Consider the following 128,148-nt stretch of genomic DNA (forward strand, 5'->3'; position numbering starts at 1 on the left):
CAGGGTGATTCATCTTTAACATCTGGCTCTAATTTCACAGGGACAGCAAAGATTTTAAAGTTTCTCCTGGAAATGTCCCTATTTTCAATATTGACCAATTTGCACAATAACATTATATAATTTGTTAAATATAAGGGCACCACAGTAACTATCCAGCGCCACTGCGCTTCCACTTAAGTCGCTGCTTCAAATCTTCACTTCCTGGCAGACGTCAGTAAATAAAGGATGACCTCAGCCAGGCAGCGGGGAGTTTTGAAATAGAGGTTCAAGCAGCACTGCAGAGTTACAGTGGCTTCTGTATAATTAACAAGTATCTAAACCTCTAGCTTTCAGCCTCTTAAATGAAATTCTTACCTTACCTTATCTTAATTCTTAGATGAAATACTTATTCTCTGAGCTTTATAAGAAAAGCAGTACGCTATTATATTGCGTAAACATGACATGGTGGTGAGTGTAGTGTTCCAGGATCCACCAAGACAGTTTTGTGTGTTACGGCCATACTTGCCAACTCTCCCTGAATGTCAGGGAGACTCCCTGCAATAGGGGTGATCTCCCTCACTCCCTGAAGAGTCTGGCATTCTCCCTGATGCTGAGCCAGTACAAGACGTGGTTGGCGTCGCCATCTGTGGCATGATGACACAGTTCAGAAATTGTGTCCTATATCCATGTATTGATGCCTATGGAGGTGACCTTTTTCATGGAGACCAAGATTTAACCAAAGACTGACAGGTAAGACAACATGACTTCAGTAATGGACACAGAAATGTAAAAGACACTTCTGCCTCTAGAGATTCATTAGCTGCTTTTCTTTAACGCATAGTTGCCTACTCTCCCGGAATGTCTGGGAGACTCCTGCATTTCTGGGAGACCCCCTAAGAGATCAGGGCAACCTCCAGGTTCTCACCCCCGGCAACAGATAAGTGGCAGGGGCGGGGTTTAATGACGAAAATATCACGTCATTCTTAGCCCCCGCTCACTGCTGTAATTGGCCAAATTTGTGACAATCGTTTAGCGGGCGGGGCCAAAATGATGCAATTCATCAAGCCCTGCCCCTGGACGCTCACCTCCCCTGGAATCTCCCAGAAGCCAACGAAGTTGGCAAGTATGGTGTTACCTAAGGTAAGCCTCCTGCTCAGCAGCTAGTGCCTCTGCAAAATATTTTAACTCGTTGGCAACTATGGGCTATAATGTGTCCTTGATCAGTCAGCCAGGAAGTACAGGTAACCTCTTACCGCCGTTTACTAAAAATTGAAAGGACTTTTATCCACATGATCAATTCTGGAAACTGCAATGCAGTAACCCAATATTGACAACATGATAAGAGCTTGGCCATTGTTAGGAGAGCAGACACTACACAATCATCAACACCATTTATTTATATAGTGCCACTGATTCTGCAGCGCTGTACAGAGAACTCATTCACATCAGTCCCTGCCCCATTGGAGCTTACAGTCTATTTTCCCTAACATACACACACAGACTAGGGTCAATTTTGATAGCAGCAACCTACTAGTATGTTTTTGGAGTGTGGTAGGAAACCAGAGCACCCAGAGGAAACCCACACAAACACTGGGAGAACATACAAACTCTACACAGATAACGCCATGGTTGGGAATTGAACTCATGACCCCAGCACTGTGAGGCAGAAGTACTAACCACTAAGCCACCGTGCCTTTAGTGTCTATATCTGATGCATACGCCACCAAATGGTAGCAGCTACAGCTTAGCAGCAGTCTCTTTTACAATTTCAGACAAAGCATGAGCAACTCTATGGTTGTGTAAACAGTCCCCTTGATCTGTGCCAGACCCTCTAAAACTACAAAGACCTCAGGTTCTTATTCATAATTACTTGATTCTTACAGCAGAAGCAATATAGACATGTCAGATCACTCTTCAGTGACATCTTCATCTTCATAGTAATAGCTGAAGTACAAGTAACAGCTCTCTCAAAGTGGGTAATGCAATCTGTATAATAGAAATGCTTTGTATGTTATTTTTGTAACAGTGTCAATGTAAACAGTTTAAGTAAACAAAGAACGTTTCATTATTCATTGTTGCTAACATGACTTTTTATTCATTTAGTGCACAAGTATGTGGGATGGGCTTTAACAGAAATAAACACCCAAGTAAGCAACATCTATTTAGTTTTCTTATTAACCAAAGCTGTGCAAACAATGAAGGTAAATTAACACAGGATACTTCCCCCTCCTGTTCAACAAAATATTTTTCAGATTTAGCTCTACTTTAATCTGACTAGTATGATGGCTCTATTGGGGCATTGCTGAACCGGTGCCTCTTGTGGTTACCCTAAACCCAGCTGTACCAGCAGAAGGCTCAGAGAGCAGCCACTGTGCAGTATCGGAGAAACATACGTCGGTGACATCTCAGCACTCACTTCATAATACAGGTCTTCCCTGTTTACCTATATCCACTTATGTAATGTAGTTACTGTGGTTACAGTCAATAAAATGAAATATAACTATAAAACTATTCGCTGCAAAGTAAACCCTCAGTTTAGTGAATGACAACAGTGTACACAGCGAGAAGAGGACAAATGTAACAAAACACCAGTCATCATAAACACTGTACTTGCATTTAAAATCATTTGTAAAGTTCCGCAACATTTCAGTGTACATGTAATCATAGTTGCTGGATCAGTGATGCACCTTAAGTGTGAACCAGTTTCTATGTTAGAATATGATTTAAAAAAATCATGCGTGTGTTTGTTAACATAAATCTTTGTGGCGTCCTTTGAAAAAATTGTTCGGTTTTACCATTATCCTTTGGTTTCGTTCTTCAGGCTGCTATTAATGTTTTATGATTATTATTGTTTTTTTAATTTATAAGGTACCACATGGCTTCCACAGGGCAGTACATAGATCATGCAGCAAAATTAGATAAACACATACAGAGCAATGGGTACAGATAAGCATGATTCTGTACTACCATGGCAACCACAGTCACATAGCGTAGTGAGCAGAGAGGCTTAGGAATGCCCCTCTGAGCTCTGTCTGCACAGTGACATCCTCCTTTTCTCCCCTCTGCTATCACATGACTTGCTGTGAGCCTGTGTCTGTCTAGCACTGTTGTTGTTTGTTAAACAGTTTTTGAAAAGGAGATAATGATTTGTAGGATAGCGAAAAAAAATTACTATTGGATGCTTGCTTAAAAGTTACTTAACTTGAAGAAAAAATCAATCTATGTAGGATTGCTGCTTTAATGTTTATAAAAGCAATAGCTGATACGTTACTTTCTATGTTTATATTACAGTAAGTAGCAGTCAGGTTGTTAGTTCATCCTATTAGTGGAAAGATATTTGATAGCATTCCTGTAAATATAAGAGGAAGAACATAGGTGAAACCGCCATATTCATCAGTTTTTGCTGTTTAACCTGCTCAGTGATGGCAAGTGACTGATAGCTGGTTTGCAATGGCAGGTCAAGTGTGAGTACTGGCAGGTGAGTGAGGCTAGTGAGTAATAGCATGTCAGTGTAAGTGGTGACATGTAAGTGATAGCTGGTGAGTGAGGCTGTTTTGGATCAGTCTATCTTGTAATTCCTTGACACAGTACAGGCTGTGGAGCAGCTCAGCAGTACAGGCAAGTAATCTATATTTGCAAACTCCTGAATGAGTGACAAGCGGCACCAGAACTGGTAGTGAATTAGACTCTGAGCTGGCTCGTCAGTGACCTAGAAAAAGGGGAATTGCACGCAGAGATGAGGACTGCCTGCTTGTGTGTAGAGCTCAGGGGAGTGGTTTCACATACAGACAGACACTTTAACTTCTGGTTTTCAGCTCCCAGTGAGTCCCGTGTGTACAGCTGACTTTTCATTTCTCCAGATGAGAGGACTGCTAGCGTACAGATAGCCAAGAGGCATCTCTGCTTCTCCCATACTTGTGTTAACTGTTCAGTGATTCGGGATGTCTTATCGCAACATTCTGGAACTGCTGAAACTGCCAGAGAATTCACATTGTGCGGACTGCGGCAAGCCAGGTGAGGAAACAGTATAATGTCCAGTACTATTATACTATAACGTATGTCTACCACCTTCACTGGGAGACTTTTACATGTAACAACCACTATTTTATGAACTTCTACCTCCTCATTTTACCTTTAATGTTCAATTCTATTGTTTCTTTCTCAAATACCTTATCTCCCTCCACTTGTTCCCTTCATCCCCTACACAATGCATAGCAACAGATACAGCGACATGGTTCATATTACTCAATCTATAAATTAGAGACACATTAAATATCACATAGTAATAATTAGAGAATATTAGAGACACATTACATTGTATTCGATACAGAAACACTGCATACATATTACATAGCATCAGAATCACAGACACATTGCACATTACATATTATAAAATACATAGATATGTTACAGATTTCATAGTATCACATATATAAACATATCACTTAGAATCAGAGACATATTACATAGTATCAAAGATGTGTTACATATTATAAAGTATCATAATAATAGACAGATTACATAGTATATGACACAGAGACACTTTACATATTACATAGTATAATAGATGTTGTGTTACATATTGTATAGTATCAGAATAATAGACAGATTACATAGTATCTGATACAGAGACACTTTACATATTACATAGTAACAGAAATGTATTACATATTACATAGTATAATAGATGTGTTACATATTACATAGTATAAGAGATGTGTTACATATTACATAGTATAAGAGATGTGTTACATATTACATAGTATAAGAGATGTGTTACATATTGTATATTATCAGAATAATAGACAGATTACATAGTATCTGACGCAGAGACACTTTACATATTACATAGTATAAGAGATGTGTTACATATTATATAGTATAAGAGATGTTACATATTGTATAGTATAAGAGATGTGTTACATATTATATAGTATAAGAGATGTGTTACATATTGTATAGTATAAGAGATGTGTTACATATTGTATAGTATAAGAGATGTTACATATTATATAGTATAAGAGATGTGTTACATATTGTATAGTATAAGAGATGTGTTACATATTGTATATTATCAGAATAATAGACAGATTACATAGTATCTGACACAGAGACACTTTACATATTACTTAGTATAAGAGATGTGTTACATATTGTATAGTATAAGAGATGTGTTACATATTATATAGTATAAGAGATGTGTTACATATTGTATAGTATAAGAGATGTGTTACATATTATATAGTATAAGAGATGTGTTACATATTGTATAGTATAAGAGATGTGTTACATATTGTATATTATCAGAATAATAGACAGATTACATAGTATCTGACACAGAGACACTTTACATATTACTTAGTATAAGAGATGTGTTACATATTGTATAGTATAAGAGATGTGTTACATATTATATAGTATAAGAGATGTGTTACATATTATATAGTATAAGAGATGTGTTACATATTATATAGTATCAGAATAATAGACAGATTACATAGTATCTGACACAGAGACACTTTACATATTACTTAGTATAAGAGATGTGTTACATATTGTATAGTATAAGAGATGTGTTACATATTATAAAGTATCAGAATAATAGACAGATTACATAGTATCTGACACAGAGACACTTTACATATTACATAGTATAATAGATGTGTTACATATTGTATAGTATCAGAATAATAGAAGGATTACATAGTATCTGATACAGAGATACTTTACATATTACATAGTATCAGAAATGTGTTAAATATTACATAGTATAAGAGATGTGTTACATATTGTATAGTATAAGAGATGTGTTACATATTATAAAGTATCAGAATAATAGACAGATTACATAGTATCTGACACAGAGACACTTTACATATTACTTAGTATAAGAGATGTGTTACATATTGTATAGTATAAGAGATGTGTTACATATTGTATAGTATAAGAGATGTGTTACATATTATATAGTATAAGAGATGTGTTACATATTGTATAGTATAAGAGATGTGTTACATATTGTATATTATCAGAATAATAGACAGATTACATAGTATCTGACACAGAGACACTTTACATATTACTTAGTATAAGAGATGTGTTACATATTGTATAGTATAAGAGATGTGTTACATATTATATAGTATAAGAGATGTGTTACATATTGTATAGTATAAGAGATGTGTTACATATTATATAGTATAAGAGATGTGTTACATATTGTATAGTATAAGAGATGTGTTACATATTATATAGTATAAGAGATGTGTTACATATTGTATATTATCAGAATAATAGACAGATTACATAGTATCTGACACAGAGACACTTTACATATTACTTAGTATAAGAGATGTGTTACATATTGTATAGTATAAGAGATGTGTTACATATTATATAGTATAAGAGATGTGTTACATATTATATAGTATCAGAATAATAGACAGATTACATAGTATCTGACACAGAGACACTTTACATATTACTTAGTATAAGAGATGTGTTACATATTGTATAGTATAAGAGATATGTTACATATTATAAAGTATCAGAATAATAGACAGATTACATAGTATCTGACACAGAGACACTTTACATATTACATAGTATAATAGATGTGTTACATATTGTATAGTATCAGAATAATAGAAAGATTACATAGTATCTGATACAGAGATACTTTACATATTACATAGTATCAGAAATGTGTTAAATATTACATAGTATAATAGATGTGTTACATATTGTATAGTATCAGAATAATAGAAAGATTACATAGTATCTGATACAGAGACACTTTACATATTACATACTAGGAGATGCGATATTATGGTTTATTATATTTAAAATATTTGCCACTCTAGATTCAAAGCTTTTTTTTCTGGAGAGTCCCATTTTAGGAGTGATCATTATTGTCGAGACAGTGTGTGTATGAGAGTCAAGGATTATATGTGGGCAGTGCCAGTTTTAAAATATACAATTATTCTCCAGACAATGTTCATTCTAGACTAGTGTTGATATTTCCTGGTCAGTGCTGTTCTAGACTAGATGGATATTTCCTGGTCAGTGCTGTTCTAGACTAGATGGATATTTCCTGGTCAGTGCTGTTCAAGACTAGATGGATATTTCCTGGTCAGTGCTGTTCTAGACTAGATGGATATTTCCTGGTCAGTGCTGTTCTAGACTAGATGGATATTTCCTGGTCAGTGCTGTTCTAGACTAGATGGATATTTCCTGGTCAGTGCTGTTCTAGACTAGATGGATATTTCCTGGTCAGTGCTGTTCTAGACTAGATGGATATTTCCTGGTCAGTGCTGTTCTAGACTAGATGGATATTTCCTGGTCAGTGCTGTTCTAGACTAGATGGTTATTTCCTGGTCAGTGCTGTTCTAGACTAGATGGTTATTTCCTGGTCAGTGCTGTTCTAGACTAGATGGTTATTTCCTGGTCAGTGCTGTTCTAGACTAGATGGATATTTCCTGGTTAGTGCAGTTCTACATTAAATAGATATTTCCTGGTTAGTGCTGTTCTACATTAAATAGATATTTCCTGGTTAGTGCTGTTCTACATTAAATAGATATTTCCTGGTTAGTGCTGTTCTACATTAAATAGATATTTCCTGGTTAGTGCTGTTCTACATTAAAGAGATATTTCCTGATTAGTGCAGTTCTACATTAAAGAGATATTTCCTGGTTAGTGCTGTTCTACATTAAATAGATATTTCCTTATGAAAGTTTTTGAAGGTACCAAGTGGTCACTGATGAGGCAGCTTTAAGGTGCCTTAGTTTGGGAAAGTTTTTAGCCCTGAGTTGTGCATAATCCTGACCTGTATTATCTGTTTTATAAGTGCTACTTTTACTGTGTGTCTGGAGCAAATGCAATGACTGGTCTTCTTTTTTCTTTGTTTTTGGTACCATTTACAAGCGGATATCTAATTCTACTTCTAATCCTAAACTAGCCCATCCTAAATCTTATTCTTATTCTTAATCTTCAATCTAATTGTAAATTGAGCGTGGTCATAGTGTGATGTTATAAAAATGTCATTGTTATGAAAAAGGGTTGATGATGAATGTAAGAGTGTGCGTTGAGTCTAAATGTCTGGAGTTATAAAGGATGTATCTCGCTGTCCACTCTCCTCCCCCCCCCCCCCCCCAATTCCCTCCCGTCTTTTAAATTCTTTTTCCCCCTTATACAATTTGAAAATGTATTTCTACAGTGCATTGTTGAGATATTTGACAACGTATGTTATTGTATTGTATAAAACCTGTACAATAAACAGTTTGAAAACAAATTAAAAAAAATAGATATTTTCGGGTCAGTGCCGTTCTAGATTAGATGGATGTTTCCTGATCGGTCCTGTTCTACAGTAGAGGAATGTTTCCTGGTCGGTGCTGTTCTACACTAGAGGAATGTTTCCTGGTCAGTGCTGTTCTACAGTAGACTAGAGGAATGTTTCCTGGTCGGTGCTGTTCTACACTAGAGGAATGTTTCCTGGTCGGTGCTGTTCTACACTAGAGGAATGTTTCCTGGTCGGTGCTGTTCTACACTAGAGGAATGTTTCCTGGTCAGTGCTGTTCTACAGTAGACTAGAGGAATGTTTCCTGGTCGGTGCTGTTCTACAGTAGACTAGAGGAATGTTTCCTGCCTGGTCAGTGCTGTTCTACAGTAGACTAGAGGAATGTTTCCTGGTCAGTACTGTTCTACAGTAGACTAGAGGAATGTTTCCTGGTCAGTTCTGTTCTACAGTAGACTAGAGGAATGTTTCCTGGTCGGTGCTGTTCTACAGTAGACTAGAGGAATGTTTCCTGGTCGGTGCTGTTCTACAGTAGACTAGAGGAATGTTTCCTGCCTGGTCAGTGCTGTTCTACAGTAGACTAGAGGAATGTTTCCTGGTCAGTACTGTTCTACAGTAGACTAGAGGAATGTTTCCTGGTCAGTGCTGTTCTACAGTAGACTAGAGAAATGTTTCCTGGTCAGTACTGTTCTACAGTAGACTAGAGGAATGTTTCCTGGTCGGTGCTGTTCTACAGTAGACTAGAGGAATGTTTCCTGGTCGGTGCTGTTCTACAGTAGACTAGAGGAATGTTTCCTGGTCGGTGCTGTTCTACAGTAGACTAGAGGAATGTTTCCTGGTCAGTGCTGTTCTACAGTAGACTAGAGGAATGTTTCCTGATCAGTGCTGTTCTACAGTAGACTAGAGGAATGTTTCCTGATCAGTGCTGTTCTACAGTAGACTAGAAGGATGTTTCCTGCCTGGTCGGTGCTGTTCTACAGTAGACTAGAAGGATGTTTCCTGGTCAGTGCTGTTCTACAGTAGACTAGAGGAATGTTTCCTGCCTGGTCGGTGCTGTTCTACAGTAGACTAGAAGGATGTTTCCTGGTCAGTGCTGTTCTACAGTAGACTAGAGGGATGTTTCCTGGTCGGTGCTGTTCTACAGTAGACTAGAGGAATGTTTCCTGGTCAGTGCTGTTCTACAGTAGACTAGAGGAATGTTTCCTGGTCAGTTCTGTTCTGGACTAGATGGATATTTCCTGGTCAGTGCTGTTCTACATTAAATAGATATTTCCTTTAGGATCAGTATCCTGGCTATTTCATTCTGTTGATGTAATAAAGTTGTAGCCTGCATTTTATTGTAACATAAATAATAATCAACATTAGTTAACCTGCCTGTGCTCAGATTAATCCAACAATCTGTGAGACACTCTAAAAATGATCACTACAAAAGTAACGTAATGTGCAGAAATTTGCACAAACATACCTGGTTTTTCGTACAGTGCAAAAGTGTAAATGTCAAAAGTCCGACCTTCGACCATTTCAAAAACACACCTTTCATTAAATCAAACAGTATATATATATATATATATATATATATATATATATATACCGTATATATATAAAATATGCATAAAATTGTAAAATATTAATTAATACATAAAAACACACAGGGCCTGATTCATTAAGGAAAGAAAATCACAAAAAATTGTAACTTTGCACATGGGCAAAACCATGTTGCATTGAAGGGGGGTGTAAATTAAAATCTGGAGACAGATTTATATTTAGGGTAGGGCATGTCCTAGATCAACTTTAAATTGCAGTGTAAATATAAAAATATTTGTGTGCTACACAACAGCCAGTATTTAACTTAGGTGCAAAATAATAAACTAATATGCACCTCTTGCATTGTAACATGGTTTGTGCTGGAGAAAATGTACTCATTTTTTTACTTACTTTACTTAATGAATCTCTGCAAACACATTAAAATGTCACTGCAGTAAAATTACACCATACTTGCCAACTCTCCCGGAATGTCCGGGAGACTCCCGAAATTCGGGTCGGTCTCACGGACCTCCGGTCACGCCCCTCTCTCGGAAAGAACTGCGCAAAAGTAGGTAAGTATGAATTACACATTCAAAGTTAAACAAATTGCGCCGTTCTCTCTTAGCTGATCTTGCAGCGTAAACTACCTGATGTTCTCTCTTGCTTGTTCTTGAAGCATTATTGTCAGTTGGCTTCTGGAACCATGGAGTCCTGTATTGAAAATGTGTAAAAATTTTATTATAATGCAAAATGTTAACAAACCCTGAATGATTCAAACACAACACTCCATTATGACAAAATAAAACTACCCCCTAGTACAGGCACATATAGGCAATAAAATATATGAAAATTATTTAAAGACATATACGGACATCTACCAACCCCTGACAGTCAGCTAATTAACTTCCCCTTAGCCAATTAATAATTTTGATGCCCCTGCAGCCTATCCCCCCCCCACCCGAGTCATGATTCCCTCCCCTCCACCCCTGAATCATGATCCCCCCCTGAGTCATGATCTCCGCCCCTCCTAGACAATTAATAATATTGTTGCCACTGTAGTCTATTTTCCACCCCAACATGAGTCATGATCTCCTCCCCCCTCAATAGACAATAATAATGAGTCATGATCCCCCCACCTACATAGACAATAATAACGATGCCCTGCAGCCTATTCCCCCCCCCCCCGAGTCATGATCTTCCCCCCCCTCAATAGACAATTAATAATAATGATGCCCCTGCAGCCTATTCCCCCTCCCCCTGAGTCATGATCCCCCCCATAGAGAATTAATAACAACGATGCCCCCGCAGCACTGCCGGACTGGTCCTCTTCTGTCCCGTGCGACGCTCCTTCCTTCTTGCAGTGCGGGTGCGGTCTGTTTAGTGTGGTCACGTGAGATGTTAAAATCTCACATGACCACACTAAACAGCGCACCGGGTCCGGACTGCCTGACAGCTAACAGCGTCTGATTTGCTGTTAGCTGCTGTCTATCTGGATGATTGGGGAATGCCTGGAGTGATGGTTAGTGATACGCTGACTCGGGGGCCTCCCCTTGAGACCAGGGGCGGCCCGATAAGTGAGTAGGTTTGGAAAACAAAAGCATGAGAAATAGAATGAAAAAAAAAATCTTTCTGTGTGCCGACGCTGCGCCCCGCCGCCCCCCCCGGACCCAGCGCCCCAGGCTGCAGCCTGATCAGCCTATTGGTTGATCAGCCCCTGCACATGCACAAATTGAGGTTCTTGTGCTTTGTAAATGAGGTCCTGTGACTAGCAGAACTGATGGAAGGGTTTACTACCATAGGTGCAAATATTAATTTATTCATAGCACAAGAGATCTGTCCACTGTTTTGCCCTATAGATTGCACTGATAGGTGTCGGTATATTATTCCCAGAGTATATTTCTTCATATTGTAGTGCCCAGCAATAATCCTTATTATACCCTGGTAGTGAACACACAGATATTACACAGAGTTGTAGTCATACTTACAGGAGCACAGAGATTTGCAGAATTTCCAGATTAACTCTCTGAAATTCATAGCGTCACAGAATGTATTTCCCTTTTCTTAGAATAGTTGCCTATTATCCTGTCACATGTGTTGTATAACAGTTAAAGGTTATAACATCTTTTTCCTGGTAATGTCCTTGAACACCCTGCGCGCTGGACCTGAAATGTCACATTTTTTCCCCAGCCGCTACGTTTAAACTACGTAGCTCCAGACAGTCAGTACAACAAATCATACGCAAAATAAATCATACCTAGACAGAGAATAAGAGGTTGATGGAGAACATGCCAACATGTGACAGATTGTAGAGAGGGCGTCACTGCTTGTGAGAGTTTACAATCTAGAATGAGTGGATGTATTTCAACAAAGCTTTGAGCCAATCATGGCTAGTGGAATCTTCGCATTTGGTGGCTTGCCACTCAGCAGACAGCAGTGGCTCTAAGACAGTGGTTCCCAAACTTTTACAGTTTGCGGCACCCTTAGAGTCTCCTTAATTTTTTGAAGGCACCCATCCAAAATAATTACCAAGCAGTCCCGTTTTATAAGTAATTGGGTCAAAATAGTATTTAGGTCAGCACAGAAATACTTAGTAAGTTGTTTGCAAAAATAATACACATAAATCCAAGAGAAAAGAATATTTTTATATATTTTTTTTCAATTATATTTCTGTCAAAGAATAATTTACAACTAATATTAAGGGGGGTATTCAATTGTTAGCGAGATCCCTGGAAAACGAGCGCTCGAAAAATATTACCGTTAATACAGTAATTACTCACTGAATTTCAGCTCGGAGCTCCCTGAGCTCCTCACTGAATATGTCGGGCGTGATGACATCACGCCTGACATAATCAATGAGAAGTGAGGAGGATGCAGGGTCCTGGGCGCCGTCGGATTGGTAAGTATTTTTTTTATTTCCTGGCCTCGGCGGCACCCCTGTGATAGCGTCGCAGCTCCCAGGGGTGCCGCGGCGCACACTTTGAAACCACCGCTCTAAGAAATTTCAGCATATGGGTAAAGTTTTTATCCCCTTTGCATTACCTAAATAACATTAATTGTAGCCTGTTGTAGTGACAATGTCCTGAGGCTCTCAGGTAGTAAGAAAAAGAATATCCATGCACAGCTAGAAATAAGACATGTAGGGGGAATTAAATGAGTCACGATGTTCCGCTGCGCATTTTTACCGTTACTATCTCTATGAAGTGCGAGGAAAAATCAGCTGAGATTTCTGTAAAAATCCCACGGCCGCAATGTTCCTCAGAACATTGCAACCAATTGAATTCTCTCCATATACTTATATTCAGCCGTAGAACACAATATCACACAAAAATTATATTTCTTATTCAAATCAAACTACAAGGACCATTTGCTCCCAATCTAATTATCCAATCTTCCTCTCATTTAACAGCATTAATATCTCGACCTCTTCTGGGAACAGGGACATGTTGAAGGCTCATAAACATGGAGGCAGTTTTGTGCCCCAAATCTATCAAATCAAAATGCTCAATTATATTAAGTCTGGTATAATTTTTTTATTTTTTTTTGTTTAGTACAGATATGTTCTCCCACACTCTCTATTATATAAAATATTTGGTGTGAGTGGCATGAATTACATAAACCAAACATCTCGATCACAGTATATGAATTAATGTACACAATGAAAATTACCACAATGTCCAACAAAGTTTTAGGGATTTAAATACACATAACATTATTATGTATGATAGTCCAAAACATTTTTGTATTAAAGAGATTCATTTTGACAATCTGTTGGTGGGGCTGTAGGGATGGTCCTTAAAGGGTCATGAGTTTGATTCCCAACTTGTGTCTTATCTGAGTGGAGTTTATATGTTCTCCCCCATGTTTCCGTGGGTTTCCTCCAGGTGATCCGGTTTCCTCCCACACTCCAAAAACATACTAGTAGGTTATTTGGCTGCTATCAAATTGACCCTAGTTTCTCTCTGTCTTTGTGGGTGAATGTGTTTGGGAATTTAAAATGTAAGCTCCAATGGGGTAAGGGCTGATATAAGCGCGTTCTCTGTATAGCGCTGCGGAATTAGTGGCGTTATATAAATAGCTGATGATGATAACACTTTTTTTATTACCCACCCTTCCATGGTGTGTGAAGCAAGATTTTTATTTTTGAGGGGAACCTACCAGTTTGTTTTAAAATCATAACATCCTAAAATTCCTGTTTGGTACTATTTATCAAAAAGAGTCAGTGGATCCACCCATACGACCCGTTGTATCTGCTGTTAAGGCTTCAGTAATGTACTCATGTGTTTCTGGATTTTTAATGATGCTCTATGATGGAGACATTCCTCTCCTATTTTAAGGATACAAATGACGTTTTTAAGCTTTTCAGTGATTTCCTATGCCTGACGTCACTTTCACAGGCTTAATAGGTTTCATTGTATAGTAATATTTGTCCTGGTGATGCTTTTAAGGCTGTTGAACACTACAGATTTGGACCCGTTTCAACTTTTTCCTTTGGAATGATTGCAATTCGTTACTTACACATAATTTTTCTTATTTTTGATGGCAATTGCTGTAGGATTGGATTAGCACGTCAATGGGGACTCCTGTGGCACCCACATATGCCAGCATGTTTTAAGAACGTGCGAATAGGATGGTATATTTTCTATATATGTAATCTGTTTATTTCATAGCTCAAGGGGTCTGGTTCATAGATTACATTATACTGGTTTTGGGATGGTAATCAAAAAGAATTTGATGAATTTGCTACTTTTCTTGATTTTATCAATTAATATGAGATTTACAACACATTTTGGGTGTGTTGAGCTCAATTTTCTTTACCTGCATACGTCGCTGTCATCATTAGTATCCTTTATGATCAGTGCGTTATTATCAAGACATTCAAGAAGAAAACAGATGAGTTGAAACTATAAAATATTATTCTAAATCTGCATTGGATAATGCATGTGGTAGGGTTATACAAGTGGATCTCATTTCACTTATTAGAGTCCCATATCACAAGGGATTATTATGGACTTATTAATACTAGTCTTAGGACATTATTACTACATTAACCCCCTTGCTCTTTGGACTCATGGTCAAATCCGTAAATTTGACAATCATCTAACTGTCTTTCTTCCTTCAACTTGAAATCCTTTTCCTGGGGCCGTAAGATAGAGCTAACCTCCTTTTTCACCTGCTTCTGGAAAACATCAATATCACTGACTGACTGAGCTTTGTGTACACAGAATTCTGCTACCGGGATAGTCCAGAAGCTCAGTGTCAGACATATTTCTCTAGATAGAAGCAGTGGTCAATGACAAGAGATTGCTCACTTTGTGGTCACCCACGCTACTTCCTGTTCCTGTACTGAAATAGAATTCTGCCAGTTGCGCAAGTGAGATCCGTACAAAGAGAGGATACAACCACAGGATGGAAGTGCTGATCATGGACAAAACACTCAGAAGTTGCATAAATTAAAAAAAAATCACATCTAGGCATCGTAATGGGGTAACAAAATACTTTTCACACGCATGACTGTGCCTCTAAGATTTCCACATATAGCTTCAATACAGGGAGAAAATTGCTTCAACCCTATCAGTGAATTCTGTAGCTGTGATCTCTAAAGTGGAGTTAACAGGATTGCCGGTCACACAAAATAAATACATTTGAAGTATCAATGGTCTTCATTCCCACCCCTCATGCATTAGTACTGATTGGGCAGCACAGTGGCGAAGTGGTTAGCACTTCTGCCTGACAGCGCTGGGGTCATGAGTTCAATTCCTGACCATGGCCTTATCTGTAAAGAGTTTGTATGTTCTTCCCGTGTTTGCGTGGGTTTCCTCCGGGTGCTCCGGTTTCCTCCCACACTCCAAAAACATACTAGTAGATTAATTGGCTGCTATCAAAATTGACCCTAGAGACTCTCTCTCTGTCTGTGTGCATTAGGGAATTTAGACTGTAAGCTCCAATAGGGCAGGGACTGATGTGAGTGAGTTCTTTGTACAGCCCTGCGGGATCAGTGGCGCTATATAAATAAATGGTGATGATGATTACGCATTTCTGTAAGTGAAAACTTAAATGACAGTAGAGCAGAAACCTCCTCTTTCAGTCACAGAAAAAAAGAACGATATACATAATTTTCCTAAACAGTTATAGAAGGGTCGACATGTTGTACACATTCATTCATCAGATTAAGCTTTGACGATATTTCCTAAGCATGATGTTTCGTCACATATCTCAGATTGTGTGAAGAGAAGTATTAGTAATCCTTTAAACTATCCTTTAGTAGGAATGTTTCAGAGCAATTTTATTGATGTGTTTGTACACAATATAATAACGTAATTAAGTGTTTTGTACACAAGAGAGAATATTGTCGACTCTTCTTAATAAATATTAAACGTCGCATTTTCCATATAAAATAAATTAAATACAAACACATGTTATTTTCTCAATTAAGGATCACATGAGAATCTTATTTCCTGGAGTAGTCTAAATGGAAAAGTCAATTAAGTAATGGGAACAGATGACCATGGTCAGTTTCTGGTTTCCTGAACACTCCTTTCCCCCTCTTGGATCATCAACTAATAATAATAATAATAATAATAATAATAATAATAATACATAAGATATGTTTGTCACATCTCATTCGCACTAATAAAATATCTCTCTACAGATCCCGACTGGGCATCATGCAATATGGGGGTGTTTGTCTGTTTGCAATGTTCTGGGGTCCACAGGATCTCATCGATTGGCAAAGTTAAATCAACACAACTGGATAACATGGAACATGATCTGATAGAGGTAGGTGTATACTTCTTTAACTCCCTATTACTTATCTATGTGCTGTGACAATGGGTGGCATTAATTAAAATAGTTGTAAAACATGGCAACCAATATGTTCATTTCCTTCTTTTAGTACAACCAAAAAAAAAGAATAGGAGTTACAGCAGCTTGGCCTTGTGAACCACTTTTGTATTTTTTGTATAAGGCTGGATACACACTGCAGAAAATTTCTCTCAATGAGATACCGGGATTAACAGTTTTACCAACTATTGATGTGTACACACTATACATGTTGTACACGATTTATCTACAGATCTGTGCTCTTCATCTGTCATAACCATCGTCTGAAAAGATCGTAACTCTGTAGACTCTATGGAGATCTATGGACACTGCCGGTCGTCACTGCATACGCACTTCAGAATTTGCCCAAAATCGTTCCATCGTTTATAGAGATTTTTTGTCCGGTTATAAAACCAAATCAAACGATACGACGTGCTTTGGTACAATAAAACGTGATCATGGGAGCGTACAAATTAATAAGAAAAATCGGACCTAACAGTCGTTTATCGTGTGATTGGCACGATAATCGGGTGAAAAACCTGTAGTGTGTACCCAGCTTAACAGTCCCCCATTGTCTGCTAGAAGGCACCAGGGATGGACAGTCTGCAAACCCAGCAGACCATACTAAGCTGCTATAGAGGCCACAGTCCAAATATCACATTCTGATATTTACTGCCGAGACAAAATCAATTTATAATGCTGTGTAGCCCCTCTTGCACTGGTGTGGTTGTGTAGGTGATTCTCATCTGTCTGCTCATGTGGGCAACACAGCCTTTGAGTACCTGGGCTATTCTCACTTGACCCGGGTAACCTGTCTCTGCACTCTCTCTGCAAGTTAAACCGACAGTGTTGGGCTTTTGATCTCCGTCTGCTCTGCATGCCGCTCACTGAGACATGGAGCCTCCCTCAGGGATCTCGGTCTTGTCTATTTCTCCGATACAGCTATTGTCACTGCCTATTTCAGCTCTTTCTCCGCTTGACTACCCACAAAGTCAAGGCTATCAGGAATAGCTTGGGCTTGAATGACAACGTGAGCAGGTGTTTAAACCTCCAAACCTGCCAATGATCAGAGCACCCTTAATTAATCCAACAACAGGGCCCCTGTCTACTAAATTGGTCATTATGGGGTGCTACAGAGTCTATTTGATACCATATACTGACCTGACCTACATGCTGGACTGTGCCACTATACTCTTACATTATATTCAAAGCCTGATTAAGGGTTTCGGACACCCTAGGCTAATACACCCCTAGAGCCACCCCACCCCCCAATGTTTATGTTTGTATTCAGCAACAAACAAAATATCATACTGCATATGCGCAACAACCAATTAATACACATAGGTAGCTATATGTTGAACTATGTATAGGGACTTAGCAGGTAACCCAGAATTAGAGCAACCAGGGGTCAACTCAAGAAGTTCCCTTTCCGAACAGTACTAAAGTTATCACATTTACATGTCACATGAACAATGTTTTATGGTAGAATTTCAATCAGATAGTATATATTTATTTATTGATATGTTGTAGGTTCCAATCGACTAATCGATTTGATCATTGATAACTAGTAAATAAAGCCATTTCATAACTTCACAATCTATGAATACTCTAAAAACATTATAGTAATTGGCTGCTATTAAATTGCCCTTAATCTCTCTCGGTCTGTGTGTGTATGTTAGGGGATTTAGATTGTAAGCTCCAATGGTGCAGGGACTGATGTGAATGAGTTCTCTGCACAGCGCTGCGGAATTAGTGGCGCTATATAAATAGATGATGATGATGATGAATGGAGAAACTACAATAGTTCTAAAGAATGTTTTCCTTCAGCAAGTTATCTTATCTAGCTAAAAAACCCTATTACTTATACTAAGTAAGTTCTAATACAGAGAAGATACATTACGATATACAGTTTAACTATGTTTGACAGAAACTATCAATCGAACAACGATACACATTAAACCAAACCTTATCCTATAGTGTTTATATCACCACAGGTTTTCTATGCATGAATGTAAGATCTTGACAGTTAATTGTCCCAGACTATATTACAAAGTATTGTTATCACTGTATAGTTCAAACTGCCTAATTGTAGCTGCAAATAACCCAGTTAGATGTTGGCTATAATTTCATAGTGAGCATACACTTATCCATGTAATATTTCTCCATTTCTCTCCAGTATCACCAGGGCCCGATCAAGGGTACCAGCCGCCCTAGGCTATTACCGCCGCAGCGCCCCCCCGCCTCCCCCGCCTTGCTGCTAGCTGCCTGTCAGGACGGCCACGGGCGCTTCTTACTGTGGTCACGTGAGATGCGGAAGTCCTGATCTCACGTGACCACAGTAAGAAGCTCCCGCGGCCGCGCTGACAGGCAGCTAGCAGCGATCGCTGCCAGACTGCCTGTCATGTAGTAGTGACAGTCGGACCGCCCCCTTTACACCAGGGGCAGTCCCGATGATGCAGGCCCGGCGCTGCCTAAATTAAAAAAAAAAAAGGCAGTGAAATTTTTTTTATCTCCGTGACGCTGCGCCCCCCAGGCTCCAGCGCCCCAGGCTGCAGCCTGGTCAGCCTATTGGCTGATCAGGCCCTGAGTATCACCTTCATTCTTCTTGGCTGTTCCTCAGCCCCCAGCTGCCACCTCTCACACTTAGCTTAGGCATGAAATACTGTGCTGTTAATTATATGCACGAGTCATTTACTGAGTAGCACCTAGCGCTGTCATTTACACAGGTCAGCACCCGGCTACATAAGACATATATCTGGAACTAATTAATGAATATTCGGGCACTTAGGAATACTCCTTAATATGAATGTTCAGGAGTATTCACCAACATTCAGATTGAGACAGTTGTTGCAGCTTTGACAACCTGCTTTTTTCTCTCCTGCTTGGTCTTGCAACTTTGTTGGCATTTGGTGGCTTCTAGAAAGTTGGTGTGCTGTTTTGCAAATAGGCAAACATTACATTATAATGCAAAAACACAACACTCCATTGTGACCAGATAAAACTACCCTATAGCACAGGCACATTTAGACAATAAATATATGAGCTAAATTCAAATACCAACATCCATGATCTACTAGCCCCACCTGACTAGTAATTAGCATTCTAGTGGCTGCTGAGACCACAGAGGGCATCCTTGGAACTGCCACACAATACAGAGATCATGCCCCCCCCGTCCCCAAAGCTGGTCTGTTTTTTAAATGCCCCGCCTCAGCCATTTAATCAGCCCCCTTCACCCATTTAATCAGTCCTGTCCCTATTGGTTTATCAGGCCCTGATTATACAATATATTGAGCTGTTTGTTCTGTACTGCTCTGTTACATATCGGACTGTGCCTCTTTCATTTCCTATTATACAATATACTTTCATATGCATTCTATGCTGCTCTGTTATATACTGGATTGTGTTAATATTTTGTTATGTGATATAACATGCTTCTCTGTGTATTCTATACTGCCCTGCGATAGGATATTGGCTGTATGATTTTGTACAATATTTCTCTCTTTGCCATTGCTGCATTTTTTGTACACGCACATACATGTGTTATTACCTCTCTCCCACAGTTCATGAGAAGTCACGGGAATCAAAGATCAAAGGATGAATATGAAGCCTGTGTACCTCCATTTTACTACATACCCACCGAAAAAGATGTCATGTATGTTTATTCTATACATGTATGATCAGTGTGCAGAGATTATTCTACATGCAGTGTATGTATGCTCAGTGTATGGAGGTTATTCTACATGCACTGTATGTATGCTCAGTGTATGGAGGTTATTCTGCATGCAGTGTATGTATGCTCAGTGTATAGAGGTTATTCTACATGCAGTGTATGTATGCTCAGCGTATGGAGGTTATTCTACATGCAGTGTATGTATGATCAGTGTATGGAGGTTATTATACATGCATTGTATATATGCTCAGTGTATGGAGGTCATTCTACATGCAGTCTGTGTATGTTCAGTGCATGGAGGTTATTCTACATGCAGTGTATGTATGATCAGCGTATGGAGGTTATTCTACATGCAGTGTATGTATGATCAGTGTATGGAGGTTATTCTACATGCAGTGTATGTATGTTCAGTGTATGGAGGTTATTCTACATGCAGTGTATGTATGCTCAGCGTATGGAGGTTATTCTACATGCAGTGTATGTATGATCAGTGTATGGAGGTTATTCTACATGCAGTGTATGTATGATCAGTGTATGGTGGTTATTCTACATGCAGTGTATGTATGCTCAGTGTATGGTGGTTATTCTACATGCAGTGTATGTATGCTCAGTGTATGGTGGTTATTCTACATGCAGTGTATGTATGCTCAGTGTATGGAGGTTATTCTACATGCAGTGTATGTATGTTCAGCGTATGGAGGTTATTCTACATGCAGTGTATGTATGCTCAGTGTATGGAGGTTATTCTACATGCAGTGTATGTATGGTCAGTGCATGGAGGTTATTCTACATGCAGTGTATGTATGATCAGTGTATGGTGCTTATTCTCCATGTTAACACACAAAATGGTGTCTCACCATGGTAACACCCAACATGGTGGATATTCCATGCTGTGTCACCCTGACAACAAACACGTTACACGAGGTAGATATTTTTGACTGGCATACGGAAGACATCATTCTTTGCCCGGTCATTTGTTTTATATGGGCAAATTTATTGAGTGAAATAAAAATACTTCGGTCACTGAGAGCTAAAGTAATCCAGATGCATATTATATTTCTGACATTACGCCACACCCTTGCGCCCAACATTGTCTGCCATTTCTACCATATTGTGACTGCTAAATGGAACTGCTGTCATTTTGTGTCTTCGGGAAGATGAAGTCATTGCCGGCAATTGTTCCATTTTGGTTTTTTGTCTTCTTTAAGGGTATTAAAGGAACAGTGGATCAGAGCAAAGTATGAACGGCGGGAGTTTACAAGGGATACAAACTCGTTGTACGCAGTAGGTAAATGTATAGTTGCTTAATAATCACAGAACAAATGCGTCTTTGCTTATCTACTAATCTACTTGCCTACCGTCCCTAATTTCCAGCAACCGTCCCTATTTTTCAGTATTGGCCAACTGTACAATAAAATGTCTCATTTTCTGAATGTTGGCTGCAATTTACAATCTATTCTTATACAAGAGGAGCATAAAGATTACAAAAACATGCACTATAATTACATAGTGTAAACATTAACATAATGGGGCAAATGCACCAAGATAGTATTGCAGCAAAATGTCCCTGGTAAATTTTTTAATATGTTGGCAACTATGTTCTATACATAAAATGGTCAGAGATGATCACGCGTAACATCCTTACTGTAAGCTGACCTCCATTTTGTTTCTGTCAGAATATAAAGAGGGTTACCTGTGGAAGAAAGGACGAGACAACGGCCAGTTTTTAAAGAGACTTTTTGTATTCTCCGAGAGTGAGGGGCTGCTGAAATATTACACTAAAGACAAAGTGAGTATGGCAATAGTTTTCTAATTGTGTTTATTTTACAGTAAAGTTGGAAATTCTTTCAGGGAGGGAAAACTCTTGAAAAAAGTCATCTACAGACTGCGGAAGCTGCCACTTGGTGGGCTGCACCAATACTCTTCAGAATGCAGCCTATCAATTCACAAGGATCCAGTGACATCACTGAGATAATTTCTAGTGAATTGGTTCATCCCACAAAATGGTTCCCTCCGCTGTGTATAGTTGACGGTTCCGTTTGAAATACTTGAGATTTAGGGGACAGACTATTAGAAAAGATACCTACATATTTGAAATAAGTGTAGACCCTCTTACGTTGTTGGGTGGTGTAGGTGGTCTTCAACATGCACTTTCCTCTTATTCAGGTACTTCCAGGCTAGCTCAGATTGTCTTGTATCCCCAGGCTCTGTGGGTTGATGTTTAGAAAGTTCCCTTGCACATGCAAGTTTGAAAACCAGTTCAACGGTTAGGTGACACAGTTGTAGTAGCGCAGATGCTAGAAGAATGGGCGCCAAACCATCTTTTGATATTCAAAAGCAATTGATAGGTTCTGCACAAGAACTGGCGCTGACGGGCATTGGGGATTGGGATTTACGACCTCTACACTGTCCTTCAGGCCTGGACAGCCTGTAGTTCTCCAGGTGTTGTGAAACTACAAGTCCCAGCATACCTTGCCAGCTATTGGCTGGCTCTCTACTGGCAAAGCATGCTGGGGCTTGTAGTTTCAAAAACACCTGGAGAGCCACAGCTTGGCTAGGTCTGCTCTACTACATATCAGCTTCCGTGATTTCAGCATCAGGTCCATGCTACTGTTCCTCCAACTAGACATGGGTGTCACAAACAGCTTAGAGGTGCTTTGCTCAATAATTATTGCCAGGTCTTCTGTCCTCACTGTTTCCACTCTCTAAGCAGACTGAACTGGCAGTATTGGGTTTTGCACACAGCATGCCCCCAAATGCACCTTCTGCAGCTCTACATGGCCCGCACTAGTCTCCCATTTGGAACTCTGGCCAGCGTAACTTTCGACTACAACTCATTCTCGCCACTGTCAGTGCTTCAATCAGCAGAACTTCTGGTCAAACATTAGAGAAGGTCGCAACTATATTGACAGGCTTAAACTTGAATCAACAACTTGTCATACTCGAACATACTACCTAGATCAAGGGCCCTTTCCTGGGACATCAAAACATGCATATAAATCTTGTCACTGACTCTCAATCCCGCCCTGAGGTACTTTCACCATATCACCTAAACTATTTGGTGCATTCTAGTAAACGGTACTTAGCCAAGAGGGGGTTATACCAGTGTGGTATACAGTAGTTTGGAGTTTTTTTGCAGGCAATATGTGAGCTATAGAAGACACGTTTATTTTTTACAAAAGATATATATTTTTTTGAATTTGACCATTAACAAGGAAATCCATATGGCACCTGAGTAGATCATACCTTTTACTAACTATCGGAAAGTAATAGAGATATCTCGTTGTAATTCCACTATCTCAGAGTTGATTATACAGACTTGTACACTGGGGGACCGTGTCAATTTAAGGGGCACCTGTCTGGAAAATCTCATATGTTTCTCTTCCTCAGCATTTTGGGCCTAAGGGGAAGATACCAATTCAGAGTCTGAATGCCATGTTCCAGGGCGATAAGATCAAACACCCACATGGGTTGGAGATTACATGTGTTGTAGACGGACGGACGAGGAGTATATACGTCTACCATGAAAACGGGGCGGTAAATAGGTCTTTTTTTTTTTCCTACAGTATGTCAGGACAACATCTGTTCTCACAAGCACAGTCCAGTAATAGTATAATATATAACAGCTTTGCACCAGAGGATTGTGGGTACAGACATGAAAGTGGTTGCCTTATTTACCTGTAATAGATCATATTTCATATCTATTGTAAGCAAGATACAACTACCAAATCAATGGTCACTTATGTCACTCATAGCACAATCATGGTCGGCAAAATTGATGCCATAATTCTTACACCGAGGGGTATATTTACTAAACTGCGGGTTTGAAAAAGTGGAGATGTTGCCTATAGCAACCAATCAGATTCTAGCTGTCATTTTGTAGAATGCACTAAATAAATTATAACTAGAATCTGATTGGTTGCTATAGGCAACATCTCCACTTTTTTAAACCCGCATATTTAGTAAATATACCCCCAAACTTTATTACAGTCACAGGTAGTATTGTAATAACACTTTAGAACTTCCACTGTTTCTTGTATATTTTCTAATTGACATCCAGTTATAGTTGCCTGGGTAACCTACACAGGCACAATGGTGAAAAATGAGATATTATCACAGTGTATTTTCCGAGACAGCAAGCATGACATCCATTGAGCCTAGATCTAGACCCATCATCCTTAGACATGTAAACACTGACAAATAGAGGTGTTATAATACAAGAGTGGAATATCCAGATCTGTAGATACTTGAATTTGGAATTCACATAACAAAGATATTTTTTGCTTTCCTCACTTCTGTCTTGTGATTGCTCTGTTCCGATTCAGGAAATAGTCACCTGGTATAATGTACTAAGGTCAGCCCGGTTCAACTACTTGAAGAAGACATTCCCAGGAACCGCAGAGGCCGAGGTGAGAAGTGAACTAACTGTGTTTATTATGGAGTATTATTCTCATTCACAAGTTCATGTGGGTTCAGAGAGTTCTGCCATCTATGTTCCTTCCCGACAGGCAGAATATAACGAGAAGTACTTGGAAGAGATCATCCAGAAGGAGGGATAGGTTTACTATTTAAGGACAGTAAATCCCTATTCTTAATCCTATATCTCACACTGATGCCTGCAGCTCATTGTCCATTGTCGTCTACAGTTGTTTGGAACTAAGTTGTACATTCTATAAAATCTTCTGATACAGAGAGCAGTTGTATTGTCAGAACCGTGATACATAGTGCACCATATACAACACACGTGACATTACCAATACATATCGGGAATACTAAATATAGTGTGGGGATCAGAGGTGGAACTTTAAAGTGTTTTATTTTCAATGTCAGTTAGATGATAACGGTCTTTATTTAAACCATATTTTTCAGTGTAAAATATGTGTATTTAACTAAGGAAAATGATTTTCATAGCCAATTATGTAGAAATATACATTAATACATTGGTAATAAACATCAGTGTCAGATGTGATGTTGTTACTGACATAAAACATGGGGAAATGATTTGTTAATCCATTTGAAAATAAGAGACAACAACTTGGCTTTTTTTTTCATATGTTCCTGCAATAAAACCCTTAACACCAGTTTTCATGGAACAACAATAGCTTTGCACGGTGGCTCAGTGGTTAGTAATCTGGCCTCACAGTGCTGTGGTCATGAGTTTGATTCCCGATCAACAAGTAAAATAAAAATATCAAAACAACTGTTAGAATTGCGTTCTCAAAGCCTCCGTGCAGTAAAGTGTAATAATTTAGCGCTCAAATTTGACACAATGTGACGTAATTGCTTATCAGAAACTGAGATTGATCAGAGTGGCTGGCAAAACTGGAGTACATCACACTTAAAAAAAAGATGTAAATTAGAGCATCACATGCGCAGCCAAACACATCTCGAGATGCCCCTACATCTGAAACAGCAGCATGTCTGCCTGGTCTATGACAAGTCATCATCATCATCAGAGAGTTTTTGCACCTGCCCTATAGCAGGAGCAAAAGACAGGCCTTACGAGAGGCGTATAAGCGTGTTTTTGCAGGTCTGCATGAGCCGTATTCGTGTAAACACACCTTTACTGTACTTGGCCTGTGTTTGCACTTCCCTCCCGCACCCGACTCTCCAGACACAGGCGGCCGTAAGTGCCAGAATCGGTCAAGTCTAAGTAGAAGCGCGTGCCTTGCACAAAGGATGTCATGGAGTTTGATCTAGATTAAGGCTCCCGGGGGGCGCCCTAGGAAATTATGTCCTTATGACACACCAAGAGGGGAGGTCAACTTTGTGAGGGCCGCTATATAAGTATGGAACTCCTTTATCCCAACCAGGTCAGGACAAAGTTGTAGTATTTATCCGTGGCCAAGAGGGATATATCGTCCATTCTCATATAGATGTCTATCTGGTGGAACCATTTCTCGAGTGTATCAGTCAGAACCGGTTCCCTACAAAAGCGCTTTTAAAACGAGCAATAAATGTACAACATTAACACCCGTGTCTACGAAGTATTACAAGCAATTTTATTTTTATCTTAAAAAAAAAATAAAGAAAAATTAAAATTAAGGAAAAATAATTAACAATATTTTTTTGATGTTACATCTACAGCAAAGTTCCTTAACTCAGTAAAATCTTTTATGACTTATATCCCACGAAGAACAGATTTGTAAAATTGCAGTTTTTTTCTATTGCATTACCTCAGAAACGACGAATTGTAAACCTGATGTACAAGTTTTCCCTATTTTCTGTACTGTGGTACCTTACAAATCAGTGACAATAATATTAATAATACTGTGTAAAGAATCGTGCTTTGGTAACTGGAGAGAAAAGAAGGTGAAATGACTCATTATTTTTAAGAAAGGTATCTCTTGGCTACACAAAGAAGTTTATTCACTGCTATCCACTGTGGGTAAACTAGTTGAACAGCAGTATCTGCTTAACCAGCCATGCTGCATTCCTCCAGCTAACCCCCCCGAGATTCCTCAGAGAAACTCTCTGTTCAGTTCCTTATTGCCGGATGTGATTAGGGGGCATTGTACCAGGTGGGCACGATGGGGTTACATCAATCACCAATGAGCTTCTGGCAAAAACAACAGAGGATTCTGGGGAAGTATGGGTATCGGAGTATTGGTAAACTATTCCTGGCTCTTCTAGGAAGTGAGGACAGTCACAGTAAATTATTTTACTTGATTTGTCTTTTATTAAGAATGTAGAGCCGGTTTTGTCTGAACTAGTAATTTAAATCCAGAACTGCCTTTGGGAAGTACTTGAGAAAGAAAATGTATATTTCATAAGTGTCATTCTATTTCAGTATTAAAATATATATCCGTCAAATTTTCAGATGATGTTAGGGCTCACGACCACCAAGATGAGCTTTTAGAACGGATAGTTGTTGAGGTCTTCACTTTTAGCAGCCGCCTTTCCCGTAGAGCTTAATGTGCTCACAGGTACTCAGATGCCCCCAGATCTTACTCAGTGTAGTAAAAGCTCATCAATGATGGCCGTAGCGCAGATGGCAACGGAGGCGCTAGCCCAGGCTGGAGCTGGTGGTGGGTGGCAGGCCAAGGTCAGGGATCCGTAGCAGACAGACAAATCGATATCCAAGCAGGGGTCAGGGCGACAAGCGAAAACGCAGAGTCCAGTATACAGGCTAAAAGGTCAGGGCAACAGGCAAACAGGCAAGGTCCAAGGTACAAGCAAGGGTCACAACTGAAGGTCAGGCAAACAGGAATCCAACAGCAGGTCAGCAACAGCACAGGACTGAAGACGCTATAACCGGCAGGGAGGTCCAGTCCCTGCCTTAAATACCCAGAGCAGCCAATAGGAACAGAACAGCCCAGCCTGACCTAATCAGCCACAGAAGGCTTATAATAAATTATTTACTAATGCGCACACGCCCGGCTAATCTCCGGGACGCAGCGTTTTGACAGCACCCCGTCCAACGGCCGGGCAGGAAGCTGGAAGTGACTTCCCGGTCATCAAGAAGATGGCCGAGATGCAGGGGGCAGCGGAGAGCGAGCCGCGGCCGCTATGGACAGATGACGCAGAGTTTTTATTTTATGGAATTGGGGCTACCTTGTTCTTACATGTCATTTATCTAAAAATCAGAAAATTAGTAGTAAAAAACTAGTAAAAGAAGGCCATGGTCTTAAGGGGTTTATTGCCCTAGCCAGAACTACAAAGTGTGTGAATGTGATTTATCATTTCTTGTGAAAATAGTATTGTGTTATTACGGAGCTCAATTTTTTAATTACACATGGGCACAAATTTTTTACTTACGGTATATATCATGCGTAGAATGAGCAGACCGGCTACCAAGTCAAACTAAAAAAAACCAGAAACCAGTGGTGAACAATATAACAATATAGTATGAATTGTTAATGTAGAACTGAAGGTTATTAACCGGCCCATACCTCCCAACTGTTCCAATTTAGGCAAGACAGTTCCGATTTGAGGGCTCTGTCCCACTATCGGGACAGTTTTGTTCCACGGGTGGGAGATTAGGGTGGTATTCTCTGTGAACGCTTGCGCACAGCAATGAAGGTGTTTGGAGGGGATGAGAGAACTGGGCAGCCTAGTGCTTCAAGAAAGCTTAGCACGCCCCCATCATGACATGGCCACGCCCCCATCCCAAAGCCGCCTACCCTAATTGAGAGGTATGCCCGGCTTGTTTTTACTTTTTTCTGCTCACTAGACAGGTTTTGTTTTTTGATCTGGGGCATGTGCTAATTGTGGATTCATTTTTAATTCATTTTTTTATTGAAGTGATAACATGATATTTCATTTTGCTGACAGTTTTTTTTTTATGTGATAAAGGGGATGAGGGGGAACATAAACTGGGGCAGTCCCTGCTTTACGGCAGGGTGCACAATGCGAAGTGCAATAAAAACAGTACCCCTGTCCCTTCACTCACCTAAACTGAGCAGTGCCTTAAGAGAATATTGCAAAAGTTTAAATAAATGAAGTGGTGTTCCTAAAGTGGTTCTCCACCCTATGCATTTTTCGGCGCCTTAAATGTAGGCGCAGATTGGTTTTAAGGGGTTGTTTCCAACGGTAACAGGCACCTTAGAGAAGTAAAGCAATTGCACGTTAATAAGCGTCTGTATTTTTGCAGTTCACAATTGACTCTAGCAGAAATAAGTGCAAAAAATAAGTATATTCTATAAATCCACAAATCCAGGCATAATTATTACAAGTGAATAAAATGCAAATAAATATGGATGAATGTAATTACAATGTATGCATTATAAACCAAAAGGGTGGCTAAGTGGTTAGCACTTCTGCCTCACAGTGCTGGGCTCATGAGTTCAATTCCCGACCATGGCCTTATCTGTGTGGAGTTTGTATGTTCTCCCCGTGTTTGCGTGGGTTTCCTCCGGGTGCTCCGGTTTCCTCCCACACTCCAAAAACATACTGGTAGGTTAATTGGCTGCTATCAAAATTGACCCTGTTCTCTCTCTCTCTGTGTGTGTATGTTAGGGAATTTAGACTGTAAGCTCCAATGGGGCAGGGACTGATGTGAATGAGTTCTCTGTACAGCGCTGCGGAATCAGTGGCGCTATATAAATAAATGATGATGATGATGATGAAGGGTCCTTTTGTTTGGAACGTATCTGAAGTACTTAATGCTGCTGAAAAGCCCCATCAATCAATTGTACAAAAGTCTAAAAACATAAATAAAACTCAGCAAAGATATGGCCATATTTTTTTTATAACATGGTGTAAAAAGCAAGGAGTATCTCGTTTTCCACGCTCCTCCTACACATGGCGTTAGAGAAATAAACACCTGAGGCAATTTTTAAAAAAGAGAAAGAATACGTGTTTCGACATACCCATAAGCATGTTGGAGAGGTTATCAAAATTGCCACCATCACCTATAGTGTTAAATAATGTCTTCTTACAACGTAAGCCAATTGTTTTTCCCACGTTTAAGTTCCAAGATTTTTAAAAGTTTTACTGCACTGTGTTCTAATGTTTTCTGCTCTCCTTTTTAGTTAATACCTAAGATCACCCGCAGCTATACAAAATCTGGCTACATGGCAAAAACTGGCCCTACAGTAAGTGTTCACAGTTCAGATGTATACAAGCCTGTACTATATAATATGAATTATATTATTATACAATGGGAATTATATTATTACATTCTGATATGTAGCGTTACATGGTGTAATCAGCCCTAGTTCGAGGGATATGGACCAAGCTCATTGTCAATGCATATGTGGCAGCCATTTTGTGAGCTGAACCAATATTCAGCCTACCAGTTCAATTGGGACTTGTGCAGGCATTCTGTGAATATTGGTTCAGTCCACAACATGGCTACCTCTACTGTAAGTAGGTGATTATAAGGAAATAAAAAAATAAACCAAACTTTTACCAAATAGTTGTTTTACACGGAGAACCGTATTTCCTATATATTTAGTTCACTGGAATGAGGTGGGAGTGGTCTAATGTTAAATATATCCGCCATATACATTATTATATCGGTGCCCCTGGTGGCCGAAGCCTGCACTGCATAGAGGAATACTTGTGTGGCATTGGTTACCATGCTCTTAGCTCGGTAAAACCAATATAATCAGTTGCTGGATGGGGGGCAGCTTGCTGCATGTGTTGTAACTGAACAAAAGTGTAGTGTCAGGAGTTTTTATTTTCTGTTACATGCAGTACTACACACAGCATTTTGTTTGCGTAACTTCCTCATTGATATGAAAACTGTGAGTAGGATTAGTTCCCTTTTCCAGTCAGCGCGGCCCCTTCCTCGTCCTTTACATCACATTCTTGTTTTGGTAAAACAAACATTGTTCCCTGAGAGAATATTTCGAATAAACACTTCCCAATATTAACTGACTGCAACCAGATTCATAACCTCAGCAGCGTTCTTTACAATTAATCTGTCATTTTACTTTCACTCTGCAGCAAAAAGAAGCTTTCAAGAAACGGTGGTTTAACCTAGATTCCGAGGAGAGAAAACTTCTCTATTATAAAAAACCTTTGGTAAGTTCTGAAAATGGCTGACAGCATTGAAGACCCATGCCAGACAGAGAATTGCTGGTAATGGGAATTTATTGGCATTGGCCGTCTACAATGTGTAACAGGAACTGGTGCCCGCTATAGAACATCACCCATAATGAGATTTACTACACATTACTGGCCTACAATGTAACAGGTGCGGACACCTCCTCTACAACATGACGTGTGATAAGAATTAATACACATTACATATCTAGAATAGAACACATCCTGTCACCCCTCCAGAATGTGACATGTAATGAGATTTAATACACATTACATATCTAGAATAGAACACATCCTGACACCCCCTATAGAATGTGACATGTAATGAGATTTAATACACATCCTGTCACCCCTCCAGAATGTGACATGTAATGAGATTTAATACACATTACATATCTAGAATAGAACACATCCTAACACCCCCTATAGAATGTGACATGTAATGAGATTTAATATGCATTACAGATATGGAATATAACAGAGCCTGATACACCTCTAGAATGTGACTTGTAATGAGAATTAATACACATTACATATCTAGAATAGAACACATCCTGTCACCCCTCCAGAATGTGACATGTAATGAGATTTAATACACATTACATATCTAGAATAGAACACATCCTGACACCCCCTATAGAATGTGACATGTAATGAGATTTAATATGCATTACAGATATGGAATATAACAGAGCCTGATACACCTCTAGAATGTGACATGTAATGAGAATATGCACTACAGATATAGAATATATCAGAGCCTGATACCCCTTCTAGAATGTGACACATAGTGAGAATGAATACACATTACAGTTCTAGAATATAAGAGTTCTTGACACCCACTGTAGTAGTTGATATACAATGAGAATACACTCTAAGATATAGTATATAACAGATCCTGACACCCCCTCTAGAAGTAGCGGGAAATAACACATATTAGCGGTCTGTAATATAATACACCATCATTTACTATATGTTTCCAGGACCCCTTTGAGCAAGGTGGACTCTTCATTGGAAGCAACAAGTGTGGATACCAGGTCTCAGAAGGTCTGAATAAGAATAGCAAGTGGGATACTGGAATTGTTATTAAAACACCGGAGCGGGAGTTTGTCTTTACCTGTGAAAACACCAAAGAACAGAAAGAGTGGCTAGAGGCTCTGAGAGAGATTATTTTCCGACCAATGACAACACAGGACGTCACCGGTAAGTCATACTTACATTATTATAGTGTCAGTGTACTATTTGTGACTATCCATCAGATCTCCGTACACCTTTCAAAAGAACGAAGAGAGTTTAAAAGGTGCTAAGTGAGTTCATTGTTTTAGGGTAATTATCTCCGTTAGCAGAAAGAGCCCGTGTTGTAAGATCTGTGGCTAGTGATGAAGCAATGGCCATTACTCTATGAATCAAAAATTGGTTTTGTTAATGAACTTTGACCCTCTATGACTGGTGACAATTACCAGTTGTAATTGTCCGTGCAAAGTCGGAGTCCTTTTCATGGAGAAACACTACGTCAAAATGTTATTTTTTTGCATGTCAGATTCTTTAAAGGACATGGAATAGAAGCAGTAACAATATATTAACCAATCCAGAAGCACAAGTGAATATCCCAAATGTTGTCCCCAAACCAGAATACATACCTAGCCACCCGGTGGTTGACGGCTCCCTTGCGGAACTGAATGAACTCTTTGGCCAGGTTTAATTGGTAATGTGACCACATAGGTGACACAGGTCCAGGATTAGAAGTCAGGCTTCATTGAAATTCCAGTGGCAAGATAGATTTTTAAAGTTCTCTTCATTATTTTGCATTATTGACCTAATAGATGGCTGGTATGCAAGATGCCCATTAACACAGTAGTAACTTGCTGCAGAAAGATTTACACATAATGGAAAATTGGGCCGCGAAAAGGGCGGATGAAATTGAATGTAGATAAATGTAAGCATATATCTATGGTAATAACCATGCTACTTGCACATTAAATGTTATACAATTGGGGAAAACTGAGATGGTAAAGGACTTGGGAAATACTAGTGGACAGAAAGCTTAGAAGCAGCACTCAGTGCCAGGCAGTGGCTGCAAAGGCAAACTAAATCTTGGGATCCATAAAAAGGGTGATAAATTCTAGTGATGCAAACATACATGTGTAGTATTACCATTGTACATGGAGTCATGCAATGTGAAAGAAAAAAACAGTGATTCATCATGAGCCTAGGAAGGGATTCTTTACTGTAAGTGTGGCTCGGCTGTGGAATTCCTTACCACACGAGAGGATGACGTCAAATGCACTAACTGACAACGGTATCTGAAGCTATAATTTGTAGAGGATATTACCGTGGGTGATGGATAAATTCTCTAGATCAGATTGCCATTTTTGGGGTCAGAAAGGATCCCCAACCCTATTTCCTATCAGGCCAAACTGGCAACTGTCACATTTGGGATTTTACTTTGACCTTTTTTCTGGATCAACTAGAATTAATGAAAGTTTCAACTTGATGATGGATCTGTTACTTAAGCCTGCTCATGAATCAGTCTCCTGTTTTAACTTTGGGACTTCCTGTTCCATTCGCTCTCTTGTAAGTTTATGTTTTGATGCAGTAGTAACGTATAGCACCATATCAATCCATAACCCAAAATTATATTTTACTATTCAATATCTAGGAAAAAAACTGGATTTTTATAATTGCATTAAATCCTTTTCTCCAAGTCCATTGGGGGACACTGGAACACTCGGGTATAGAGGCTCAGCTGGAGTTTGGGCACTGTGAATTTTGCTCTAAAAGTTTGAACTCCTCCCCTCTATACCTGTTACGAGCCGCGGCGGCTCTGGGCACCGCCGCGACTCGCTCCCCTCTGTCCTCCTGTGTCCTGGCGGTCGTCATGCAGGGGAGCTGGGCGTGCGCGCTAATCTAAACCCCAGTCAGAGGGCTAATTTCAGGTCCTGCCCCCAGTCTTTCCTTATTGGCCAGCTTGTATTTATAAGGCAGAGAGGGGCAATCCTCCCCTGCCGGTTATAGTTCCTGCTTGCTGTTGACTAGCCTGCTCTGTTCCTGGTTGCTGTACCTTTTTGGATTTATTACTTGTTGCTGACCTTTTTGCCTGATTCCTGACTTCGTTTGTTTGCCTGTGCCCTTTTGACCTTTCTGCCTGGACTCCTACGCTGCTGATTTGCCTGTGACCCCTGACCCCGGTCTGTGTACTGGACATTCTGTTTGCTGCCGGCCTCGACCCTTGCCTGGACCTCACTCTGCTTTTGCTCCTATCCTCTATCACTGGGTTCTCCCGAGTCAGCGCACGATTGACGACCCTCAGTTGCCTGCGGCCAAGTCTGTCCCCAAAACTAGGGGCTCCAGCGAAAACCAGGCTTCTGAGTAGACTCCGGGTTTTGTGTTGCTGACTGTGGGGGTTCCTAACAATACCCCTGTAGTCTGCTGGTATACTCAGGGACTGATGTGAATAGGGCAGGGACTGATGTGAGTGAGCTCTCTGTACAGCTCTGCGGAGTTAGTGGCGCTATATAAATAAATGGTGATGATGAACTAAGCCCCAAAGGTCAGAGCAATGGAGAAACCATACGAGAGAGCGGAAACAAGGTTCCCCAACAACTGTAGAAGAACAGTGCAAAGGGTGGGCCCACACAAATGGGTTAATGCTTAATCAGCTGAGTGGCGCCAGGATATATTTGACACCCCCGGTAAGTATTTAGCGTGTTTCCTCCTTTTCTCCCTTGTCTTTTTTCATGTCTCTCCAAAGCTGAGTAAGGTGGTGGCAGAGCAGTTAGGTATTTATTTTGTCCTGTATAAGGCTTAACTTGGTTCCAGGGAGGAACCAAGAGGTCCTGGTGTCGCTTGCATAAGGACGAATATCCGGGAGATGGGTTGGCTCGCCAGGGCAGAGTGTGACCTGAGCGGCTGACGTGATATCCAGCCTTGCGGAGGATGGGAGTCTGCACGCTTCTGCGTTGCCGAGTCCTTGACATAGCCTGCAGTATGGAGCCATAACTTGTCCCCAAAAAGCCAAAGGATACTTGTTCTGATGAACACTGGTAAGGGGTGTTTAAGGAGATCTTTATAGTTTAGTTTAGATTAGATTTTTATTCTATCTTTGTTCTCGGGGAAACACTTTCAGAACCTGGGGAACGAAAGAAGATTGTAAAATTATATAATCGTGTTTGTGGACCATGTGATAAGGAAATATCCCATGACTACATGGAGGCCTTATGTTTGGAGTGTATCCCTATGGAAAATAGCTTGATACGACCCCTAGAACAGTATATGGAGTTAATTAGACGAGGAAGCACTTTGAGTCTAAAGGAGAACATCATAAAACACAAGGGGTTTAAAATGACACAATCCCAGACAGGTATAGACTAGGACAATGTACAGGGATTGTCTTCAAAAGAATCTATATATGGGGAAGTTAAATAGGAACGCAGAAATTGAATCTGGAGCTAGTGGATACATTAATTAAACACATTAATAAGACTATAGGTATACAGGTTACACCATCTCTATCCACCTTGCAGGATGACTTTCTTCATTGGAGAAAAATAGTATAAACATCATCTTCAAATGCAATTTGAACACAACCTGCGTTTAAATAAAACGCACTTAACTTACGCGCACATGCGCCCACGTTCATGTACAACCGGATCTCAAAGAAAGTTTCCATTTGAATATGGGTAAGTCTAGCTATACAATACATGGCGCATGTAGACAGACAGACAGAACAAAATACAGGATACGCACATGAATATGTGCAAAATAAAGTCACATCAAAACACATACATATATTTTTTTTTATAAAAGGAATGTAAAAAAAAACACGCACCTAAAAAATGCCTAGAACTTGAATCGGACTAATGTGTCCGTTTGACCTCGGCATGCCATTACTGTACATTGCCTACGTTTGACTTCCCCTTCCCTCCTCCGTTACACCCTTCAAATTATAGGCAGTCGAAAGTGTTATTTGCATTCGAAGATGAATCAGGACCAGAGTCGTAATACACAGAGTGATGAAGGATTTGCTGGATAAAGATCGGGTCCAATTGGAGACACAACAATCTAGTATGAAAAGATTAAACCGTATGTATCCCTTTCAGGAAGATGAGGCTATTAAACCGCTTTCAGTACCTAAAGTGGATTCTTCCGTAGCTTGGACGTCCACAAAAAGAAGCTTTACCATTAGAGAATGGTGGCCTACTTAAAGATCCTATGGATAGGAAAATAGAAAAATGTTTTTAAAATCTGCGTTTCTGCAACGGACAACAGTTAAATCAGGGGCAGCCATGGCTTCAGTTTCCAGGGCAATCAGAATTTGGATGAACAATCTAATGCTGATGCTCAAGAAAGTAAGTAGACAACACACTAACAAGATGTGGAGATTATGAGGACAGAAACGGACGTCCTATGTCAGGCATCACTGTATACACTAGCACACTTTCAGCTAGAAGAGTAACTTCCACAGTGGAGTGCTCTGGCTACATCCATGGACAGCAGATCAGCGGTCTAAAAACCGCTTAGTTACACTTCCCTTTGAAGGGGGTTTTCTGTTTGGTAAGAAACTGGATATGATGACTCAAAATGGTACAGAAAGTAAAACCACTTCATTTACCTAGGACTAGTTAAAAATTATTTTCTTTTTCAAAGCAACAGTTCAAGGAAGTATGTGGTCCATTCATCCAAGCAGCCCTTTCGTTCCTTTTGTGGGAAGGAAGACAACCAAGATATCTGCTATGACTATGGTTAAAGCCAACCTCTAACCACCCTGGTGAGTGGCAGGATTGTGAGCTCTGTGGAAGCTTGGATATTTGCTACACAGGAGCACTGGGTCCACAACATTGTAAGCAAGCAGTACGAAATAGAATTTCAGAGAATACCCAAGAAAAAAGTGTTTATAAAATCAAGGAGCTCACGGTCTCCAATGCAAATGGAAGCACTATGCAGCAATCTACAAACACTTTTGGAGAAACGGGTAATTTTGTCCAGTGCCCACCAATCACAGGGAAACAGGCTTTTACTCCAAACTATTTCTGATAGAGAAGTCACAAGTCTTTTGAACTGTTCTAGATCTAAGAAGACTTAATCAGTTTGTAAGAATAAGACATTTCTACATGGAGTCTGTAAATTTAATTCTTGGAGCAGTAGAAAAAGGAGATTTCCTGACATCAGTAGATTTGCAGGATGCTTACCTCTGCATTCCAAACGCACCACAGCATCATCGTTTCCTCAGATTCTTCACTTTGGTTCACCATTTCCAGTTTATGTGTCTCCCATTCGGCATCTTCACATCCCCAGAACATTGAAAAAGGTGCTTGTGATCCTGTTGGCGACTCTCAGGAAACAAGGAATTGCAGTGTCACAATGACCTACTGGCAATAGGAAAGAACACACAGAACATAGTGCCAAAACCAAGACAGGAACATTGTTTTTACAGGAACATGGCTGGATCATAAACACTTCATCAAGAGTCATCTTGTGCAGTCTCAACAGCTACAATTCCTGGGAATACGGATAGATACATTGACAGACAAAGTGTCAGTGTCACAAGAGGGAACAACGTCTACAGACCTTCCATGGTCTAATGAAACTGATTTAGGTAGAACTTGGAGACCACTTGGGGCTCAAAAAATAGGTATATATCTGAAAGATGAGGTATGGAGACCTACAAGACAGAACCGCAGCTCTGAAACCCTTGTAGCTGTAGCTCAAAAAAAGGTTGTCTTCCAGGAAAAGAACTTTAAATCTACCGAATCCAAAGATTCAAAAGGAGGATGCTATAAAGCTGACAACACCAGGTTGAGATCCCAAGGAGCTATTGTAGGGATGTATAGAGTCTGCACATGCATCACTCCCTGTAAGAAAGTCTGCATCTCCAGTAAAAGTTTTCTTTGAAAGAAAACCAAGAGGGCCCAAACCAGATCCTCCAGACAGTTCACAAACCACCATCCAAGCCCTCCTGCAAGAACAGCAGTAGACGGGCCAACTCAAAGGAAGAGGTACAAAACCCCTTCCTTTCACACCAGATGTAAATCTTTCACACACTGTGATAATTATTGGCTGAAATGGTCTTTCTAGTCCTAAGCATAGACTGAAGCATGCTGTTAGGGAAACCCTTAGCCCTAAGGATCATGGCTTCAACAGCCATGTCACTAGACAGCCAAGCTAAACCTTAGTGATGAAAGGGCCTCTGATTTAATAAGTCTTGTTTTAGAGGCAGACACCACAACGTGCTCTCTGCCATGTTGAGAATGTCTGTGTACCACACCCTTCTTGGCCAGTCCGATGCTACCAAGATCACCTAAACTCAATTTTTTTACCTTTATTAGGACCTGCAGAAGAAATATTACCATAGGGAACAGGTAAATCAGACGAAATGACCAAGGGACCAAAATAGTGTCTGTCAAAATTGCCTTTGGATCCCTTGTCTTTGAGCAGTAGCACTGCGCCTTGTGGTTCAACCGAGATGCCATCATGTCAAGATCTGGCTGAACCTATCTTTCCACAATCTCCTAAAAGACTTCCCAGACCTGAAGATCCCACCTTGATCAGCATGTTGTCCATGTAGGGAAAGACAATCACCCCACTGGACCTCAGAAGGACTGCCACACTCTTCATGAACACTGTGTTGCCGAAAGGCTGAAAGGTAGAGAGTAAAATGTAATATTGTGGGACTGAACAGTAAGTATGAGGAGGCACTGGTGTCCTTCCCACATTGGAACACCCTAATATGTGTTCTTGATTTCCGTGGACACCAGGAACTCATTCTGGTCCATGCAGATTATGGCAGACCTCAAAGACTCCATCTTGATACTGTCCACCGGAAGCTGCATGTTTTCAGACTTCGGGCCCAGAATGTTCCATAACGATCTGTCTGGTTTCTGTACCAAGAACAGATTTGAGTACAAACCCAACCTCTGATGATGGTGAAAATCAGTCTGGGTGGGGATTCAGGAGATCTATATTGTGTCATTGACTTACGTTTCCTCTCACACTGGTGTCAGTGGTAGAACTGGTCCTGGAAGAGAAACAGACAGGCTCCCACCACAAGCTCCTGAGGCGGCAGCCTGCCTGTTGTGCCACCTGTTTGTCCGAGGGCTTGGAAGCTTGACTTTTAGCTTTCCAAGCCTATTTGCCTCTCTGATGACCTTCAATATCTAACCTTGAAAAACAATTCTGTTCAACAATTCGTAAACAATCAACTTCCACCCTCTGACAGTGGAAACTCTCATCATGCTCAGGGAGGGGCAGGGGTGTAGCAGGATAAAGGACTGCACATCTTTGCAAAATGATGTTAGAGGGAACCAGCAAACTGAGTTTCCATTTTGAAAGCCTAGCAGTAGAAATGTGTTGTGTCTGTTTACAAGTTAGCAATGTTTCTACTGCATGTGGAACATTCAAAAACAATTGTTGTCAAAGGACGACTTTTCAATTAGCAGTGCAGCATACTGACAGAGCCCGAGCAACAGGATCTAGGAGGGCAATGTAGTATGCTACCGGCCTATGTTTGTCACCATGTCTCTGTGTAAAAACCCTTGATGCATTTCCTAACTGCTCAGGTATGAAAAGAGAGAATGGTTTGTCATATTTTGGAATACTTAGTTCAGGTCAACTGGATAGTGCTTGTTTAAGTGCAGCACAACATTCCTTAGTCTCTGTGGTGCGTATGACTGGATATGGTGCTGTGCTCTTTGTGAGTGAGGTGTCTATAACCAGGTGAAAGGCAATGACCAATGTTTTCTGGTATAACCGCATTTTGTCTTTAGAGACCTTGTGACAATTGTGTGCAAGGTGAGCAGTTCTTGAGTATTTCTAAAAGAAGTTTAAAAATTAGGTGAACAAATAAGAAGGTTATTTGCATACAGAATCAGGATTGAACCACCTTTGGGAAACAGGGAACAGGGAAACAAGGCTGTCGATTACATTTTAACTTGAAAAATAAAACTATCGAATCCTTGAAAAAGTCTGTCTCAAGCATACTGCACATTCCTGTAAATAAGGCAAATAAGTCTTCACTCTCTGTATCTATGGGAATAGGGCGAAAATACATAAATTAACAACGGACAAATATGCAGGTGGTATTTGCATAAGTATAGTGGCTTGGAACTACAACATACCGTGACTGGGATATATAATTAATCTTTATCTTATAAAGCACATGTCCACACTGAAAGAAACAAAATATATAAAAAAATGAATGATATCTTGCAGCCTGGAAGTCCCAGCATGCTTTAAAAAATTAAATTACAAATTGATCAGATTCATGTGATGTTACTACTTCTGAGACATTTTAATTACTCTTGAATTATTGAAGTATACTCGCAACTATACATGCATTTTCAACACTTAAAGACAATTAACATGTAACAATGTCAAACAAACAAAACATATTTTTTTCTTCAAGGCTTCTTTCATTGGTGTTAGTCATTATAGCGAATCAGAAAATCCCAACAAGACTTACCCTGACTTGGTTATCGCAAAAACTCTCATTGCCGACATACTGCAAAGACAGACTTCTTGAAAAAGTGACAGGCAACATTTGTGAAAGAACGGACCACCAGACAGATGTACATAACATTGAAGCCCGACACCTACATTCCTGTTGTTAAGGGGACAATGCAAGGAGCCGCTGGCTGTATAATATTTTTAAGTAAAGCTTCTATATTCTACAGCCGGTGGCTCCTTCCAGGGCCCCAGCACTTAAGGTACTTACCAGCAATTAAACCTTTCTTCCTATACATGTGGCTAGCAACTGACCCTTCTGATAAATTCAAGCAAAGCTTGTTATTAACCCATTTAATGACAGGTTCACAACACATCACAATGCTAGGGACCAGGACCATCTTACCAACATTATGGGCCCCCGGGCAAAGCAGTCCACTGTAGCCCCTATTGTCTTGATGGAAGTAACGGCGCATAGCCGAACTTCAGGTTTCGGGGGTCTGGACATGCACAGCAGCGCAAATCGGACATTGGAGACCTGCCCCACTTTCTGTTTCCTCCTAGATCACCAGGAAACTAGCGGTTGCCATGAAAACACAATAGGAGACAGAGCAAAGCTCTCCTTAATACCAAGAAAGAGCCTTGCCTATGGGGCCCCCTTGCCAGTGGGGCCCCCAGGCACTTGCCCATCGTGCCCAGTGGGAAAGACGGCCCTGCCAGTGACAAAATATAAACCTTCTGTCTGGGTCCTGTAAACTGCAGTAATACCATACTTGCCAACTCTCCCGGAATATCCGTGAGACTCCCGCATTTCGGGTGAGTCTCACGGACTCCCGGGAGAGTATTGTAAACTCCCGCATCTGCCCACTTTCTAGTGAAGTGGGCAGCATTTGGCCCCCCCCCCCCCCCCCCCCCGGTTTAAAATGACGTCATGGTGGCGGGTCCAAAATGATGCAATTTTCGTAGCCCCGTCCGCCTCCCCCGGCAGGCATCTGGAAGGCAACTTCAGAATGTTGGTAAGTATGAGTAATACAGACAAAACAAGTTACCCTTGGCTTAGCAGGACTTTGTCACTGCGTTCAGTAAAAGGGTTCTAACACAAAACCAGGACGAACAAGTAAAACTACATATGTTTGTGCAGTTACAAAATGACAAATCCAAAAAAATGCAAACATAACAATGACAGATACCTTCAGATTGTTATTAAATCAATACTCAAATGAAAGCATAAATATAAAAAAACATGAGATTTACCAAACAGCACAGAATGTTTATCAGAGCACAATCAGAGTTTCAAAATTAAAAACAGGTAGTTTGTTTCCAAGAGAGCACACAAGCAAATAACAAGTTCTTACCCGGCGGCTGCTAGTGCGCTCATCAGAATCAGGTACCCCTGTGCTGTTTGTTTGTGACATAGCTGTTTTTAAAAGAAGGGAATCTCAAATAGTTTAATGAAATAGAGTGAAATGTATTAACTCTTGTGTACACGGATCAACTATTTGAATCAGTTGGTAACGATAATACATTTGCACATATGTTTTATAAGCAATAAACTTGGCACCCTTATGCAGAGGAGCATAACACTAATTGGATAACTATTAATTGCGTGCACCTCCACTCAAAGAATGTGTCTCCTTAACCACAAAATGTTAAAATGAGGTCCTATCTCTGAGGTTTGGAGACCCTAATTCTCTCATCATGTCTCTTATACATTTGTAAATAATCATTACAAGACAGTACGGCCTTGTATAAGAATGAAAAACATAATAAAACCTAAACATGTTCATTTCTTGCAAAACCTACTTCATAAAAAAAAGAACCTTATATATAGGTATATTAATGGCTGCAAGACTCCATTTTGTAACCCGGATTGATTATTCAAACAATTCTATCTCATGGGTCTGATAGGAACAAAGAACTTACTCCCCTCTCCAGCAGGGGGAGCCACTTACCCTATAGCTGTGCCTCCGGCGCACAGTCCTTTGCTGATTTCGGCTCCCTGATGGTGCTGGAGACACAGGGTTCCCTGTAACCACCTGTGATGACAGTGATCAGGTTTCCCGGGAGGAAGCCCCATGTCGGAAGTATTACTCTGCAGTTTTGCTGATTAAAGATGTTCAGGACAGACCGGTAATGTCCATGAAGATGGACATACATTAAGCTGAGGAACGAAAACCTAGATGTCTATCTTTTAGTTTTATCCCAGAGAGGATTAAGTTTCTTTTTACACCCAGGATTGGGGGCACTGAATTTCATGAGAATTTTTACAGTAATAAATGTTTAAAATAAGCCATTTACACACTCACCATTAACTGTATTTTATCTTTGTGCTTAAATTACAGAAGAGGCCAGATTTAGAAAATCGACCAAGAAATAACGGTGATACATGGTAAAGAGACTGAATCTCCACTCATAACTGTGGCAATAAAAAAGAGTAAAGCTGGACCTGTAAAAAATTGTAAAAAAAAATATTGTATCCAGTGAACCGGGCACAATGTGAGGACGATGCAGACTCATCTTCAACAATCAATTCTCAGTATTATTTAATCACAATTGTTCATGTTATTTGTAAGGTGTCAGGCATTAATGATTAACCCTCAAGCTTTCATTGATGGAAGATAGAAACTATTATCAGATACCAGGTGGTGCTGTGCGCTACGTGGAAATGTGTTTATGAAGCATTTTATATACAATGACATAATTAAGACTATATACTACTATCGTACATTATATATATATATATATGTGTATGTATATAATCCAGAAAAACTAAAGAAGTAATAAAACACTAGATTTACATATCCATCAACAACACATATATCGGTGCAGCACAATTGTAGACCCCATCGCCGTGCCCCACTAAGCAATATGCCAATGACTTCCTGAATAAACACAGCAAATATCATCATTATCATCACCATTAATTTATATAGCGCTACTAGTTCCGCAGCGCTGTACAGTCTAAATTCCCTAACACACACACAGTGAGTCACACAGACTAGGGTTAATTTGTTAGTAGCCAATTAACCTACCAGTATGTTTTTGGAGTATGGAAGGAAACCGGAGCACCCGGAGGAAACCCACGCAAACACGGGGAGAACATACAAACTCCTCGCAGATAAGGCCATGGTCGGGAATTGAACTCATGACCCCACTGCTGTAAGGCAGAAGTGCTAACCACTTAGCCACCGTGCTGCCCCATTCTATTCTATAAATCAGGTGGAATGTTGTTACCATACAACAAAGCCCAGTGAAAAACTTAGAGCTGTGTGTGGTTTAATGTGTCTTCTCCAAGTGATACTTCACAGTACGGCATGACAAGCGGTACATATCTGCCAATCTATAAGAGGTGTAGATTAATTAATAGATGACAATTTATTGAGCTCTTATGGAACATCATTGACAGCTGGTAATCAGTCTTAAAGTTATCCTTTGATACGGTTCACATGAAACTAGACTGGACATGGAAAGGTGATCAGGTGCCATTATCTACAGCAAAATATGGATGAACAGGAGGTCCTGTCCTGCTGATTACAGCGGATGTTAATCATCTTATATTACATACCCACATCATCATCATCTATATAGCGTTACTAATTCTGCAGCGCTGTACAGAGAACTCATTCACATCAGTCCCTGCCCCAATGGAGCTTACAGTCTAAATTCCCTAATATACATACACACACAGACACAGAGTAGGGTCAATTTGATAGGAGACAATTAACCAACTTGTATGTTTTTGGAGTGTGGGAGAAAACCGGAGCACACAGGGAGAACATACAAACTCCACACAGGTAAGGTCCGGAATTGAACTCATGACCCCAGTTCTGCGAGTGTTGTGGAATTATGAGAATTACCAGAGGATATCACGTTATAATTGTGGGGAATCTATATAAACGATTATACACACTTCATATTTCAGTATTACACGTATGAAATGACAAACATTTGTAATTGACAGACTTGTGTTTTTTTTTTCTTTTTCCAAATCCACTATATTACGTTACTTGGTATTTGCCACTTGTCCTTGCACTACATTCGTCTTACAAAACTACTATTTCCTGCAGCTAAGCAGGTTCCTGTTGTGTCATTTTGCAATAAAATCCTTTATTTCACATGTCCCTCTATTAAGTGACCGCTTTATATACTTATCAGTGTAATGCTGCGTAAGACGTCTATTAGACACATATCTCATTCTGCTTTTTAGGCTCTAACATTACAGTTGAAAAGAGGGAACATAAAATTAATTAAATTATTTTCGGATCAACGCCTCATACATTCTGATTTAATAAAAAGATTTTCTTTCACCTACAAACTTTGGATGAGAAGTCAGCCAGCACCCGATAGTGAATGTTATGCTAAGTGGAGGTACGATATGGGGGTGTTCACTTATTAGACCTTCTGCTCCAAGGTCACCAAACTTTTCTTTGGTTTAACGGAGTTGGCCAATATCTGCTATCCAAAACTGTCTTCCGGGAAAAGTAGAGCAATTGGTCGCCAGGAAATATGAGATTGAATGGACCTGGATGAGTAGAGGCCATTCAGATAAGTGTGGACATATCTGGAATCCGTGGATCCGTTATCAGCTGCAGGAAACACATAAGAACGTCATTAACTCTTAAATAGATGGACTAATATTATCAATTATGTTATCAAGCTGACAAGTCTAGATGTACGTGAGGGTGTATGTCTAGTGTTAACACTAGTATGTTATATTGACTTTTTAATGCAAAATATAACTTAAAAAAATATTTTCGATCTAGACATTAGGTAATAAATAATTCGGCCTCTACGGGGGTAATTCAATTTACCCCGCGGTACCGCCGCATTATAGATATTACCGTTATTAAGGCAACATTAACCCGGCTTTCTGCTCGCAGCTCAGGGAGCTGCGAGATAAAAGCTGGCGTTAGAACTACCGTAATAACGGTAATAGTTTTAGCGCGGCGGTACTTCGGGGGGAATTGAATTCCCCCCCTACAAATGCTTAGCATGATCTCATCTATCCCAATCTCAACATCAAACAACTTTTAGTAAAGCTGCAATATCTAATGTGAAAAAAACAAAACAAGTTGCAGCGCCACCTGCTGGGCGGAGTTATACACTGACCTACTAATTTCTTTGTGTGGGAAAAAAAATTCAAAAAGGGCTGAAATTTGGTAGAGCTCAAACTCATTTTCGTGAGGTAATTTTACCTCATGAACACACATGTGTAGAGGCGTGCGTTAGTGTGTGTGTGTGGAAAAAACTATTTTCTCAGAAAGGGCTCATCCAATTGACCTGAAATTTGGTATATTGACATTATTTGACAAAAAAATTAGAATAGTCAAGTCAGTTAACTTCCATCATCCCCCCTTCCCCCCGTGGGAGGGGTAGTAAAGGCTAAATTTACGAGTTGAGGGGTCAAACTCATTTTCGTGAGGTAATTTTACCTCATGAACACACATTAAAAAGGCCGCTTGCGTTGGGAAGTAACGCTCTTCCCCTGAGGAGGCCTGGGCTAGGCCCAAATGCATGACAAGAACCTTTTTAAGACCTTAAGTAGCTTGATTTGACTAGAATGCATGAGTATCATGCACGGGTTAACTTGTATATTATATGAGGTAAAATGTATTTTAAACTAATATATAAATATCATCAGTTTGTATAGCAAGTGTTAAGGGCCTGGTCAGGAAAGCTTACAATCTATAATTATTAAAGGGATAGAAGCTTCTTTACATGCATTCTCATGCTCGGAGTTAGTTTATATATAACTGCAAGTCGCCAACATACCTCACAACTTTTCAAGTTGGGGAATCGGCACAAGAAGGGGGAGTGTCTACTCTCTGGAGGCCGTATCCAATGCTCCCGATCCCTGAGCCGCCACCAGTCCCCTTCCCTAAGAACATCCTTGGAAAGTGGCGCAAGCCGGCAGCTGTGAACGGGACATAGCTTCCAACTTTCCAGGACAGCCCTCAAACTGGACAGTTGGGAGGGATGTGGAAATGATTGATTGGGAAGAGACTGATTCAACAAACATTCTAGTTGTTTAAAAATATAGTATTATTTGCTTTCTCTAGCCACCCATTGATTGACATAATATAAAATCAAGCATGTGGGCCACTTTAACTCTAATTCTACCTGCCAGCTAGTGGCGGATTGGAAATCCCAGACTAACCCTTCAATTGATGCAATAATTAAAAGACTGGTATGTACACCATACCCTTCAATTGATGCAATAATTAAAAGACTGGTATGTACACCATACGGAATACATGACCACCATAATAAATAACTCATTCTCCAAGACCTGTGAGTGTTGGGTCATTCATAATAGTTTTTAATTGCCCTTGATCATCCTGTCAATTGTTTCATCTCTCCTACCATCATTTCCCCCATTTTTTTGCAGTTCAATTTCCTTCCACACCCCCAAATAATAAAACCCCTAGGTAAAAATCCCATGTTGATCTACATTCTTTCTTAGGCATTTGTGAAAATATTTTTCTTGAATTCCTATGTAGCATTTCCTAAACTCCTCTTTATCTGATTGTGTCATCTGCCTGCATGTTATCTTGTGTATGATTGTTTGACCTTGAATAAAATATTTTTGTTTAAAAAAAAAAAAAAAAAAAGACGGATCTAGACATAGCATGTATATGATTGGGAGGGGACGTATCTACGGCCTCTGACACTGGAAATAGGTAAAAAGAATATTAGGAGCTACATTCTGATTCTCTTTTCCTCACACTTTAACCACAATCGTTAGATTTTCATGCATTGACCTGGATTCTATGAGTGCATAAATGAATTTAAAAAGAAACTGTGGATATTTTGCCTATAACAACCAATCAGATTCTAGTTATCATTTATTTAGCACATTCTACAAAATGACAGCTAGAATCTGATTGGTTGCTATAGGCAACATCTCCAACATTACTGGGATGAACACACCTATTCAGAAGAACAAGTACTCCCTCACTTGATGATTATCCAGGTATTTATTGTGGATTTTCCTGTGATACTCACGTTTGCACCTCCTATGGGTGTGTACTACATACAAGCTTAGTGAGGTCCAGTAGCACATTTTGTATTGGGACTATGATCCCTGTGTCTTCTCTTCACTGTTCCCATCATACCACCATGCGGCTCTCACCATCATCATTACTTACACTCCCACTCCTGTTCCTTATTCCCCCACTCCACTGTGTAAGTAATCTCCAATCCCCGCTGCCTCTTCTTTCCTACTCCATACATACTGTTCCCCGCATCACCCCCAGGATGGAAGAGTGTCAGAGAGGGGAGCAGTAGGCGCTTTACCCTTTCTGCTCTGTTCTTCAACCCTCCTGCTTCCTCTCCCCCCTTGGACTGCTCTCCTCACCTCTCCTCTCACCTGTTACCTCATTCTTCCTTTCCACTCATAGCCCCTCATCCATCTCCCCATCTGCTCTATCAGCCCTCCGTGGCTCTCTTATCCCTCTGATTTCACTCTCCCGACCTGCCACTATTCCTACTTATTTACTTTTAAGACTGTTTACTGCTGGCGGCTCCAGCGGCTATCCGCTGACATCCCCTATCCTATCCACTCCCCTATCTCTATCACCCCTTCCTCAGACTGATTGCTCTGATCTCCCTCCTATTTCCCCCCACCTGCTCTATCACCCCATCCTGCCACTGATTTGCTCTGATCCCTCTCTTATTTCCCCCGCTTGCTCTATCACCCCTTCCTCAGACTGATTGCTCTGATCTCCTTCCTATTTCCCCCACCTGCTCTATCACCCCCATCCTGCCACTATTTTCCTTATATCCCTCTCCTACCCCCCCCCCTGCTCTATCACCTCTTCCTGACACTGATTTGCTCTGATCCCTCTCCTATTTCCCCCACTTGCTCTATCACCCCTTCCTCAGACTGATTTGCTCTGATCCCTCTCCTATTTCCTCCACTTGCTCTATCACCCCTTCCTCAGACTGATTTGCTCTGATCCCTCTCCTATTCCCCCACTTGCTCTATCACCCCTTACTCAGACTGATTTGCTCTGATCCCTCTCCTATTTCCTCCACTTGCTCTATCACCCCTTCCTCAGACTGATTTGCTCTGATCCCCTTTCCTATTCCCCCCCACCTGCTCTATCACCCCTTCCTCAGACTGATTTGCTCTGATCCCTCTCCTGTTTCCTCCACTTCCTCTATCACCCCTTCCCCAGACTGATTTGCTCTCATCCCCTTTCCTATTCCCCCCCTCACCTGCTCTATCACCCCATCCTGACACTATTTTCCTTATATCCCTCTCCTACTCCTCTCTATCACCTCTTCCTGCCAATGATTTGCTCTGATCCCTCTCCTATTTCCCCCACTTGCTCTATCACCCCTTCCTCAGACTGATTTGCTCTGATCCCTCTCCTATTCCCCCCACTTGCTCGATCACCCCTTCCTCAGACTGATTTTCCCCACCTACTCTATCACCCATCCCTGACACTACCCTCCCCCCACCTTTGCATAAGCATCTCTAGTTCTTTCACTTTCATTTCTCAATCATGGAAGAGAAAGAATTGCTACTGAGACTGCAGCCCCTAGACCTGTGCTGCACCATCTGTTGTACTCATTACAACCACCCCACCACTCTGCCCTGCGGACACACTTTCTGTAAACCATGCATAGAGCGGTACTGGGTAAACAGTAGCAAGCACAACTGCCCCTTGTGCCAGAAAACCTTCCAGAGCAAACCTGAGCTCAGCAAGAACACGGATCTCTCGCAACTGCTGGAAGCCCTGCATGCACTGGACAGCAAAGCTCATGAACGCTGCCCCTCCTGCACTGGAGCTGGGGCCCTAAAGCTCTGCTTACCCTGCATGGCCCCTCTGTGCGAAGACCACCTAGTGCTGCACAGCGAAAAAACGGGGCGTCAGCGACATCTGCTGGTCAATCTTATTACAACAAATTGGCCTTGCCAACAACATGAGAAAGGATTGCAGTATTTTTGTATGTCACACAGCTCCCCCGTGTGTTCATCATGTGTACTGCAACACAAAGAATGTCAGACTTTCCAGCTGCTAGATTTATACAAAAGGAAGAAGGTAAGTGACTTATCTGTCTGTAAATGTGCCTGGTGTAAGGGCCACACACATACGATTTGTAGCAATAGACATTATTAGAACCAATATAAAAAGTACTGGAGATACAGTAATCATTAAGGAACATAAATGCCGATACGTGGAGTATTTTGCGTAAAATTGTTTTGCGCATGCTCATCATCATCACCAGCAAATTCCGTAGCGCTCTACAATTGTAAGCAAACAAAGTAATAAAACAATGCTGGGTAATACAGACAGAGAGGAAAGAAGGCGCTGCTTGCAAACTTACAATCTATGCCCAAATACGAACCATGCACCAGAGAACGCAGCAACGTCCAATTAATCTTCGAGCGCAAAGATCCTTACTATAGCCTACGATTTCATGGGCGAATGGGGAAGGGGACTGGGTGTATGCACGTAATCCATGTATAATCATGGCATGCAAAGCCCGAGCGCACACAGATGCGTCCAATTCAAGCATTCGACATTTCAAAGGTACATTATTTTCTGACATATCTCTAGTTTCAGCTACAGGTCTGGTGTTAGTGCCTATTATTAGTGATGACGGTTGCGTATACATACTAGAACTTGTGTTTCCAGTCAGGAGCAACTGTAAAAATATATTTTACGTACAGTAGACTTTAATAACATCCTAATAAATGTGTTTTATGTTTATTTTTTATTTATTTTTTAATGTTTTGTCATTAATAACTATAGGTCAGTCCTGCCTCCGGGGATATAATGCACATGCGTTACCCAGCTAGCTGGTTCATGCTTGTGCAGCGGAACGGAAAGCACAAAGTATTTTATTGTTAGTTTCTTCTATTAGCACCATCCTGAGATAACAGAAGGAGGATTGTGTTGCTACTCATTCCACCACAATCCTTGTTAACATGGCAAGCCTTGGCGTTACTTACCGCCGGCCGGGGCTTTCACTGACAATAGCACGGCTATCGCTGGCAGTGATCCCTTGATGTATAGGGCAAACATTTTTCTTGGAGATAGGTCTTTTCGCCTTTGCTGAATAGACCCCTATATTCTCAGTGAGAAATCATCCACAGGACCAAGATGCTGTGGAAAAATTCTTTGTGTCCTAGCACTAAAGCAAGCGGCTTATCCCTTGCTGGGACTTGTAGTCAGGGCCAGTTTTAGTATAAAGGGCAAAATTAGATCATAACTATATTGAGTCTGTAGAATGGTATTCTGGGGCCTGGTGTTTACCCAGCCAGTGCTAATCAGTCTTTAAATGTTCTTCTATCTTTGCTGTGCTGTACTACTAGTACCACCAAGACCAGCACTGTTAGCACTGCCACTACCATCACAACCACTACAATCACCACTACAATCACCATGACCATTACCACTACCATCACAACCACTACAATCACCACTACAATCACCATGACCATTACCACTACCATCACAACCACTGCCACCATCACCACTACAATCACCATGACCATTACCACTACCATCACAACCACTGCCACCATCATCATCACCACTACAATCACCATGACCATTACCACTACCATCACAACCACTGCCACCATCACCACTATGACTACCACCGCCACTTATACCACCAATACCTCAACAACCACTACCATTAACACTGGCACCACTTCTAGTATACTGCAGACACCACCACCCACTTCACTAAACTTCTCAATGGTGATAAAGGCAGGTTGAGGGCTAGTAGTAGAGTGATAAAGGCAGGTTGAGGGCTAGTAGTAGAGTGATAAAGGCAGGTTGAGGAGTGGTAGGTAAGTGATAAAGGCAGCTTGAGGAGTGGTAGTAGAGTGATAAAGGCAGGTTGAGGAGTGGTAGGTAAGTGATAAAGGCAGGTTGAGGGCTATTAGTAGAGTGATAAAGGCAGGTTGAGGAGTGGTAGTAGAGTGATAAAGGCAGGTTGAGGGCTAGTAGTAGAGTGATAAAGGCAGGTTGAGGGCTAGTAGTATAGTGATAAAGGCAGGTTGAGGGGTGGTAGTAGAGTGATAAAGGCAGGTTGAGGGGTGGTAGTAGAGTGATAAAGGCAGGTTGAGGAGTGGTAGTAGAGTGATAAAGGCAGGTTGAGGAGTGGTAGGTAAGTGATAAAGGCAGGTTGAGGAGTGGTAGTAGAGTGATAAAGGCAGGTTGAGGGCTAGTAGTAGAGTGATAAAGGCAGGTTGAGGGCTAGTAGTATAGTGATAAAGGCAGGTTGAGGGCTACTAGTAGAGTGATAAAGGCAGGTTGAGGAGTGGTAGTAGAGTGATAAAGGCAGGTTGAGGGCTACTAGTAGAGTGATAAAGGCAGGTTGAGGAGTGGTAGTAGAGTGATAAAGGCAGGTTGAGGAGTGGTAGTAGAGTGATAAAGGCAGGTTGAGGGCTAGTAGTAGAGTGATAAAGGCAGGTTGAGGGGTGGTAGTAGAGTGATAAAGGCAGGTTGAGGGCTACTAGTAGAGTGATAAAGGCGGGTTGAGGGCTAGTAGTAGAGTGATAAAGGCAGGTTGAGCAGTGGTAGTAGAGTGATAAAGGCAGGTTGAGGAGTGGTAGTAGAGTGATAAAGGCAGGTTGAGGGCTAGTAGTAGAGTGATAAAGGCAGGTTGAGGAGTGGTAGGTAAGTGATAAAGACAGGTTGAGGGCTAGTAGTAGAGTGATAAAGGCAGGTTGAGGGGTGGTAGTAGAGTGATAAAGGCAGGTTGAGGGGTGGTAGTAGAGTGATAAAGGCAGGTTGAGGGGTGGTAGTAGAGTGATAAAGGCAGGTTGAGGGCTAGTAGTATAGTGATAAAAGCAGGTTGAGGAGTGGTAGGTAAGTGATAAAGGCAGCTTGAGGGCTACTAGTAGAGTGATAAAGGCAGGTTGAGGAGTGGTAGTAGAGTGATAAAGGCAGGTTGAGGAGTGGTAGTAGAGTGATAAAGGCAGGTTGAGGGCTAGTAGTAGAGTGATAAAGGCAGGTTGAGGGGTGGTAGTAGAGTGATAAAGGCAGGTTGAGGAGTGGTAGTAGAGTGATAAAGGCAGGTTGAGGGCTAGTAGTAGAGTGATAAAGGCAGGTTGAGGAGTGGTAGGTAAGTGATAAAGACAGGTTGAGGGGTGGTAGTAGAGTAATAAAGGCAGGTTGAGGGGTGGTAGTATAGTGATAAAGGCAGGTTGAGGAGTGGTAGTAGAGTGATAAAGGCAGGTTGAGGGCTAGTAGTATAGTGATAAAGGCAGGTTGAGGGGTGGTAGTAGAGTGATAAAGGCAGGTTGAGGGGTGGTAGTAGAGTGATAAAGGCAGGTTGAGGGCTAGTAGTATAGTGATAAAGGCAGGTTGAGGAGTGGTAGGTAAGTGATAAAGGCAGCTTGAGGGCTACTAGTAGAGTGATAAAGGCAGGTTGAGGAGTGGTAGTAGAGTGATAAAGGCAGGTTGAGGGGTAGTAGTAGAGTGATAAAGGCAGGTTGAGGGGTGGTAGTAGAGTGATAAAGGCAGGTTGAGGGGTGGTAGTAGAGTGATAAAGGCAGGTTGAGGGCTACTAGTAGAGTGATAAAGGCAGGTTGAGGGGTGGTAGTAGAGTGATAAAGGCAGGTTGAGGGCTACTAGTAGAGTGATAAAGGCGGGTTGAGGGCTAGTAGTAGAGTGATAAAGGCAGGTTGAGGAGTGGTAGTAGAGTGATAAAGGCAGGTTGAGGGCTAGTAGTAGAGTGATAAAGGCAGGTTGAGGGGTGGTAGTAGAGTGATAAAGGCAGGTTGAGGAGTGGTAGTAGAGTGATAAAGGCAGGTTGAGGGCTAGTAGTAGAGTGATAAAGGCAGGTTGAGGAGTGGTAGGTAAGTGATAAAGACAGGTTGAGGGGTGGTAGTAGAGTAATAAAGGCAGGTTGAGGGGTGGTAGTATAGTGATAAAGGCAGGTTGAGGAGTGGTAGTAGAGTGATAAAGGCAGGTTGAGGGGTAGTAGTAGAGTGATAAAGGCAGGTTGAGGGCTAGTAGTAGAGTGATAAAGACAGGTTGAGGGCTAGTAGTAGAGTGATAAAGGCAGGTTGAGGGCTAGTAGTATAGTGATAAAGGCAGGTTGAGGAGTGGTAGGTAAGTGATAAAGGCAGCTTGAGGGCTACTAGTAGAGTGATAAAGGCAGGTTAAGGAGTGGTAGTAGAGTGATAAAGGCAGGTTGAGGGCTAGTAGTAGAGTGATAAAGGCAGGTTGAGGGCTAGTAGTAGAGTGATAAAGGCAGGTTGAGGGGTGGTAGTAGAGTGATAAAGGCAGGTTGAGGGGTGGTAGTAGAGTGATAAAGGCAGGTTGAGGGCTACTAGTAGAGTGATAAAGGCGGGTTGAGGGCTAGTAGTAGAGTGATAAAGGCAGGTTGAGGAGTGGTAGTAGAGTGATAAAGGCAGGTTGAGGGCTAGTCGTAGAGTGATAAAGGCAGGTTGAGGGGTGGTAGTAGAGTGATAAAGGCAGGTTGAGGAGTGGTAGTAGAGTGATAAAGGCAGGTTGAGGGCTAGTAGTAGAGAGATAAAGGCAGGTTGAGGAGTGGTAGGTAAGTGATAAAGACAGGTTGAGGGGTGGTAGTAGAGTGATAAAGGCGGGTTGAGGGCTAGTAGTAGAGTGATAAAGGCAGGTTGAGGAGTGGTAGTAGAGTGATAAAGGCGGGTTGAGGGCTAGTAGTAGAGTGATAAAGGCAGGTTGAGGGGTGGTAGTAGAGTGATAAAGGCAGGTTGAGGAGTGGTAGTAGAGTGATAAAGGCAGGTTGAGGGCTAGTAGTAGAGTGATAAAGGCAGGTTGAGGGGTGGTAGTAGAGTGATAAAGGCAGGTTGAGGGCTAGTAGTAGAGTGATAAAGGCAGGTTGAGGAGTGGTAGGTAAGTGATAAAGACAGGTTGAGGGGTGGTAGTATAGTGATAAAGGCAGGTTGAGGGGTGGTAGTAGAGTGATAAAGGCAGGTTGAGGGGTGGTAGTAGAGTGATAAAGGCAGGTTGAGGGCTAGTAGTAGAGTGATAAAGGCAGGTTGAGGAGTGGTAGGTAAGTGATAAAGACAGGTTGAGGGGTGGTAGTAGAGTGATAAAGGCAGGTTGAGGGGTGGTAGTAGAGTGATAAAGGCAGGTTGAGGGGTGGCAGTAGAGTGATAAAGGCAGGTTGAGGGGTGGTAGTAGAGTGATAAAGGCAGGTTGAGGAGTGGTAGGTAAGTGATAAAGACAGGTTGATGGCTAGTAGTAGAGTGATAAAGGCAGGTTGAGGGGTGGTAGGTAAGTGATAAAGGCAGGTTGAGGGGTGGTAGTAGAGTGATAAAGGCAGGTTGAGGGGTGGTAGGTAAGTGATAAAGGCAGGTTGAGGAGTGGTAGTGGAGTGATAAAGGCAGGTTGAGGGGTGGTAGTAGAGTGATAAAGGCAGGTTGAGGGGTGGTAGTAGAGTGATAAAGGCAGGTTGAGGGGTGGTAGTAGAGTGATAATTGAAGGTTGAGGGTGGTAATATTACATTGATAAGGGCACGTGGAGGTGTAAGAGTAGAGTGTCAGAATACCAGGACAAGGAAATTTACTAGCAAACCCCACACAAAAGCGGCTATAGTCACTGGTTCTCTGGAGCACGGTCTCAGACACCGAGCACACTTATAACTCTACTCTTACCATGCCCTTATCACTCTATGCCGGACATCACGTATAAAGGTTAGGCCCGTCTGGCATCCCTACCTTAGCCGATAATTTTGTCTTAAATGTTGCCAGTTGGGGTCCCTTATGTTCTGTATGGTTCCACAATATATCCCCTAACAGAGCTATTGTCACCAGTGGTTATCGAGCACCCAGTCACCTGGAGGCAACCTAAAAAATTCCACCAGCCACTGGCTAAAGACTTTATTTCTCAAGTGACACCATATTATATAACTCTGTACATTGAGAGGGGATCATCGTACAAACAAGTTACATACAAGGACAGGAAGATTAACAAATGGTAAAGATGGCTGTGCTCATATGCAAGGTGTAGGGAACATCCGGTTGCAGAGTAACAAATGCAGCGGTTTTGAAGGTAAATGTGTGTTGTTACTTACAGGCAGAAGTATTATTATCCTCCAATATTAAGTTTAGCCACCTCTATCTGTCATTCACATACCCTGAATAGTAAAGGAGGTTCTGGAGCAGGGGAGGGCCGGGGTAAATTGATAAGGAATGTTGTGGAGCAGAGTTGGTTGGGATAGGGGCAGAATGTAAAGTAATGGAATGTTGAGTGGCGAGTGTTGGGTGAGGTTTGTCAAAGTCGAATAATTGGATGAAAGAAGGTATATTGATTAATATTGTTTTACCGTGCAATTGCGATCAGTACGCCACGTGCTATGGCGCAATCGCATGATAAATAACGCACGCATACACTCGCACCTACACATTCACTTGTATATAGTTCACATTTATAATAGTTCCAATCCACAGTTGTTTATGAGCAGATGTTATTTGGTTTATAGTTAAATATTATAAGGTTATATATACATGTTGGTGAGATCTAAGGTTCAGGTCACAGGAAACATGTCATGTCTGGTATCATTCTAATCCCCTATTTATTCGCAGGCGTCCGGTTCTATCACCAAAAGGATCACACATTGAGTATGCTAGTTATGGATGATAGGGAATAAATTATTAGAATGATATTGTCTGTATAATGCTAATAGACCAGTTTAAACTAGTTCTTGGCAGGCACATTAGTATTCATCTGCTGGAGAGCTGACCCCCACCCTTGGAAAGTTAACCCCCACCCTTGGAGGGTGTCATTTGAACTGACCTATGGACTGCATTACACTGGACCTTCCTGAAGCCTGAACCTATGGAAACTTGTCAAGTCATCTGTATTGTATTTACTGTAACACCAAATGTATATATATATATTGCTCCCTGAAATCAGCTAGTAAGTCACTCTGACCACAGTCTTCAGGACTGAAGGACTGTCTAGCTGGATCCAGCAGAGCGCAGCAGAATGCAGCAAAGCGCAGCACCGTGCAGCGTATGTATCGGCTATACTTATGTATTGAACTGTTATACTTTTACTTTTGCTAAATAAATTGCTTGTGCTTTGGAACCACACAAATCGCATAGACAATAATTATTGGAAAACGATGAAATTACTTTAATAGTTTGGAGACAGGTTAGTGAAGAAAGACAGTATTATATGCTTCAGGTATGTTGATTAATGCTGGCTTATTTGGATGGATGGAATTATTTTTTTGTTTCATGCTTTTATTAAGGAGGATATTCAGAAGAAGATCCTTGACCTTGAACAAAATATAACCAGTAAAGAACAGATTGTGGTCCGTGAAAAGGAAGTTTTCTGTGAGGGTCAGGTAAGTGTGAGGTGAAACTCCCTTTAGTGTGTCCAAGTTTAGTGAGCACACTATGGACTGTATAATGTTTGTGGTATAAATATTCCATTTCCTCGCTTCTGTGGTTAAAGCTCACGCGTCTATGGTGTCACGGGTATTGCCTCCTGTTTCTTCTGTCATCACTGTCACAATACTGGGGCTATTTGCCCACACCAACCAGCAAAGAGTGTTCCCAGGGTTAATCGGAAAAGACTTCCTCACCAAATCAGCTCTTACTGGGCTACCTTCAGCATACCACTCACCTCCAGTAACGTGGACGTGGAAGCCTATTTTCACACCCAGGCAAATATCCGAACAAAGAATACTTAACTTTATTAATATCAAATCGTCAACAGAGCTGTAGCACTTTTATCAAATGGTGAAATCAGTCACACTGTAACATAACACACGTGGGAACACAATTACGGTACAGGACTAATCTCCTTAAAGCCAACCCTTAGGGTCCGCTTCAGGCTTGTTCCCTTGTAGAGGGGCTCCACTCCCGTCGCTAAAGGTGCATTAAAGAACATAGAACTTATCAATTTGCATACCAGTTATTATAGAAGTACCTCGGAGAAATAATGCCGGAAAGGCAATCTGTGCCTATTATTGTGGGGCTCCGATGGAAGTGCGCAAAGACACGTCACCTCAAAGTCCAACCTAATAACCGTTTAGGACCAAGCCCTTTATTCATTTTAATGGTGTTTGGTTTAACCTCATTTATGTACCTACGTTTCAAATAAATCAGGAGAGAGATTGGTCTTCGTTATACGTATCACTCTTGTACATTTGAATGTCCTTGTTACATTTGTAGAAGTGTTCTTTACTGTATAAAGTTACCCGGAAGGCTTAAAGGCGTCCTATTGAAAGTCTATGCCGAAGACTGAACACTGCCACCACCAAAGATGTGGAAAGATGATATCCCTGTGAGATCTTGTTCCACTACAGTTGTTTCCTTGTACTTTCAGATATTGATTAGCGATATAAAGGATAACCTCACCAGGGACTTCCGAGAGATGAGGGACTATTTAGAGAAGCAGGAAAGGGCCTCATTCTGGAGGATGAAGCAGGAACAGGATAATGTGCTAAAAGAGAAATCGGAGAGGATTCAGCATCTGATCGCTGACATAGATAATATGAAGAAGCTGAGGTTACGGATGGAAGATCTACTAGAGAATGACTGGATTGCAGTGCTGAAGGTTTGTCTGACGTATAATATTGTATAACACTAGGGCATTTCTGTCTGATCGGTGTGTGTGGAAGAGGTATCAGTACTGATTAATACGTGGGGAAGATTTATTAACCTATAGATATGATGTGACTGATTTAGTACATGAGGAAGAGGTATCAGATAGAGAATATAAATCATGCTTGCCGACTTTTGCAGCAAGCTGTCCGGGAGGGGAATCTTTCATGGTGGCATGGCCATACGAATTGCATCGTTAAGCCCCACCCACTGTTGATCTTTGACGATTCAGCCTGTCACAGCACGGGTGGGCCAGGGTGACACGAGTAGCCACGCCCCCACCAACTTCACCAACGAGGAGAGCTGGAGGCAGGAGGTTGCCCTGCTCTCCCGGGAGTCCGGGAGAACACCAAAAATCTGTGAGTCTCCCGAACATTCCGGGAGAGCAGGGCAACTATGATATAAATATGATGTGACAGGTATGAATCACTGTATGTTTTACTGGACATTTGGAGCAGGAGTCAAAATTAAGTGAAACAATAATGAAGTTTATTATTATTAACACGAATAGCAGAGCAATATTGCACAGCAAAATGTCCAGGATATGGGGGGGCTAAGCGCACGGGGCAACCTGCTTTTGGCCGTACACAATGTAAAGAGAGGAGGGCAGAGAATCCATTGAAACGGTAAGCAACCGGGATAAGGAATCTGAAAGATGCAGGAGAATGGAAACTGGTGGGACACTGTAACAAAAGGCTGGCTCAAGCTGGAGATCGGAACAACACTCTGTACATAGGCGCAAACAAGCAGTGACCACCAATAAAGAGAGCAAAAGGCAAGAATATAAATCAGGGAGGCATATGCAGGTGATTAGGTGAGAGAGGAGATTAACCCCCAACAGGTAGAAAGTTCACAACAGCAGCACCTCTGGCAGAACAGCGGAACTGCACGCACAAAAAAGGGCAGGACACAGTCCTAACAAAGAGTTATCAGATAGAGAATATAAATGTGATTTGACTGATTACTAGATGGGAAAGAAGTATCAGATAGAGAAAAGTCTAACAAACAAGAATAATACCAGGTTTGTAGAGAACTTCTATATATATTTCATTTAAATGTAACATGGGTTCTCAATGTAGTGATCATGTTGGTTGGTGACACAGAACACATGTAGATGACCTGTGACCTTTCTATGCTGAGCCATATGGAAACCCAAAAAAAAAAAAGGGACTCACCCTCATGAGCGTTTCACTCCATGTGGCTATATTGAGGATCTATTGGTCAATACAACCCATTAAAATTAGATTTCACATTGATTTTAAGCTTTAACTGCTGATTGTTGTAGGAAGCAGCATTTTATTTCATAAAGACAACATTTTGATATTACAGTATTAAGAGCTTGTTCATATAATTGCACTTTTCTTTTATTAGTTTCTATAGCATCATTCAAATATTTTCATTGAAAACCACTAATGGGAACGAGCCTTCTGTGAGACCATAGGAATCTGTCATTGTCTGTAGCTTGTCTTCATTTCACTGGTTTCTCTTAGTATGAATCATGTGTTCTTGACTTTTTCAGGACACTGGATCAGATGATAACTACACACTGACGTCTTCCACAAAGAGACAATACACGATTGACGAAAACAGGCTTGTGGACACAACCCATGCCATATCCCAAATTAAAAAGAGTCTCCTTTCTCACCCTCTGCTTGAGCAAGTCCCCTGTCCACCAAAACAAGGTGAGAATATCCCACAGGCCAGAACAAGCTGAGATCTAGATTTACAAATCTCCCTGACATTTCTGACTCATGTTGGCTATCGCTCCCTGGAAATTATAAAAGGGTTCAGCATTGCCGCTCCTCATTGGTTGTTGATCAGAATTCTGGATGGAGCAACACTGCATTCTTTCTGATACCCTGAGCCTTCCTAGCAGTGCCCCAGGTTGCATATTCCAAGGGGTCGTCTTCTTGTTTGTTTGTTTTTTGAATCAAGTAATTTTTATTGAAAAGTTTCAGACAAAAAACAAAACAAGTATTAGACAACAACAGACATAGTATAGCAAAATAAAACAAATGAACCAAAGCCGTTTCAGCGTATACAGTTACGTGTTGTAGGTACATTTGATTCAAGCAGAGTAGGTGGATACATGAATGAATGTAAGTAAACACACAGATGAGCTTCCCAGTAGGGTTGTCTGATACTTGAAATCCTGAGTACATATGGAGGACACTTCTAAAACTTGCTGTCAGCTCCCACGATGAAGGAGCAGCTAGAATTGGTTTAAACTGATATAGTGCGAGCAGAGCCGGATTAACAATAGGGCTAAAGGGGCTACAGCCCAGGGGCCTCGGGCAGCTGGGGGGCCCGTTGGCATTCATCGGGTCAGGGGCGTCCCTGGCTCCGACTGTTAGCTGGTGATGGAGAATGGCAGGCAGCTAACAGCAAATGTTATGCTGTTAGCTGCCTGCTGTCACTGTAGTACTTACGCGGCGCGCAGTAATCTCCTTACTGAAATCTTGTGAGAGTGAGACTATGAGTCATAGTCTCATTCTCATCATCATGATCATCACCATTTATTAATATTCGCACGAGATCTCCTCAGTAAGGAGATTACAGCGCGCCGCGGAAGCACTACAGGGAGTGGAACAACGGAAGGAGGTAAGCTCACGGGGTGGAGGGGGAAGGCAGTCTGTACGCTTAGCCCGGGGGCCTCCCTTCCCTTAATCCGGCCCTGAGAGCGAGTACCCGGGAGCCACAGCCATGGTGCATAGGGTAAAGGGGAGGAGGGCAAGTCAGGGTAAGCAAGCTCAATTAAGGTTTAGTTCAGACGTGCGTAGTTTATATTTTGAGGATTACCAAGGGGACCATATTATTTCATACTTTTGTCTTGCACGTCTCTGTACAAGACAAAAGACGTATACCTTACGTGATTCATGGTATCGTTCACCAGAGCTCTCCAATTGTGGAAATTCGGACTATCCACTGCCAGCCACATCCGGGCTATAATAACCTTGGCTAGGGTTGTGAGGGTAAAAATATATCCGTAACGAGTTTTAGAGAAACGATCATCCTGGGAGATACCAAATAAAGCGCCGCACGCACCGTATCACAAACACATGCTCACACCTTTGTCCAGAAAGCGTTCAAACTTGGGCGCACACACAAGTGCCAGAAGTTGCAATCTGCTGACCCACATTTGGGGCAGTCGGAGTCGCGTCTCCCAGTCCCAACCAGTTAACACGGAGTATGATAGACCCTATGCAATAGGTATAAATGGATTTGCTGAAAGCAAATACATGACGTGGCTTCTCTCTGACTTTTCAGGATATGGGACCATCCCCCCTTTAACAAGTCCTTCTGGCCTCATTGGTAGTGCAGCCTTCTTATCAGTTTTTAACGAGAAGGGGTTTGATGGAAAAGTGATTGCCAGGCTTCAGATCCCTGCAATGCCCCCATGAGAGCTGTACCCTTGCTTTATATTCAAGACTGACCTATGTGTGTCTTTAAATTCCTGTATAAGTTACTTTACTTTAATTCGTTTACCAAACTGAATATGAAAATATAAGATCTTTAAATGCATTATCTACTCATTCAGTAAAATACTAATGTCAAACACTACTCCTATGAGTTAGTGGAGGTATCCGTTTAGACTCTCTGCTTCCTCAACTTATTCCTCTCCCCACTTATACTGTGTGTCCCTCTGCTCATACAGCCAGGTATCCTGATAGACTCTCTATACTTATACTGTGTATCCCCCTGCTTATACAGCCAGGTATCCTGATAAACTCTCTGTACTTATACTGTGTAGCCCTCTGTTTATACAGCCAGGTATCCTGATAAACTCTCTGTACTTATACTGTGTATCCCTTTGCTTATACAGCCAGGTATCCTGATAAACTCTCTGTACTTATACTGTGTATCCCTTTGCTTATACAGCCAGGTATACTGTTAGACTCTCTGGTAGTGGAGATGATGTCAGATATCTGTGTGTGTTCACAGTTCTATGAGGTTGTTATAAACAGGGTACAGATCCAGTCTTCATTATTAGCCTAGAATTAGCCACAAACACTTGCTGCTGTGTACCATCTGTGATGTGGTTCTTACTCTCAAAGAGCGTCTCTGCTTGTAGTTGAGAACATGTGCAAATTGAAGTGGGACACATGGGCATTTCATATTGGTGAAGGCGTATTTGTGTTACACAGAGTGCATCTGAAAAGATCTGCCATATTCTCTAGATTTCGTCATAATAAATATTTTCCTATTGTCTCAGTGTTTGAAGACACCCTGGCGCTGCCTACTGAACCTTCAGCATCCGGTGCACAAGAGACTATGAGACTTCTAGAGAGAGCTCCAAGCAAACATCTGCAGTGTAAGTGTAACACCTACCTGTCTGAGTGTTTATGACTCCTTGTGGGGTATTCGGTTAGCTTCGATGCTTCACCAAACAGCTGTGCACTTTTCTGGGCACTACGGTACCCCAACATGATGGATGTTATATCGCAGTGGAGCACCCCCACGACCACTGCAGAGACACTTTGCGGCTAATTGAATACCTCCCTTGGGTATCTGCCTCTCTGGTCTAGGGCCCGCCACAGCACATTATATAACTTTACCAGCTTTGCCTCTGGTGTCTTGATATATGTTGTGATGGCCATATGTAACTTGGCATTCCCCATAGACTTCTGCATAGAACTTATTAACTGGTGCTCTTGAGATTCAGATGCTGTAATTTGGTGGGTTGTCAAATCACTCTGAAAGGTACAATGATTAGATACTCGGCGGAGGTCACTCACCAAACACCAATGCACCTCAATGGTCTGCTCACGGCACATCAAGGTCCTCTCCATATTTGGGAGCAGCCTCCGTACATTAAGAGGTGGAGACATTTCTAGGAGGGGAATTGTATGAATGTCATGTACCAATCCAAACTGCTACCCCTGTACCACCCCTACCACAATAAAAAAAAATAAAAAAAATCGCCATCCAGCGCCAACACTTGACAGCCTGAGCTGGTTTCCATTATAACAGGGACAGAAGTTCTTATGGACCTCTGTCCATTATACTAGGACCAGTCTTGTTAATTACCCTGGAAGCCTCAGAGGAAAAAGCAGCAGCCCTGCGCTTACCATAAGCAGATGGAAACTGTGTATACAGTCAGATATCCTGTTAGAGGCTTTCTACTTATACTGTGTGTCCCTCTGCTTATATAGCCAGGTATCCTGATAGACTCTCTGTACTTATACTGTGTATCCCTCTGCTTATACAGCCAGGTATCCTGATAGACTCTCTGTACTTATACTGTGTATCCCTCTGCTTATACAGCCAGGTATCCTGATACACTTTCTGTACTTGTACTATGTATCTCTCTGCTTATACAGCCAGTTATCCTGACTCTCTGGTGGTGGTGATGCCAGATTATCTACGTTCACACTTCTATGATGTTATTATAGACAGGGTACAGATCCAGACTGTCACGGTCGTCTGAATTTCTTGATCCGATTCGGGACCCTTGGGACTAGCTGGAGCAGGAGTGAAACAGAACTTAGCAGCCTGGATGAACTTCTTGCTCATGTTCGTGCTGATTGTAGAATATAGCAGGGGAATTAGCAGTCTGGAAATGTAGACAGGAACACTGCACTTGTAATGCAGTCAGGAACACTGCACTTAGGAGTGCAGACAGGATTACTGCACTTGTAATGCAGTCAGGAACACTGCACTTGTAATGCAGTCAGGAACACTGCACTTGTAATGCAGACAGGAACACTGGAGCCAAGAACTATCCTCTGGAGAGAAGTGTGTTGTTCTGGCAATGAACAGATCACAGCAGCAGGTTTAAATAGGATGTCCCAAACAACTATTGGCTGATCAGTTCATGTGATCACAGCTTCTGAATCTGGTTGGTTTGGAATGATCACCTGACTGCATCCAAGATGGCCGCGCCCATGCAGCAGGACAGACAGTATGTGTTTGTTTACAAATGAAGGTGTGGAGAACGGGAATGCTGCAGATGACCAGAAGGGACCCAGGTAGCCGTGATATGACAGCGGCGGATGAGGTAAGTGCGGCTAAGATCCCGATTTGTGACAGTACCCCCTCCCTTACGAGTGGCCACTGGACACTTAGATTGGGGCTTAGTTGGAAACTTGCGGTGAAATTTTTTGATGAGAGATGGAGCGTGAACATCAGAAGCTTTGATCCAGGCCCTCTCTTCTGGACCATAGCCTTTCCAGTCGACTAGATATTGTAAGGTTTTATGTCGAAACCGAGAGTCCAAGATCTCTTTAATTTCATATTCGTTACCATGTTCAGTCTGCACTTCAGGAGAAACCAGTTTGGGTGTATAAAACCGATTTAGCACCAGTGGCTTCAAGAGAGAGATATGGAAGGTGTTGGGTACCCTGAGGTAAGATGGTAGATGTAATTTGTAGGACACTGGATTGATGACTCGGGAGATGTTAAACGGTCCAATAAAGCGAGGAGCGAATTTCATAGATGGAACTCTGAGGCGTAGATTGCGAGTAGACAGCCAGACTCTGTCTCCGGGTTTCAAGCTTGGAATGGCTCGTCGCTTTTTGTCGGCCTGAATTTTGTAGCGTTGGGACGCTTTAAGTAGAGATTCCCGTACCTGGCGCCAGTGGCCTGAAAAATTCTTTAGGAAAATTTCAGAGGCAGGTACTGAGGCTGTAGGAAGTGGAGTAAACAAGGGTACCCTGGGGTGTAGGCCATAGACCGTATGAAATGGAGTGGAAGCAGAGGATTCGTGATAATGATTATTATGAGCAAATTCTGCCCAAGGAAGCAGATCTACCCAGTCGTCTTGAGAAGAGGATATGTACAAACGGAGAAATGTTTCTAGGTCTTGATTAACTCTTTCCGTTTGCCCGTTGGATTGGGGATGATAGGCCGAAGAGAAGTTTAGTTTGATCTGTAGTGCTTGGCACAAGGATCTCCAGAATTTTGCCACAAACTGAACTCCTCTATCTGAGACGATTTCTTCAGGACACCCATGCAAACGGAAGATCTCCTTTATAAATTGCTGAGCCAGGATAGGTGCTGATGGGAGTCCACGGAGAGGAACAAAATGCGCCATTTTAGAGAATCGGTCAACGATGACCCAGATGGTATTGAAATTATTAGAATTGGGCAAATCGGAAACAAAGTCCATAGAAATATGGGTCCAGGGTTTGGTGGGAATAGGCAGAGGCAAAAGTTTACCAGCTGAAGATTGTCTTGAACTTTTATGTTGGGCACAGCTGCCACATGCGGAAACAAATTGCTGAACATCCTGATGAAGCGTAGGCCACCAGTAGCTTCTCAATATGAAAGATTGAGTTTTGCGGATGCCAGCATGACCGGCAAATCTGGAACAATGTGCCCATTGGAGCAATGTGGAAGAACACGTTGTAAACAGGACCCGAAACAAGTTGGAGCCCACGCCAGGATTTGTGGAGTCGACCAGTCAATATGGGGGTTATGCGTTTGAAGCCATGGAAACCCGAGAACCACAGGGCTAGTGGCTTCTGGGATGACCAAAAAGGTAAGAGACTCGGAATGCAGAACTCCTATTTGGAGCGTCACTGGAGAAGTCTGATGCGTAATGGTACCCCCTGGAATACGGCTACCGTCAACCGCAGAGAGAAAGATGGTCACTGGAATTTTCTCTAGTGGAATGGCTAGTTCAGCAGCTAATCTGGCAGACATGAAATTCCCAGCTGCTCCAGAATCCAGCAGGGCTGAAATGTATTGGGAGCCTTGAGCGTGTTTCAGAGTGACTGGGATAATACAGTCCTTGCCTTGTGGGGAGCGAAGAGCCACTCCTAGGCTCACTTCCTCATCGTCAGCTAGGAGGTTGTGTTTACCCGGCTTACGAGGACAATGATGTAACAGATGTCCGGAACTGGCACAGTATAAGCAAAGTTTCTCTCTAACTCGCCGTTCTCGCTCGGTGGGTAAAAGACGTGCTTTGCCTAATTGCATGGGTCCTTCAGGGAAAGGAGACGGTACACGGACCCGTTGAATAGGGTGGAACTTGGGGTGTTTCAGCTTCCTCTTTTCTAGAGCTCTTTCTCTGAACCGAAGATCAACCCGATTGCAGGTGGTAATCAATTGGTCTAGCGTTGTAGGTAAGTCCCGAGACGCTAATACATCCTTAATGTGGTCAGACAGGCCCTGCCAGAAAACCGCAACAAGAGCATCGTTATTCCAAGATAGTTCAGAGGAAAGTGTTTGAAATTGAACGGCATATTGGCCCACAGACTGCTGCCCTTGCCGAAGGCGCAGAATATCTAAAGCGGCTGACGTTGTTCTTCCAGGCTCGTCGAATATTCTGCGGAAGGTTGACAGGAAGCTATCAATGTCAAATAAAATTGGGTCAGATTTTTCCCAGAGCGGTGATGCCCATGCCAGAGCTTGCCCTGATAGTAGCGAAACAATATAAGCAGTTTTGGTACGTGCAGTGGGGAAATTTCCGGGTTGTAATTCAAAGTGTATACTACACTGGTTGAGAAACCCGCGGCAATTCTTCGGATCGCCATTGTATTTAGCTGGCGTGGGAAGATGGAGTCTGGATGAAGTAAGTAGTGTAGCAGGTATTACTGGCTCAGGCGGAGTATGGGATGGTTGACTGCGGAATAACTGCAAGGTATCCATACGTGTAGAAACATCCTGCAGCAATCTCAAAATTTGCCCCTGGTTAGTTTCTTGTCTCTCAATGCGTTCAGCTAATATTTGGACAGAGTCCTCCCTCGGGGTATGTTCCCCTAGCGGATCCATTAGGCCAGAACAAACTGTCACGGTCGTCTGAATTTCTTGATCCGATTCGGGACCCTTGGGACTAGCTGGAGCAGGAGTGAAACAGAACTTAGCAGCCTGGATGAACTTCTTGCTCATGTTCGTGCTGATTGTAGAATATAGCAGGGGAATTAGCAGTCTGGAAATGTAGACAGGAACACTGCACTTGTAATGCAGTCAGGAACACTGCACTTAGGAGTGCAGACAGGATTACTGCACTTGTAATGCAGTCAGGAACACTGCACTTGTAATGCAGTCAGGAACACTGCACTTGTAATGCAGACAGGAACACTGGAGCCAAGAACTATCCTCTGGAGAGAAGTGTGTTGTTCTGGCAATGAACAGATCACAGCAGCAGGTTTAAATAGGATGTCCCAAACAACTATTGGCTGATCAGTTCATGTGATCACAGCTTCTGAATCTGGTTGGTTTGGAATGATCACCTGACTGCATCCAAGATGGCCGCGCCCATGCAGCAGGACAGACAGTATGTGTTTGTTTACAAATGAAGGTGTGGAGAACGGGAATGCTGCAGATGACCAGAAGGGACCCAGGTAGCCGTGATATGACAGCGGCGGATGAGGTAAGTGCGGCTAAGATCCCGATTTGTGACACAGACTTCATTATTGGCATACAATTACCCATCAACAATGGTTGCTGTGTACCTTCTGTGTTGTGGCCCTTACTCTCATAGAGCTTTTCTGCTTGTAGTTGAGAACATGTGGATATTGGAATGGGACAAATTTTAAAGGTATTTCATATTGATGAAAGCGTATTTGTGTTACACAGAGTGCATCTGGAAAGATCTGTCATATTCTCTAGTTTTCGTCATTAATAATATGTTCCTATTGTTTCAGTGTTTGAAGACACCCTGGCACTGCCTACGGAACCTTCAGCATCCTGTACACAGGAAGTGACTAGGAGACTTCCCAAGAGAGCTACAAGCAAACTTCTGCAGTGTAAGTGTAACACGTATCTGCCTGAGTGTGTATGACTCCTGGGGGGGGTATTCAGTTAGCATTGATGTTCCGACAAACATCGTGGCTGCGCACATTTCCAGGTAACATTTCCAAATGTAAATTGGTTTTCTCCATAGACTTCTGCATAGAACTAATTTACTTGTGCTCTTGAAATATAGATGCTGTAATTTGGAGGGTTCTGAAATCATTGTGAATGTTAGAATGATTATATATTCAGTGGAGGTCACTTGCAAAACACCAATGCACCTCAATGGTCTACTTACGGCACATCAAGGACTTCTCTACATTTGGGAGCAGCCTCTAACCGGTGGAAAAATTTCTAGGGGGTGTATTGTACAAATGTCACGTACCAGTCCATCCTGCTAGCTCTTTAGTACCAACCCTCAATTAAATACATATTTTATGTTTATCCTGATATACCATCTGGTTGAGCCTTTTTATGGCTTATATTAATAGTAAGAAGGGATACCAGGATTGCCTTGTGGCACTTTTCTGTGTGAAATGTTGTTTTACAAAGTGGCCCTCCCCGAAACATTATTATTATTATCGTAGATTTGTAAGGGGTCACATTGCTACACAGCAGGGAAAACAGGACATACATAAAACGGATATACAAAGTAGACAATACAAATGCAGACAATGAAAACAAAGGGTATGAAGGACCCTGCTCATTAGAGAGCTTACATTCTAAAGGGAAGAGGGCACAGCTGAAACAAGAGGAGCGAGTGTGGCTCAGAGTGGAGATTAGGATGGATGTAACGGTGCATCAGTGTGAGTATTGTTATCAGGGATAAGGTAAGCTCTAAAAAACAAAGATTATTTTTCAGAGAGCATCTAAAGATTTGACGGCTGTGGGAAAGTCTGATTGGCATGGTATGGAATCCCATAAGTGGGGAGCAGCAGGGAAATGTCTTATAGGCGCAAATGAGAGGTGGTTTCCAGAGACGAGTCAAGACGCAGGTCACAGCTAGATCTAAGAGGGTGGAAGGGAGAGTATTTTGATATGAGAATTGAGATGTATAAAGCGGTGGTGTTGAGGACTTTGTAGGTAAGGGTGAGTAATTTGAATTGGATTCTGGAGGACACAGGAAGCCAATGTAGGGATTTGCAAAGTGGTGCAGCAGATGTGGAGCGGTGCAGTAGTCTAGACGGGAGATGATGAGAGAATGGATAAGTGTTTTGGTAGCATGTTGAGTAAGAAAAGGGTGTATTCTGGCAATGTTTTCAACAGGACTGGTAGAGAGTCTGGATGTGAGGAGTAAAGAAGAGGGCAAAGTCAAGTGTGACACCAAGGCAGCAGACTTGGGAGACTGAGGAAATTGTGGTGTTATTGACAGTGAGGGAGGTCTGAGGGCAGATGGTGACTGGTAGAAGGGAAGATGATAAGCTCTGTTTTGAACATGTTGAGCTTTAGTTAGCGTTGGGACATCCATGTGGAGATAGCAGAAAGACAGTTGGTTACTCAAGATATTACAGAAGTGAAGAAGTCAGAGGAAGAGATATAGATTAATAGATGTAGGTGTCATCAGCATAGTGGTGGTACTGGAGTGCCCAAAGAGAAGAGGTGTACGATAAAAAAAGTAAAGGGCTAAAGACAGAGCCTTGTTGGACTCCAACAGATAGTGGGAGTTGAGAGGAGGATGTGTCAGAGATAGAAACACTAAAGGAGCAGTTCGATAGGTAGTAAGTGAACCAGGAAAGAACTGTGTCACAAAGGGTATATAGGAGATGAGGGTGATCAACAGTGTCAAAAGCAGCAGAGAGATTCTGGGGAATGTGTTTGGAGAAATGACCCTTAGACTTAGCAGTAAGTAGATCATTGATGACTTTTGTGAGAGCAGTTTCAGTGGAATTTTGGGGGTGGAAGCCTGATCGCAGAGAGTCGAGAATAGAATAAGAGGAGTGGAAGTGAGTAAGGCATTTGTAACCTAATCACTCAAGTTGTATGGAGGCAAGGGGAGGAGAAAAATAGGGTGGAAGTTGGAGAGGCTAGATCGAGAGAGGGTTTCTTTAGTATTGTGAAATGAGCGCATGTTCAAAGGAGGTTGGAAATGTGCCAGTGTAGAGAGACAGGTTGAAGAAGTGAACTAAAGGTGTAGAGGTGGGCATGTAGTGGAGGATAAAGAGCGGAGAGGTTGGGAGAGAATAAGGTCGAGAGGACAGGTTGAAGGGTGAGATGCAGAGACTTTGTCTTCAGTTACTGTGGTGGATTGGAGAGTGTAGATAAAGGTGGGTAGAGTGGGTAGAATTTGCCATAAGGAAATATTTTGCCAAATGGTGTCGATTTTGTCTTTTAAAGTAGATGGCAAAATCATGGGCAGTGAGTAAGGGGTAAGAGGTGCAGGTGGGCAGATAAGTGAGTTGAAGGTGGCAAAGAGGTGATATGGGTTAGAACTCTTGGTGGATATTAGAGAGTTGAAGAATGTTTGCTTGGCAATTGAAAGGACAGTGCCGTAAGATAAATTTATAGTGAAACAAATCTGAATAGGAAGAGATTTCCTACAGTGGTGTTCTGCGGTTCGGGAGCACTTTTGCAGGCTGTTTTGTGTGCCATGGTTTGGGTTTGGTTCGTCGGAGACTATGTGTGGTAGCTGTAACTGCATTGTCTTGGGTGGAAGTAAATAAATCTAAGCATTAGCTTCATACTTGGTATCCGTAGCTGAAGGTTGCAGGTGGACAACCAGACATAGTCTCCAGGTTTCCAATTGGGAACAGCAAGCCTGCTCTTATCACTGGACCTCTTGTATTGAGAGGAAGATTTGTTTAAACCCTTGTTTACTTGAGCCCAGATGGCTGAATAATTCAGAAACAGAGAATCCACCACTGGTACATCGCAGTATGGAATCTGGGGTAGGGTAGGTATCTCATGGTGACAGCCGTTAAGTACAAAGAAAGGAGAGTTTCCACCCCTCATGGCACGGATTGCTGTGGGCGAATTCCGTACACGTAAATAAATCCACCCAGTTGTTTTGGCAGAAAGTAGTTCTTTCCGTTAAGCATTTGGATTGAGGGTGGTAGGCAGAAGAAGAGTTGAGTTTGATGCCAAAAATGTTAGAAAAGGTCCTCCAAAATTTAGATATAAACGGATTTCCCCGATCGGATACAATCTCCTGAGGACATTCATGCAGATGGAAGATTTACTTAACAAAACTAAGGTAAAAGTGGAGAGAAGACCTCTGAGGGGTACAAAACGAGCGTCTCTGGAAAAGCAATCTATGATGGCCCATACATCATTGTGCACCTACATCCTAAAGGTGCACAATGGAGAGATGTTAATGAATGTGTATTAGCTGGGGAGAGATGAGATGAGAGAGTGGAAAGGAACAATTGATCCAGTTGTGCATATCAGCCACGATATAGGCTCATTTGTGTTAATCTATGCACAAAGGCTCAGAAGTTATAAGTGTTTTGCGGAGCTGCCACTTTCCCCTTAGTAAGTCCTCTCCGCTGTGTGCATATGAGTTTGCTTGCTATTTTTTGTTATTTCCAGTGAAAGAGGCAGTCACATTAAACAAAATTTTAATAAAGAGTATTTTCATAACAAATTTATTAATTTTTCAGGTGCCACCAGTGTGTCTTTTGACCCAGAGACAGTCAGCTGTCGCCTGTGTCTTTCACAGGACTTGAAGACGGTAACAGTGACGGGTAAGAATCAGTCTTACCAAAAAAATGGGCGCAGGTTCACGGTCAGTCAGGTCCTCTGCTCTGAAGGATTCTCTACAGAATGCAACTACTGGGAGGTCAGCACAAATGACAGCAACGGATGGAGCATTGGAGCTGCAGCATTCGAGATTGGGAGTCAAGGACAACTTGGCCGAAACAACTTGTCCTGGTGTGTGGAATGGAGGAAGGAACGATTATCTGTGTGGCATAACGGAGACGAGATCCAGATATTTGAACCCAAACCTTCTGTGGTGGGTGTGCTTCTTGATTGTGGAGAAAAGGTCATCTCATTTTATTCCATTACAGCAGAGAGTGAGCTACTCCTTCACTCCTACCCGCTCCATTTCCAGTCGAGGATATTCCCCGCAGTTTGGTTATATGGTCTAAATTCAGGGAATTCATTGAAAATATGTGATATACAAAGGGCAACTGAATGATCCCTATGTCATTTTCTCTCCAACAAGGGCTGGCTTGTCCAGGGAGCAGAGAGTCGTCTGTCCCCTGGGCTGGTCACATAGTGTTCTACTTTGGGCTAGGTCACTGGGCTACCTACATTTCCCCCCTCAGGCTAAAATTTGCCAACCAGCCGCTGCTCTCCACATCACTTCTAGAACATTTTACAGTATATTATGGGTTCCTGACAGGTGACGTTGTCCGTGTAGCCCTTTCTGTATGCCAGGGTGACCCGGAGATCCTCCTAGAAAATAATGTCATTAATATAATGTGTGCAGCAGATCTGATTTTGGGCACCAACTACCAGTCACCTCGTCCATGGATGTGTTGCTGATTATGACCTACAGGAGTAAGAAGTAGAACAGTGAATAAATTAAAACTATTAAGAGTATAATTTTTTTTTTTTTTTTTAAATCAAATTGTTGTACAAAAAAAAATCAACCCTTTTTAGTATTGATACGGTATTGATTGATTTTGCATTATTGATTCATGTAGAGGAAGAAAGTCTAAATAAAGACACTAAAGATTATTTATATACTGCAAAATCTGTACACCCACAGTGATATTATTTTTGTGTGTGTGTAAGTGCGTCAACTTGTCCACCAAGTGTATACCAAAGGTACAAGCCCACTTCAGTCTTTAATAATATGGCACCTAGTTGAGGATGAGCGGAGTGTTGCGTCCATACTGTCGTTATTAATAAAGATTTTCCAATGCAATCGCTGTGGTTCCAAAGCACAAAAGGTTTTATTAGCAAAGCATAAAAAGGCAAAGTTTGGTATACATTTGGCACTGTGACGAAACGAGTTTGATAACACCATAACCAGCATGTCCCTCATTTCTCACAATATGTGGATTATAGCATGTACTTTTTATAGCCCTTGCTTTTGTTCCCCAGCTCAACAAAGTACAACTGCAGTGTTTAATTACATGGGGATAAGTGGACATTGTAACTCATTGTAAATATGTATATTGTTTATTTTATCTTGTTGATATGGCATGGACGTTGTTATTCATTGTCCTTAAAGTGAAGCCACGTGGGTTATGGGTAGAGATCAGGCTGCAAGATACTGGTGAGGGGGAGGCTAATTAGTATCCATTGTTCTCACAAGACTACTCCAGACATGTGGTCTACAATCTAACAGAGGAGTTTCTGTGGAAGTACAACTCATCTCCACTCCCCTCTCCAACCCCCTAGTCCAGGACTCACCAATGTTTAACAAGGAGAGACCCAGGGGTTGGCCCAGGGAGGGGAAAAGACTGTGGAAGTTTGACCCTAGATATAAGGAGCCACTCCAGGGGAGGGGGGGTGATGTTCATTCTGGGAATTGATGGCTGGGAGCTGCAGGGTGGCTGGTGGCTCTACCAGTGGAATACATTGGCAGATCCATGGGTCGTCAGGTCTGACAGCCAGGTGACTGTAACTCCTTAAGCTAGTGGGATAAGGGAAAGATGATGTGGTAAACCTGGCATTTATTTACTGTGTATACATAATATTCTAGTTATTGTTTTTGTTACAATAAATGCACTGTTGTACTTGTCTAACTACATTTGCCTGAGTGACTAATAAGAACCTTAAAAGGTACTGGGTAGGCTTCCCTGGCCTAGGAAGGCACCCGTGGGTGGCCAGCCAGAGTGAAGTTGGTAGAATTGGGCCAGAAAACCGGTATCTTCACAGGCACCAACTCAAGCTTCAATTAGAATGCTCTGGTCTCCAAAAACCAGAGCTCACATTTAGACACAGTACAGTTGTAAATGAAATGACATCACAGTGACACACAGTTATAATTGAGGCCTTCATTCAGTGCACTCTCAGATACTCGACCTGGCATTGGTGGATTTCGCTGGTCATTGTTCTCTGGAATGCCAGGTGTTCTTACTTCAGATTCCTGCCTCTAGACTTGTTTAAACTGGTTCTTAATGATCCTTGAGTGCTTGCTATTTAGGTGTACAAAAATTATATTATTTGTAACTAGCGTACACTAAGTGCAAACACTACATAAATAGCTCCGGAAGCGTTCTCATTAAATTGTAAGCAGAGTGATACCAAACACAATATAATTCGGATGTTGGAAACGGGGGCAGATTGGGAAATGAAACCCTGAAATTGGCTTCATGTGGGCGGGACCAAGTCAACTATAGGCGGGGTTAGCACAGCATTATCATAGCTATACAAGGAGGAGCCTGTCACATCCCTGTGAACGCCACAAAATACAGAGGGCATCCTAGTGGCCCACGCCACACAATACAGAGGGCATCGTAGTGGTCCATGCCACACAGAGGGTAAGCCAGGTGGCCATTAAATAAAGAGCCAGAGAAAAAGGTCAACACAGAAAAATGTACACTCAGAGCACAAGTACTTTTTTCTACTGGATGCTTAAAACTTGATACAGATAAAATTGCAGCTACTGATCGGGAGATCACATGGGAAAAAAAAAATCAACATATTACGGGTATTTTGTCACCATATTGCTTTTTGTAAAGAAAACCTCTGACTTTCTATGGGGATCTCAGCAGGATGAGGCATTGTTTTTTTTTTTTTTTTAACTGTAACCTTTGAAAAACACATTGACATCCAATGTACTTGATAAACTAAAGCAATATATGTTATGCATAGAATTCCAGTACAGTTTGTATGATTACCCAATGTCTATGATTTGCACACAATTTCTGGCCTTATCAATCTGCAGTCCAATGGCAAGCATTTGTTCTCAAAGGCCAAGCAGAGAAGATCACTTCATAGCCATAGTGGAATTAAGAAATACAGCTAATCCATACTTACCTACTTTCTTCAGCTCCCTTCCGGGAGCCAGCCAGTGGAGGTGGGCGTGAGGGGGCGGGACGTCCGAAATCGCGTCATTTCGGCTCCGCCCCCTGTGATGTCATGACGCAAATCGCGTCATTTGACAGCGGGGCCAAACGCCGCGATTCACCGGGAATCTAATTCTGCCCACTTCACTAGGAAGTGGGGCACTTCCTAGTAAAGTGGGCAGAATTCGGGAGATTGCCACACTCACCCGGGAGTCCGGGAGACTCTCGCAAAATGCGGGAGTCTCCCGGACATTCCGGGAGAGTTGGCAAGTATGAGCTAATCACACTCTCTGCTACCAATTACAGCTAGAAGGAATTCTATTATTCACATCCTACAATGTCATACACACAATCCATATATCTACACATACACACAATGCCATATACCCCCCTCCACCCACACAATGACATATATCCACAAACACAATGCCATATACCTACACACACTATGCCATATATCCGCACACAAAAACAATGCAAAATACCTACACACACACACTTTCATAAACCTACACACACACATATTAAAAAAAAAGAAAGTGCTCTAGTAAAAGTATGCCTTCCCCAAAGTTTTCTGGCAAAGTCACATTTATATAGAATATTGTAAAACTTGCTGGTGTTCAGTTAGGGTTTGCAATCTATGTTCCAGTTCCCAATTGTCCCCTAAACCTAGGGATGAATGAATCCCTGAGATGAAAGACCTCTTCATCAATCGATTCCCATAAAGCCTGACTTTCAGTACCCTTGGGACTTAAATCTCTTTTAAAATATTGGTAAACCACCTTCAGCAGCCAGGCTCCCCCAGCTTGCAGCAGAGATGGGGGATCTCGCACATAACACCAGCCGGCGGCCACACGGCGGCGGCACGGGTGCTCTCCCGCACATGCGCAGTGTCACTCTGTCAGGAGCAGTCGTGCCCCCGCCCCGCCTCCCTAGGACGTCAGGCTTCGCGTTCCGCTCTCTCTTGACTCCAACGGGCTCCCGTCCTCAGCCTCCTCAGTGCGGGTCGCGCTGCGAGGTAACTCCGGGGTCCCGACCGGTGGAACAGGCCGCGGGGCCTCCAAACAGCCCACAGCATGAAGAAGGACGTGAGGATCCTGCTGGTGGGAGAACGTGAGTCCCAGTCTCATGTTTTATTATCCCTTGTCTGTGTGACCTGTCCTATACTTATTATATATCATGTCTGTGGGTGACCTGTCATATACTTATTATATCTCATGTCTCTGTGGGTGACCTGTTATATACTTATTATATCTCATGTCTGTGGATGACCTGTCATATACTTATTATATCTCATGTCTGTGTGACCTGTCATATACTTATTATATTTCCTGTCTGTGGGTGACCTGTCATATACTTATTATATCTCATGTCTGTGGGTGACCTGTCATATACTTATTATAGCTCATGTCTGTGGATGACCTGTCATATACTTATTATATCTCATGTCTGTGGGTGACCTGTCATATACTTATTATATCTCATGTCTGTGTGACCTGTCATATACTTATTATATCTCATGTCTGTGGGTGACCTGTAATATACTTATTATATCTCATGTCTGTGGGTGACCTGTCATATACTTATTATATCTCATGTCTGTGTGACCTGTCATATACTTATTATATCTCATGTCTGTGGGTGACCTGTCATATACTTATTATATCTCATGTCTGTGGGTGACCTGTCATATACTTATATATCATGTCTATGGGTGACCTGTCATATACTTATTATATCTCCTGTCTGTGGGTGACCTGTCATATACTTATTATATCTCATGTCTGTGTGACCTGTCATATACTTATTATATCTCATGTCTGTGGGTGACCTGTCATATACTTATTATACCTCATGTCTGTGTGACCTGTCATATACTTATTATATATCATGTCTGTGTGACCTGTTATATACTTATTATATATCATGTCTGTGTGACCTGTCCTATACTTATTATATCTCATGTCTGTGTGACCTGTCATATACTTATTATATATCCTGTCTGTGGGTGACCTGTCATATACTTATTATATCTCATGTCTGTGGGTGACCTATCATATACTTATTATATCTCATGTCTGTGGGTGACCTGTCATATACTTATTATATCTCATGTCTGTGGGGGACCCGTCATATACTTATTATATCTCATGTCTGTGGGGGACCTGTCATATACTTATTATATCTCATGTCTGTGGGTGACCTGTCATATACTTATTATATCTCATGTCTGTGGGTGACCCGTCATATACTTATTATATCTCATGTCTGTGGGTGACCTGTCAAATACTTATTATATCTCATGTCTGTGGGGGACCCGTCATATACTTATTATTTCTCATGTCTGTGGGTGACCTGTCATATACTTATTATATCTCATGTCTGTGGGTGACCCGTCATATACTTATTATATCTCATGTCTGTGTGACCTGTCATATACTTATTATATTTCCTGTCTGTGGGTGACCTGTCATATACTTATTATATCTCATGTCTGTGGGTGACCTGTCATATACTTATTATAGCTCATGTCTGTGGATGACCTGTCATATACTTATTATATCTCATGTCTGTGGGTGACCTGTCATATACTTATTATATCTCATGTCTGTGTGACCTGTCATATACTTATTATATCTCATGTCTGTGTGACCTGTCATATACTTATTATATCTCATGTCTGTGGGTGACCTGTAATATACTTATTATATCTCATGTCTGTGGGTGACCTGTCATATACTTATTATATCTCATGTCTGTGTGACCTGTCATATACTTATTATATCTCATGTCTGTGGGTGACCTGTCATATACTTATTATATCTCATGTCTGTGGGTGACCTGTCATATACTTATATATCATGTCTATGGGTGACCTGTCATATACTTATTATATCTCCTGTCTGTGGGTGACCTGTCATATACTTATTATATCTCATGTCTGTGTGACCTGTCATATACTTATTATATCTCATGTCTGTGGGTGACCTGTCATATACTTATTATACCTCATGTCTGTGTGACCTGTCATATACTTATTATATATCATGTCTGTGTGACCTGTTATATACTTATTATATATCATGTCTGTGTGACCTGTCCTATACTTATTATATCTCATGTCTGTGTGACCTGTCATATACTTATTATATATCCTGTCTGTGGGTGACCTGTCATATACTTATTATATCTCATGTCTGTGGGTGACCTATCATATACTTATTATATCTCATGTCTGTGGGTGACCTGTCATATACTTATTATATCTCATGTCTGTGGGGGACCCGTCATATACTTATTATATCTCATGTCTGTGGGGGACCTGTCATATACTTATTATATCTCATGTCTGTGGGTGACCTGTCATATACTTATTATATCTCATGTCTGTGGGTGACCCGTCATATACTTATTATATCTCATGTCTGTGGGTGACCTGTCAAATACTTATTATATCTCATGTCTGTGGGGGACCCGTCATATACTTATTATTTCTCATGTCTGTGGGTGACCTGTCATATACTTATTATATCTCATGTCTGTGGGTGACCCGTCATATACTTATTATATCTCATGTCTGTGGGTGACCCGTCATATACTTATTACAGCCCATCAGGGCTGTAACTAGGGCTGTGGGGCGAAAGTTTTCCATCTTGCCCCAGAAGCTAAAATTTTAAGTTACGGCTGTGCATCCCACGTCTGCGTTGGGACCTGTCATACGCCACTGTACATTTTGGGGCTCATGTCGAAATTAGGCAGGAAAAGATGCATATATGAGAAAACACATTTATGAGCATATATTCAGTTGGACTCATCCAGCTGTACATCACTAGTACGTGCCAGATGTATGACTGGAGTAACACGTGTATACTTGCATCCCACCATACCGTAGAGTTGTGGCTTGGCAGTGTTCGTAGTAAATGTTAGTTTTCTTTGCCCTATTTGTACGCAATATAATAATGTAATGAATTGTCATACACACAAGAGATACTAGCATTGGTATTAATAAATGTGCACATTCCATATAAAATAGAATTAAATGCAAACATCTGTCGTTTTCTCTTTTACAATCAAATGGAAATCTTCTTTCCTGCTGTTGTCCAAATGGAATTATCAGTTAAGTCCTGTGAATAGACTTCCATGCCTATTATCCCCTACACTATTGAACAAGGTAGAAGAGCCCATCCACTTCAAGGTTCACTGTGCGCTCAGAGATGCTCGTCTGCATACTACTGCTGTAACACATGGTTATATGAGTTACTGTCACCTTCCCGTCAGCTTTTACCAGTCTGGTCATTCTGAGATGCTCAAATCACCCTGTCTGCCACCAACAATCATTCCATGGTTAATGTCACTTAGATCACATTTGTTCCCTATTCTGTTGTTTGATCTGAACAACTCAACCTCTTCACCACGTCTGCGTGCATTGAGTTGCAGCCACATGATTGGCTGATATTCACATTAACAAACTGGTGATCAGTCTAGTACTCTGTAGAGAGACATTGAATTGCAGATATCCCTGGAACTTAAATGTGAGTTGCGTTACTAAATGTATGCATTATACATTTATTATATTTATATTTAGAGCCCTTTTTGTTTTCCTTGGTGCAATGCGTTCAATGGTATCAGACTTGTTTTCTGATATGTTTGTGTCTACAGTAATAAAACCCAGTTGTAAACATCTTCGTGAATGCAGTTGGTCCAGATAGGGCCAATAACTGGAAGGTGGTAAAGTCTCAGGGTGTCGGTGGTGCCAACCTGTGGGCTGAAGTAACTTATGTGGGAATGATTCACATTGGTGTCTGTTGCTTTTATGTAAAAATTGCTTTTTGTTCCATTTCAACGCATTCATAGCGTGATGAGATAGGGGTGGGGGTTCAGCAGGCTTATCCCCCTCCTCTCCATAACTTCCAAACTGTGGGCCTGATTCATTAAGGATCTTAAATAATGAGGTATTTTATTTCAGTCTCCTGGACAAAACCATGTTACAATGCAAGGGGTGCAAACTAGTTTTCTGTTTTGCACATAAGTTAAATACTGACTGTTTTTTCATGTAGGACACAAATACTTGATAGCTTATTTGTACACTGAAATTTAAAATTGATATTTGTGTGCTACATGAAAAAACAGTCGGTATTTAACTTGTGTGCAAAACAGAAAACTAGTTTGCACCCCTTGCATTGTAACATGGTTTTGTCCAGGAGACTGAAATAAAATACCTCATTATTTAAGATCCTTAATGAATCAGGCCCTGTGTTTACTACTGCTCGATCTATGTGTGCCATGTATGCATGGGCTCATAACAGTAACATTATCCTTATTATTGGAGTCTTGTCATGCAGCAATTGTATTGAAATAATGCCATTTTATAAGAGAGAGTCTACATGCAATTCCATGTTAATTATCCTTTGTTTTAGACAGCAGGGGAAGTGTTGTCAATAAGCACATTCCAAAGGTGGGGGGGTCTTAGCTGAGGACTTGGTAGGGTTACACTCGGCCTCAGGGTAAGAGAGGGGGTTTTGAGACACAGGGAGACGTGCAGCAGGACATTGCTGACTAGGAGTCTACTCATGTTGGATTGGTCCAGGGTTATTCCTGTGTGGACATTGCAGCTTTCTTACCTAGCAAATTAGGGAAGACATCGAACTCTGTCCCTACCATGTGGGTAGAGGAGTGAAGACTGGCTCAGCAGCCGGGATTGTGCATCAAAGTGACTGAGCCAAAGATGTTATAGACATAGTTTGCAGTCTGGTGAACCCCCTGGTATTGTTGCATTTTTTGCTATTATTGTGTGCTATATGTTTTTATATATAAAAAAAGGTGAGTCTTTCACCCACTATTTGCCTAAGTGATTTATTTAACCCACTTTGGGTACTATTACCCTGTTATCCTCACATGCTCTATGTCCCCAATCCGTTGATCTGTGTCGGAGGACATATGTAAATAGCCACTAGGGATTAATACGAGCGATTTCACCAGTGTTAAAGTTGAATGGGCCATGGACATGAATGTAGCTGCTTGGCACTTGTAGTAGAGATTCAATAATTATGTGTTAATTTTTTTTCCTTACTGCCAGCCAATCACATAATGGCTAGCATAGAAACACCACTTGTTATTGGCTGAGTGGCTAAGGGAATCCCTGGTCAACAAATTCTTCTCTCATTCTGTAACAGTGCTTGGGATTCTCTTGGATTAAAAGATCATTTAATTTGGATTTCCCCTTGGATTTAAAAGTGGATCTAATTTAGATTTTGTTTTTTGTGCAAAACTTATACATTAATGCATGTTTTGTATTGTTAAAAGTGCAACATTTGAAAGTGCGGCAAGGAAAGACATTAAAAAATCCTTACTAAACCACGTGTATTTTTTTTTTGGGTGGGGTATCCATTTACTATTTGTGAATGATTGTGTCCTTTGTGAAATGATATCAATGTTTAATGATACATTATAGCAGAGGAGCTTGAGCTGTGGGTTAGGACCCCAAGTGGGGGTCCAGGATATGTTTTTGGGGTCCCCTAATTGTCAGAATTGTTTTGTTTTTTAGCTCGGGTGGGGAAGACGTCGCTGGTCATGTCACTGGTCAGTGAAGAGTTCCCAGAAGAGGTAAGATGCTATGTGTTTTACATTGCGGACGGAATATAACGGTGTCCTCCCTAGAAAAATTAGCCAGCCGGGTTGCATTAAGAAGCTTCCTGGTTGGGACTGTTGTAATAGTTTGCAAGAATATTAAAAAATGTTGGAGGTTGTTGCCCACACCTGCTAGGACTGGTCAGACTGGTGGTCAGTGGTCTAACACACACTGCTGGTTGTAGTGCTCACATAGTGCATGTTGTAATAGGAGAAACAATGGTTTATTCTATTACAATAGGACTCTGTTGGGCTCCAAGACCCGAGTTTGAAGTATTAACAGCCGTTTGGAGCATCCGGGAAATAGGTGCTGGGGAGAACACTGCGTAGTCTTTGTTGTACGAGTTACAGAAGGTCAAAGCATTGTGATTTTATCAGATCTTTTGTAGAACAGTCTAATTAAATATGTAATTAAGTCAGAGGAGTTGCCTCTCATTTAATTACACAGTGTCTAATTAAGAGGCAACTCCGTAATAGGTCTATACAGCACACACCTTTTCATTATTAGGTGCATTACTGTAGGGTGTGGGAGCCTCTTTAATTTTTTTTTTCCTCTTATGTACCTGTGTAAGCTTGGTGGGAGTGATCAGTGCTATAACTCGTCTGTATTGGAATAGTAGTGCTCTCAGTATCTAGACAAGTGCTGGATGTAGGAAAAACCACCAAACACCACCTATATCCCCCAATAAATGGATGTTCTCTGTGTAAGCAGTGAGAAGTGGCGCCGTCCTCAGAATTTATACACCTGTGTGTAAACAGGTCTCTTCACATATTGCAGAGCGCAGAATTCTTCCAACCATATTCTGATGTATTCTTTGTTTTAGGTTCCTGCTCGGGCTGAGGAGATTACAATCCCCGGGGATGTTACACCAGAGCGAGTCCCCACGCATATAGTGGATTATTCTGGTAATACCTAAACACTGGAAAGCTAATGTCACAGATACATTTTTTTGTTTTCTTTAGCTTCATGTACTTCTATAATTACAGTAAACCAAGCATGCATAGCTGGTGAATTTTGTTAAAACTAAAATTTAATGTCAAGGTCTGTAATCCTCATACCTAGCGTGCCTAGGTGACCTCATAACATTATAATCAGCTTGATATCCTTGCAAGGTGTCAGGATTCCGGGCTATGGAGCTTGCTAATTGTTTCACTTCTTTTTTGGGGTTTTTTGTGTGCAGAATCGGAGCAGACAGATGAGCAATTGTACCAGGAGATCTCCAAGGTAAGAACTGGGTGTTTTGTCAGTAGCCGTGGTATGTACCTGCCAGTGTGTACATATGAAACATGACTTTAAAACACAATGGGCATTCACATTTGTCTTTCTTTACTTTCTAGGCAAATGTTATATGTATTGTGTACGCTGTAAACAACAAGAATTCAATAGACAAGGTATGGAAAGATTGCCTTCTGTTACTTACCCCTTTACCCCAAGCTCGGTGTCATTGCTCTCATTTGCTTGTATGAATTGTCACATTTCAGTTTTATGTAGAATACCGGAGAACAGAGATTCTCGAGGTCGGGTTATTTTTCCACTTAGTTAAAATTCTTTTCATATGTTGATTGTAATCTTATTTTATTGCTGTCAGGTCACCAACCACTGGATTCCTCTGATCAATGAGCGAACGGATAAAGATAGCAGGTAGCTATAACGTTTATCAAATCAGTTTGTAGTAAGTAGGTATAATATTCAGAGCCTCGAGCCTCATCCAGACATCCCTGTCTAATCCTAGAGGTCGTGACCTCCCCGGTGAACTTTGTCTCATCTTTTCATATGACATTAACCCATTCTCTTTGATAATGCAGTTCCTATTTCTTAGGGTCCCTCTGATCCTGGTGGGGAATAAGTCAGATCTGTTGGATTACAGCAGTATGGAAACCATCCTCCCCATAATGAACCAATATTCTGAGATAGAAACCTGTGTGGAGGTAAGTTGGGACATGTAATAGAGATCATTAATACCCAGGATCCTTTCTGATCCGGTGATTCGGTTCTGAAGGGATGTCTTTGATATTTTCACCTGTTGTATGGTCTGTATTCTGGCACTGTGGGTCAGGGGTTTAACATTGAAGTAATGTTTTGCTTTTCTGTTATCGGCATTCAATTTCTTGTCCTTCAACCCCATGCTTGTCAGAAGTAAGATATAGCATGTAAAGCTCCCAGGTTATATCCATCTTCTTAGACAATTATCCTCTGACAGGAGAGACATCAGTTCATACATATGAGAGACAAATATATGGGTTTATGATACCACCTGACATTATAATATTTCGCTGTGGGTCTCTTTCCTCCTGACTAGGAGCAGCCATGATGCTAACAGTGGCATTGGGCTCTTTTTAGTGGCTGATAAGAAAACTTTGTGATAATGTAAATCTTTCCATCTGTTCTTCTGAAATGTAGGACATTTAAACCGGTACAAAACACGTATGTTTTATTGATTCACCCCTCTGCACAGACTGCCAGAATATTGTCTGTGAGTTTGGTTCCACTTTAAAGTAACTTGACTGGTGTTATCGGGTATTTTTATTCCCACATTCAAGCCAAACTGTCTGGTGCGTTGGCTTTGTCGATAACTAAATAGTATAAGCTCAGCAGCCTTAGTGTATAGAGGTGTTTTGTTTTTGTTTTTTTTGTTTGTTTTTTTTAATATACTTTTCAAAACTTGAACTTTTGCATTGAACTTGACTACATTTTGAGCTGTGAGATGGAGCGGTTTATTGGTTGCAAACTTTCAGAATACACAAGTGAACTCCCTGGGTTGGTAAATAGTAAACTATCACAGCTGAATGTTTGTGTATCTATAAAATGACACCATAAGGACAGGGACCTCCGCACCAGTGTAACGTGGGGAACTGGCTGGTGTCCTTCAGATGTGATTTGAAATTATTTTAATCTGTTTTATTTTGTGCTTCCAGTGTTCAGCTAAAAACCTGAAGAACATCTCAGAGATGTTTTATTACGCCCAGAAGGCGGTGTTACACCCGACGGGCCCCCTGTACTGCCCCGAAGAGAAGGAGGTAATATAGAGGTTATGAATACAGCATTTTCCAGGTGATAAAATTATTAGTATGTAACTCTTTACGCTGCTGTGATTTACGGTTTCCTCTATTTGAGGTGTTTTGTTTGTTTTGTTTTTCTCAAATTTTTGTAAATTGTAAATTTACAAAAGAAAAAAAAAAAGACTTGTTATTGATGAAAACACATGATGGATTCACGGATTCCAACCAAAGCAGACTGCTGTCCACGTAGTTCTCTGAACTTATACGAAAAGGGAGGTGGCTGCCAGAACAAGGCTCCTGATTGGTTGGCCAACTTAAACTGGAACCTGATGCAGATGACTTGTGATGTCTGATATTCTGTGTTTGGTCATTATTATAACTGGCTGGTTCTATGTATGATAGTGTTTGTGTAATTAATAGTATTCGGTCTAACTTCTGAAGAAGCTGCATTGTCAGACTCCTGATTGTTAGTGTCTATTAGATTTAAAAAACAAAAAAAACAAAAATGCGTCCTGTTTAATGAAGAGCCCGTGAAGTGGCTGCAGGTAATCACATTCTCTTTTTTGTCCTTTTCTCCCTCTCAGCTGAAGCCAGCCTGTGTGAAATCTCTGACTCGCATCTTCAAAATTTCTGACCTGGACAATGATGGGATATTAAATGATGCAGAGCTCAACTTCTTCCAGGTAAAGGCGTTTGTGACAACCTCCTGATGGGGAATTGAACGCCCTGCGTTGTTTTACTGTCTACGGAGGTATTGTGAGGTTTGCCCAGTGCGCTGCTTGTTAGCTACACATCCCCTCCTCGGCTGCTTGTTGGCTACACATCCCCTCCTCGGCTGCTTGTTGGCTACACATCCCCTCCTCGGCTGCTTGTTGGCTACACATCCCCTCCTCGGCTGCTTGTTGGCTACACATCCCCTCCTCGGCTGCTTGTTGGCTACACACCCCCTCCTCGGCTGCTTGTTGGCTACACATCCCCTCCTCGGCTGCTTGTTGGCTACACATCCCCTCCTCGGCTGCTTGTTGGCTACACGCCCCCTCCTCGGCTGCTTGTTGGCTACACGTCCCCTCCTCGGCTACTTGTTGGCTACACGTCCCCTCCTCGGCTGCTTGTTGGCTACACGTCCCCTCCTCGGCTGCTTGTTGGCTACACGTCCCCTCCTCGGCTGCTTGTTGGCTACACGTCCCCTCCTCGGCTGCTTGTTGGCTCCACGTCCCCTCCTCGGCTGCTTGTTGGCTCCACATCCCCTCCTCGGCTGCTTGTTGGCTCCACGTCCCCTCCTCGGCTGCTTGTTGGCTCCACGTCCCCTCCTCGGCTGCTTGTTGGCTCCACGTCCCCTCCTCGGCTGCTTGTTGGCTCCACGTCCCCTCCTCGGCTGCTTGTTGGCTCCACGTCCCCTCCTCGGCTGCTTGTTGGCTCCACATCCCCTCCTCGGCTGCTTGTTGGCTCCACATCCCCTCCTCGGCTGCTTGTTGGCTCCACATCCCCTCCTCGGCTGCTTGTTGGCTACACACCCCCTCCTCGGCTGCTTGTTGGCTACACACCCCCTCATCGGCTGCTTGTTGGCTACACACCCCCTCCTCGGCTGCTTGTTGGCTACACACCCCCTCCTCAGCTGCTTAGCTGTTCTCTACCTATAAAAGCTGGTTATCTGCTGTCTCCTGCCTCACAGGTCAGCTGTTATAATCTGCTATTACTCTGTTTTTCAGAGGACATGTTTTCACATCCCGCTGGCCCCACAAGCGCTGGAGGATGTTAAGAACGTTGTGCGCAAGAATGTCCACGACGGAGTGTCTGGAAATGGGCTGACCTTGAAAGGTGAGAATACCTCCGTGTGCCCCTTGATAGTGTCATGCAGGGACTATAACCCATATATACCTAGAGGAATCTCCAACACTGTACTAAGATCCCCCAGTAGTAACTCCGTAGTCCTCTCCCACATGCCCGGTCTATGCAGAGCAGCCAGGTTCCATACTCCTCTTCTGTGACGGGTGGATAATTGTGCGTCCGGTCGCTCAGCTGCCAGCACCTGGAATGGAGAATCAGGTCACGTCTCTGACCAAGACATATTCCTTGGTAATATTTATAAACGAATAAAATAAACAGTGATGTTTTACTAAGTACATCAAATATAATAACTGCACCATGTGAGGAGATACTATAAAACAATAAAGAACATTGCACACACTAGAGGGAAAATGATCTGTAGCCCTGTAATAAACCACATGCCAATGATGAATCAACGATTTCTGTTTTGTTTTATAACCACAGGGTTCCTCTTCCTGCACACGCTCTTCATCCAGAGGGGAAGACATGAGACCACGTGGACTGTGCTGCGGAGGTTTGGATATGACGATGACTTGGAGCTGACACCGGAATATCTTTTTCCGCAGTAATTTACCTTCCTGCTTATTTCTTAAAATGTTTCAATCCTGTACTTGATGTAGACCATGTGTTGTATGATTTGGGGGGGGGGGGGCTCTCTGTTTCTTATGTGATGTAGCAGCAGTAATAATTGCCATGTCAGTCATTGCCATTTTAGCGGTTTATCAGAATCCCTTTAATCAGAGTCTAGGGGGTAAATGTATCGAGCTGCGATTTTGCATTTCCAGTGATTGTTCTCGGGCGAATTTAAACTCTCCGATTTAGTAAACAGCTCTTTGATATAAAATCGCCAGAGAAGTGTTTCTTTCAAAATCGCTACAAATTGCAGTCCCCACATTTTGCCAATCTAGCTATACAAATTGCCAAATGTACGAAGTTGCGATTTTGCAAACTCGCCAAGTTTGAATTGAATATCGCCAGAAACAACAACACGCTGCTTTCTATAGGCGAGATTGTCAAACACATCACTGTTACACTGCAGCGCAATGTTAATATACCAGGAGGCACAATGGGAGTTTCAATAAAGCATGATTTATGTTGTAGAGGGGCAAAAATGTTTATAAATTAGCTTACGGGTAACAAATTATTTTACAAATAAATTGGTTGTTCACATTTATGTAATATTTTTTAATCAGTCCACAGTATGTGTTTTATTATTATTATCTTTAAGTTATAAAGCACCAACATATTAATGTACATTGAGGGGATTATGACTGAAATGAAGTGGAACAGAAGGTAAAGATGAACCTGGCCAAATTTGTAAAATAAAAGAGTTGTGGGGAACACATAATACTTAAAGTAGCAGAATAACTTGTAGCAGCTGGTGAGTAAAGTGCCTGAGGCTATTCTTAGCCATCTGCAGTATCATCCTCTGACAATATCTATATGCATCTACCTATTTGCATTTGTTTAATTTACATGCTTCAGAATGTTGTTATTTTGTAAGATGTCTTGCACGGCCCATATGCCCAAATTGCACCTTTATTTTAAGATGAGTGTATCTAACACCTGCAGCCTCTTGCACTACAAGAGGCAGATAAGGGGCATTCAGGTGAAAATACATTACAGTATAGTAAGGGGCATTAGATGCACTTTAAGCCACCCTTCCCCTTGAGATGCATCTTATTTTGACATACACTTATCTTTAAAACATGTCCTTTACCAAGAGTAAATCCAGTGTCTACACCTGATGGGTGCAAATTTCTGTAATGAATATGTCATTTTTAATTTTTTAGTTTATTTTAAAAAAGTTTTTTTTTTTATTTATTTTAAATTCTTTATTTAAATAGGAAACAACTGGGAAAATACAATCAACATATTGCACATAAAAGTATTAATATACAAGGTGTCACTTAAACATGTATTTTAATATATTGGCTTGCTATCTAATCATCAGTGAGACAATATTTTTTTTTTTCTCATGATGTTAATATTTCCTGATGGGGACACCATTTAAACGACATACTTGTGACACTACAAGTGCTCATGTGCATGCTGACACTTGTAGTGCCACAAGTATGTACTTTTAACGGTGTCCCCATCAGTAAATAGTAAGTGTTGCCACATCATAAAAATATAAATATTGCCCCACTGGGGATGAAATATTAAGACACTGTAATATAATATTTTTTAAAAAATCCCTTACATATAATCATTAATTAAATATGGCCCACTAAATTATTAATAAAATATTTTGTCCCCCGTAAGAAAATTAATAATAATTTTTGCCCCTCTACAACAATAAACATGCTTTCTTTAAACTTCCATTGTGCCTCCTGTTATATTAACATTGACCAGATAGCTTAAACTTCATGCTTTTATTTCTGTTCGTTCTCGGGCAGAGAGAGAGAGAGGTATTTTAAAATCGACACAAATAACCAGAGATTGGATTTTGGAAAGTTGAAATCATAGGTTAATACATATGGTGATTTTTGCAGTTAAAATCAACGGTTATCTCTCACTATTTGCGGCGATTTAAATCATTGAAAAAAATCTTCACTTGATACATTTACCCCCAGGCATCCCTTCTACCCTGCAGCTTTGTGCAGTTGTTGTGGTATGTCCAAATCTGTGCATTTTCCGCTCATATTCCTGCTGTCCCAGCTATGTAAACCCATCCTTCTCCTCTTTTACCCTCCTCTCGCCTAGTATCACCGTTGTATTCTAAAATGTCATAGAGAGGTGCAGTGGGAAGTCAGGGTGCATTGTACCTTCATGTTGCTAGGTTTCATTTTCCGATCATGAGGTTAGTTGTCCTTAAGCATTTGCTATAAGAGCTTGTATACAAATGTGCTTTTTAAAGCTCTTTACAACAAATCCAGAAATATATTGAACATTGGTAAACATTTGTCAGAGTATATAAATAAAATTCGGTGTAGGACTTTGTAAGTTGATGCCTTATAGTTATAATGTTATGATAACGTTCTATTATAGGACCCTGATTTATAAGAAAAAGAGCATTTAATAGCATTGGCAAAAATCAGAATTAAACAGTGGTTGCTCACCCAAGAGCTTAAGCGATCCATCCATGGAACCATCATCATCATCACCATTTATTTATATAGCGCCATTGATTCCGCAGCGCTGTACAAAGAACTTATTCACATCAGTCCCTGCCCCATGGGAGCTTACAGTCTAAATTCCCTAACATACAGACAGAGACTAGGGTCAATTTTGATAGCAGCCAATTAACCTACCAGTATGTTTTTAGAGTGTGGGAGGAAACAGGAGCACCCAGAGGAAACCCACGCAAACACGGGGAGAACATACAAACTCCACACAGATAAGGCCATGGTTGGGAATTGAAACTCATGACCCCAGTGCTGTGAGGCAGAAGTTCTAACCACTGAGCCACCGTGCTGCCAAACCATCCATTGAAATTTTATTTGTTCTAATGGGGTTGGGGGGCGGAGTCAGATCTTATTTATATGTTTACATTTTATTAGGGGGCTAGTTTGAAAATAGGCGAGAGGAATAACAGACTGTACATTGAAAACATTTATTGTTGTTTTGTGCCTGATGGAAGAGCTTGTATGAATTTCTCGCAGCATTGGAAAAAAGCTGCCAATAAAATTTCCCTATTAAGATCTGTCCATTCTAAATATAAAAGTTTTTAGCTTGAGTGGATTCCAACATTTGATTGATGCAGTAAATCCACCGCTGTAATACGGCTTTGTGCCAACCTCCTCTAACATTAGAAGTATTTTTTATATTGTGGTATGTTAGGTTACTGTGTCTGGCAGCCAGATATAGAGCATAGTGGAGTACAGTTGAAGCCTATGTTCAGATTTGTATTACTTTATCGAGACCCCTTTCCAAAATGACACATACACGTTCCCATGGGCAGTGGAAGAGGCCTGCATCAAATGTTATGCATGTTTGGCCTCTCCCTAGGTTGTACTTGCCTATCGGATGTTAACATTTTGGTTATATATGCCTGGTAGAGGATTGCTGTATCTTGTTAGTTATTTGTCTGGGATAACTGTACTGTAAGTTGGAGGCATTTAGGATATCCTGCACTTCTATTGTTTGAACGTGTTGTGGCCATTTTTTTAATTCCTGAGTCGACGCTATCAAAATATATCTTGGTTTGATTTTTTTGCATAAAGTGGCTGAAACAGAATGTGAGTCACTTTTGTACAAGTGAATTTAAGGCAGTAGGGGCAACATGAAGTCGCTGTAGGGCCACACGAGCGGCTCTCCAGTATGCCGTGTGACCTCCCTGCTCTGTGCAGAAGAGGTTGTGATGTGGAAGTCGCTCTAATAAGGTTGGAGCAGCCAGCTAGGGGGGGTCCCCAAGAGACGGCTCGGCGGGCCCTTTGTTGGCCACCGCTAATCTAGGGGGTAGACTGTCATATTGTTTCATAACTTGGAATACAGTCTATACATAATGTATTGCTTGTTTACTACAGATTTTTCTTTATACATTTTTGTACTTCTGCAAAGCTTTGCTATATATTAATGGAGCTTGTGGAATGTGTCTAAAATATCCTTTAATGTGATGAATCCCAGATGAGCTGATCGGGTATAGGTGCATTCTGTTTTTCCCATTTTGAAATTCCAAGTTTCCCACAACAGAGAGGAACCATGACTGGGTGGGTGGCAGAGTTTTTATTCTCCTTGATAACTTCCTGCAAGTATTATAATAAGGATATTATTCACTAGATGATCATTATGTTTTTTTTTTAGGGGTGTGTATAGCATGTTGCTAAAGGATAGAAGGCTCTCTGATTTGGGCATCCATGGTAATCTCTGTGTATGGAGCTGGCGTGCATTATTATAACTTTTAATAATGGTATTTCTAACTTTTTTTTTTATTTATTTTTTTATTCCATATAAACCCTGCAATACTTCTTGTTTTAGAATGAGACAGCTTTTCATAATAAAGGAGTCATTTGTATCATGTAAAGTGTTTTACCATTAGTGTTTTTGATATTATTGATGACTTTTTTTAATCTATGATGGGCTTATCTAGGACCAATATCTCCTCTACTGATTGTTACAGTAGATTCGTCTTGTCTTTTATTATCCTGCATTGTAATTTTGTTGTATTGTATAAATGTGTTACAAATTATAGTAGGATCTGTGGTGTTATTGTCCCATTAATTAGAGGGGACCCTTCTTTTGTTTTGGGCTACTTTGGTCAAATTTGCAAGTAATTTGCCTGATTGGTTGCCCCATATGTGAAATTGTATTTCTTACAAATTTGTATGGTCTCTGAGCTCTTTCAGGGGCCTAACTATCAAACTATAATCCATGAAAACTGCAGTTTTTGAGGGATTAACGCATAGAAATAGTAATGAGGCAATTTATTAATAGAAAACTGCTGCAACTATATGCATGTCTCAGCCTCTTCAATTGCAAATCCAGTCCCCCATAGGTGTCTATGGGGCTGCAATTTTGCCCTAATTATCAAGCTCTGAAATTAGAAGCTTGATCCCAGTAGCCAATGCCATCTGAAGATCATGTTAGCTGTTATAACCTATTGGAAGAACGTCACGGGAGGGATCTAATTACCATCATCATCATCATCAATCATCCATCATCATCCATCATCCATCATCATCCATCATCCATCATCATCATCATCATCTATTTATTTATTTATATAGCGCCACTAATTCCGCAGCGCTGTACAGAAAACTCATTCACATCAGTCCCTGCCCCTTTGGAACTTATAATCTAAATCCTTAACATACACATACACAGATCGAGAGAGAGACTAAGGGCAATTTAATAGCAGCTAATTAACCTACCAGTATGTTCGTTTTTGTTTTTTTTTGGAGTGTGGGGGGAAACCAGAGCAGTCGGAGGAAACCTACGCAAACACAGGGAGAACATACAAACTACACACAAATAATGCCATGGTCGGAAATCGAACTCATGACCCCAGTGCTGTGAGGCAGAAGTGCTAAGCACTAAGCCACCGTGCCACATGGATTGTAGATGGTGATGAAAGGTCTTCAATGCAAATTCAGTTTTGTTTTGTTTTTGTTGAGTTATAGCTATATGGGCCTGGTCGGAAAACCATTTATTTTTCAAATTTAGGAAACGGGTGTGTTGGGACGTAAGAATATGACCTAGGATGTGAGCAAATGGAATAGTCTCCATGAAGGGGCTAGGAAGACCTCTAGTCTGATTTCAATGTTGGGTGGTATATTGTGTTTTGTGACCTTCGCCTCCTCCTTGTGTGAACTTTCGGCCCTTCAGTTGTCCTTCAGTAGATTTTGGTTAACATATTTCTGCTCTTATTTCTACATTGCATTCAGAAATCTCTTAAGTCTCTTTCCTCGGAATGAAGGTTATTTAGGGAAAAGATGCTGTAACCCATAGTAACTAGTCAATTTTGGGGTTTTGCTTTTCTGCAAAGGTTTACGAAATGACAACATGCATATTTCCTGAATGAGGTGCCTCACTGCCATCGCATAATTAATGCTTATTTGAAGGGTGCCGCAATACTCTGCAGTGCCAGTCAGTAGGGACGATGGGAGGTGGCAATATACCGTTATAAAGTTACATTTATCATAGGCAATGGAGTGTGCAATATAATCTCTTTTATTTATCAATCTAATTGGCATTATGTCTTATGTTTCAGGCTGAAAGTTCCTGTGGATTGTACAACAGAGCTGAATCACCACGCTTACCTGTTCTTGCAAAGTATCTTTGACAAGCATGACCAGGTAAACTGATATGTCTGCGTGCCAGATCTTCCTAGCAGAGGTCCTCCTTCTCCTCCTATGTAATACAGTCTGTGCCTATTAACTGTATGCTCTGTGTGGAGGTCAACCTCCCCCAAAACTTACATCCTGTCTCAAACTTAGAATTTTAGGGGATTCTTCCTGTAACATCCATTCTCTTTAGTGTAAACATACAAGTAAGGATTCAACTTGTCTTTTCTTATCTGTGGCAGGATAGAGATTGTGCCCTGTCTCCAGAGGAGCTGAAAGATTTATTTAAAGTCTTCCCTTATATGCCTTGGGGTCCTGACGTCAATAACACCGTCTGTACCAATGAGAAGGGCTGGATCACATACCAGGGTTTCTTGTCCCAGTGGACGTGAGTATGTCTGTGCTCACTGTGTTGTCTTATGACATAGACTTTGGTATTGGAGAACTATCCTCTGTGCACTATATGTAATTGACATGTATGGAGTTTGTTACTAGTTGTTTTCAGGTAGCACTAAGCAAGAATTGAGAAAGACTCCTCCTACTCATAGGGATAAACGAGTCATCAGGACAGACTTCCATGTATTGTCCTGAAAGTGGTCCCTGACTTAGGTCCCAGAGATTTGTGTCAATGAGGTCCTCTTTTTTTGACCTGTCTAACGCTGTACTCCCCTGTCCTAGAAGTTCCAAGCAGTACTAATAGCCTGGCTCTGTCAGATGGAGATGGTGGCTTATCACAAGCTTCAGTTCCTGTTCTGCCTTCGCCATTGATACAGACCGATACCATATGTGGCATATACGGACTATACAGAGAGAGGCGTTTAACTGTAACATCCTTTAGTCCTGATGTTTCTGCTGTGACTTCCACGCTGCAAAGATGAACATTGTGTACTCTTTTCTTCTCTTACTCCAGGTTGACAACTTACTTAGATGTTCAGCGCTGTCTGGAATATCTGGGTTATTTGGGTTACTCCATAATAACAGAACAAGAGTCTCAGGCCACTGCAGTCACAGGTAGTCTGGAAGCCATCCTGCATGTATGTGATAAGATAGAATACATTGTGGATTTCTGTATATATAATATAATCAGTGGTAGTCTAGGATCCATTTACTTAATTTTGTAAGTGGTTGAGGTGTCCTGATCCAGAGGAAAAAATTGTCCAGGACACTTACTGAGGTCTCCAGGGCACAGGTCTTCTGATTTAAACAGGAATAAATGTTATCCCAGTGTAGAGCACAGCCAGAAAATGGTTTCCGTTCAACGGTTGAGGGTCCCGAAAGGATATATATTCTGAATTCTCTGACAGAGGGAGGGGTTTTAGGAACATACCTGGAAGCTGGTACCTGTCAAGTGTGTCTAGGAATACAATATCAGTCTATTTGTCCTGGACCTTCTGCATGATTGGAAACCTTTTAAGGGCTGGGTCCGGAAGAGGAATGTGTATCTGGAGGCTTTAGTGTAGTTAGAGGAATATTCTGTGGACCTTGTTTGTCCACACTAAAGACATGGGCCTAGCAGAGTCTTCACTAGTGCATTAGAGGAATAGTATTCTAGGGTCCATGGATGGTTATCCACCTTACGAACATGAGCCAACTTGGTGAGTGTATCCGTGCAGTATTCTAGTTCATGTGGTCCAGGAATATCTCGATAGCAGTAGACATCATCCAACACAAATACACAAGTGAAGAAGCCATGCTTTTTTTCTGGTGCAATGAGGTCTGACATAAAGTTTTTTTTTCGGTGACGTTTCAGTGACAAGAGATAAGAAAATAGACCTTCACAAGAGACAGACACAGAGGAGTGTGTTCAGGTGTAACGTCATCGGCTCCAAGGAATGTGGGAAGACTGGAATTCTTCAGGCTCATTTAGGAAGGAACTTATTGGTAAATAATTATATTATCACGCCTATGTATATACTAAGCCCCCTCCATATCTTTATATTGATCCCTTTGCCACGCTGTCTCATGCATGATGATATGAGAGTTCTCTGGTTCATGCTGTCTTTCCCCTACATCAGGGATTCCTCATCTACAGCCAATACCTGTGTGCGAAAGTGAATATATAAAGATGATATGGTGGAAATGTGACTTTATTCTTCTTGTACAGAGACAGAAGAGGATCCGGGAGGAGCACAGGTCTTACTATGCAGTAAACACTGTGTATGTCTATGGACAGGAGAAGTATCTGCTGGTATGTTCCTGAGAACACTGAGACATTATTCCACGTCTTCCCCCTCTCTGACGTTTAAATCGTTGTCATTCAGACAGATATTAGCTGTATTCTCAGTCTAGTTCAGGGGTTCAATAGTTTTCAGGATGTCTATTGGCTGGGCAGACTTCTTGTCTTTGTGGGGAACAAAACATACTGAAGATTAGTCTGCAACCAGCATTCATCCTTTATTAATGGCGTATGGATTAGTTACTTGTTCATTGGGATGATAGATCTGTATCTGGCTGGTTTCTATATGCTATCGCTATCCTCTTCTGTACCATATAATGATATATAGTGTGGTAACGTGTCTGTGTAATCGCTGATCTCTGTGCAGTGCTTGACACCTCTTTATCCTCTGTGATGTTTAAGTCCCTCCCTGTTGTCTACTTCTCACTCCGAATAATGGACTTGTCTTTCAGCTGCACCACGTTACCGAGTGCGAAACCTTGTCTCCTGCTGACACCGCTTGTGATGTGGTTTGCCTGGTCTATGATATTACTAACCCAAAGTCCTTTGAATACTGCGCCAGAATGTTTAAGGTTTGTACAGATCTGCAGCTAGCTCACTCCCATATATTTAAGATCAATACAATCCCAATCCTATCTGTAAATGTTTACTGTACATGCTCTAGTAGAGTGTATATAGCATTTAGCTGTCCTGTAGCTCCTGACATTTTTAGGTGTGCTGGCCATGCGGAGTCCCCGGTCTACGGCCAACCTCCCGCTGCTGTTTCACAAGCCTACAGTGATCAGGTTTGAACCATGTAGGGATAAACTAGTTTTGTTCTATTCCATTCAAATCTGATCCTGTTACAGAGGGTGTTAGGCGTAGATGGAGGACTCCATAGTGCTGGACCACCGAAGGTGGCAGGAGCTTCCGGCAAGATAAGTCCTATGTAAACTCTACTCATAGTCATGTGCTGCTTTAGCTCACCATACATTGGGCGTGTGTTCTGATCGATCATAACTCTCCTTCCCCCACAGCAACACTTCATGGACAGCCGTACCCCCTGCCTCGTAGTTGCAGCTAAGTCTGACCTCGGTGAGGTGAAGCAGGAGAGCTGTATCTCTCCTGCGGACTTCTGTAAAAAGCACAAGATGCCTCCGCCCCAAGCCTTCACGTGTAACACTGCTGACAACCCCAGCAGGGACATCTTCATCAAGATGACCACAATGTCCATGTATCCGTGAGTACTTTGTATCTCCTCCTTTATGCGTTATATAACCAATGCATGTACCTCTCCCTGACTGTCACGTGATCACAGCATGTGCCGCCGCCTCCTTGTTGCCCTCTTTTGTACCTTCTCGCATACATTCCTGTTTGAGAGACGGACAGTCGTCTGTCACCGATCAGCCACAAGATCAAAGCCACTAACAAGTGAAGTGAATAACATTGATTATCTCATTACAATGTCTCCTGTCAAGGGGTGGGATATATTAGGCAGCAAGTGAAAAGTCCGTTCTTGAATTTGAGGTATTGGAAGCAGGAAAAAAGGGCAAGTGTAAGGATCTGAGCGACTTTGACAAGGACCAAATTGTGATGGCTAGATGACTGGGTCAGAGCACCTCCAAAATGGCAGGTGTTTTGGGGTGTTCCTTGTATGGAGTGGTTAATACCTAACAAAAGTGGTCCAAGGAAGGAGAATCAGCTACAGTCATGGGCGCCCACGGCTAATTGATGCATGTGTAGAGTGAAGGCTGGCGGCCCGTCTGGTCTAATCTCACAGAAGAGCTACTGTAGCACAAATTGCTCAAAAAGTTAATGCTGGTTATGATAGAAAGGTGTCGGAACACACAGTGCATCACAGCTTGCTGCTCATGGGGCTGCAGACTGGTCACAATACCCGGGCTGACACCTATCCACCGCCAAAAGGGCCTACAGTTGGCATTGGAGTGCCAGAACGGGACCATGGAGCAATGGAAGAAAGTGACCTGGTCTGAATCATGTTTTCTTTTACATCATGTGGATGGCCATGTGTGCGTTGCTTAACTGGAAAAGAGTGCATCCAGGTGCCATATTGGAAGAAGGCAAGCCAGTAGAGATAGTCTGATGGTGTGGGCAGCGTTCTCCTGGGAAACCTTGGGTCCTGGTATATATGTGGTTGTTACTTTGACAGGTATCATCTACCTAAATATTGTTGCAGACCAAGTACACCCTTCATGGCAACGGTATTCCCTGATGGCAGTGGCCTCTTTCAGCAGAATAATGCGCCCTGCCGCACTGCACTAAACTGTTCAGGAATGGTGTTAACTTCAGATTCCCCAGACTCCAGATTCCCCAGCTCTCAATCCGATCAACCGGGTGACCCACACTGCAACTGCACCATCGGGTGCCGGACCACACGCCAGAGTCGCGGCTTCAGGCATATTAACTGCCCTCTCCTGACTTGGACAAGAGAATCCACAGTCGCGTTTTAGGGAGATGGGTCACGTGAGGGGCTGCTTTGTACAGCAGCCTCTCACTAGGCACTCTGGTCAATAAGAATCCATCCTCTGGAAGATGGCAATATTTAGTGCTGGGGGTTGTGGAGATGTGCTGAAACAGCCAACCATATCCTCCTTGGCAGTCTTTCCTGAAAGCAGAGGCTATTCTTGCATCAAGACAAGATATACTAATTATGCAGACTGATAAATAATAGTGACTCTATAGAACGGATCCCTGTTAATTTAGGCATGAAAATCCTAAGGAGGATGGGTCCGACCATTGAGGCCGTGAAATGTACACAGTTCCATTCAAGCGCGTTCCAGATCAAGCTTGTTTTGTTTCAGAACAGAAAAGTTCTCTATCACTTGACCAGCGAATTCATCAAGCTTTCTCCAAAGATGAGCCACTCCTTCCTTTGGTGGCTCAGAGTAGACAACCTCAACAAGGCCCATCCATGTGCCATTTTGGATTGGACAGTCGTGACTACAGGTGCCAACTTTCGGGGCTTGAAGATGTCACTCTGTAATGTATGTGTCAGGATCTTTGGTCTCCAGCAGAAGTCGGTCTTCCGGTTTATTACCCCTTTTAGCTAGAACTAAAAGGGGTAATAAACGTTCTAGTCAGAGGACATCTTCTGCTGCGGGGTACGCCCATAAAGATTCAGTCTGAGGAACACAGTGGTCTCTTGCAAAGGACAAAACCTACAAGTTATTGCATTGGGTGGAACTCCAGCATTGTCAGTGATGGTCATTCCAAGGATGGGGAACTGGGAGGCTGATTTCCTGGACAAGTTGAATTGTGGATTGAGACTCTGTTCTTTAAAAAGTCCAGGAGGTAAATGTATCAAGCTGAGAGTTTTCCAGTGGGTTTGAAAAACCAATCAGATTCTAGTTATTATTTATTTAGTACAGTCTACAAAATTACAGCTAGAATCTGATTGGTTGCTATAGGCAACATCTCCACTATTCAAACCCACCGGAAAACTCTCAACTTGGTACATTTACCCCCAGATCTCTCATCTCTGTTCTTTCTGTTTTCAGAAGAGCATGCTACTTTTCCAAAAGTGCAGACTTTCTTGCAGGGAGGACTTTTTCACAATGATAAAGATGTCCTTAGGACAAAGCAATCCTTTCAGTCTAAGGTACTTTTTAGGGTTCCCTTAAATCAGGACATTGTAATCATGGCATCTTCCTAGCCTTCAGAGGAAGAGGAATCACTTCACTCTTTGGATGTTAGAACTGTAAAGATTTATGTTAACAGGACTCTTGAGTTTAGGAAAACCGATAATCTCTTGATGCATACAAGAGCGGTTGGCCTACATTACAGCAAACAATTGCTAGGTGGATTACTTTGGTGATCTGACAGGCTTACATTGGGACAGAGAATCCGGTAAGAAAATATAACTGCAGGGAGGGGATATAGAAAGATGACCTTTATTTCAAAGAGCTCTCTGTAAATTATTTCACCTTATTTACAGCTGCCCACAGATTCAAGCTTACTGGAGGTTGATAATTAAGTTATTATTGCCAACATATTCTGCAGAACTGTAGAATATTGAGATGTTACAGTACAAATTAAGGACCATGCAATAACATGAAATGAAAAGTCGCTGCCCAAAAGAGCTTACATTGTACCGGAAAAGGGAACATAGAAGACATGAGATGTCAGAGAAAAGGAGATGTTTGACGCATAAAACTTCCTAAATGATTGACCATGATCCTTGGCCTGTCATGTGACATCCCTGTTCTCCATTACTTAGTCTGTTTATGTCCATGGGTGATTTTTCATGGGGTCGTGCAGGGTTTATAACCCAGCATTGCTTTACAAGAATGTTCGAATTTCAATTCCATTGAATGTTTTTTAGATCTTGAAACAAATTATAAAGTGTCTCGTCTCCTTTCACATCAGAAATGTAACCTTGCTAGCACCTAATGTTCTATCTTGTTAAAAGTGACTTGTAGCAATTTAATGTCTGCTTTCCCCCCATGGCTGGAATCCTGCTGTAGTTTGATTCACATTCACTGCCTTTTTTATTTTTGTATCTCCCTGCGTTGTAGAGAAAACTTTACAATCTGATTATTTACCATGGAATTCTGTTGTCTGCAGGGTTTAGAATTGCAGGAATTAATGTAAAACTCCTTTTATACATGAAGAGCAACAACAACAAAAAATGCCTGAATTAATTCTGTTCCTTCTGATGGGAACGGTGTTTTTATATAATATAGAGAAGAAGAACAGCTGCCCTGTTAGCAGTTATGTAAGATACAGCAGTTAGTTTTCATATCTTTTTGATTAATAGACAGTCCGAGGAAAGGATCGTCCTAGTGTTACACTTTATATACACAACACTGTGAGCGAAACCAAGCCAGTAACCATGGAGACTTTTACTATGCAATATACCCATTTATCACAAGTCCTCTTTTATTCCTGCTTGTATTGTAACCTGATGTTCTGTCTGTATTGTGTTGTATTCACAAACTCTCTAGTTTCTATTCTGCTATATGGAAGAGGAGTGATGAAGATGTAACCTAACACAGGGGCTGATGCTATGGCCGTGATAGGCCGGTATGGGTTTATAAGGCAATTGCAGATGGTTTGTTGCATGGCCCTTTATAATACCTTTCCGCCTGTCCTCTCCCGGCTGTCACACGCATGAATTTCTCCCATGTCTGGTCCTCCCACACGAAGCTATAGTGGAGTTATTTGATATTGTCACATGTATAACGTGCAGTTTACTCATGTTTTTAATGCAGGAAATGTCACGTACATCTTACACACACATACAGGCACTGCATCCATGTACAGGGTTGGTTAAAGGACCACTAAACCTGAAATACAACTTCAATAATATATATGTAAAATGTATAAGATCTGGAGGTTTTTTTGGGGGTTAGAATGGTGTTCCTGTCTATAACCTCATCGGATGTTTCGCAGAAGAAGCTTCCACTCTTTTATTTGCCTACCGAAACATATAGCACGAGCCTTTTAGTGACATAATTTTGCAGGGTTTCCTGGTGGTAGGTCTATACAGTCTCGGGCACTGTCTGTGTATTGTACAACAATATCATCTGATGGGTTTAGCTGGAAATAACTGGAGCCGTAATGCTTAAGGTTCTACTCGGACAATTACATTTATAACCTGTTGTCCATTGTCAATCACCTGGGGTCCAAGTGGTTTTTATGAAGGAAAATTGAGAATCTGGAAACAGAAGTGATTTCTAAATCATTTTATTGCACAAGGTGTATTAGACCAGGCCTGATATTTAGGTAATAGTGATATTATCTCCTTAAAGTGCATCTAAACCCAGCACTGTACGTTTTAGAATATATCTTAAATATCTGATGGTAAATCTGCAGTTTGCTTCCTGTTCTACCCTTTGCTGAGGAAATAGGCCATTTTCTTAAAAACTGAGAAACCAGATATTGGATGATGGCCAGTCTCTTGGGTAACTCTTGCTGGATAGAGATTTAACAGTGGAAACCGAGCACAGAGGGGCGTTCCAACCACCCCACCCCCACCCCCCCCTCCCCACACACACTGCATCATGTGCCATGTGACTGTGGTTGCCATGATAGTCATATGAAACTATGAAAAGTCTGCATAATTCCAAATCCTTGATAGCAGTCTGAAGAAACAAATCAAGAAAAAGGGATAATTACCAAGCTGCTTCTTATAATCCACCAATGGTTTATGTTCAAAAAAAGGAAGAAAACATAGTTTTTATTATGGGATTGCTGCTTTAAGCTGCAGTGAAAACTTCAGGTAAGAAAAAAAAATAAAAATTTGTGTTATCGATTTATGTGTTTAGGTTTAGTTGTCCTTTTAAAGGCTTTAAAATAAGTCTGTATGTGTAATCCGATTCAGGTATACATTATTTTAAATGTGTTGTTAAATGACTGTACAGTACATCTCCATATTAATGAATGTGTGCAGGTAGACCCTGGGTACGTGGCTTTTACAGTACAATAATCATTGGATGTAGCCGGGACACACATGCACTATTACATACATGTAGAAAGCTGTGTACAATCAGCACATTCTGAACATGTATCTTCTGTGTGTCTCCGCAGTCACGCCCGACTACGCTGCCTCTGTACCTGCAATAGGTGTACATTCTGCCTGTGTCAAAACCTCCTGCACTCTGACCTCCTCCAGGCTGTAAAGAACAAACTCTTCACGTCCGTTGTCAACAGGTCTTTTGATTTTATTATCCGCCAGGCCGGAGTGCAATAACCTACTAATATATTGTATGCAAACATTTGGGCGTCCCTGTTAAAGTTGCATGTTTCACTAGCAGTGAAGAGCAGTGAACACAATTTCTAGGGTGCAGACATAAACAGGACACCGGTTATTTGCTTAATGTCACAGATTGAAAGTAAATAAGTTGGTGAATTTGCATGTTCAGGAGCCCTGTCAGTCAGTACTTGGTAACATCTCCTTTGGCGGAAATCACAGCTTCCGAATGTATCTTGTAGCCAGCTAGAGGTCTTCCTGTTGTTGCTTTAGGAATAGTTTCCCACTTTGCTTGCAGAACTCTTCCAGGACTGTAATATTTGCATTTTTTAAATCTACCCACAGATTTTCAACAAGTCTGGGGACTGTAAGGTCCATTCTGAAACCCGTTAATAATTTGTCCCTGAAATATTTTGTGCTTTATTTTGAGTTTTTATGTTTTGCTCAGAATCCAACCCCTATATTTTTTTTTCCTGGTTACGTGTCTTCGCTGAGTCTGGGATATTAGCATTTGTTGATAGATAGCCGAATCTTTTCTTTTCTTCCACCTGGACAATATTTCCTGATCCACTGGCTGACACACGATCCTGAAGCATAACCATTTCCTATAACTTCTATTTCTTAATTCTGTTTGTGGCAGGGAAAATCCCAAGCTGGAAGTGTTTTTATAAAATACATTTTATAACGTTCCCCTGCTTTGTCATCTGCTTGGAAAACTTTCATTGAGTGTTGAGAGCAAACGTAACACCCTGGGAGGTTGGAAGGGTCGGAGCATTTATGCAACGTTGGAATTGTCTGCACCTGCCTTAAATTAAGAAGTGGTAATTGTGCATTAAACTGTGCACAAATATGTAATTTTTAACTTGACCCTGCGGGTGTTTGGTGAGTCAGGCGTGCTCAAATGTTTATATACAGTTGTATAAACTGCGTTTGTAGTTAGATGATATTATGTGTCAACCCAAAGTGTATTGATCTACTAATATATATATTCTGCCTGTGTGGCTGGATATTAGCTGCCAGTACAGAGTGCGTTAACTTACTAATATATTATGCGTAGACTGTATTGTGTAGTTAAATGTTATTATCTGGCTCCCCGGTGTACATTAATATTACTGCCTCTGTTTGTAGATTGTGTGATCCGCTGGCACGTTGTTCCTTAATACACCGAAGTGTGTGTTTGTTGGCTGTCTGGAAGTTGTGTAAGAGAATCCAGGATACACCTCGTCCAGTGCACAACCACCCACTAGTACAGTAATAGTCATGAAACGATGAGAGCATTAAATAGCAACTTCAACCTAACCTAAAATGATCATGTAACACCCCACCTCTACCCATTTAACAGACCAGCTGGTTGGTGACCAGACAACCCTCTGTTTTGCAGACAGGTCCCGGCCATGCCTCTGTCTGCCAGAGGTGGCAGGATGATTGTTTTCTCCACCTTGGTTCTCCTGTAATAAGACTGCTGAATAGAAGCTGTGGTGGCTATACAATGCTTGCTTCTGTCAGAGCTCAATGATTGATTGAAAACATTCCCAGCTCCTGAAGTTCTTCTTAGAGTTCTGTGCATGTCTTATGGTTTCGGGTGGAATTATTGATTTATTTGTGCAGTTTGACCACAAAGTTACGTAAATGGGCTCCATAGAGTATGAGATAAGATATTTATTGGGTTTTTTTTTTGGTTTTTTTTCCAAGTATCTATCAACCCCAGAAACCTGTGTAGTGTGTTTTTAGCATTGTTTGTTTCTTTTCTTATTTCCTCCAGGTGTTCATTTCAGTTTCTCTGGAAGACCATTACACTCTTATTGTTGCACCATGTCTCCCCGTTAACAGTTAACTAGTCCTCCGTTTTTAGTGTGTTGTCAGCATAGTGAGTAGCGGGTTAAGGACCACTCCAGCGTTTAACAGAACCGTAGTACAACTGCACCCCCCACCCCCAATCAGAAAGTCAAGATTGCTCCTGTTCCTGGTTGACCTCTTTCAACTGTGTGGGATTACAAATATAGGGATTAATATTAAATTGGCTGAGATGTAACTGAGCTTTGCAGACACACACGGGATGAATGCATTAAAGGAACAATTAATTTTATACTTTCATTTATTTAACCCTCTTCAATAGTTGAGACACCATGGCCATATAACATACCAGGACCCTTCACATTAAAAAGCTGTGTTGATGGTGAATTCACCGCTCAGTATACTGACCAAAATAATGGTAATTAACACTCAATACTAATCCCCATAACTGTTTCTCCAAAATATTAGCAGTCGGTCCCGGACCCCCGCAGTGTGTCACATGGTCTTTGGAGCCAATCTAGGTCAGCCATGATTAGTCGGGCAGCTATTGGCAAGTTTTTAGAAAATATTTCAAGATTTATAGTTCTGTGACAGTTGTTGATTGGTTGCCAGTATTCTAATTATGTGACTCCAGGCAAACTCTCATTCTGTAATTCCACACTGGGGGTTATTCCCGGTCATCACAGCCATATAACGCTGGACCTAGAATATAGATTACATAAACCCCATGTACATTGGCAGATGCAAGTAATGCTAGATCACCAACGATGTCAGACGTTCCAGTCTTTGCCTGATGACAAAACACACTGTCCCAGTGTCTTAAATTGAGAATAAAATATTTAAAAATTCTAGCAAAAAAATAAAAATTAGTGAAATCGTAGTGTTCCGACCTAACCCCCCCCCTTCCCCAACCCCCGCCCTCCTTTTTGTTATGCGTGTTTTGGAGTTTGACCCATTGTGGGGCATGTAGTGCTGTGTGTAATGTGCTTACACTGCACAATGTGCCACTGAGGTAGAGGCAATCTCCACTTCTCCAGGAGGGGGCGCATCTGTGCATTGTCTGTCCAGAAGACTAACTCTCCGCTCTGAATGTAACTGACAAGTACATCAGTGACTTGTATAATGAAAGCCTCATGCACACTCTGAGAACTTGGCTGTGCTAGTTACGTCTGACGCACATGTTACAATCAATAGGATACTAATTACTAAACCTTTACCAGTGCAATTCTCACCAATTAACATGTAACCACACCACACCAACAGCTTGAGTTACCACAACTCATAGTGTCTGTCTTCCCTCCATATTATTTATTTCTGATTTCTTTTTGTTTTATGCTGACCACAATATAGCGATCACAGCATTCACTTTAACTATTAGAGTTACCTCTGAGGCTAAATTCACAGACCCTTTATCCAATGGCGCCACCTGCTGGTGACTAATGGCACCAACCTACCCTGGGTTCACTTATAATTGTGCTCAAAGGTTCATGGTGCACCTTTTAGTTTATATAGTGCCACCAGTATACACAGCGATTTGCAGGTTACAGAAAAAGTGCGTCATGTAACCAATTGTTATTAACCTAAGGAAATTTGAGTTATCTGCCCTGTAGATTTTCTAATCTCAATCATCAGAAACCTGTTTTGCTATCTTCCTTTTCCTTTTTTTTTTTTAAATTGGTTCACTGGCCACCAAAAACCCCACTGGTTACAATTTTAATTAACAGTCCAAGGAGGCCCCCACTCTATGTACATAGTTTCCAGGCAGTGACAGAATGGACTACTTTTGACGATCAGTAATGGTTATGTGCTCTGTCATTAGCTGGCCAGAAAAAGAAATTGAGTTATTTTGGTACAGTGGGAATGAGCTGCATCGTATATTACTCCTGAAAAAGCCAGTTACCTAGGAATTAATGGAAAGAAAAATGGTGATTGAAGCACGATCGTATAAGAGGCAGTAGGGAATGTTAATTATATATGATACTTTTTGCCCCCTATAATCTGCTTGAAAGAAGATCTGTTCTTATGGCTCCCTAGGAATATAGATGTGTGTTCTGCTCTGAGGAGCACAGTCCATCCTAAACATGGCTGCCACCAGCAGAGAGATATGGCAGTACACTCTAGACAAGTGTTACTCTCTCTGCCCAATATTTGTTATTACCTGTATATGAGGGCAATGCACATGATTAGTAAGTAGAATCGTCACTGAAGCTGTTTATCCCAGGATCCATCTGTGTGTATGGCATTGGTTCTGTACTCCTGTGTTCTCTTGGGATGACTCCTCAGCCAGGAGATTGCACTAGGCTGGTTGGTTTTAGCATGTATACCAAAACCACATTTCACCCTAATGACCTAACCTGACACCAGTGATCCATATGAAGGAGAAGTATCAGCTTTCTGCAGAATGCAAGGTTATACAGGCCACCAGGAAATATTTCTTTACACAGCATCTCTCAATACTCTGACTGCTGTGGCTGTAACAAGTACTGCAGCTTAAATTGTATCAGCTGTTTTGTGCTTTGTGTGAAACACAGTTCCTGTGATTTGCACAGCTAGCAAAGGCCTGTCCGATAAACTGATACTTCCCTGTCTGTTCTCCCCCTTCCAGTATGAGCATGTCGTGGGCTGGCGTTTTGCAAGTGGTTTGGATCACAGAAGTGTGTTGTTACCCATTGTTTGGAGACCATGATACTTTTGAGACGTGTTGTACAAGGTTTGGAGCTTCTAGTGCAGGATCTGAGGCCTCCAGAGTAACAGACATCAGCTGAGGTCTGTGTTAGTACAGTAAATGGGAGTCCGCTCTGGACACATCTGGGTATGCTTTATAGAATGCTGAACATTATTCCAACTAAAATGTCCTCAGGAGTTCAGAAATGATTTTTCGCTTTGAGGGAGATGGATGGTAATGGCTTCATCTGAGGAATATAAGGGGCAGTAGTGACCCCAGTGAGAGAGGTGTATAGAAGTTCAGTCCATATCCTCCTTTTCCTATTGCTTTTCTATAACCGAGGACTTGTGCCTCATCAACATTTTCTATTCCAGTTTTTAAATAACCAACATGCTGTATCCTAGAAAGAGCTCACACATTGGACATTTTATACATTCAAATTAACATGAAAAATTCTGTCCCAGAATCTCCAAGCCTTATAGAAAGCCGGAGGTAAACACTTTATTGAAAGTTCTTATTCAGTATCCTGGAAAGGTTGTCTAGCGGGCTCCGGAAGGTTTCTTCAACTAGTTCTAAAATCTCTACCCAAGAGTTCCACTGTGAGAGTTTCCAATGAAGTGTTACAATAGGCCTCTTTCCAGCGTGTTGTTTATTGTTGGGGGTGTCGCTGTGTCATTCCATGAACTGTGTGCATGTGTATAAGGTTGATAGCCTGGATAGATGTATTGGGGGAGTTGCTGATTACAGACGCAGAGAGCAGCCTGGGACACCAAGTTCACCCCGTCTCCCACGTGGAATATTCCATCTTTATGGAAGAATCTGCTGAACCAGCTCTAGACACTGCCAGGTATCTCCCATGTGTGCCCTTTTTAAGGGATTTGTCCAAATGGCATATTAACCCTGCTCTAGTCGCTTACTAAACAACGTATGCTACTGTTCAGTGGACTGTCAATGGCGTGTTATACGTGGATTTTATGCTAGGCATTAAATGGGATGATTCCCACTTATTTTTTTTATGTTAATTTAACATTTTCAATATTTGAAAATGTTTTGTAGCTTGTTTTATCTTTACCTATTTTACCAACTTATATACAGTATTTCCCACATCGGATCCTGGCAGCTTCCGATTCTATATCTTTTTTCAATCCTGGCAACTAGAGTGAGCATGCTGAATACTAATTGCCAAGGCTGATGAATTCCTTCCTCTAGCTAGCACAATAGCGGTGGACCTCCTGGAAAATGTCTGCATGTGCTAAAGTTTCTGTTGGCTTATCAGGACAAATCAATTTGTGTCCTTTGTACAGTGCGTTTATTTGTGTATAACAATCACTGAAGATCATCTTGGCACAAACTTTGTCCACTTTCTATAATCGCAAAACAAACCTGACTTCATTTTATAGCCATGTATATTTTGTCCTGTTTACACTTTCCTGCTATAAAACCTGAATATAGCTCCACATAAACGGGGAGTTAAGGTGTCAGACTGAGAATCGCTGGCCCGCTGGGGAATCGTGACACATAGAAATGACCAGGATTCAGCGTCCGCTGAAGGAATGCCATTTATTTGGCTGCTGTCTTGTAAAAATTATGTTTCCATGATCTCTAGTGTGGCCTTATAATTTAGCAATAAATGTTCAGGCTCTTCGCCCTGGTGTGGAATCATGCATGCTGGATTGGTTTACTGTCCTTTAAATCATGCTTTTAATTTTGGGGGATCTAATAATATGCCCGCGATGGAACAGGATGAAAATTCAAGCTTGCAGCCCTTATCAAGAACTGTTAAATTCTAAGATCAGTAGGGGTTATATGTTAGATATCAGACTCATTGATAGGTGAATATGCTTGAAAGTCTTGTAACGGACATAGGGAAAACAGATTTGTTGCAGCAGATACAAATAATTCCTATACTAATAATCGTACAGAACTTTGACAATGTAACAGCGCTGAAGTTCTTATCATTTTGAAAGAGCTCAGATTAAACAAACGTTTGTTGTCAGAATTGTAACTGACAAAACAGCTTGTATGTTAAATCTTTTGAGTAATACTACGCTAGATGATTGACGTTACTACATCTAACCTAGTAAATAAGTATCTTTACCAGTTCTTTTCACACATATTCTCTTCAACGCTTCTTATCACATTAATCACAGTACTAGGCTGAAAGCAAAGATGGCTGCCAGGTGTCATGTGACTTGCAAGTAACGCGATACTTTCTAATAGCAAGCTTTGAAAAGGTTTATCCATGGTATTACACTATAATAATTTATCGTTTCGAATTTCTCTGTTCTTGTCCTGTTTTGTATGGAATGAGCCTTATCACAAACCATAATATAAGGTTGCAGATTGTAATTTTAGGACCTTTGTGGTTGACTCTACCCTGTATGTGTTATAATAGGTATTTAAACACATGGCCACTATCTTGTTGTGTCCTGGCTCTTTGGTCTTCATATTAAACTAATCATGTGGATATATGACTGGTGTCTCCCTTCAGAGATGCTATATATTGATGGAGAGTTTTAAGTTCTTAGTAAAACGGTGTGTAAAGGCATTAAGTTTTATAAAAATGATTTTCTTTTAACATTGAATTGATTTATTAATGTAATACAGGAAACGAAACTTTGTTTAATAACCTCATTTTCCATGGCAGACGTCACACAGGGGTAGTCTGGTAGTTCCCTATTGCTCCCATTAGCCGCTGTGCATGAGATTGACATTCGTACTTTTGCTCATTTAGCTTATATGACAAATCCTCCATTTTTAGTCACATTTAACAGAACAATGTATGTCTTTCTCTTCATGCTCCCAGGCACATGTCACAGGCGGAACTTAAAGGCTCCACATTCTGGCTGCGAGCAAGTTTTGGTGCAACAGTCTTTGCCGTCCTGGGATTTGCCATGTACAAAGCTTTGTTGAAGCAGCGATGATCCAAAAGGAATTGCCAACTGTTATTTCCCCCCCCCCTCCTCTCCTTCCCCCCCCCCCCCCCCCAAAACAGCCCAAAGGAACTACCACCCCTGTTGTTCCTTCTCTCGCAGCCAAAAACACTTCCCGCATACTGTGTCTGTACATTATACGCTCTATAAGCCCTGCTAGCTTAGAGTTATTTTTTCATTGTAATGATCACTACATGGAGTTTTAAAATAATACAAGTCAACAGTATTCGGTACAATTTCACCAGTGGAGCGGATTTCGGCACCATTCCCCCGCCGACACAATGGAAAATCTGTACAACGACTGTCTCTGTGTAAGGCGGATATGAAACAAACAGGGTGGTTATTGTTTTCCAGTCCATCGTGGATTAGCTGTAACTACGCAGCTTATGAAAAGATGGCTATTGGTGGCACAGCAAGATTGAGAGATGCCTAATTCTACAGTTAGACGTTGTAATCATGTGCGGTTGTGATGATGGGCAGGTGTGAAGTGGCAATTTAATGCTGAATTTTCATGATCGACACCAAAAGTGCCAAAGTGCAGTCCACAAAATAAAAGAAGGATGGATTGTGCAGCAGAAATTCACGTAAAAAGGGTAACGTCGCATAACAAGCGTCCAAAGAACAATCTCCAGTCCACTGACAGTCTGTCCGATCATGCTACAAAATGTTCCTGCTCTAATTTGTCTGTATATAATGTATATAGCTTGATGTCATAACTTTTTTTTTTTTTCTAAGCCCCCATATTTTCTGCTGTACACCCCAAAACAACCTCTTCATGCCCAGTTCGGACCTGAGAATTTGTCCTGCATAATCTTTCTCAAGTACCCACCTCTCCCTCGCTGAGTAAACTTCTGTTTATCTGAGGGGCAAGGGATGAAATCCTGGGTATCTTTGTTTTAAGGGTGTATGTAATATGTGAGCTCTTAACCTTGACTATTAAATGTTACATTGATTTGTGTATTTTTGAAAGAAGAAGCGCTCTCTCGTGCTGCCACGTATTTGATTTGAAAAGTCTTTAATATTGTGTCTATTTATTTTAATTTTTTCCCCCCATCGAAATTTTATAAAAAAACAAAATTTAGACGTGATTTATTGAATGTGACATGTTTTTAGTTCAGAATAAATTCTCCCACGTTAATTTCTCACTAGATCCTGCACTGTAACGTTTGGGTTTGTACACAGATTTTATTTGTCACGGAGATTCTCTAGACTGATATCTAAAATTCCCCCAGAGCAGCAACATTTTGTAACCACAATTAATATTTAAAGGGATGTGAACACATATGAAATCTTTATTTATTTTTCATCACTGACCTTTTATGTGGATTTCATTAAAAAAACAACAACAATACGCTTGTGTACCGGGATCCTGCCTTGTCTTTTATTTGGGTGTTGTGCCGATATTCATTTGCTGCATTTGTAGTGCAATGTGCTATATAGTTACTAAAAGGTATGTTGACGTTTGAAGGCCTACTTGTTGAATTGTGACATAAAAAAAAAAAAAAGCTTAATACATTTTCAGAGGCTTTGCAAGCTTAAGATAGACAATGCCTTTGTTTTAAACATTTACTTAGAGCAGTGGTTCCAAAACTGTGGGCCTAGGCTCCCTGGGGTGGCTCGGCCAGGGCCAATGGTAAGCAAGGCAGGGGGACTACTTGGTAATTATTTTGGCTTAGGGTTGCCTTGAAAAAATTTTGGAGACCCTAAGGGTGCCTTGAACTGAGAAAGTTTGGGATCCACTGACTTAGAGAATAGAATTAGGCTTATCTGTCCCCTTATTAACTTCATAATGACTTTGATGTCCAGGCAAAGTAACTTGCTTAAGAATAGCGCTACAGTCAGCAATTTCTACTGGTCCTCTGCCGCTCGTATCTGTTGTGATCTGTGTCCTCTGAAACATTATACATTGCAAACCTGGAATGCAGCTTAACACCCATAATGAAAAAGATAATACAGGGAAATTCCAGGCTTCACAATAAGCATTAAGAAATCTACAGCTATATTCCTGGGTCAAAACAGAAATCCCAAATGGGGTCAACCCCTTCACCTGCAGTGGGTTAAGCACTACATACCATACTTCCCCCCAAAAGTGTACATATCATTTAAATATGTCTGCAATTCTAGAAATCTATGGCAGAACTAAAAAAAAACTGTCATCGCCTACAACTGTTGTACTTTGGCAGAGCTAATGTAATAAAAATGGTACCATTGCCTAAATTCTTTACCCACTACACATACTTCCAAATAGAGGTGAAAAGAAAAACAACTTAAATGCTGCATTCAGATGATTTATTGGGTAGGGGGGGCAGTCTTAAAATGCTACTAAAAAAAAACAAAAAACAACACAACAGAATGTATATACTTCCCAAATATTGTCTTGTATAATCAAGTAGCTATGTGCCACTACTTTACGAATTGGAATAATAGACAAGATATCTAATATATAAATGTCTAGTGGCGTGTGTTAGTCTGTCTGTGTGTGGGAAAAAATAAAACCAAGCTGCAGCGCCACCTGCTGGGCAGAGTTATACACTGACCTACTAAATTCTTGGTGTGTGTGGGAAAAAAAATTCAGAAAGGGCTGATATTTGGTATACTAAGATGTTTTTAATTTGTTAATTTAATTTGTTAATTGTTAAAAGTGTTTATAAAGATTTAAAAAATATATATATATTTCTTGAAGGAGAAGTGACAGTTGGGAATGGTTGTGGGTTGAGGCCTGGGCTATGGCCCAAATGCATAACAAGAACCTTTTTAACACCTTAAGTAGCTTGATTTGACTAGAATGCATGAGTATCATGCACGGGTTAACTTGTATGTTAATATGGTTCTAGATAAACAATTTATGCCAAATCTGAACTTGGTCCACTTTCTCCATCCTTCCGATGGAAATAGCAGAAAAGCCATTGTGGATGTCAGCATGTCCCTCTGGCCTATTATTACAAATACGCGGAACTTAAACCCATTCCTCTCCCTTTCTGGAAAATACGAAATTCCAACAAGAATAAGCGTCATATCCAGTCACATAAGAAAAAAAATAATCTCGTCAATCAGAATGCTGACTGAGCCTAGCTCCCTAAAAAGCGTTCCTTACTCCCAGGCAGTCCCTACGTTGAAACGTATTTATCATCATCAACATTTATTTATATAGCGCCACCAGATTCTGTAGCACTTTAAAATTGGGAGCAAACTAATAAAACAATACTGAGTAAAACAGACAGAGTGGTGAGAGGGCCCTGCGCGCAAGCTTACAATCTATGGGACAATGGGAGTTTGGTACACAAGGGTATGTACTACATCATAGTGCATATCTGTCCAGGAACCTTTGAAATGCTATTTCCCATTTCTACACAACCTTACAAATGACCATATTCTCAAAGGAACACAATACCAGGATAACATAATGGCAAGAACAATTCCCAACATACATTCTAATGGCCTTGTCGCAATCAATGTAAATGCTAGCAGCCACACCATATTGAGAGATGGTGTATAGAATTTGTTATAGAGGGTAACTTCCCATACATTGGTATGTTAGGGCAGCACGGTGGCTAAGTGGTTAGCACTTCTGCCTTACAGCACTAGGGTCATGAGTTCAATTCCCGACCATGGCCTTATCTGTGAGGAGTTTGTATGTTCTCCCCGTGTTTGCTCTGGTTTCCTTCCACACTCCAAAAACATACTAGTAGGTTAATTGGTTGCTAACAAATTGACCCTAGTCTGTGTATGTTAGGGAATTTAGACTGTAAGCCCCAATGGGGCAGGGACTGATGTGAGTGAGTTCTCTGTAGAGCGCTGCGGAATTAGTGGTGCTATATAAATAAATGGTGAAGATGATGATGTTAGATATTGCTAAATGTACAAAGTGCACCAATATGTCAGCCTCACTATTCCACTGTCTATGGGGCTGTCCTGCAATTTAAAAATAATCTGGATTCATGTTAGAGCATATATAAATTTATTACACAACGATGGAAAAATTATTCAACAACAATTTTTAAGTATAAGCTATTCTTCATCTTTCAAATGGACTGGCTAGAAGCAACCTTACACAAGGAGCAAACAGTCAAACACTTATATTTGTCAGTTTGGGAAACGTTCTCCGGAACAATGAAGTCACAAATTAAGACCTGATTTCACTTGACAGGTTGGTGTGAAACAAGTTTACTGATTGGAGACTCGCCAGTTCTTATGTAAACTATACATGGGTTCGCACGAGAGGCCTTTACACCTTACCCCTCCTCTCCCTCCCCTATCCTTCCCAACTGCATTCTTCACTTACCTGAAAAACACAATTTACCATCTCAAGGTTAAATAAGTTGAACTCTTAAAACTTATAATTGTTTAAAATACTACAATTAATACTGTATTACCTCGACAGTAACATTGTTAATATATTCTCAATTGTAACAAATAGGTCAGGGATACCACTTCATTGCATTTTTCTTTGGAAAATATGTTGAGTTCTCAATAAAAAAAAAAATTAAGGGAAAAAAAAAAAAGTATCTGTTTATTTTTGTGGCAGTTCTAGACTGTTGTGGAAATTAAATTCTCTGTACAAGGATCAGGTGAGAGCAAGTTGGTTTATATTTGAACATGCAGTATGGGTCTCTGAACTTGTAACAGGCAGAGAGAGACCTTTAATGAGGGGCACACACAGGTTTGTATAGTCTTCACAATATAAATATGGTTCATACATTTAGGATACATCATACATTATAGTTCTCTGTACGACATCACTAATTAAAAAGCCATAAAAGTTTCGGCTTAGCTCATACATGATTAGATTATAACACTTAACACACACATATAATTAGTTTAGTAGGAGCTACAATGTTAGAACTGAACTGAACATAGACAACTCAAAACATTTTGGTTTTTCTCATGTAGCTTAATATTAATCTTTCAGCTCCAGGTGAGACATCATCTTGTTTATCAATCTGCCCTCTGACCGATCATGTACTCTTTTTTGGGCTAACTGCTTGTACCAGATGACTAGACTATATACCCGGGTCTTCATAATATTCCTGACTGTATTCAGTAGACAAGGTGTTCTCTATTTGCTAGAGGGTGTGAATGAACTGTAGTGGACTGACCTTTGACCTTCTCAATATCATCAACAAGTAATTACCCCATAGGAATGATAGTTGTCCTCATAAGCATGGTTGCGAGTTTAAAACAAACCCACCTATACCACATCACCCTAGGAGTAAACAATAACCTTCAGCCTCTCCTCTGCCACAACCTGTACTAGGTGTTCACCCACTGCATACTCTTTACCAAAGTGTTGTTCTGCAGATAAGATAAGGTGTTTGGACCTGGTGTGAATGGCCACGAGGGCATGCAAGTTTGATAAAGGTTTATTCTTGTTGTCAATATGGCCTTCTGCACATCAACACAGAGATATTTACCAGATCTGGTGGCCATGTCCTACGGCAGCAACATGAAAGGACACTAGAAAAAATAAGGAAAGATCCTTCTACCCAAAAGGAAAAATGGGTCGTGATACAAAAATCTGCAGCCATAACACACATTCAGCTGTTAGTCTGTAGACTCAGTGATCTTGAATGTCTATAATAAGATCTATCATTAAGAAGATCAACATGTGCCTGCTCTGGCCACAACACTAACAACGCTATTGTCACACTTCAATGCTGAAAGCTGGAATGACAGCTACGGAGCCTGAAATATGGTGAAAGCACATGATATTTATTGTACAGATATGATCCAGATACTGCAGAATGGTACAAACCGAGTGTTGCAGATATTGAACAAGAGTTGCTGAGAGAGGCTGAAAGTAAATGACAAGGAACACGGCTGGTGCAGGTGAACAGGCTGTGGAGAGAAACCAGGTAAAGAGATGTCTGCAAGCAGCTTGTAGAAATCCCAGGGAACAGGAGAAGCACGAGCACAACAATGTCAGGCACAGCAACATGAACAACAATGACCAGCAAAGGTAACTGGGAGAGGCAAGTATAAATAAGGAGACAACAGGTGCAGATGATTAGGTAGTGCAGTTGGTTAACCTCTGGGACGTGACAAGGCAAGGCATAATAGCAGCACCACTGGTGGATTAGGGGTACTGCAGGATACATTCAAAATAACAAGTCCAGAGTAAAACAGGAGCTACCAAGTGAAGCAGCATGCCGAGGTAGCTGCAGTACAAGTGCAGGCAGATCCTTACAGCTATCCTGAATAGTAAGTTTAGAGGAGATATTGGAGTATATAGGAGTGTTTGACCATATTACCCTGTGCTTAGGTAGGGCGTGCATTTGATTCTCTTCCTCCTGAGTTCTCTCTAGACTGACTTAAAAGGCCAGGTGTAGTTACCAATGGAAGTGGGGTATATCATATAATCATACCATGGGACCAGAATCAGAGCTAGATTAAAGCATTGGGAGGCCCCTATGTGTAATATGGCTATCATTTTAGATAAGTACACGGACAGTACTATGTGCACTACTGTTTGGTGCATGCAGTTCTGCCTTCATGAGCAAAACAGTGTGACATACCTCCCAACTGTCCCGAATTCTGACTAGGCGGGACAGTCACCCAAATTCAGGATTGCTCCACTGATTGAAGACAGTTGGTGGACTGTCCTGCTCTCCCCTACATGCTCTTAAAGTCTTAAATTAATGAGGATTTATCAACAGATATGATAGTAACATTTTGCAAGACTCCGGACCTTACATTTATTACTTATATCTTATATTAAGATACTGACTATGAATTCTAGACTATCCCAGAATGTTATATAAACTAAAGCTCCCACATGCATTGAGGACAATTCTTGGAACTTCACTTCCCACATCTGGGTGTTGTCTCTGCAACATAAGACTTGTGAACACAACAAAAGGCTGTGCTTATACTTAAAACATGTTCAAATCTAGTTTTTACATATAGATTAGGTTTTAAAAGTAACACACGAGACTCCAGTTAATATTCAAAGTAGCTTGTTCAACACAGAGGGAAAATGTCTGAATGACAGGTATTGTATTCAATATTGGAATCTTGTTTTTATCCTATTTTACAAGGAAAAATATAGCATCATAATAAAAGACAATGAACTAACGATTACAGATACAATCATCGATTTATTCAAAAATGACATCATGTTCCTGAAAATGGAAATCATCAGTGAAATCATCAGTGAGGGATGCACTTAGGGGTAGGGACAGAGGAGCTGATCGTTTACTCCGCTGCCGCATTAAGGAGGAAGGTCCCGGAGGAGGGGCCCACCAGAGATAACCATATAGTGCATGATCCAAGGGGCCTCCTGAAAAGTGTAAGAGACAGTCATTGCAGGCACTCAGTCTTCCTGTCAGAACCAATAGTAGAAATGTTAGTAGCATATAACTGTTCATTTGAAATAACAGAACTTATATTTATATTCCCAGATTCTAAGAGTACATCTGTCTATAACAATATAATGCTGAATCCAGGGAACAAAGCTAATCTCAGCCTGCACTTGCAGGAACACCTGCTGTGCTGCTTTCTTGAGAGACTTATACTAGGTACACTCTGAAGAATTTTTCCAACCGACCTGCTATCTCAAACGATTGTACCTACGACTGAAGGTCCGATCAGTCTGACGATTCATGCATACCCACTGACACGATTTAACTTCAGATCTGTGCTCTTCATCTGGTCCTTCATCTGGTCCTCTAGTCTTCAGAGAATGACAGCACAATATTCATTCATTCATTACTGTCAAATAGTCACACTGATTAAAACCGCCTTGCTATAGCTATCCACATGTCCTAACGAATTTTGTTAGCTTCTGTGACTCTGAAACAAAATATTCTGTCTTGGAACGAACAAATGAATTATTCCTTCTACAGGACTCTTTACATTTATTCACTGTGACATTCATTGCTAGCATTGGCTGAAAAGAGCCCAACTCTGTAAACTCTATGGAGATGGTGAGCATGAGGGCATACACACTACGTGATCGGTGGTTGATTGATCGGAAAACACTAAACAGTACGACCAACCAAATGAAACGATGATCGGCACTTTGGGACGACTTTAGATCATCGTGTCACTATACACACTCACGCGATATCTGACCGAACGGTCGTATGTCGGCTGATCGGCATGAAGATGGGATGAAAAACCTTTAGTGTGTAACCAGCCTTAGCTGGCTGGCTACACACTACAGAAAATTTCTCCCTATGCGATATCATTAACGATTTAACCAATGACTGAAAAAAGAAAAGTCCCAATCAGCATGCCGATTCATGTGAACACACTAAAGGCATTTAACACAATTTACCTTCAGATCTGTCCTCTTCATCTGTCCTAACCATCGGCTGAAAATATTGTGACTCTGCACACTCCATAGAGATCTATGGACACTGCCGGTCCTGAGCGCAGACACACTGCAGAACTGGAACAACATTGTACCATCGTTGAAAGAGATTTTAGATGTAGAAATTAAACTATGTGCTTTGGAGCAATAATGGTTCCTCGTTGGAGTGTACACACTAATGCGATAATGCCAGAGGTTGTTTATCGCGTGATTGGCCTGATAATCATCTGAAAACCCTGTAGTGTTTACCCAGTCTGAGACTCTTATATAGTACCACTAGATAACCATCCAATTAAGAGTCGCTCTTCCACCAGTTCTGTACCACTTCCTTAGTAATGGGACCCAGGACTAATTTATCAGTTGTTAAGATTACACACTCACACATATATATAATATAATATATTATATATACTGTATATATCATAATTGCCTATTTTTGAGATCCTCCTTCAGGTGGGAAGAGCTCAGTGACGAGCTTTGGGGATGGAATCCCCAAGAATGCGTCATTAGGCTCCACCCCCTCTGCAAAATTACTCAATTTTCGACCTATTGCAGCAGGGGGTGGGGCCAGAATGATGTGATTCTCTTCACAATAAGGCCTACCCACCACTCAAGTCACTAAGGAAGTGACATACACACATATATACATACATACATGTGTATGTATGTACATACATGGCTTCTACTAATCATACAAAATCACAAACAAAACTGTATTAATGCACATTTCTGCACTTTTACAAAATGATCCATATTAATCCATTTTCACTTTTAACTGTCCTTAGGTAACTACTTACTGATGGCCAATAAAACAACCTAAATGTGAACAAACATGTAACTGGGAAATCCTCAAGAAGAAAAAGCTTAATGTAATATTAAAAACCAGATACAGAGAGAATTAGGCAGTGTAACATTTAAACATACACAGCTTCCCCCTCTCTCTCCCCACCCGATCCTAGCTTAAAGCAAGGAGAGTGTGAGAATTTATTTTATTTTAAAAATGCACAAAAAAAAAATGCACAAAAAAAAAAAATCACACCATCTTGCAGGCAAAATGAGAAGGAGAAATCAGACAATTGCAGCCATTTATAACCAATATCCAACATGATCCAGTTTTAATAATATTTTTCTGCAGCATAGGCAAAAAAAAACCATTTGCACTGTCCCTCTGTCTCCTGATCACACAATCTATTACTCTTACTCCCGGGAGAGTAGGCAATCTCCTGGATCCTTGTGGAGGGGGGTGTGGTGACGTCACCCTAGCCCTGCCATCACTATAAAGTGCCAAGATTCATAGCATTGAATAGTGGGGTGCAGTGAATTTTCAGCATTTTATAGAAGGGGGCGGGGCTATGGTGAAGTGACAGCGTTTCCTACCGCCTGTCACATGAACTGTCCTCTGGGATCTTCCGGAGGACTGGTCAAAAATGCTGATGTCACGGAATTTTAGAGATGGATGCTAACCGGTATTAGCGCAACTGAAAAGGGAGGCGCGGAGTCTAACGTACCCCCGGTATTCACCAGGGACCCCCACAAGGCAGTTTGGGCTTAGCTACAGAGGGTACGCAGGTCGCGGTTCTCCAAGACAGTCACCAGTGTAGCGACAGTAGTAGACAGGTGTAGTCAGGCAAAAGCACGGGGAGGATCGAGAGAGAAGTCAGGTCACGCCACATAGTCAAACCAGCCGGACAGCGAGGTACCAAAATGAAACAAAGGAGAATAGTAACAGGAAGCCGAGTTAGAACCGAAGAACACTGGATCAGAAGTTCAGAAAGCGCTGGAGCAGGAGAGAACCAATACTCTGGCACCCAACATGTGTCAGAGGGTGCTCAATAAATCATAAGGGGCATCCTGATTGGCTGATGGAGATTTGACGGTCAGATACGCTGACCGCTGACAGGTGAGCGGAGATAGCGTTCCACTGCCTAGCAACGGGACGCGACTGAACAAAGCATGCACACACATTGCATGCAAGGAACAAGGAGCGTCCCGTTGCTAGATAACGCTGGAAAGGTGCAGGCGTCCGTCTTCTGCACCAAGTGTCAGTGCGGAGACAGCTCCTGACAGTTGGCAAGTATGGGGGTTAATACAAGAATGGGGCAGGATTATGCTCCTTACAGCTCTGAGTGTGTCATATCCCAATTTTCTGAGTTTCAGTTTCAATCAACATGCATTTTCTCATTTGTTTTGCTAGTTGCATCCATCCACATATGTATGTATATCTCAATATTTTATCAATAACAGGTACCTCTTAACAATTTACTTATTTTTGGGGGAGTGCCTCCTCTCTCTTATCATCTCTCTTATCATCTACATCTCTCTTCATTTAAAAAGTAAAAATGTAGCAGGGTTTGAAACTTTGCAATACTCAGGGCCATCTTAACAACATTATGGGCCCCCGGGCAAAGCAGTGCACCGGGGCCCCTAGGTATAGATATATAAATGTATGCAGATATAGATATAGATATATAGAGATAGAGATAGATAGATGTATACAGATATAGATATAGATATATAGGGATAGAGATAGATAGATGTACTTGCTCAGTGACCCTTGTAGGTTTTTTTTTGCAGGTTTTTTTCTTTTGCAGGATTATTTATTCTCATTAAGAGCCGTGCCTATGGGGCCCCCTAGCCCGTGGGGCCCCCGGGCAGCTGCCCATCGTGCCCAATGGAAAAGATGGCCCTGGCAATACTAAAGGATAAGATTGCTCGGTACGTGTAAGTCTCATACTCAATACCATTAATCATGTTACTACTTTACTTTGGAATCTTTCCAACAATTTAGAACAGTGCTTTGTCCCACACCATCATTGAGGAAACAAAGAAAGATCTCATTGGTTCCAAAAGGAACCAATGATTGGAACTTGCCATTTCATTAGTTGCGTATGTGAGCATGTCTTCCCATAATACCATGCAATTCTACAGTTTGTTCTATATTGCAACAAGTACTTTCATTAATCTAACATTTTGTAATCAAGCCAATAAAATATATCTATATATATAAAACAAACTTTATCTAATCAACCACAATCTCTTTTTCATGTCAAATGTCTGTATCAATAACAGTCATTCAGTCATTTCAATATTTGCACTTCTAGGTTTTTTTTTACAGCCATAGTCTGGTATTAGCAATAGACAGACTGGGGAGACATGGTCATTGGTTCTAAGAACCATAAACAATAAGAATTCCATTCACTAGTATCTGTTTTCTCAGAAAAGTCTGTTTAGCCTGTGTTTTATCATACCAACATTTCAAAAATACTTCACAGCAATCAGACCGTGATTGTGATACATAACACTTGCCGGGTAAACCCCCTGGAACTCCCAGTAAGGACCAAGGGGTATATTTACTAAACTGTGGGTTTGAAAAAGTGGAGATGTTGCCTATAGCAACCAATCAGATTCTAGTCATCATTTATTTAGTACATTTTACAAAATGACAGCTAGAATCTGATTGGTTGCTATAGGCAACATCTCTACTTTTTCAAACCCGCAGTTTAGTAAATATACCCCCAAGTCTTTCCCTCTTGTTTTCTCATACTTACTCTCTCGGGCTTAACCGGCTTATTTCAGGAAACAAGATCTCCCTCCCCAGTAAAGAGTCATTTTAGAACACACTTACTTGTGCCCTTACAACCACCGTCTGATTGGAGGGTATAGATACAAACATAATTAGCACACTCTTCTATGATGTGGATTTCATTTTCATAAATCTATAGGAAACATGACTTTTTCTGTGGCCAGGCCAGCAAGCTGGAAACTGAACCGCAGAGAATCTATCCCGAAACAACCAACGAAATAACAGTACGGACCTCTTATAGCCTCATATCTCTGTCCCCACTACCACACTCTTTTAATATCATACACAGAGGTCCATTACATTCAGTGCTTACGTCTCACAGACACTCTATTACCAAATATTACAGGTCAAATTATCAGACACTCCTAATAGTTTGCAGGATAATATAACAAGAATGCTTTCAAACACTATTCTTAATATATTGGTACAAAATTTCCAATTCAGTAATCATAAAAATATGTTCTTCCTCCCACTGGCGATCTCCAATACCCCCTTCCATGAAGGAATGGTTGACATATTTAGACTTCTATGTCCATGGATGACATGATTTACTCATTAGCTGACAAATATAGAGAGTACTACCTACTATGGTTCAAGTGGATTCAATTTAAGGATTCCCCGCTTTACACACAATGAAATAACTGAGGCACGCCTCCCATTCAGCGGCTCCCTCCTGGATCCCTCTTAATCCTTTCTCTCACCTCATGCCAGGCAAGTTCCACTAACATATCCCTGCTCCTACCTGCCCCCCCCCCCTCTCCTTCATTCTTCTATCCCCTATCCAATAATGTAGCAACAATATTACATATCTGGTTTATTCGAAATATGTGTAATGAAAGCTATTTGAATGTTGTCACTGGAAATACAGCCTACAATACTGATACATTTAGTTTACTTTGACATATGTACATGTGTTTTTCAATAAAAAAATAATTGCAAAAAAAATGTTCTTTATCTTCATCATCATCATCATCATCATTATCAGTTATTTACATAGCGCTACTAATTCCGCAGCGTTGTACAGAGAACTCACTAACATCAGTCCCTGCCCCATTGGAGCTTACTGTCTAAATTCCCTAACATACACACAGACAGACAGACAGACTAGGGTCAATTTGATAGCAGCCAATTAACCTACCAGTATGTTGTTGTAATGTGGGGGGAAACCAGAGCACTCAGAGGAAACCCACAAAAACATTGTTAAGGAAATACTTGCGTCATCTGGTGCTTACCACTTAATGGAGTCTGTGTTTGGAGATTACTCTGTGAGAGATCGGGAATAATTAAAGTACTGTCTCACCACAGAAACTGTGAGGTAAAAAGCCTTATCTCAGCGGCCCCTCAGTTTCTGTTGGGGGATTTAAATCCCGAGCTCACGGAGGGCCTGATTCAAGTCCAAACGCAATTTGGCCGTAATTTACATGTTTAAAAATAGCATGCATATTGTGCATAGCTCGTCCCATTTAAATCTCTATTCAAAGCTCAAAAATCTTAATGGTATATGATATAAATACGGCAGTAAATTCATTTGAATAAATAAAATGAATTTACTCTTTAACCTATCAGCATGAAGATCTTGAGAAGGAACCCATGATATTTCTTTGGGTCCGTAACCTTTACAGTGAACAAGGTACTGAACCAAACTTTGAACCTTTCTGGAATCCAGAATTATTTCCATAGTAAATTCCATCCACCAAGACAAGAGACTTGCATGAAGGATTTCTTTTAAAGATCCTGGATCTATATCTAAGTTTCAATAATGAGCAATGAAATGTGTTGGGAATTTTTTGAAGGCCCTAGGCAGATCTAACTTAACTGTAGCTGAGTTAATATTCCCAATGATTCTATAAGGGCCAATGAATCTGGGACTCAGCTTAGTAGTCTTTTGACAAATCATCATCATCTTCATCGAATCCGAATGTTTCTTGTAGACAACCAAACATAATCTTCAGCATGGGATTTAAAATGCTTGAACTGATGCATTAGATAAAGCCTTGTAAACTTTTCTTGGTGGTATCAAAGATGCCTTGGGGTATATCTACTAAACTGCTGGTTTGAAAAAGTGGAGCTGTTACCTATAGCAACCAATCAGATTCTACCTGTCATTTTGCAGAATGTACTAAATATATTATAACTAGAATCTGATTGGTTACTATAGGCAACATCTGCACTTTTTCAAACTTGCAGTTTAGTAAATTGTGTCTTGGCGGTATTGAAGATTTCTGAAGACTCAAGAAAACCCGAAAATGAATAAGCCATGGGATGAAGGCCATAGTTAAAATAGAATGGTGAACTATTTGTGGCGGAATGAAAACTATTGTAGGAAAACTCCACCCATGGTAGATGTTGTGACCAATCATCCTGGAGTTGTGAACTATAACATCTCAGAAATTGTTGGGTCTGATTCACCCTCTCTATCGCTCTGTCTGTCTGTCTGTCTATTAGTTTGTGGATGACATGCAGAAGAGTAACTGAAATTAGTACCAAGGAGACTGCAAAAAGAGCTCTAAAACTGAGCAGTAAATTACGCCCCTCTGTCGGACACAATGCTTTCAGGAATTCTGTGTACTATGCCATACAAACCGAGTGGCTAACAACTGTGCTGTAGGTAGTTGGACGAGTGGTATAAAATGAGCCATCTTGCAGAACCTGTCTGCTATGACCTAGATGAAAGTAAAGCCTTTGGAAGATGGTAGTCCCCCCACAAAATCCATTGTTGTGTCCAAGGACGCTTGGGGATGACAGCTATGGAGCCAGGAATATGGTGAAAACAAATAATATTTATTGAACAGATATGATCCAGATAGTGCAGAAAATGGTACAAACCGAATATTGCAGACACTGAACAATGGATTTCGGGGTCAGGCTAAAAGCAAATAATAATAATGAGTATGACTGGTGCAGGTGAACAGGCTGAGCGGAGAGAAACCAGGTACAGAGATGTCGGTAAGCAACTTGTAATAGTCCCAGGGAACAGGAGAAACAAGTGAGCACAACAACATCAGGAACAGTAACATCAACAACAATGACTTTTACAGTGGCGCACGCAGGGGGGTTTTCTGAGTCTCCAGAAACCCCCGCCTGCGCTAACTCAGTGCCCACCATATCGGCACTGTCCTATACAGCAGCCGCGGCGCTGTCAAAGAAGCGTCCGCGGCGGTGCTGCATTGTATACGATAGTGTAATGTATTTGCAGAGAGAAGATATAATAATGATAGAGATTGTTCTGCTGTGTGGACAATTTGTTAATTTACATTTGTGTGTGTGCTGGTTTGGATACGTCATGTGTGCAACTGCAGAAACAGTGCAAATAAATTGTATATGGTGTGAGTATAGATAGATGGATCATTAAGCCTTTTGAAAAAGTTCTGAAAGAAGACACAAGCGCTTTCCGTAGCACTTGCTTTATAGGGTTTAATAGCCCTTAGTTTTGGTTAACCACGAGGGTGCATTAGTGTGAGTAGTATCGTTTGGGTTAAGGTAAGTACTAAAAAGTGGGTTTGTGTCTATAGATTTGAAGGCTGTGGGAAAGACTGATTGAGTGTGATAGGTACTACACCACCCCTTCATACATCTTAAATCTTATAAAATACTCTCCCTCTAGCTCTAACTCTGACCTGCGCCATGTTTCGCCTTATAACCACCTCTCAATCCCACCTACAAGACTTCTCCCGTGCTGCTCCCCACTTATGGAATTCCCTACCATACCCTACCATGCCCAATCAGATACTCACACTAATGCACCCTCCCAACTATCCCAATCTCCACTGTAAGACACAGCCGCTCCTCTTGTGCCCTATTCCACTTAGAATGTAAACTGTCTAATAAGCATAAAATCTCACTAGATGAGAGTACAATGTTACCTTCTTACCTAATGTTTACTTCTTTTTTTACACTTTTTTTTACACTTTTTTTCACTCAATTCTTTTTCCAAAGTTGTATTGTTTCTTTACATATCTTGGTGTTTTGCCCGCAGCATGTACACATAACAGGCTGCAGTAAAACAGTTAAATATTACACATTTAAAAAAACTGAAAAATAAACAGAAACACTTGACTTGTTTTCTGGTTTGTTCATTGCCTCGTTCCATACATATCTGGGATACTTGTCCTACTAACTGCTGTGTTCACAACAGAAGACAGATCACACTGTTCTGAAACAGTTTCTCCTTTCTAGAGCCACTACACTGGTCACTGGGATGGATTGTTAAATGTTTTAAATTGATATTGATCATTGTGTTTCTAAAATAAAAAATAATGATAAAATTCTTTAAGAATTTACATCTTACATTAATAAACAACAGTGTGGGTTGCTTAAAATAGTGTAGAAAAAAGCACCACTAAACTTAAAATACAAGTTGTCTTATATAAAATATGTACTAATAGTCGCATATATTATTAAAGTAATTCTATCGTTTTCAAATAAGTATTGCCCAAGCGATTGTATTGTGTTTCCGAAGCACAAGCAATTTATTTAGCAAAAGCAATTTGTTTAGCAGTTCAATAAATAAGTACAATACAGTACAATATAGCCGATACTTGATACCTATTAAAGATGTTACATTAAAGCAGGAAAGTATGAAAACACCGAATACATTACATTTTCCTTATAGAGCTTCACCGAGGTCCATGGAACACAGCCATGCTCACATGTAGCCACGTTCAGAGAGAGAGAACAAAAACCAGCGTGCTTGTATATACTTGTCCAGCTAACACTTAGTAAGGTCTTCATTGGTCCGGGGGTAAATGGCATTCCAGTTCCTTGCAAGTTATATGTCAGTTCATTTGATCCTTACAAGGGGTGAGGGGAACATCCCCCACCCTATTGTTCCCATGATTTGACTCTGAATGACCAGTTCAAACTGACTCACACAAAAGTCTTTTTTTAGCATTAATATCATATTGCTTGTATCTTGCGATCGCTAGATGCGATCGCTATTCCGTCAACACCGGGTTAATGCTGGTGAAATAAGCTTTAATATGAGATCAAATTCTTTATCTTTTAAAACACCTGAACCATAAAAACCTTTACTACAGTATTATATATGGATAAATATACAATCTAATACATTTTGCTAATAAATGAATGTGGATTGGAACCTTAATAGATATGAAATATATAAATAACTAAATGTTGTAGTGCGAGTGTGTGGGTGCGTATCTAACAGCGTGATAGCGCCATGCCCCGTGTAGCATGACATACTGAGTGCAATTGAACGATAAAACAATATTAACCAATATACTTTTGTTCATCCAATTATACGACTTCGACAATATATATATGTAAACGTTTCCGTAGCTCATCAGAGTTGATGATACTATATGTGATAAAAGGTTCTGATTGTGGAGGAATTTGTTTTCCAATGCACAGTAAACTTCCTGTCAGTAATTCAATTAAAGGTCATTGTTTCCTCCTTTTGCAAAAAAAGACAGATTATATGGGCACTACTTAAAATAAACCTACCCATTTGTCATTGGCCTGATGCTACCATTATACGAACCCTAAGCTTGGCTGGGGAGGGGGGGGGGAGTGTGGAGTGTGGTGCTTGTCTATAATGTCATAGCCCGGTGCCACAGTCCCAGGAGGGGACTGTGGCTAACATAAATTGTGCCAACCTTGGGAGGCACCTATCTGTCATTTCAGGGATTAGATTATTTTGAGCCAGTTACCTAAATCTTTGAAATGAGAGGTGGGAGCGGATGTTTACTTTTTTTTTTTTGCAAGTATATAATATATATAGTTTGCAAGAACCATAATAACTGGCATGGCAAATGTAAACACTGTCACACAGCTCAATTCATATTAGAGTATGTAAAATTGCACATATCAATTTCTAAATGTTATAATTAGCTCTTTCCTATAATACAATATGCATTTTAGGGCATACTTGCCAACTCTCGGAAACAAGTTTCCGGGAGAGGGGGCGTGACTGGAGGGCGGGAGGGGGCGGGACGAGGCCAAACGTATCATTTTTGTCCCGCCCCCCGCGAAAAAGTAATTTCCGTCGCGGGGGGCGGGGCCAAAATGACGCGATTGCCCTCGTCCCGCCCCCTCTCGCCCTCCAAAATGGCGTCAATCACCGAGAATCGCGTCATTTGACGCGATTCTCGGTGAAATCCAGGATGCGGGAGAAATTAACCGAATTTCGGGAGTCTCCCGGACATTCCGGGAGAGTTGGCAAGTATGTTTTAGGGATAGTGTCCTTTAAGGCAAAATGAAAAAGTTATGTAAACTCCAAAAACTAAATACATACATTGAACAAACATCCAGAATAGTTCTTTTTAATTATTATTTTATTCTCTTCTTTACTGTAGGTTACATTAATAAATGAATGCCCCATGCACAGTAGTTAGCATTGCTGCCTCACAGCACTGCGTTCATTAGTAACCATAGAGCAGTGTTTCCCAGGCTCAGTCCTCAAGTACCCCTAACAGTGTATGTTTTCTATATCTCCTTGCTGGAGCACAGGTGTATTCATTACTGACTGACACATTATAATTATACCACCTGTGGATCTGTTACAATGTGTCAGCCAGTGATGAATACACCTGTGCTCCAACAAGGAGATCTGGAAAACATGCACTGTTAGGGGTACTTGAGGACTAAGATTGGGAAACACTGCCATAGAGTTTTACGTTGTTTCCTGCTGTGTATAATTGCATTTTATAACCATCTAGACGCAGAAGTCCTGTGGAATGTGTCTGAAAAAGTGCTTCCTTATAAAGACATCTTAGGTGTCATCTGAGAGTAATAAACATTAAAAAGATCCAGGTGATGAGTCAGGTATTCAGAGATCAGATGATACATCAAAACAATATAGCATCAATAACAAATAATGGTATAAAAAAAAAGGTAAGCTGATTTAATTTCATAGGTATTATTAAAGATTTGCTAACAAACAGTTGGTATCCAAGTATCGTGTGCTCCTTGAGATACATAAAGGGTTAATAACACACAGCAGAGATATTGATAAGGGATTAATAGCAGCCAGATATCATAAGATCACATGCACCCCCCCCTGCTCCCTAGAACTATTAATACAGGATTAATAACAATGAGCAGTTATCAGGAGTTCCTGGGATCAACACGTATTAATAAGACATAATTTTAGTGGGCAGGTATGCAGAAATCAGGTGCCCACCAAGAGGTATTTAACAAAAGATTAATAACAAGCAGGTAGAGAGATACCAGTAGAGCAGGGTTTCCCAAACCCAGTCCTCAGGGCTCCCTAACAGTGCAGGTTTTCCATATTCCCTTGCTGGAGCACAGGTGTATTCATTACTGACTGACACATTGTAACAGATCCACAGGTGGTCCTAATTATGTCACATGTGATCCGGAAAACCTGCACTGTTGGGGAGCCCTGAGGACTGGGTTTGGGAAA

At 41.2% G+C, this 128,148-nt stretch overlaps 3 protein-coding genes and 1 long non-coding RNA gene across 7 annotated transcripts; 3 read left to right on the forward strand and 1 right to left on the reverse strand.

Moving 5' to 3' along the window:
- Nucleotides 1-3,769: 3,769 nt before the first annotated feature.
- On the forward strand, nt 3,770-44,329 carry ADAP2 (ArfGAP with dual PH domains 2). Its single transcript, XM_075178079.1, has 11 exons — nt 3,770-3,993; nt 16,446-16,573; nt 20,176-20,267; nt 21,494-21,573; nt 21,962-22,074; nt 23,676-23,822; nt 24,611-24,694; nt 29,759-29,821; nt 30,678-30,755; nt 31,760-31,979; nt 42,557-44,329. Exons 1-11 carry the CDS (start codon nt 3,921-3,923, stop codon nt 42,589-42,591), a joined length of 1,113 nt encoding a protein of 370 aa, XP_075034180.1. The 5' UTR covers nt 3,770-3,920; the 3' UTR covers nt 42,592-44,329.
- On the reverse strand, nt 44,148-49,107 carry LOC142095206 (uncharacterized). Its single transcript, XR_012677755.1, has 3 exons — nt 49,035-49,107; nt 45,987-46,173; nt 44,148-44,800 (listed from the first exon to the last, which is right to left on the reverse strand). It is a non-coding gene; the product is annotated as an uncharacterized LOC142095206 (long non-coding RNA).
- On the forward strand, nt 48,653-73,166 carry LOC142095204 (E3 ubiquitin/ISG15 ligase TRIM25-like). The gene is made up of 6 exons (XM_075178078.1): nt 48,653-49,264; nt 56,433-56,528; nt 57,515-57,745; nt 59,312-59,474; nt 67,383-67,484; nt 71,067-73,166. The coding sequence occupies exons 1-6, from the start codon at nt 48,725-48,727 to the stop codon at nt 71,603-71,605; spliced, it is 1,671 nt and encodes a 556-aa protein (XP_075034179.1). The 5' UTR covers nt 48,653-48,724; the 3' UTR covers nt 71,606-73,166.
- A 2,221-nt stretch (nt 73,167-75,387) lies between these two features.
- RHOT1 (ras homolog family member T1) lies at nt 75,388-110,237 on the forward strand. Of its 4 annotated transcripts, XM_075178080.1 has the most exons (21): nt 75,388-75,545; nt 80,977-81,035; nt 81,884-81,965; nt 82,241-82,284; nt 82,398-82,451; nt 82,649-82,701; nt 82,880-82,988; nt 83,976-84,077; nt 84,644-84,742; nt 85,769-85,877; nt 86,331-86,451; nt 92,539-92,623; nt 92,854-92,999; nt 93,522-93,622; nt 94,362-94,492; nt 94,716-94,799; nt 95,240-95,359; nt 95,804-96,006; nt 101,316-101,438; nt 106,641-106,784; nt 108,744-110,237. In XM_075178080.1, exons 1-21 carry the CDS (start codon nt 75,509-75,511, stop codon nt 108,859-108,861), a joined length of 2,124 nt encoding a protein of 707 aa, XP_075034181.1. In that variant the 5' UTR covers nt 75,388-75,508; the 3' UTR covers nt 108,862-110,237. The 4 variants fall into 4 exon arrangements, with proteins under 4 accessions (XP_075034181.1, XP_075034182.1, XP_075034183.1 ...); XM_075178081.1 differs by lacking the exon at nt 106,641-106,784; XM_075178082.1 differs by lacking the exons at nt 106,641-106,784; nt 108,744-110,237 and adding an exon at nt 103,241-106,629.
- The last annotated feature ends 17,911 nt before the right edge of the window (nt 110,238-128,148 follow it).

Source organism: Mixophyes fleayi, chromosome 6 (genome assembly GCF_038048845.1).
Source record: "Mixophyes fleayi isolate aMixFle1 chromosome 6, aMixFle1.hap1, whole genome shotgun sequence".
In the NCBI taxonomy this organism is placed as follows: Eukaryota; Metazoa; Chordata; class Amphibia; order Anura; family Limnodynastidae; genus Mixophyes; species Mixophyes fleayi.

What these genes read in the sequence shown, in the direction of transcription:
- ADAP2 (XM_075178079.1), top strand. Translation starts at nt 3,921, where the DNA reads ATGTCTTATCGCAACATTCTGGAACTGCTGAAACTGCCAGAGAATTCA. An exon ending in CCCACCGAAAAAGATGTCAT is followed by an intron (nt 20,268 to 21,493) that starts GTATGTTTATTC and finishes GTCTTCTTTAAG; the next exon opens with GGTATTAAAGGAACAGTGGA. An exon ending in TGGCAAAAACTGGCCCTACA is followed by an intron (nt 29,822 to 30,677) that starts GTAAGTGTTCAC and finishes TTCACTCTGCAG; the next exon opens with CAAAAAGAAGCTTTCAAGAA.
- LOC142095204 (XM_075178078.1), top strand. Translation starts at nt 48,725, where the DNA reads ATGGAAGAGAAAGAATTGCTACTGAGACTGCAGCCCCTAGACCTGTGC. An exon ending in CCCCTGTCCACCAAAACAAG is followed by an intron (nt 59,475 to 67,382) that starts GTGAGAATATCC and finishes CTATTGTTTCAG; the next exon opens with TGTTTGAAGACACCCTGGCA. An exon ending in TACAAGCAAACTTCTGCAGT is followed by an intron (nt 67,485 to 71,066) that starts GTAAGTGTAACA and finishes TTAATTTTTCAG; the next exon opens with GTGCCACCAGTGTGTCTTTT.
- RHOT1 (XM_075178080.1), top strand. Translation starts at nt 75,509, where the DNA reads ATGAAGAAGGACGTGAGGATCCTGCTGGTGGGAGAAC. An exon ending in CGAACGGATAAAGATAGCAG is followed by an intron (nt 82,702 to 82,879) that starts GTAGCTATAACG and finishes CCTATTTCTTAG; the next exon opens with GGTCCCTCTGATCCTGGTGG. An exon ending in CAGAGCTCAACTTCTTCCAG is followed by an intron (nt 84,743 to 85,768) that starts GTAAAGGCGTTT and finishes TCTGTTTTTCAG; the next exon opens with AGGACATGTTTTCACATCCC.